Here is a 144,179-nt window from a genome sequence, read left to right as displayed (position 1 = left end):
CAACGCATTCGCATTACGGTAATTAGGCAAAGCACCTTTTATAGAGGCGAAATCAGGATAAGACTATAAAAAATATTATTTCACCGGATTCTTCCCGGCAATTTCAAGCACTCTTCTTTCCAGTTTGAAAGCGAATATGGGGTCGCAGTGACCATCCTTTTTTTGATGTTTCACCTCGCAGGAAAAATAGCTTCCGCCATGGGCTATGTACGTCAGTGTTGTGTTTTCACCCTCCTTTTAGTCCCCTCCCTTTCGTTTTACGCCATTTTTTCCTTCCCTTTCGTATCATTATACTCCTCCCTTCCCCCTCATTTCGCAATTCCGTTCAATCTGGCCCTGAAATCAGTTTATAGATAACGGAGCACACACTGTCTCATTTAAAATCGAGAAAAAAGATACCAAAATTAATACGCGAGAATAAAATCATAATAACAGAGAGTAGATCGTCAAAATCCGGCCAGAGTTAAACCTTCAATGTCAAAACCTTCAATGATTTGCCATGGACGACAACAGCGGCGAGACGGAGTCAGTATTCACGGGACCACTGTTATATGCATCTCCGCTACTATTGGGGAGTCTAATCAAATAAAATAATAATTCCAGCTTCATAAATGATTTTGTTTTTAATCCCGTGGCTCGCGTTATACACCCTATGTACTCAGGAAACGGAAAGCAAGGTCCTGCCAGTGGCAGCAAATCGGAGACCGACTCGCTCTCGTGTGGTGAAAAATTCCCCAGCAAGCAGGCTCTTATCACTTTCAAGTGGTGATAATTTCAAACTATAATAAATATGATTGTTTCGGAATATGCTAGGTCTGCTTCGGTCAACGAGTCTTCGAGTTGACTCGTAAAAAATATAGCCGAGGTTAAAAATCATAATATCCATACATGATGATTCACATCCAATATGAGAACTCATAATAAATACATGAAAAGGGGGAAGCACGATATCGTCTTCATTGATAACTTCATCCTATTCATAAAATTATTTCCCAAAAAATTTTGGCCAAAAATAAAGATTTCAATTTTTTCAAACCGATAATAAGGAAAGAAGACGATATGTCCAATAAGGATTTTAAGTACTTAAATTAACTTTTAATAAATATCTCTAAAACAGCTCTCAGATATAGTCAATAAGAACAGGTAAATGCAAACACGGGGATCCAGGAGGTTTTTCCCATATCGCAATCACAGCGAACACGCCACATATTAGTACTTAGGGGTTAGAAAGATTTTTTTACACTTCCTTTTAGTGTTTGAAGAACTCGGATTTCATCTGGAAGATGAAATACTTTAAAATCTCGATAATTAGGGAGTGAAATACATTTGGATCAAATTAAATTCTACGCTGAGAGATACTTTTCTGCGATGGCCATTGCTACCACGTTTGCAACATCGAAGATTTCATCAACTACTTCCTCACGATTATCCTCAAAATATTATAATAGTATTAACAGTAGTAATTAGAGGGATACGACTGACAACTGAAGTCATCTACGCCATCAAGGACAGGTCTTTTGGTAGAGTAAGTAAGGATGTTCAGGAAATAGTGGAAGGGTGGAGAGAAATCACTTGCTGACTCTGTTAGAAAGACTTCAAAGGGTCACGCAATTTTACGTAGCATCCGAAGGACACCACACACAAGTTTGGAGTTCTCTCAACATAGCGCCTAAAAAGTAGTGATCGGAATACCTCTGAAAATTCAGCCACCAACGATTTGATTGAAGTGTTCTCCACATGGATAGGGATGTCACTGAAATATGCTACCAACCCTGGGATTCGAACCCAATGCCTCTAGGTGTGGGGATGTCAGTACACAATCGATTGCACCGCACCAGTTTTAAAAATATGTTACCAATATATCGTTTATCATTTCGTCACCAAATTCAGCCGATTGAAAGAAGTATTGATATCCGGGTTCAAATAGTTAAGGAATTTCCTATTTTCCATTGCGTATCTCCTGAATTCATAGGCTCTCTACAAAGTGAATAATAATTTCAATGTTGATAGCAGGAGCAAAAACTACATACGCTGTAAAACGGCGTCATTACAACAACCATCGAGGCGGATAGGTAACATAACAACATGTGATTTGAGCTTTAAAAACCCACCACTTGGAGGGACGTGAAAATGGTTTGAGTTACGGTTGAATAAGGGTTTCACGAAAAACCTGTAACCCGGAGTGCGATCTGGTGGAGGAACAAAAAAATCCGACTCAATTACCAGGTATTTTTTAAGAAGTTAATAATCTAAGAGTTTCGTGCCTGGTCGAAAGACAGGAATAATTACGGCTAAAGAATCCTGGACACGTTCCGTTACATCAAAAGATATTTCCCCTTCCAGCGGTAGATTTGACACAATCACGAAACACGCAACGGAATTGGATGAGGGCAGCGAACCTCCAAGAAAAAAGATGCGCCCTTCAACTTCGAGCACGTTCCTATGCTTCGGAATTAGTAACCGCCAATTTTCATTTTTTTTCGCGAAGCTACCCTATTATTATGGCACATATACAAGCTCCAAAAAGGGAACATTTCTAATTTTTGAGACGACTTATTCAAATGAAGATTTCACTAATGTTTCCGGGAGTTTAAATAAATTGAATGAGGATGAAATCTTAGCAAATCACGAAAAAGAACAATCAAATTATGTCTCGAAAGCGAATTCTTTGACATTTGGCTCTCGTGCCTTCAGCGATGTATCAATTCTGCTTCTCTCATCTCTCCTAATGATCAAAATTGTATAGGTTGCACTTCGAAAAGCTATCCTTTTAAAATTCTTCAAAATAGCTGTTCCGAAATTCTAGAAATATTCAGTTATTACAGTTATTAAGCTATTTACGAATTTATATTGTTCCATGCTACAAATAATACTCGTCGTGATTAATTAAAATTAGCAATATTTCATCATCAATAGTTTATGCAAAAGGAACTCATGGTGTGATTCTCGGAGAGTAATTCTGCCATTCTTGTCATATTTTCTGATCTAGGTCTCTGGAGAGAGATTTCAAATCTAACCCCCCTTCATTAAATCGCATACGTAGCACAATTTACCAATGTTAAAAGAAATAGTGGAGAGGCTACCAACAATTGACAGTAGAACTAAAACTCCGCAGAGTTCATACAAAGCTATCGTATTATAATTGCCGGATCATGGTTTTTTTAATATACATGTATGTATTTCTTTGACCCTCAGCACAATCCTAGATTCCAATTGAAGCGTGATACCTAAAGTTATAACCATACGTAATGTATCCTCTCTACTGCAATACAGATTGAAAAACTATGTGAATAAAAATTACTTTTTACAAACTTGCGATCTTAATAAAAATAAAATTAATTCTACTTTAGTGGATAGAGACCTTTTATTTAATATTCCATATTCATATTCCTGTTTATGTTTTGTAATAATCTTCATTCATTGCCATTACAAGTTTCAAAAGTAGAAATTATAGAAGAATAGCCAAGTTAAGTTAATACTATATTAAAGTAAGCTTTAAGTAAGATCTGGTGCTTTCCCGGCGTATTTGCTAGATGAAGTTTTCTTGGGTCTTCCAGCGAGTCAGGGGTTCAATGTTGGCCAAAAAAAACGTAAACTTTCATAGGATAAAAGTAACATTTTCATCTTATGCTCCGCAGTAATTAGGTATTATCATCGTAAAGAGCAAAATGTCTCTCTTCCCGATGGCTAAATTCATGTGTAATACCCTATTTAAAGTTTTCTCTATCCATTGTAATGAACGGGAATATAAAGGCACATCCGAGAATACGAGTACATTATGATATCATGGAGTAATATGATGCGTTGAACTTGACACATTTTGATGGTTCATTCTCGCAAGTTTATATTGATATAATTGGCTCTTTTAATTTTTACTATTAATATAAATAAAATGATTTGATATTGAAATACTGATAGCTTATTTATGGGTTCTCAGGCCGACAAATCAAATCCCATAAACGTTCACAGGGACGGATATCTTCAGGAAAATGGTAACAACGTGTTCAAAGGACCAAATAATGTGTCTCTCAGGAGAACTCCAATTACCCAACCGAAATATTTATGTACCGAAGGAGCACATATCAACATAATATGCGGATCCGCTTTAAGGAAACTCGGCTTCATTAAACGGGTGGTGGGGAAATTTAATAATTTATTTATTTATTTATTTATCGACTTCATTGGGCGAGGTTGAGACTAATAGTCCCTTCTGCCACCTAACCCTACACTACAGACATTATATTGAAGACAATCACATACAACCAAGCCCTAGATGAACGGAAATCCACCTAGGCGGGAATCGAACCCGCGAACTTTGGGTTGGTAGGCGAAGATGTTACCCTGCCGCCACCGAGGAGAGGTGTTATTTTGCTCTAGTGAGACCTCATTTGGAATAGGCGGCAAGTATTTGGAATCCTTGGGAGAAAATTTGGCAAAAAGAATTAGATAAAGTCCAGCGAAAATGAGCCAGATTCGTTAAAAATTGTTATAATAAAATCACAAGTGGGGCAGGTCTCTTAGGGGATGTAGGCAGGTAGCCACTTGAGATACGAAGAGAACAAGAATTGAAAAAACTTGGACTTTCAGAAAGGTTCAGAACAAACGAGTTTAATAATGACACCAAAGGAAGTATTATGACCCCACAGTACTTATGTAAATCAGACCACAGAGATAGAATAAGGGAGATAGATTCCAGTACAGATGGATAAAAATGCTCATTCTTGCCCCGAACAATCAGAAATTATAAAAGCAAGAAACCAAAGTCACTTTAGAAACATTAAAAACATTTAGTTAACAAGTTGGAACAAAATTAAACATTGCAAAGATATTAGGTATATTTGTAGGTGCAAGTGTATGTTAGTTGGTAGTTTGAGTCTTTGCATGTGTCTGGGTTGTAAGGGTTTTGCATGAATGTATACCATGTTTTGTTTGTGTATTTGTGGCCTTTACATGCGGTTTTATTTTCCCTTCCTTATTACGGGTGGTGCCCTAAAACCCCCGCCCCATTCCCTTGCGGCGGCTTGCGGGGTATTAAGTAGATGTTGATGTAGAAATAGTGTCTAATGCAACTGGTACGCAACCTATCTTGGATATGTTACCACACGAAAGGGCTTGGAAAAAATCGCAGACGACGTCTTGGAAGGCCTTGTGTAAAGGAACTTATCTTTGATTCCGAAAATCCACCTCTATTCCAAATCTATGGGAATAAAATTTCTGTAGCTTCTTTATACCAGCTATTTCTTTATCATTCTATGCCATTGCCAGTCTTTACTGCCTTGTTTGCAGTTTACACAGGAGGAATCTTACATCGTTTAACGATAAGGCGTCAACGCTATCCCCCCTTCTGATTGGCAGTGGTATGGTATACGATTCAGAATGGGAAAAATGAGAGACTGCTCTAAACTCATCTTCGTACGATTTCAATAAAAAAGATTCTTTATTTCATTTGGATGCATACGGAAAATAAAGCTCGAGTGACGCGGCTATATAAACTAAGGGGGGCCGTAAAGGTGCAAAGAAAATATTTAACTTCTAGGATACGTATGTTGGATGGATTGAAGGGAGAAAAGAGGTACGCGGATTTAAAAGGGTATTATTGAAAAGTCCCAGATCAGATTGTTTTTATTAGGAGATGTAAGTAATGTATTTTTGTATAGGCAGTGTCTATCCAAAACCTAACTCAACCAATAGAACACCAACAGTAATTTTGTGAAAATGACCACCTTAATTCAGAAGTTATCTAGATCGCTAATCAGGTTATATTAGCGATTCTTTTATTCTGGATACTCTTTGATCCATGGGATTTCATTTACAACACAGTATTTCGACAAATAAATGCGATCCAAACTTGAAAACTTGACCCACTATGTTCTACTGAGCCAATAACTGAGATTTTGTACGTGATTATCACACCCGTGAAACGAGCATCAGCTTGGAGAGCCGATGGCACTTGACCCTGGTGCAACATCTTCTTAGAAAGGCGCTAATTTCCACAACCTTTTCCGCATGTCCTTCCAGGCCTCGGAATATCTAAGCTGTTTGTTAAGCTCCACTTTTTAATGATCAAATGGATTCGGAATTCGCTCATCTGGCTCTTAGTCACCGAAAGCCGATTTCGAGCCCTTCCCTAAATGAAAATCGTTCCATCACGGACGCCATTCCTTAAAGCTGACACCGATGAAGGAATAAATACCGCAGAGTATCCAACGATGAACAGATTAAGGTCATATTGGAAGAGTCATATGCTCGAAGTTTGGAGGTGGACTTTTACAGAATGTTTTAGACAGCGTTTAATGCATTACAAGTTAACTCGATCATCCCAACAGGAATAAAAAGTTTAATTTTGAGTCTGCGAGAAAAAGGTTTATATACCATATATATATGGTATACTATATTTGAATATATATAGTATACCATATATATGTGTGTGTATATATATATACACACATATATTATATATATATATCATATATTATATATATTATATACATATATTATATATAATATATTTTATAAAAAATATAATATATGTACACACACACACATACGAGGCATATTCATAAAGTAAGGGCCGTTTGCTTATATTTAAATATTGGTTCTTCAGAACACAGTTTTACTCCTGCAGCGCCATATACTGATTCATTGAGAAGCTATAGCAGCATTTGTTTTGTTTCAGAAGTCGTTTGCTCGTCCGTGTATACAAACAACAATGTTCGCGACAATCGTTCATCCCGCCAACTGTGAAGTGCGTTTTGCCATACGATTCATGTACGCATTGCTGAGAGAATTGGAAATTAAGTGCGACAGGTATGGGATGAGAATCAATATTAATAAAACAAAGGTCATGCTATTTCCTAGGAAGAAAAAGGCTAAGCTAAACATTAAAATAGGAGGGCAAAAACTAGAGCAGGTAGAACAGTTTACGTATCTCGGTAGTGTTTTGGACCAACACGGTCAAAGTAGTAGGGGCGTAAGGAGAAGAAATGCGTTTGGCAAAGAGGCTTTCACAAGGAGGAGGGAGCTGATGAGAGGGACGTTGAGTAAGGATGTTAAGAAAAGACTAGTAAAAACTTTGATATGGAGTGTAGCTATGTACGGCGCGGAAACGTGGTCATTGAAGCAGGAGGATAGACGTAGACTGGAGGCTTTTGAAATGTGGGTGTGGAGAAGAATGGAGAAGGTAAAATGGACAGAAAAGAAAACAAATGAGGAAGTACTTGGTATGGTGGGCGAAGAGAGGGGTTTGTTGGGAGCAATCCTATGGAGGCAGGAAAAGTGGATGAAGGGGGTGTTGACCGGCAGTGGGATGTTGAAAACTGTAATAGAGGGGAGAATGTTAGGCAAACGTGGAAAGGGAAGGAACAGGATAGGGATGTTGGACGGGATGAAGGGAGGAAGAAAGTACTCAGAGAGGAAGAGGGACCTGATATAGAGTAGAATGCTGGATTTTGTGTTTTGTTAGGAGTCACAAAATGTTTTATTTAGTAGCTGTGTCCATCCAAAAACCTAACTTAACCGGTAGATTACCTTAAAAAAAATATACATATATACCACGGTTTAGAGATTTTTTCAACGGGTCAACGACTGATGTAGTTACACCCAGTTTTTCGGCTAATCGGAACGACATTGACTCTGTGATCCGCCACGTGTTTTAACACATGCTCATCCTCTCGAAAGAGAGAGAGAGAGAGGAAAGCGCTCCAGGATACCTATGATCACAATTTTTTCATTAGTCCCTCCTAAACATTGTTCCGCCCATATTTTCCAGGCCAACTCCTGTTGCTCCGGAAGTGAAATGTGTCGGGGAGTGAGCGTTTAAGTACAGCTATCAGAAACACCACTCGCAGGAATCCCGGAGTCCATCCATCAAATTCGCCTTAACACACGCCCATTCTTCTCCCCTGCCATGTGCGTGCTCTCCTGAGGTGCTCGCTTGCCCATCGTGCGTGGCGCAGCAATCACGGGAGGGAATGAAATCGTTCGGGAACCAGAAATATTTTCTTTTAGACCCGGAACGAAACGAGACCAAGTCCGCATTTCAAATCAATCTGTCCTGATACCAAACGAAAACATGTGAGTGCTGATTATACACCACATACCAATCGGTGCGCTAATTTATTCAAAATAATTAATACCTTGTTTGCCATCATCATCGGATGCACAAACTAATTTGGGCGTTAATCTATGGATTCTTAGTAAAGTGCAAATGGAATATAATACACTTTCCGTAAATTTCTTAAAAGCTTTCCTCCCTGTTACAGGAAGATGACGTGAGGCGTCGAACCGTGTTGCTGAGTATGTTCATATACAGTAAAACTATACCAAGATTTTTCATTTACGCAAGAGTTAATTTCTCATAAATATGCCTGACGTGAACTTTGTGTTCAGGCGTACAAAGGAAGAAAAGTGTGTAATAAGTATTTCAAATTAATTAACGGGTAGCATAATATTTGTTGAAATAATTTTTTATACTGCTCCACCTCTTCTCGCCTGAGATGGTTAAATTGTATGACAGTACGAAAGCTTCTACAAGGGATTAATCTTGAACTTTGGAGGAGAAATCAAACATCTTCAAATAGAAAATATTAATTTAAACCTCATTCAAGGTTTATTTCCATATCGTTTGAGAAGTGATGGTTTCGTATAAATATTTGGGATCCAATGGCTCGTGTGAAACATAGAAGAGTGTTGAAACCAAATGAAATTTCAAGTTTTTGCAGAGGCTTTAAACATACATATTTTAAATTAAGTTAGGACTCCTTTTATGTGAAGGCAACTATCAATGCTCAAATCAATGCATGGTTCCACTAAGTCACTTCTCATTAAAATCAGAATACATCAAATCGTATATTTAAAAGTGGTAATCGCTTATGATAATTGAGTTGCACCCTATATCCTTTACTGAAAACAGAAATAAGTCCGATACATATTTTCTATCCGATTCTTGCATCCAACCATCAATCACATACTACCTTGATCAAAAAGTTCCCGGAATAACCACCGTGTGGCGCTCCCATCGTTCCGATTTGAGTTCTGTTTTTTTTGTTAAATTGGTACATCTGTTGTTGATATTCCCTTTAAATCTTAGTGTCATAACTTGACATTTGCAAAAGTTACGTAGCCAAGAGTACATCTATCTCTGTGTGTGTTGGCGATTTTTTACAATTTCAGAAATGGATTTAAATTTGCAACAACGAACTTGTATTAAATTTTGCGTAAAAAACGGATTTAGTGGCGCACGGACGTTGGAAATGTTGGAAAAGTGTTTCGGCAACGATTCTCTAAAAAAAACGGTCGTTTACCAGTGGCACGAGCGGTTCAGAAGTGGTCGTGAGTCAATCGAAGATGATGAACGCAGTGGCAGACCATCGACATCGAAAGTCGGTGAAAAAATTGATAAAGTAAAAGAAATGTTGGTCAATAACCGCAAATTAACCATCAGAGAAATAGCGGAGGACTTGAACATTGCCTATGGATCCGCCCAAGACATTGTGGTTAATGATTTGGGTTTCCGTCGTGTAGCAGCAAAGTTGGTGCCAAAAGACCTCAATTTCATGCAAAAAAGAGACCGTGTTGACGTCGCAAAAGACATGATTTGCGAGGCTGAATCCGATCCCACATTCATCAAAAGGATCATTACTGGAGACGAGACGTGGGTTTATGAGTACGACACGCAATCCAGACATCAGGCAAGTGAATGGCGTTCACCAAATGAGCCGAGACCAAAAAAACCACGTCGTTTTCAGTCAAAAAAGAAGGCAATGCTGACGGTTTTCATGGATTACAACGGTGTAGTGCATCATGAATTTTTGCCAGAAGGCCAGACAGTAAACAAAGAGTATTATTTGGGCGTTATGAGAGGTTTGCGTGAAGCAATTCGCCGAAAGAGACCAGAAATGTGGGCAGAAAACTCGTGGATTTTGCACCATGATAACGCACCGTCGCACAGTGCTATCATTATTCGTAATTTTTTGACGAAAAATGCAACAAATACCATCCAACAGCCACCGAATTCACCTGATTTGGCTCCCTGTGACTTCTTTCTGTTCAATCGAGTTAAAAAACCATTACGGGGAACGCGTTTTAGCAGCCGAGAGGAAGTAATGGAAAAATCGCAGGAAGCACTGATGGACATACCGAAAACCGAATATAAAAAATGTTTCGAGGATTGGATCAAGCGCTGGCATAAGTGTGTTGCAGTCGATGGGGATTACTTTGAAGGGGACAATATAGATTTAGATGAATAAACTTGTATTTTTAATTTTCTGAATAAATTCCGGGAAATTTTTGATCAAGGTAGTATGGGCAGGGCAATTTCAAGAGGCTACCCATTTTCACGCCGGAATCAACACTATTTTTGTAGGGATCTAATTTTTTTATTGCAACAGAAAAATTTAATTCTTCATTCAAATCTCTTTTTTTTGGTCTCGGAATTGCAATCGTTCGACAGCTGATATTGCCCCCGAATACGGCAGCTGTTTCCCCTCCGAACTTTGGATGGAATCAGACATGACGACTACCATTTGAATTCAAGTGTAAAAACTGCCGTAGACGAAATTAAAACACAGCCTATGAGCATGCGCAAAAGTTGAAAAAGGTTTCGTTTCTTGTTAAATAATTCATCCTCGATTTCGCAATGAATTTTCAATCAATATTGTACATTCTGATTTTAGTAACCGAAATAAGCATGGCGCAAAACGGTCTTGATGCCTATGTTATTCAAACCGCTAAATTTTTAACCTTCACTCGAGCACACCCATTATTGCATGATTATGTAGATTAGATTATATGTGTACAAATGCACGAATGTTATATGTATGTTCATTATACAACTGTTTGTATATATATTTATGTAAAAATGCATATATATATAAACATATAAAAACACAGATGTAGATTTGTAGAATATAGCTACTATATATATATATATATATATATATATATATATATATATATATATATATATATATATATATATAGCTATATAGCTACTATAAATACAAATCTACATCTGTGTTTTTATATGTTTGTGAGTCGCCGAAGAGCGTTCCATTTCGAAGATATATATATATATATATATACAAACATGCCTATATAAAAGGCTACTGTTCTCACACACCTCACACCCCTTGCCCTTGTGGCGCCCGGCGGAATATTGAATGGATATAGGCATATAGTGCAAAACTAAATCGTTCGAAAGGTTATCCCGTGGTCTCAATATAGTATAGAATATGTAGAGTTAACCAAAGATTTTATCATCATTTCGGACAATTAGGTTTATACAAAGTATTTTCAACTCAAATCTTCAAGGGTATTTACCTTCGGTTCTCAAATTTCGTTTTGTGTACTTTCATATATTTATTTCGTGCCCTAGAAGGAACTACTGAAATGTTACTATAGTCTGCTTATTCTACACCCAAGTTAATTGTCATCGTGGATTTCTATGGCCAAAATCTTCAAGCGTATTTTCCTTCGGTTCCCAAATTTCCTTTCGTGTACTTTCATTTCTTTATTTCGTGCCCAAGAAGGAACTACTGAAATGTTACGATAGTCTGTTAACTCTACACCCAAGTTAATAGTCATCGTGGATTTCTATGGCCATAACAGGTATTTCTTTCAAAGTGAGTGAACTCAAGGAGTTTTGATTCTAAGCTTCTCAGTTGTTCGTATTAATGAGAGTGAGTGATGAAGACAGAGTTTCAGGAGGGATGAAACCCATTATGAAACTCATGAAATCCAAACGTGTAGTCACGCTCCTCTTGTGCTAGATTGAAGAGAGTTAAGTTCCTACTTTCATTTCCAATGCTATTCTTTAATCATGTAAGGATTCCATACACAAGGTCAGTTCCAAAAGTAGTAGGACTGAGTCGATTAAAAAATATTGCCAGAATTGATACATCCACTCAAAAGTCTTGAAACTAACACTCTTGTGCGTCCACACACCGTTGCTAACGCATTTTCCACGCCTCGTACGCTTTCTGGAAGGCAGCTCCCGGAATGCTGCTTAGTCTCTAGTCACGGCCTGTTGTAACGCTTCCACCGAGCTGCAGTGACGCTCTTTCAGCACGGATTTTAGGCGGGGGAAGAAGAAAAGGTCTGGTGGGGCATTGTCTACAAAAATTGGATCCTCACTCATATGATCGAGAAGCTGTTGGCAGATCCGCGTGCGAGGCTCCTTTTGTTCGTCTGAGAGCACTCGCGGCACCAACTTCTCACACAACATTCTCATGTCCATGTTTTCGGTCACAAGTCGATGCACATCACCTTTAGGGATTCCAGTAACCATGCGAATATTTAATCTGCGATCCCTGCCCAACAAAGCCTTCACTCTTGCAAGATTTTCGTCACTTGAACGTTCAGCGTCTTCAATATCTCTACCATCCCGAAACAATTTGCGCCACTCAAAAACACCCGATCAACCTAAGCGTTATCACTGCCCTGAGCATGTCATGAGTTTATTTCCCGGTTTTCCCAGTTTCACGCAAAATTTGATGGCGTAGCGCTATTCTCATTACGAGGTCACGTCATAGATGTTTTGCAAACGAACGATCCGCACTTCGCAAAGGCTGGGAGCTAACCGCTACCTACCACCTTTCCTGCCTTTCTAACTACCGCCTCCAGCCTTTCCTGAGACTCCCCTCCCTCGAACCCAGGTAGAGAAACCGACACCCGTTCATCCGTCTATCCGGGAAAAAATTGTCATACTACTTTGGAGAAAAACCTTGTCTTTTGGTTATCCTCTCTCTTCTTCTTCACTACAACGTCTTAATAAATAAATACTATGACTACAGCATTTACTTCGTTTTTTTTATCACCTTCGAAATTTTAAATTGTCCTGAGGAATTCTATGGCAACCTTCTAATCGTTCTACACCCTGAGGCATCTGGCATTGCAGAAGAGAAGGGTGGACTGGTGAATAGGCGGCATGTGCTCGTTTAGAGGGCTCCAATACCTCATCCCGAAGTATCGAAGTTGTGTTTATTGCCTGTGATTCATCAAGATAATGTATTGACGGTGCGAAACAAACAGAGCTGACAGAGCTCCTAAGAAAACTAGTTCCCTTATTAGTAATAACCACCGCAACCACTTTTTTCTTGCACCCTAGAAAGCAAAAAAACCGTGAAATCATAATTTTTCTATCTGCATGGCCCTTCCTATTAACCACACCAGACAGAAACGTCATCCGTAAAACTTAGGTATAATCATGAATTATTCCCCCGAAAGCACGTTCGAAGAATGAACAGCCTATTGATGAAGGCTCAAAAGAGCCCTAAGCATTGTTATCAATTACTTCAGTTGCCCTCATGATATAGGAAACTTCCATTTTACTAAATGAAATTCTTACTAATTCCTCCTTCTAGTTGAGGCTGCCAGAATGGCCTCTTATGGGTTACTCTCTATTTAGACCCAAATATCGTTCACTTTACCAGGTAAATATATTGAAGATGTTAAAAAAGCATAATAATTAAATAAATTGTTCTTTCCTGGACATATTGATGCATGATCCGGTCCGAAGTTGAATTTACAGAACTTGCATTTCAAGGAATTGAACTTGTGAAATATTTCGCCGCCAAGTGAATATGGCGCCATATCTCGCATGAAAGTTTTTACAGGGAAGAGAAAGCAAACCATGGATTCAAAATAAAATAAGATACAATTTTCTCGTTTTCATGTTGTATTTAATCATTTTGAAATTTAAAAAAAATCTGCAGTTAATATCAGTAATTTTATGATGCCAATTGCTTTCAAAGAAACTACATTCATCATGAATGGAGCTTATATCAAGTTAAACACTCCCGTAATATCATACGTGCCATGACGATAATGAATTAATATCTATCATGATCTATCCTATCGTTATTGTAATACCATTTCAACATTCTACGTCGTAGCTGATGAATTGTTTCAATAATAATATTTAGAGAAGTTAATTTACATAGGTAGGACATTCTTGCAGTGAGGCTAGAGTCACCTTAAGCCTTTCTCCTTCATTATCACTTTCACTCCTTCCCTCTTCCTGAACTTCTCACCTCCTCCCCTCACAAATACGCATTCAACCCGTCCTCTCCCTCGCATCTCCCTCCAATAATTCCTCTGCTATCCTTTCATGGGGATATCCAGCACGACGGTGCGTGAGCACGCGCTTTGCCTAGCAGAAGATGCCTCGTGCGAACCTTTTCCTTGGCATGCATGCCCTCAACCTTTCACCTCTCTCCTGAGAGAGTGACGTCAACGTCCTCCACCTCTTCCTATATCGCCACAACCCTACAGTGTCATCCCCCACCACTTTCGTTCCGTCCCTTTAAAACCCTCCCTTCCCCTACTCCCCTTAACCGCACGGCGTCCGTAGTAGTGACAAGAGAACCGAGAATTTAAAAAGATTTGTGATCCGCCCCAACAGCCATCTCGCTAATATTTGCCCTCCACGTGTATTAGAAGAGACTCCATAGGCTCGATCTCGCCCTAAAATAAAGACGACCATCTCTACATATCACATTCTTTTTCCTTGAACGCCAATGATCGGGTACCATTAACATACTTCTCGAAAAGACGTCATTTGCGCGCTTGTTTCGCGGTCTTGTGGCTCGAAAACGGGAATTAAAAAATTCCGAAGCGTTCGCACCTGCACCTCCGCCCAGCGTGATTAGGGTTATTTCACCATATGGATGCTTATTTTCCACCTAATATACGTATGATTCAGCATCTGTGAATAAGAGTGGTGGGAAAGGTACCTCGGGACATAAGATCATATGGTAATCAAACTCTACCTAATAAATGACTCATTAGAAAAAAAACTATTGAAAAATAAACTTTAAAAGATTTGCTGTCACGTATTGATATTTAAAGTCTATAAACTTTACATGTGTAGTATTTAGCTTTGATGTTTTTCACCAAAGTATTTTTTACCCGCCGTGCGCCCTTGTGTCAGGTGGCGTGTTGGTGAATGTATATAAAGCCTATTGTATTGGTGAATTGTTCGTTCGGAATGCGTAGAGTACTAACCGGTAATAAGTGCCTGAATTGCATGTTTACCTGCCCTCTTGTAGCACATTCTCTTGCCCTCTTGGTGTAGACATAGGAATAGCTACTAACCATGTAACACTCGTAATATATGTAGGCAAGTTGCATGATTGGTGTTCCGTCGCCCCCTTTCCACGCGGTTATTTTGTGGATCGCGGGTTGTCAGATGCATGAAAAATATAAGAGTGAATGTATGTAGAATGGTCGGTGACCTACCACCCCCTGCCACACGTCCTTGCGACGGTTTGCGGGGTATTATGTAGATGTATATTTGTGTCGTCGCTGAACAGCGTTCTTTTTCGAAGATATTTATATGTATGCATATAAAGTTAAGTATTCCAATACTTGCGTTCGTCTGAATGTATACCTAAGACCTCATGGAAAAATAGTTCCCCTTCAAAACGCCTCTGTAAAATATTCCTACCAATTTCTTTCAATCAATCATACCATTGAAACGATTCTTATTGATGTCCACATTTATGGTTGGTACTCGTTTGTAAGCGGAACATTTCATGTCAAACGGAATAATATAATTACAGTAAAGGTAAATAAATCACCAACACGAATTGTGCATGAACAATAAGTTGTTACGAGGTTCAATTCTAAAAAGTAATTTCAATTGAAAAATTAATTAGGCCTAGATTTTAAGGAATTCCATTATGGTGATGAGAAAGTTAAACAATGTAGATTTAGCGTTTCGCAGAAAATACATGCATATCTACGAATATTATTCAATTTGTTTCATTGAGCTGTAGTGTCTTCAGTCGCACCATGAGTCCAGAATATGCAGCAGCGTAGTGAAACTAGTTGTACAGGTATAATACACATATCAGCTGTGGGACGCAAAGTCTATATTATGTTAATTTCCTATCATCGTAATTAAAATTGACAATATAAAGCTTTGTCATCAAAAGCTTCTCCTTCCCAAAAGACAGACATCAAGTCATGGGATAATATTTTAAGTTCCTTTTTAATTTTAAATTATTCAAACCAAAAACATTACTTTCCATATAAAATGCAGGAGAGGCAATATTCAGCCATAACTATGTTGCCGATACGAATAAATTAGTTCGCTACCTGAACGAAACCTCTCCTGAGACACCGACTTCTCTGAATCAGAGATAGACTGGAATAAAACACTATGAAGATACAAAACATGTTATTATGAAACATATACACACGGATAGTGGTGGCATCGTTTGATTGGCCTCGTGGGAAGGGAGGGTGGGTGAGTTGGGGGCAAACAAGAGGAGAGAGGCGGCCTCCCAAAAAGAATGACGTCTTCAGAAAAGGCTATTGTTGAGGAATTTTGTATCCACCACACTCACGTCACCTCTCTCTCTCGCTCTCTCTCTCTCTCTCTCGACTCCCTGGGGCTCTAAAAGGAAGGCCACACGGATGCTCCCCCCCCCCCGGCCACGCTCCCTCCACATCCCACGAGACGACCGCGGAACCGCATACACGCTCAGGAATTCTTCAGTAAGAACCTCCAAACCCTTCATCCTCTCCTCCCCTTTGGAAAAAGGAACGAATAGATGGAAGGATCATCTTCCAACGTCACGGCGACGAGAGAGAATTTATGCGTGTTAAGGGAATGTGCGCACGCGCGACGATGGGAATCTGAAGAAGGTTCAAATGTTTCACGGAGCTGAGCAACGTAATCCGTTCCACGACTCCTGCGCAAAAAGGACGCCCGCAGCGTTTTCATTTTGGATTCTTTATTCATGTCCGATGAACAAATTAACTCGAATAAAATAAGATGCCCATATTTATCTGAAGTCAATCTGTTTTCTCAATGGCTATCTTTAAAGGGATGAGAAACCTGTGGCCACTACTTTCAGGAAACTCCGCGAAAACCATTTCGATCCGCATGCTCGCTCGCCGCCTCGATGAACACATGTATACCTGATGCTACGAAAATTTTAATTTCTCTAAGTGCAAATATTTATTTGAAAATGATGTCGCACAGTACTGAAATGAAATCATTGAAAGGGGAATCATCTCGAAGTAGTAATTGCGATATTTCTCTATAATGCAACTGATCGTGGATCCTTGTACAAAAAATCGGTGACTCGTAATTCAAAGGGAGAATTTCACGTCAAGCTATATTCAACGATAATATCAGTGTAAGTGAGCAAATGTCAAGTAAATGCCTCAATGTCAGAGTATGGTAAACTACCATGCGATGCTAAATGCATTTTGTAAGAAATAGTCTATTTTGATATAGAATACTGATTGATTGGTTGATAGGTTGATATAGAATGTTTTTTAAACCTAAAACGGACGCTTTCTGAAAAGCACCACACGTATCTAGCCGGTTATCGTACGACATTGTCTTGTAATGGGACGATCAATTTTTACTATAACGGCCTTTGCACTCAGGGTAATTTATGCGTCACAAAATATGACCAGCCGAAAAAAATGTGTGTCAAACAATTGTCCCATTTTGACATCCATATCTGAACATTCCACTACTCAAGTCACCATTGCTGAGGCAGCAAAAATATTTTCATTTGGCATATCAATTAAACGTGGGGGCTGTTCTTTTATACCTTTATACCGCAAAGATTTACCACATAAAAACAGAATTAATATGTTCATAAAATTATTCCCTCAAACTGAATGTATAAGAAAGGTCGAAGGCCATGTTAGAAGTGAGAACACTAAATAAGTTAGATTAGGGAAGAAAGAGAATCTGATTTGTAGACGACATTATGGCAGGTAGGCTTTACGAAGAAATGAATAAGGAAGTACCGTACGGCAAGCAATTGGAGATACACGCGATACGTAGATCATAATAATCTTTATAACGTCTTACCCTGCAAGCCGGCACGACGGCGTATGGCAGTGCGTGTTAGGTCACCAGCCATCAGAGTAACGAAAGAACGTCCAAAATCCTGGAAGATTACCTTGAGTGATGAATGATGCTTGGCAGATGCGATTCCACTAATCATCGATGGACGATGGGTAAGCGGCGCCCATACACGCTCGTGCCCCAACGGTATGCTGTAAGTACAATTGTAAAGAGTTGTTTCAAGCAACGTAAAACCATAACTTTCTGTTTCTACAGGGTTGAGATGCCATTGCTAAATGTCCCAAAAAGGATGGCTAATCCAAGGGGGGGGTTATGGAGTTCTGCCTCACTCTTGCGGGATATTTTGAGTTTTAATAAAATGCATAATTAATATTACTTATATTCCAAAAACTTTTTTCGAATTTCTTTTATCCTCTAGAAAAAGGTGCAACTACTGTGTTTATTGCGCGCTTTTAATCTTTATTTTTTCTTATAGTTTCTTTTTTCGAATTTGACATGATTTTAAACTTACATCCATGCATTTCATCAAAAACGTCAGCTGATTTTCTATGCTGAAAAAACACGTTATAAAATTATTTGTATTTGTCAATGTAAATGTGGTTTTTCTAGATCTTCGAGGTTTTCTAAATCTGCTAAGGTGAATAGGTATAATTTTTCCTCAATTTGGAAGCTCCAAAATGTGCAGTTGTTATTTCCCACTCAAACCTAAGCGTTTGACTAAATGCGAATGCGTTCATCCGTGCGGCTAATTAATTCCCTTTCGAGTAGCTGAAGAGTGCAGTGCTTAATAACGCAATACGAAGTTTTTTGAGCATGGAGCTTTAACGATTATCATCACACTTTCGTAAACTGTAGACCGCACTCAGGTAAAAATTCTTCCCACTAAATTTGTGAAATGTCGAATTATCTAACATAGGTCATATCTGACAATGAAAGCTTTATCCAAACCATGAATGCTCCACAAAGCATCCGCAACCAATATTGGAGTCAAGGCTAAGTATTCGAGTATAGAGATGAGCACTTGGTTCAATTAGCTGATTGCCTCTTAGTTTATAAACCGAAAAGTCACTTAAATGCAGAAATCTGTCGGTGAAAATGAACTATTTCAGGGTCAAAACTGATACTTGGCCGATTAAATATAAAGATCGGCTCTCCCGGCGAAGCTAATGGATAACCTCATTCACTAAGCACTAATAGCTCATGCGATGAGGCAATAGAGAGGAATCAATGTCACATTTCACTAATTGATTATCTAAGGATTAAGATTAAGAAATATCACAACAGATAAGCTCATATCTCTCAAGCGATAATTAACTGCACGATAGATAAGGTGCCATTAAGCTACGGGCTAGTGTTCGATCAAAAGTCAGTAGAAGTAATTGGGCATTCATTTCCACAGCAATTAAAATGCCTAACAAGATTTAAATTAAAAACACCATGCCATACGTGATTGTTTTGGTCATTGCCTTCCGCCGACCAGCGGTTTTAACACCGTCGGGTCAAGTGTACATCAGCGCGAACAAACTGTGAGAAAATCGTCACCTTCAGCGCCTGCTGTGTTGAATCCTGCCATCTCAATTTTGGAATATGCACATTTGAAATGTAATTACGATAATTAGCTACCATATATTTACTATGGTGGATCGCAAAGAAAGAATATACAATGGGAAATGAATAACAGTCGAAAATATTAATTGCGGCGAAGAAAACCTCACTTGGAAAACGCGCCGGGCTACTCAAACATGCATTTATTTGTGCATATTGCACCAAAAAAATATTTCAATTACGTATTGAGAGCTTCTTACGTCATCGTTTTTAGTTGCTAATGTTTTCATTGGAGAAATGAGGAAGGGTTACTCGCACGACTTAATACTTTGTTAATGAAATCGTTGACCAGGTCGAGACAAGATAATCATGGGGATATGTTAATTTTTAATCACCAACACCAGAAATTTTGCCGCCAAAAGAAAAACAGAAAAAAAAAACATTTATTGAGCAGCTCGTTGAAAACATGCCTAAACCAGAGAAGAATTTTTAAATTAGGAAACTTAAAAAGAAATGCATTCAATATTTACTTTTTAACTTCCACCTTCGGGAGTCGGTGATCAAATTATCAACTTATCAAGAGTTCAAATCAATATTTTCAGTTATTTTTGTTCAAAAAACACCAAAGAATATCTTTATCATAAAAAATAGGAAGGTGGTTAAAAGATTCTAAGCCTCGAATGACACTTACTAAATCAGTTTGTCTCTCACCCTCAAAGCCAAAATCTTACCACCGTAGAGCCTGTACGATGATGAATCCATGTCTCAACTTCAGATTCCACTCCTCTGCTATGAGTTTTACTGTGATATAAATTATGAGAATGATAAAGTCTATCATCAATGATTTCCTAATGTTCATTTAAAAATGTCTTGCTGAGAAGCACCTATAATACCCTGAAAACACGTCATCGAAAAACAATATTTTTGTCCGTATTTCCAAATAAAAAATTGAATATGGTTACATAATGTAGTCCTACTAATTCCTTCTAAAAGAAAGAAGCAATTTTACCATTGACAACGTCAGAACTGAATCTGCATTCGCACAGGTAGCGGATTAGCCTCCTGTCCCTCCATTCTATTCCAATGTTCTGCAATATACTCATTAATTTTTCCCGATTCACTCTACGTATAAAACGCCTTTTCGAAATCTACGAAACAGGCAAATACGTCCTGATTGTATTCTATATTGCTCTCGATTAGTGATCTCATTACTGCAATGGCATCGCGCGTGCCTCTCACCTTCCTAAACCCAAACTGATCATCCCCTAAGAAATCATTTGCCTTGCTTTCCATCCTTTGGTTGACGATTCTGAGAACCACTTTAGCTGCGAGGGAAATCAAACATTGTTCTGTTGTCCTCACATGATGTAGTCTTTACCTTTTTCGGACTAAGAATCAACACTAATCTCACAAAGTCTTCCGGTCAGATTCCGTCCTTACAGATGCTACGAATCGGTTCATATAGACTCTTTCTTTTTGCCTTAACGTTCAACTTAGCATTTCCTTTTCAGAACAACGTTTGTTTAATTTACACTCATTCGCATCCCATACCCATCGCACTGACTTTCCGATTCACTCAGCAAAGTTGGCAACCCCTTGGCTGACTGCCAAACTGAAGCAAAATTATCCGCAAACCTAACTGATGCTGTAAAATCCCCTCTGACTTCCATTCCTATCTCCAATACTTCACTTCCGTAGTGTCGTGACAGACCGAATTAAGTTTGACATTAAAATCTTTCAAAACGCGAATAGTCCTGCATAATATGGAGGAGGAGAAGAATGATTGCTTAAGGAGTGTAAATTGGAAAATAAGTGAACAAGAGAATGATTTTTGTAAATCTTTGCAAACTATTTTTGAAACATAGAAGCAAAGATGAAGAGATAACATTTTGACGAATACCGGAAGAAAAACTGTTGGCTATAACTGTAGGGTATAAAATAAATAATTTTTGCCTGAAATGGTCGAGGGATATTACGGTGAATGTTGGTAAAAATAAGAGACAGGCCAAAATATGAGTGAATCATTGAAAAATGTGTCTTGGAATTCCTGATATTAGATCAGAATGAAATACATGTATACGATGTTTTGCTCATATTGGAAGAATGGAATGAGTGCTGATTTGAAGAGTGAATGATTTGAGAAGAATGGGTAAACCAGTATGAATGTGATGCAAGAGTGTCTCAAGATGAGGAATATTAGTTTCAGGAACAGACGAGTATGCACGAAACAGAGCAGAAATAAGTAGCAGTAGTAGTTTTTGAGGGAGGCGACCGACAGCTGAGGTAATTTGCGCCCTTAGGTATGGACAGGAAAGGATGACGGGTGGAGAAAAACCCTGCGTCGGCATTAGCCTACTCTTAACGAAAGGCGCCAAGGGGTCCGCCATTTAACGTCCCATCCGACGTAATGTCCCTCCGGGCTCTCACGGTTGGAAAGCCAGTTTAAACAGAAAAGTTGAGAATAGTAATATTCCCATTTTAATAAACATTTCTCACCTTTCCTACCTCAATACAGAACGACATGGTGACTATTCATACCAGTACATGGAAAGTAAAAAGTAAATAAAAACTCCAGGACCCACAAAGGTTTGGTTGATTGAATCTTGGTTATGATGTGATTGCATATTAGACAATAAAAGAGTAATACATAAAATTCGGTATTATGTTGCTCTTCTGTTATATCAAGTCAGATTTGTCAGTTAATGACTCCCCTTGGAGTGGTGGTCAAGTTTTCAACTGCTAAAGGGAATAACCACGAGTAACCTTGACATTGAACCTTGAAATTGCCATTTCAGCATCGACTACAACGAAAGAATAATTTGAAATATCTGCAGGCAAGGAATAGCTCAACCACACAAAACTCTTTTTGGAGTGAATTTAATCTTACAATGCTTCCGCAATAGAATGTTCGCCTACATTGTAAAAAGTCAATGAAAAATCACGCTTTGAAATTTCTATACTCAGAGGATAAACGAAGTGATTATCTAACGTATTTTGACCTTTCGCGTAATATCTAATCTCAGGGGGGAGGAGTCAGAACCGACTATCTTAGTCCCCGAGTACCTTATCACCCAAAGGGAAGCGATAGGTGCTCCTTGGAAATTGCAGGCGAAAAGCTGACCAAATGCCAAGATTTATACGCGAGAAACTTGTTCGATCTACATCGGTCTTCGTCTGCCGCACCCGAAGGTCTAGGTGGCGAAGAAGAAGGAGAGAAAGAAGGAGATTACGGTGACATGGAAAATGGACACCCAGAGGAGGTGTCGGAGGATCTGCCGCTACTGCCCATGAAGTCTCCCTACACGCCGATGGGCCTGCCGGTAGCGACCGGGGGCACATCGTTAATGCTTTCCTCCTCGGATCATATAGCTGCTAAGATGAAAATGCTCCAAGCCTTGGTCGAGAACGACCTGAATGCTGTAAACAATTTCGCGCATCTCGCCACTGAGACCTTCGGATCGAAGCGGGCTCCGGCCATTCTGATCGCCTCCGTGCACTGCTCCGGGAAAATCATCCAAGTTCTCCGGGACAATGGTGCGAATCCTGAATGCTATGACAACAACGGTCTCCAACCGATAATGGTGGCCGCGGCCTCCGGAAACGTTGATGCTTTGACGGTGCTCCTAAATGGCAACGCGCACTGTAAGTTTCCCATGAAGTACTCGGGGCTGGCTGAAAGTGATGAAGTGGTCGAAGTGGTGACCAGCGAAGAGGACCACCAAGAAACACCGGAGGAGAAAAACGAGGACGATTTTATGGCCGAAAGGGGGTTTAAGGTACGTGTAATCACTATTTCTACCACAAACTGGTTTACACCTGTCAAAATAACAAGGAGAACATGGAGGTTTTTTGGGAAATTCACATCTCGAAATTCATCACAAAGGGAATTGTTTCAAATCGGTGAGTGCTTACATCTTGGCAGGCGGAAAATTGTAATTTTGGTTAGTTGTGTAAATTGTAATTAAATATTAAATTTAATACAGTTTTCAGAGTCGCTGTCGATCGATTCGTGCACACACGATCTTTGAGAAACAGGCAGCAGGTGGGCCATATCTGACGCCTTTGAGAGAGAGTTTGATGTAAATGGCCGGCGGTAGCTTCCATCCTATGTCATAGATTACTCATCACGTCAACATTCAATGCATTAACTCATTTAATCGCTACGCTGTTATTCCTGTCGCCACATTCTATATAAATTCACGTGGATTTTATAAAAGTTCGATGCCAAAAGAGGAATGTGCAATTAGCGCATGGTAATGCTGTACGCTATGGCAGTTTACCAATATTTTTCCATATTGCGGTTAACTTGGGGTCTGAAACATTCCTTTGTGGACTGATAAACACAAGGAATGGTTTTGAGTTTTTGTCAAGTATGTTTTGCGGTTGAAATTTAACAATTGTAGATTATTTTGAACTGGACAAAAAGGCGAAAGAGATAAAACAGCATAATTTCTATTATATATAATTCGCGCAGTTTGAAATTACTCTACCTAAGTATTTACCATTCAGTACAAGACATGTGTGTAAACGAAGGAAAAGGCATGAAATTATCAACTGAATGAATATGTATAGGAGCTAGTACCTTTATTAGGTGTACAAACTAGGCAAATTGCAAGGAAAATAGAAAACCTAAGATTCATCAGGTTAGTACTTTCATTTAATATAAACCGGCCATTGGCCATAGGTCAAATTGGCCATTGCTCAGGTATGCATTACACCAAGCAATAATAAGGAGGAAGAAGTCGATAGGATATACGATCAGTTAGAGGACATAATCACGTTTGTTCCTGCAGGCAAATACTTAATAGTGGTGGGGGATTGGAATGCGACGGTAGGTGAAGAAATAAATTTTGATGAGGTAGCGATTACGGTTTAGGCACGAGGAATGACCGCGGGGGAAAGCAATTGAGTTCTCCAGGAGACAGGGGTTAATCACCAACAATACATGGTTTAGATACCAAAAAAAAGCTTGCGTATTCACGAAAAATGCCGGGTCACTCAGAAAGGTATCAGTTAGTAACAGAGACGAAAAATACTAAAATTTTCCAATAAATAAAGTTGTTGTAGTCTTCGTCTCAATTATTATGGAACAGTTCCACCGCATCACATCTGAATCTGGAATTTGTATCAGTTAGATTATATTATGTTTAGGCGCAGATTTAGGAACAGCGTGATCAATTCGCACAGTTTCTCGGGAACAATATTGGTGTGACATTTGGAAATTAGAACTGAACTTTCAAAAGTGCGTCATGATAAATTTTGGGAATTTGAGTGGTCCCCTGCCGAATGATTGCCGGAGAATCTGAGGGGTGTGGGATGCAGACACCCGGTGCACTGTGCGGCCGTTGGAGGGAGATTGGAATCATAGGAGGTAAATAAGGGGCGAACTGGAAGACAACAAACACAAGAGTTATTTTATTTCCGAAGTTTTACATTTTGAGAAGAAAGGACTTCGTCTTAATGTTCTCAATTGAGATAACTGAGATAGGGGAGAGTTGCAGAAATTGCAATAGAGAAATTCTTAGTGATGTGTTGTTCCTCATTCAAAACAAAAATGTCATAAAAGAAGGGTAAAATGAAAATCAGCCTACAGAAATGAAAAGCCAGAAATATGATCCAGCTTGAAAAAAGTGCAATAAAGCTTTATCCTAGGAAAAAGCCCGGCAACTTACGGAGTCCTTAGAAATCTTCAATAAGCGTAATCATCAATTCCAGGATATAGCAATTCTGAAATATTTATTTCAAATGAATAAAATTCGACGGTGACGGAAGACTAAGCGCAAGGAAATATCGAGTTTGGAAATTACAGGCAGGTGACGGGAAAACTTAAGAGGTGCTACAGAACGATCATCAGATTGGGAAACCATGATAGTGACTCAGGATGCTTTGTAAAAAATGAGAATTACTTTTCATTCATTTCAATTTCGAAGGTTATTACGTATACGTGCACACTACACCAATACCCTGAAGTATTCCTGGGTTCATGCATCATTGCAGTACCTGTAGAAGTCACAATTGCTAAATTGTCTGTACGCAAAAACGATAAGTTTGAATAAAAAAAATATAATAATAGTTTACCATAAAGTTAGGACCGTAAAAATTAAACGAGCAGATGTAGATTTAGAGGTAAAAATATTCAATGCAGCCATGGTACATTAGTAAACAAAACCTTCTTACCATTATAAATAATACACTTACTTTGTTTTCCCTTAAACACGTTTTATTTCCATTGCTGTTCACACCCACTGGTTACAATTTTCCCATAACCGTTTTATCTTCCATCCTCAATGATCAAGTTTTGGAATTATACTCTACCCCATATCAAAGCTTCATTTAATTTTGTTTTCAATTTAAATCATATGCTCAATCCCACCTTATTGTTTCATTGCAGCTGCCCATTCCTAAGATCGAAGGACGAACCCCACTCCACGAAGCTGCGTTAGCTAGAAATCAAGAATGCCTTGCACTCTTACTGAAACATAAGGCTGAAGTGAATTCTCAGGATTCCGAAGAGAACACTGCCCTCCACTGTGCAGTCTGTGACAACGACGAGGAAAGCGAAATACTGTGTTTCCCCAATGACACAAAAGACCAATGCGTGCAGTTACTGCTAGACTACGGAGCTGATCTCTCAACCCAAAACAAGGAAAAAGAGTCTCCACTTGATTCACTTCTCCATCATGACAAAGCTTCCAAGGGGGTAAAATTTCTCCAAAAATATTTCAACACGCAAATTGAAACGAGCGAAACATGCGGCAGAAAGTGCATAAAACCAAATTTCAAATCCCTCTGTCCGGAAAAGAATCGTCAGATAAGTGTAATTCTCGACCTGATGGAAAAGCTCGACAGGGACCTGCGCCGAAAGATTTTCAGCCACCCCCTTCTCAGGGCTTTCGTCCTGCTTAAATGGTCATCAACGCGAACGATATTTTACTTTTATTTCGCCATATATCTTTTGTATGTCGTGTCCCTATCGTGTTTCGTCACATTGGCGCACTGCGACGTCTTCTACATCTTTGGGCAAGGTTGGGAGTTCAAGACGGCCTTGAGAGGCATCCCGATCTCCAAGGCAATACTAATTACCACGTCACTTTTAGTTTTGATGAACGTCATCGTACAAGCCTTTGTCCTCAAAAACTGTTACAGGTGGAAGTGGGAGATGTGGAGAAATTTATTAGGCCTCCTAACCACTTTCGTCATTCTGGCATACACAGTGCAAGCCAGAACATCTGAGACAGAGAACGGGAGTTACCCAGCTAACTCAACTCCGTTCGACGATGGGTCTACCGGGAGGGATTCTGATAGCATCACAATAATTTCAACATCGCGAATTACTACATCGGCGGAACATCACTTCGATGACTCCCCAAAAACTGCTAAGATTACGGCCCCTGGCTACGCAGGAGATGCACCTGATTGGGTCCTCAATCTGACCGCAGTGACTATCTTCTTAGCATGGTTCGAACTCATGCTCATCATTGGAAGATTTCCGAGGTGGGCATCGCATGCTCTCCTGTTTCAACCGGTGATGATGAACTTCATGCGCATCCTTGTGACCTATGGCTGCCTGCTCATCGGGTTTGCCTTCGCGTTTTTCATATTATTCCGGAAGACTGATACGGATGGTTTTGGGGACCCGTGGCGCGCGTTAACTAAAACCATCGTCATGATGATCGGCGAGTACGAATATCAGGATATTTTTGACCATCACGAGGACTCCAGTCAATCATCAAAGGACCGAGGTCTATGGACACATAATAATCTGCCAGGCATCAGTCGCCTTGCGTTCCTTGTGTTCATCGTCACCACTTCCATAGCGCTGATGAACCTTATGCTCGCCCTTGCTGTCAGCGACACTCAAGAATTGGTGAGGATCAGCAAGGAAAGCCAGATCACGAAACTAGCTCGCGTTGTGGTGCAATGGGGATATTTCATTGAAATGTGTGCGAATTACCAATATTCGCCACCATTCTTGAAGAAGTATCTTCGTGAAAATTTTATCACAAAAATTGACAAGTTACACGACAGGATCCACGACTTTCCAACAGAACTGAAAAAGAGTCTCAGAGAGATCGCCATAAAACAGTCTGCCATGTCACCAGAAAGTATGCAAAAGGTTGAAGCTTTGGTCAGCGCCATTATAGGCCTTGTAGATAGTGACGGAGGAGACCTACGTAATATGAATGCGTTGTTGCGAGCACGATTTGAATCTATCCATCGAAATGAAGACGTCCGAAATTAATTCCTCTCATAAAACATGGTTAATGCTGTGCGACGGTCAATCGAAGTGTTCAACTTTAAAATTTGGTTTAAATAGTGTTATTTGGAATATTCATTCTTTAGAATACACACAGTGGTTCTGCTTCAAAGACATATTTTTCGTGCAATAATGGTTATTTTTATTTTGGTCAATTTTGTGTCAGTTTTTAGCCTTAACTTTATTTATAATATATATCTTTACCACCAAATGAGCACTTTGTATGTTTGATTGTTTTAAATCAATTTACCGTACAACCCACCGCGTAGCTAACGAAAATTGTACCAAAGAGACGAGGTCAGTTATTAAAATGTTATATAAAGTTAACATATGTACCTTGCGGAATGTTCACAATACATTGTCTTAATAAAGTGATTACAAAATAATGTTTTTCGTTATTGGCATTAAGCTCCAAATTTTCACTTCAGCGAAATTTAACCAGCCTGGGAGCAAGGCATGAGAACTTGAGAAAAAAATGTACTTAATTTTTCGCCAGATGCTAAGTAACTTTCCTTATTGCACATGGAGAGCATGTGATAATGAAATAAAAGGTTACAGGCATTCTAAGAAATGGAAATAGTAGAAAATACAAAATCTTTCTTTCCCTGCCTTTGGGAGACTACCAGAGATGAAATTTCATGTTAATTAATGAAGGGTTTTTTTAATGTGTAGATATTTTTATCCCAAATCCTGAAAAATATCAATATTGTCTCATGGCCTTTGAAAATATTAGGAAAAGATCAACACGATTACGTGGGTGTAACTGACTTACGGCATTCTACAATCCTTCCTCACGCGATCTAAATACGAGGTTCGTATTTTACAATTGACCGAAGGTTCGATTTAGTTCCTAGCTGATACGAAAACATACCCGTTCCAATGTCTAACAAAACCTGCTTCATCCTCCAAGTATTCACAAAAAATTGCCCAAAGATTTATCCTCGGCACTTGATTCCTGATACTGAATACTACAGGCCAAACTTTTTTCCATGCCGCCTTTTATAAAAATGATCATACATCTACTCAAAAAACTTTTTGATGACAATTAACTACAACACGTACCTGTAAGTATCATTATCACTGTTAAAGACAGAGAGAATCCTCTTTAACAATTCGAGATCCATAAGCTCGAACGTAATGACTATGGTTCAAAGTATACGATAATATTACATAAATTTATTGCATTCAACAGAATATTTACAATCACAATCATAGTTTATCGTTCGAAAAACAGAAGGTTTAGGTCATCTATTTGAAAACCTATGCTTCAACAACCGTCGCATAAAAGGCGTGCATTACATTATTCAGCAAACAGCAATACGTATATATAACACAAAATGTGAAGAAAGCAATACAATGTCAAAGCATAAATATTAATAGAAATTAAAGTATTTGGGTCAGTAAATAAGAACTTCTTTCTTGATTCTGCTCTAAATTTATGCTTCACGTTAATCATAAATTATATGCTTTTGAATCCATAATTAAAATAAAATTTAAAGAATGCTCTGTTAGGTTTTAACATTTGCACACAATACTGATCCCGCAAATTATAAGTAGTTCTTTGTACAAGAAGTTATTTGTTCTCACTTCTTACACAGAATAATTTCAGTATCTTGTGAAAGTACGAGGGTTACTATTTATATTTTGAGCCTTGACAACACTAAGTGCTTCCAGCGCCATCTTAAAGTTTGACCCTCTTAGCGCTAACTTTGTTCAGAATTTTTTTTCGTTTGATCATAACTTGTGTTGTTAGCAGTGACTCGAAAATTCTGTTTCAGCGAAAAAATTGAGTTAACTCATAAATACTTTCGTGCGATGATTTTTTAAAACTTTCGACGTGGATTATCAAGACAGGAGTGCATCGATCAACTTACTTCCACCTTTGGCAATGAAGCCCCATTCTTCGCCACTGTGAAACGCTGGTAGAACAAATTCCATCATGACCGCCGTTCGCTCAGCGACGAAAGTCGTGAAGGTCGTCCAACACCAGTTGTTGAGCCAGAAAACTTTGATGCTGTGCTAGAACTAGTAAAGGAAGATCGTCATGTGACTTGTCGTGAGATTGAAGCATCCTTGGGGATTAGTATGGCGAGCATCAATAAGATATTTCATGAACATTTAGCTGTGAAAAAATTTGTTCGCGTTGGATTCCGCATAATTTGACAAAAGCTCAAAAAGATGCTCGTGTCAATTGGTGCAAAGAAATGCTCAACAAATACAATCACGGTGCATCAAAAGCTGCGTATCGCATAACATCTCCACAGATAACGAATCTTGGATCTATGCGTTTGAGCCCGAAACCAAATAGTAATCCACAGTATGGGTCTTCCAAGACGAGCCAATTCCGACAAAAGTGATTCGTGCACGAAGCACATCAAAGCAAATGATCACCTGTATCTTCGGAATAACTGGACATATGGCAATCGTACCGTTAGAGGAACGTAGAACCATGAAATCTGAATGGTACACGAGCATTAGCTTGCCAGAAGTGCTCAGTGAAATACGGGAAAATAAGCGGAAACGAAGGATCATTCTTCATCATGAAAATGCAAGCTCTCACAGATGGGCTGAAACAACTACCTATTCGACTGACCAAAACGTCGAATTCATGGGCCATTCTCCGTACAGCCCTGATTTAGCACCAAATGACTTCTTTTAAATCGCGTGTATTAGGAAAAGATTGCATGGCCAACGTTTTTCGGCGCCTGAAGAAGCCGTTGATGCATTCAAAAATCATGTCTTGGAGGAACCTCAATCGGAGTGGAAAAAGTGTTACGAAAATTGATTCGAGCGCATACGAAAGTGTATTGATTATCATGGAGAATACTCCGAAAAACAATAAAGCCATTTGAACAATTAATTACTGTGTTTTCATTATTGGGTTGAAAATATAAATAGCAACCCTCATACATACGTCTCAGTGGTAACTATTCACACAATGAGAACGAGAGATGTGAGCGCTCAATTTTATTTATTTTCCTGCAATAACTTTTATTTTTCTTTTCTTAAGGTTATTACACTCTTCATGAAGTTAAAATATGCTTCACTCCAATATTGGCAGTTTAAAATTCAGGCCAGAAAAACCTTTAGTCGTTTGTGCGCATTTAATTGGATGTATCCCGTTTTGTCAATCAAACTAGAAAATACTCCTCCCTTTCAAACTTTCCTTCGGGATAACTTATTTCCCGATTAAATCTTTGGTTATTTCCAAATGGGTTTCTTGCGATCCCTTTCCTGCCGCTTTGCCCACTCCTCGAAAACAAACCCCCCACGAACTTTCACCCTGGACTACAAAACCGAATAGATGAGAAAAATTAAGTTGACATAAGTACTAAGACAATCTTGATATTAAAACCTGTCAGATATATATTTTTTGCGTTTAACATAGAAAATACTGAGAATATAGCATCTAGATAGTAAGTGACAACGTTCCTCCCTTCATGTTTCCGATCCACTACCATCCACCCACTTCCCCTCAGACTGAAACCACAATAAATGGCTGCTGAGATAAGTCAAACCCATCATTACTATTGCCCTTGATGATGCATTAAGACTTGGAAACGCGAATGAATACTATAAATCAATATCTATGCAACCTCACAAATATATTTCATCATTAGTGCATAAGTTACATAAAATAACGCGAGTCATCACCAATGTCATCAAGTCTCAAGAAATGCTTCATTTAAAATTGTTATTTGGATTTCAGTTAAAAGTAAAAATCTCAAACACATTTGGCCGAAAACATCGATCAAAGAACGCACGTCCCAAGCTTCATTTGGGCTCAAAGAGTGAAGACGTTTACGGAAAATAAACGAAGAAAAAACTGTCCTGGAATTTGATACACCCGTTATAAAATTATTCCACAGAATCTCACCCCTACCACTCATTTCCACTTCTAAAAATCCTCTGGGAGAAATGCTTCATTTGGGTCTGGATGCAGTCCCAAATATATGCCAATTTTTATATTTATAACAGATAACAGACGCGAAAATGTCGTAAAGCCTTATCGCCCATTTATAATCGTTGGATAAAATTTATCTACCCTTGCGGCAATTCAATAACTATATATACCTATACATAAGTTTTCCGTATCATCTGAAGGAACCGATTCCGTATCAGGGCGTCTCTGGCATTAGCAGTGCTTATCGTAGGCAATAAGTTATCAAGGCAGTGTTCTTGCCGGATGTTGCCGCTACTAACTCGCTTTCAGTGCTACCATGGACGAAGTCACATCAAGAGTATTGGGAGAACTAAGAGGAAGGGGACGAAACCCTTCGGATGGAGTGAATAGCGCTTTCGCAGAAGAAACCATACCATTTATGGACGAAGAAAATGGTGGCAGTCATATTCCATATCCAGACCCAGAGAACGTCGCGACACCTGTCAGATGCGAAGGCGAGCCAAAAGGGTTTGTGTGGACCGAGGACGAAGCGGGGAGAAATCCAAGAAGATCGGGAATTCTCTTTTCGTCCCTCCAGCGCCGGACAAACAGCCTCAATGACGATCGTGATGGTTTCGCCCTGCTCCAAGCTATAGTTCAAGGCAACACTGAAGAAGCCTATAAATGGATTTCTTGGCATCTTTCGAAGGGGTCGCTCATTAAACTCAGGTTTGGAATTAGCAGAGAAACTGCACTGATCATCGCTTCGTCAGGGAGCAACCTGGGAATCATTAATGCCCTTCTTAGCGCGGGCGTGGACCCTAATGAGGCGGACTGGTTCGGACGTACACCTTTACTCGTGGCGACGGCTTCCGGGAGACACGAACACGTGAAGGCACTGTTGCAGAAAAGTGCCAACCCAAACTTGAGCTACAAGAAGTCAGACAAAACGAAAACATCCGAATGCCAGGAGGATAATGAGTGGCGTAAGATTGAAGAGGAATATTTTTGTGAAAAAATTTCGGTGAGTCGATTTTTCTGGAAGATATTTAAGAACACATCGGAAAAGACTAATTTTTCTTACAGTAATTTCATGCAGATGTAAAATTAAGCTTAAATTAATTTGAGAATCCGAGCATTATAAGGCTTATCATCCATTAAAGAAATTGAGTATCCAGAAATACAGCTCTTATAATATATTTACTATTTTGTCGGGTATCATTTACTTTTGAGATATTTTACTATCCACAATGTTGCTATATAATGAAAAATGTGAATTATGAAAACTTGCACAATTGCCATTTCTAAATAATGAAATGGGTATGCTTACCATAATACTTATTCATGAGATAAATATTAATGGCACATATTTCGTCTCTACAAACCATGGTTAACCGTAATAAATATACTGCAGTCTACAAATTAAATAATATCAAAAAGTTTTTTATTTACTGTAAATACAGTTTTGAAGTTGAACTATGCAAATAGCTGCCATTGCTAGAGATATTAGAGTCTATATCTAGAGTCTTTAACTCTTTTAATTTTGTGGAACTCCAAGCAGCTTATTAGCCTCAAGTTGAACTTTATTTGTAAGATAACCATCATTCAAGTTACTGTAAGCTCATCTGTTTTCCTGTTTAGAGAAAATTCATGAGAAAAAAGTCTTCTTTACATGCTTGCTGTAGCTAGCAATTGAAAAAAATTATTCAGTGACCTTAATCAATTTTCGCCAATGTTCCTCCAGCACACATATTAACTACAGCTCAAGATATTTTTACTTTGACGGTAAATTAACACAACTTTCATTTTCTAATTTCTTCTGTATTAATAATTTAATTAAAAGAAAGACTTCATAAATGGTCTGGTGCTGAGGCACCATTTAAGTGAAAGGAAATATGTCCACAATGATGCACATATTACAATGAATCTTTACAAGCTGAAAATAAACAATTTGTTAAGTCTTCTAGGTATAAGACATTTACAAATTCACAATATTCTATAATAGAGGAATTACAGATCATGAAAGGAGGTGATGTAGGTCAAGAAATAGTTTTAAAATTTAACTAAAACACCCTGCACATCAATGGTGAGATGCTGTAGTTTTGTGTGGCAATGTGGAAAATGTGCAGGAGGACCAACTCCTATTTTAGTCAATTAAGTTTCTTTCCTATTTTTCTGATGATGCTTTTTTCACACTTTCAGCACAATAACTCCAAAATTAGTGTTAATATTATCACCTCCAAACATATTTATCTTCATTCTACTATGTGTAACTGAATTTTGATGGTCATGTGTTACAGTATCAGAATTTTTTTTAGGAATTCCTCAAAACATAGCTAATTAATTCAAATAACTCATAGTTTATCAAGGTACTGCACAGTTACTGAAAATACACATAAAATATTGGTAATTTGGTACTTACACCAATTAATTTACATCCAGAAATTACCTCTGCAAAATTTTTTTAAATATTTTATTATTTAATTCAATAGTGTCATTCTTTACTCTTCGCATAAAAAATTCTCATCTACTTTGAAGTTTTGAAATATTTCTCATATCAGTTTACTGATGTGTATGCTGGTGTTACATTAATGGTGGTGTTTAAGGAAGTGGAATGCAATGTAATTGTTACGTCTAGTATTGCAACTTGTCTTTCCTCCCAAAAATAATATTTATCATATAAAAGGCAAGCAATGGTTTAAGAGTGGACGTGCCACTCACACATTCTTCTTGTGTGCTCATATGAGCAAATGGTTCTTGATCTGAAATTTTGATATCACTCTTAATATTCAGGCAGGACAATAAATTCAATTCTTAAAAACCAGCACATTCCTAGTTTTTCAGTACATACAGAAACCATGGTGGCACACCATAAATTTGGCAACACTTGCCAAAGTATTTAAGACATGACCACATAAATATTTCATGTGAATGGGTACTGTACTAGAATAAATATCCAGTAGCTAAGCCACATTGATTATATTACTCTATCCCCAAATATTTGTTCTATACCACAGAATTATGGAGACAAATATGCCTTTTCAGCTTCCTGATATCAGCATTGAAGGGTACACCCCACTTCACTTAGCAGCTCAGACAAACAACTTAGAATGCTTGAATCTCCTTCTAGAATCCAAAGCAGACCCAAATGCTATGGACAATAACAATCTCACACCCATTATGTTGGCTGGGGAAGGGTTGGATGCTGAAGACCATGATGCCATTATTGCCTATGAAAAAATTATTGAAGCATTTCTGCGGGAAAGAGCTTATTTGAAAGTGACTGGAGTAGAGACAACAGGAAACACTGTGCTTCATAGAGCAGCAGAGCTAGATGCCAAAAATGCTTTGAGTTTACTATTAAAAAATGGGTGTGACCCCAACCAGTGTGAAAATGATCTAACACCACTTCATGTAGCGATACAAACAGCTGTCAAATCCTGTGCACCTGATCCTTCATGCCTATCCATTCTTCTCAACTATGGGGCTGATTTGTCCCAGGAAAATGAACAAGGTCATTCAGCTCTGAAAATAATTATGACTCAAATATCCCGTCCAAAAAAGTTTCTCTACTCAGTCCTTGATAGACAAATTAATCTAACCAATGAAGCTTGTGATTCGGGTAAAGAGGTCAATGTGAATTTCCAGGCTGTGAGTCCAGGAAATCATGACCAACAAGAGAGGGTTCTTTATGCACTCTTAGAAGAGGAGAGCATAAGCCGATGGATACGATATGACCTATTTCGTCATCCACTTCTAAAAGCCTTTGTGATACGCAAGTGGTCACGTTTGAAAAAGTTTTTCTATGTGTATGTAGGTGTGTATCTTATCCATGTGCTTTCTCTCTCAGCATTCGTAACTTTGGCCCACAGCGACGTATTTAATTTGTTTGGTGGTGGTTGGAGAAATGCAATAATACAAGAGGGTATTCCAATTTCAAAGTTTTTTGTAATTGCTACCTCTATCCTGGTTTTGGTGAATATTTTATGGATGTGTTATGTTTTCCCTAATCGATACCCTTGCAGTTTTGAGGCAATAAGAAATATTGTGGGAAGTGCTTTATCGATAGCAGTGTCTGTCCTCACTGTTTATGATGGGGATTCTTATTCCTTTATAGCTAGATTATCCACAGCTAATTTTCTAGATAATCGTGAGAGCATAGAACCATCTTCTGCTTCAGATGACAGTGCTGTGCTGGCAGATGGCTCAAACTTTGAGCTAAGCTATACTCAGGAAACACCTATCCTAATGGGAGAAGACTCACTAAACCAGAGGACTGACTCAAGCAGCATTCAATCAATAGTTAACCACTGCACAGCCATTGCAATTTTTCAGGCATGGCTAGACCTCATGCTACTAATGGGGCGTTTTCCTTGGGCATCTGATGCATTACTTTTCACAGCGGTACTCAAGAATGTACTACGTGTCTTAGCCACATATGGTTACATGATTGCTGGGTTTGCCTTTGTATTTTTCCTTGAATTTCGTGAAGTCAATATATTTGCATTTGGAGACCCATGGAGGGCATTATTAAAGACCATGGTGATGATGATGGGTGAATATGATTACATGGAAACATTTGCAGATGATAAAGACAACTTAGTTCAGGTAGCAAACAAGCTTCCAATATACATCCAAGTCATTTTTCTTGGCTTCATTGTAATTGCATCAATTGCCCTGATGAACTTGATGTTGGGTCTAGCAGTCAGTGACACACAAGAATTAGCAGAAGAAAGTTCACAGAGGCAATTGATGAAGCTGGCAGAGAGTGTAGTTCATTGGGGATCTGCAGTGTTTGCCCTTGAAAGACTATGTCATAAATATCCTAGGATTAAAGACTGGTTTAAAAAGTGTCGAATAATTCCAATAGAGTTAAAATTTCCAATAAACTTCACAGAAACAGTTTTACCTAGGCAAATTATGAAGGAATTATCAGAAATCGCAATGAAAAATCAGGACCTCAAACAAAAGCATGAGAAAGGTATGGAGTCTCCCAAGAAATCCAATATTCCAAGGAAAGTGCAGCCAAACACTTCCAGGGGCTCAGCTGCATTTGCCCCCAAAACTTCTGCTCACATATCAGAATATTCTGAGAAATCAGATGACAAGGAAATAATTGGGAATTTGAGAATAGATATAGCAGAGCTACGACAAGAACTGGCTGAAATTAAGGAGTTATTGGAAAATTATTTTCATGGGAATGATCACCACAGCCCAATAATAAGGAATAATCAGAGCAATGATTCTACTCATAACACCAGGAAATTTCGTTCATTATTGTACCATTCTATAAGAAAAAGAAGGGGCAATGTAGCAGTACCAGAAAAATAACATGCTTGATAGTATCCTTTGCTCTTAGTGTCAAATTTCACCAATGGTTAGATTGAATAAGCTCAAAAAGGTTATCTAATTTTCCAAAAACCAGATTATAGAAGATGCTAAGTGTAGAGAGGGTAAAAGAAGTCTTTCAATCTTCACCTGAACTACAGGATTACAATCAACTGCACTAAGGAATATGGCAAGTTAGAGTGCCACTGCTATCAAATGACCCTACTGAATGGATAACAAAAATTATACCTTCTCCTTACTTCTAATCTAAGCAGTAGCATGTAAAGGATATATTTATTCTTCAGGCAAATGCCACTACTGCTCAAGTAAATACCCATTATTACACTTTTGTACTTGCATTATGACACATGTAAACAACTAAGTATTACAACAGAGAAATGCCAATATTTATATTTTGTAACATATTTTACCATCCATTAAATTTTCTAACCAATAAAAGATCTATGTCCATAAGTGATTTGTGCTACCTGACATATAGTGATGAGTCTACTGTATCTTTAATCTTCAGTGATATCTTTTAAAATGTGCCAAAAATAAACTATGTATAAATTAAATACTAATAACCTGTGAACGTTTTGTCCATGTTCATTTATCATTCCATTCTTTTTCCTGATAAGAGGACTTTTAAGAAAGGATAATTGTCTAAAATCAAAACATTTCTAAATAAGTACAAAATATTGCCTATCCTAAGCTACTCAACAGTCAATCAATTTACTGGCTAGGAAAACTACTTCTAATCTCAAATGTGATATAATTACATTTGAGTCATACATAATGCTTGAATGTATGCATGAATTTGTCAGAAAACAGAAACCCCAAAAAACTACTCCTGTATTGAGTAAGAATACAAATTGGATATATTGGTCAAATTCAACTAAGTTACTTTGAATAAATTAAAAATTCTATAGGACTAAATTCCCAATCTAAATATTTCAATGTCAGATGCACGATTTGTGAACCATAAGTTTACCCCAAGTTCCCACAGCCCACTAAAAAATAGATATTACTTACCACATACTAACTAGCAGAAAGTATTATCCACAAAGGTTCCTAAATATCTAAAAATCACTGGGCTCAACTTATATTTCTTAAAGATAATTAACATGTAGTATACGAATATAATTACATGAAATGTAAATTCAATTGTCATAACCTCAAGCCAAAATTTCCATACCTCAAGATAAATTTTGTTAATGCTCACAAACTAGTAATGTGGAAGCTGGAGACTAGTGGAAGGTGATTTGAAGAATAACGGACCATGAATGTACTGCCCTGTTGTCTTTGATGAACAAAAGTATTTCAATAAAGTCCCTACTAGTTGAGAAATATGATCCTAGAGTGAACCATTAATCCATACTAGACAAAAACTGAAACATTGTAACAAAAATCACAAATGCAAAGGTTGCATATCAAAAATGAAAATAAAGAAAACTGATAGGGGAAAATGAAATATCCCAAAGAACAAAATGTTTATGCCCTTGTTTTTCTATAAAGCATGAACTACCAACTTAATTTCCAATCACAATTCAGTGCCTAAGATACTATATGAAGTCAAGTAGGCCAAGGGCTATAAACAAGAGCAGAGATGCCAATCTTCAATTATAAGTGTTTACTAATGCTTTCCAAAATGACATATTTCCTCCACAGCATTTTCCAAATACCGATTTCTCCAGAACATTCACCAAATTCACACTTTTACAAACAAATAAAATTCCTTGAGTTTCTCAAATTTTCAAAGTTCCAGACACCCGACACTGAGCAACACCAAGGTCAACAGAATACATATTTACATTGTAATAGAGCTATTGCCCTGGAGTACTCAAGCAATACTTTTCCAGAGAACGAGTAGGGATTAAAATTTGGCAACTGGTTAATGAATGCCTTAATTTCATATCAGGCCATTACTACCAGAACAGATCATTTAAATAAAAATTCACAAGAAGGAATATGCAGAGTAGTACTGTGTCCTGCAAATATTTCCCAGTTCATTAAGTCAAGCTCATAAAAATTCCTAGTATTTTGTTTAATGAAACTCATGTAGGCTTGTTGTGCTTCATCACGGAGTTTTAAGCTTAAACTCATCATTCATTAAACATTGTTTGCATTGGAGTAAGCAACTGCCCTTAAAGCCAAAAACTTGTAAAAATAAGGAAATAGAATATTACAGAGCTTCAACTGTGGTGTTTTGTGCATCCATGCACATACCATCAGTTCGTAGAATTAGTGCATCATTACAGAGATGCTATCTGCCATCATCAGCCATTCCTTCTTGAAGAAAAAGTGTCGAACACGTGAAAACTGAATGATATACAATATTCACAAACATCACTTTTTAGTAGCCAAACCTCTAAGCTATACGTATCACTCATTTGCAGACATATTCAGACTACACCAGAGGTTTGGGAATTATTACTACCCAAGAATAGGAAATTTATTTCATTGGATTCATGTAAGTATTATGATACTCGGAAAATAGAAAATAGTGAACACTCCAGTATTTGAATCAGTTGCAGTGATTGAAACACCCCTCCAGTATTCTCCTGCACTGCTGCGGATAATAAAACATTTTTAGATGGTGGATAATTCTTAGTGCTGGCTTTGTAGGACAGTGGATTGGCTCCGGCCTCTTTGCAGCATGTTTTAGGGCAATGAGGTTGGATTTCCAGTGGTATGAGTATGTATGCATATACTATATACATACATAATGTTGCTGCATATTTTCCAGGAGTTGACTCATGGTTGGCAACAGAACGGAGTTACAGATAAGTTTTATACCACTCCTCAATCTATACCTTGATATAACCCTTCCGCTTTAATGCATACAAAATCTCATTTTTTACTGACTGTAGTTCCATTAGCACACAACATCATCAGATGACAAGACATGGCATGTTAGCAACATGGGAATGTACATGTGCAGCTGGGAGAGGAAAGGATGTATTAAGGGAGTGTTGGGTACATTAGGGGGAAGATTAAGTGGAAGAGAGAGGCTTCGAGGGCTACAAATATTGCAAGTCCTTTCTGTAGGGTATCTCCTCTGCTCTTCCAACCATCAATGAGTATATATACTACCAACTTGTTGTACATTGTCCTCTGATGATGCTGCATAATGTTCCATGTTGATAGCATAAAAACCATGGTCGAGGTAAATAAAATGACATGTGAAAATTGCAATTCAATTTTATCATACTTTCTAGAATGAAATATTTCCACCAAGCTACACCAGAGATGTTCCCATACTAGAGATCCATCAAAGTGTTCGGTGTTAAGCCTAACTAATTATTTAGATTAATTTCTGAGTTCAACTCCAGCCCAAGGTGCGGTGATTTGGGTTTGATAGCAAAATGTGTTCATTTTCAGTTCTACAAACCAACAGGTTTGATTCTGTGAGGGCAGGTGGTGAAGATGGCTGAAGATCTGGGAGTATCTTCTACATCCAGAATGGGATTGGTTTTAGTTATAAAATGGTTTCAAAGAATATATAAATTGCAATCTCAATAATAAGAGATTCAGCTATCAAAACAATAAAAAACTCAATTTCCTAAACCTAAATATTGGAAGCCTTAGCTGTCTAAAAAATACGTACATATCTTAACAGACTTCAACAATGATCTAATGCAATCATGATCAATGAACAATAATTTCACCTTCTTTCATAACACTACAGTTTGTCAAAGATGGAATCCAATAAGTATTTTTTTATGCTTCAACTGATGAAGGTAGAAAAACATGAAAATGGCTGTGAACCCTATATCTATGTTATCTATGGATATTTTTAAGTTTAAATCATAATATGATAAATTACTAAATAGCACCAGAAATATTTTGACAGTAAAAATATACACAGATCACATTTCAATGAAATATATAGTTAAGAAATAAATGTGTAATTGTTACTATTTGCATTGTCCATTCAACTGTTGGAAAGATTTAGCTTTTGTTTCAGGATCATAGCCGTTAACCCATAACTCATCTCAAACTATGATATTTTTTAGAAAGCCTGATTCATCATTTTGCAGCTTGGAGCAAGTCCCTTGGAGCATCAATTGCAGCACAAAATTCTAGATGTCGACGAGATAAAAAGAGTTCCAAGAAACTGAGGGAGATTCAGCGACAGTAACTTTTAACTGAGTCATCTGTTAAATGTGCATTACCATGCAACAATTTAGAGTGTAAAAATCATTTGCCTTGAGCGAGATATGAACCCGGATACCTCAATGTCCAGCTGAGTGCTTTAATCAGTTAAGCTAGTCAGCCAAGACATCCTCTTGCACTCCAAATTTTTGAGAATGTGACAAGACAGCAGATGACCATTCTGATAAAGGACTCGGCCAATTGTTTTGAAAAGTGGAAAATATACTAGGATATATGTGTTACATCCCAAAGTCAGTACTTAGAAGGGGATTAAAGCCTCTTGTTCTGGGTAGGCTATCTTTTTCAAAATATTGCATGGCTGGATACTTTCTGAACAAACCTCTTATGATTCTGATGGTAAGCCATTAGAAGTTGGAGTAAATCAAAAGGAAATTATTTATTGCATTAACAGTGACAACCTAAATGCTTGGTAAGTGGCTGCTGAAGGTGACAATGAACAAAATAAAAGATGTAGATTCCAGTTTTAATTTGTCATACAATCAAAGGTGGTGGCATATTGAAAAACAGATGGAGTTGATGTGAGAAGGAAGAGATATGGTTGACAATGATTCTATGGACAAGGAACTAACAAGATGATGAATGCTCTTTACATCAGTCATTTGCACATGGATCAAGATTTTTCTAGAATGATATTTTATGACAATGGTCAAAATCTGTGAAGAAGATGAATAGCAACAGAAAACAATGACAATGTGACAATGGCAAAGGCTCAGTAACTTTCCTTTTGTCTCCATTTTAAAGCTTCATTTTTAAGGTTTACAGTTTTTCCTGCATCTAGAAGTAATTTAAATCGTGTGTTTCCTTACATTATAAAGTATGAATAGTTGAAAAATATTTAAAAGCCTTTCTCGCACAAGGAAAAATTTTGAGGGGGTTTATTTGGTCTATAGTTGGCACAACTTCACGACACTGAGTACTTCAGCAGTAACGTTCAGTGTGAATAAAACGGTGTGAGTTGAGAGAGGAAATCAGCTGATCTGATAGTTATGAGGGAGATGCGAAAAGTAAGTTCTCCTATTGTTTTTCATGAAAAATCAAATTTATTCTCAACTTTGTGTACATTGTATGAAAGGCTGAGCATTTAGCTTATTTCCTACATAGTCGCCTTGATGATCAATCACTTTTTGCATCCTTGTAAGCAGGTTTTTAATACCAGCATTGTACCTTTCTCCCGCCACATTGCAAAGCCAACTGACGACTGCTTCTTGCATTTCCTCATCTAACTTGAATTTCTGACCTCCAAGGTGTTTTTTGAGAGCAGGAAACAAGTGGTAGTCGCTGGGGGCAACGTCCGGGCTGTAAGGAGGGAGATGGATGATATCCCAGGCGAATTCATTGAGTAGGGTGTTCATTTGATGTGACACATGGGGACATGCATTGTCATGATGCAAACATACTCCTTTGGTGAGACACCTTGTTGTAACCAAGGACCTCTGACACAATGACAGCTGCTCATCGTGGTCATTTTCCTGGCCATCAAAAAACTCCCTGCACCACTCCGGCACGTTTTTGATGTCCATATCCTTCTCACCACAAACTTCAACTAAATGGCGATGAATTTATATTGGAGAAGCAGTCATCAGTTGGCTTCGCAACACGGCAGGAGATAGATACGATGCCGGTATTAAAAAGCTGCTTACAAGGATGCAAAAAGTGATTGATCGTCAAGGCAACTATGTAGAAAAATAGCTAAATGCTCAACCTTTTCAACGATGTATGCAAAGTTGAGAATAAATTTGATTTTTCATGAAAAAAAAGGGCACCTTACTTTTCCAATCGCCCTTGTATGTTTGGTGGTTTTACATCAAATATATACTTGGAGAGTCATTTTCCAAACCATTCATTTCCAATGATATTATCAAGGCTGTATTGCTACGTTATTTTTCATTTATTGTATGATATCATTCTTGTTCTAGTACAACTATATAATTTTTTGTATAATTTTATGATGGCAAAGTATATTAAGAAAATAAACAGCCAATATATTGTTTAAGTTTTCATGAAATGGTAATTGTTAGTTCAAAAAGAGGACCTTTTCTCATATACTTCGTATATATATGATGGAACTTTCCCTTTGCCAGCTAGATATCAATAAAAAAATTCCCGGTTCACTGATCTAAGTCACGGTTTTGCTGACATTGTGCATTTCCTTGAAGCAAAGTTTTTTCAAACAATGGTTAACATTCACAATAATTCTTTGAATAAAAAGAGAACTTAGGAAATATTTCGCTTTCACAAGTTAATTGAGTAGTAAACATACTTCTTCACAAAACTCCTCATAATAATATATCATCAAATGAAAAGGTGGCCTTGCTACAGAATAAACTTTACTTGAACCAACATACACACAAGTATCCAAAATTTGAATCAAAGCCAATTTCACCACAGCAGTCCCTTGAACTGCCTTCATTATGAATACAATTTAGGGAAATGCATAGACTAATATGATCATAACAACAGAATAGGAGCCAAAGAAATATTATTTCAACCTCAACAGACTATACCAGTATTATAAATCGAATTTGACTGGAGCATACTTTGTGGCCGAGTGTTCGGTTTCTCTATGAAAGACAGCAAAGGTGCATGTGCAGACCTCCAGCACAAACTCCCTATACACTATTTTCGAATTTGCCTTGTGTGATTTATGTATTGGAAGGACATATCATTGGAAGGACGTCTTTGGTTATGATGTTGAGAATGTATTATTTAACTCAACGTACTACGGCAGAAGAGATGGTCACATAAAATTAGAGAAATTAAGTGTACAATAGATATAGATATAATATATCATATTTCCCACGATCGACGAGGTATCAGAATGAGGTTGTTCGCACACGCTAGGGGGGAAAATAATTTTGTGTCAAGAAAAGTCTGACGTGTAATCACACCCGTAATATACCCTAGCGGGGACTTGCAGGGTGCTGTGAATAAATGAAAACCCAGGACGTTTTCCGAAATAGTAAATCCTAAGACACAAATTGCTCCTTAAGCATGATATTTTGATTTTGGGAGAAAATAATATTCCAGTGAATGCGATTTTTCTGGACTTCATTAAGGTATTTTACTAAGCATTCCCTAGTAAGCTACTCACAACAGTATGGCATAGCTGAAATACCCAGGGCTGGATTAAACATTGAATGGCCGCGTAGCCATTGTATATGGAGTCAAGTAGGACAAAAGCTGTAAACAAAAACAGACAGAGAGGCTAAGCTCAAATTAAAAGTGCCACCTGAATGCTTCCCAAAATGACATATATTTCCCATATAACATACGTCAACTACAATTTTCTCCATCCCATTCAGCAAATACTTAGTTTCGCACGAGAACAAAATTCCTTGAGTTTCCCAGCTTATCCCCATTGGCAGATACATTCCATTGGGTAACATCAAGGACAACAGAATACATATACATAGCAAGAAACCTATTATCCAGGGGTATTCTTTTCCAGAGAACAAGTAGGAATTACAAATTGGAATCTAGTCGAAGAATATCCTCATATAAGGCTCTAGTACAACCTGAGCAGATCATTTAAATAAAAATAAAGACTTCAGGGGATTTTTTTAAGTCTTATACCATTCCTCAACTCACACCTTGAAATAACAGTTCTGCTTCATTTTGCATAAAAATTTCATTTTCACTGACCATAGTTCCATTAGATCAGAACATTATTAGGTGACAATGCATTTCAAGTTGTCAATATGTGGATGCACTTCTACAGCTGGGCACGGAGAGTAGGTATTAAGGGAGTAGATGTGGTATTGGGTACATTGGGAGGGAAGATTAAGTGGAAGAAGAGGCTGCATGGGCTACAAATAGTGCAGATTGACTTCCCAGATGAGTATAATTGAAGCAACTGAGGCCAACCAGTCCCTCACTCATATTGCAGGATGAAAATTTTATTCAAGTTATGTAAATTAAAATGATGCCCCAGCTAAATGGGTTAAACGACTTAATTAGCTTTCCAAAAAGTCACCACTGCAACTGATTTCCATTAATTTACAACTTTCATGAAAAAGTGTGCACAGTTACCAAAGGATGCCGAGTGAGGATCTCTATTGCCCTGAGAAGAAACATAATACCTCAGTGCTACAAAACTTAATATTTTTAAACCAATAAATCTCTTGGCCAGGGCATTAGGAATGTCACACAGGGTGGGTTAAGACTGTTTTCATTGCAGTAATTCAGTAATAACCTGAGGGTAGGTTATGATATGTGATGCTAGAGACGAAGAACACTGTTAGAACCAAAATCTCACCCCTAGTCTCACTGCAAATCCCACAGAGGATATGCTTCCGATAGTGAGTCATGGGAAATTTAAGTACATATATAACAATGGAAGTAGTAATTGAATAATCGGTGACCACCAAAATCGTTGCTATTAAGCTGATGGCTCAGACAAGGCACAAAAAAATGAAGAGGTGGATTCCAGTTTTAACTTTTTACACAATCATAAGTGGTGGTATATTGAAAAACACATGTGGATGAGACTAGAGGGAAGAAACATTCAATGCAAAAATTCTATGGACCTGGATCTAACACACTTCAGTTCATTCATTTGCACATGGACCCAGAATTTGCTAAGGAACATGATATGGAATGATTCCATTTTGATGCTTTCAGCCAAGATAATAAATAAGTACAAACATTAATACAAAAGAAAGATATATATTGACATTTATTATGAAAAATGATGTTTAAGTGACACAGACTGAAATGTGACCATGTGATTAACAAGTGATTTGTTCTGGACTCTGATAGAATGGTTAACTACTGACCAGTCAGCACATGAAAAGGTCTGGCCCCACTACTTTAATGTGAATTTCATACACTGTAGGTCTTAGTAGGAGGTGATCAGCACTTGTCTATCTCGGCAAACTAACCCGGCTGGTTTCTCTAGTTGAACAATGTTGTTAGAGGAGAACAAAGATCAAGTGAGGATGTTTGCATCTACAGAAAAGGTGCAGCTTGATGAGATATAGGAGAAGGAAAAAAATAGTTTTTGGAATAGGATGCTGTCAACTGAAACAACAATGAATCAAAAGCCAAAAGCATTTTATTTCATGGGCATGAGATTCAAGAAGTGAATAAATGATCTCATCAGGTGCCAACTGACGAGTAATCATGATTTCCTTGTCCTCATTCAGGGTTCTATGGCTCTGATGGGAGATGATAAAATTTTGTCAATTCTTTCTCAAAAGTGTTGAAGTTGAAAAGTGTTCTGGCAAATACGTAGAACGCATTCAGAAATGAGATATCCAGTGAATTGAGAGTGTAAAACTGCCCTTGTGGTACATAACATTAATTTCGTGGATTTGGTGAATGAACAATTGACCATTCTCGCTCCTAAGAGTCTTAGGTACCCAGGCAGTAAATCCTGCAATAAGCGCATGATGGAATGGAAAGATGTAAAACTCGCTTGCAGTAATTCGAGTACACAAGAACTAGAAAAGTCCAAAGGTATTAAGAAAGTATAAATAATATTAGAGATATACCAAACTTGATGCTGCAACAAGAGATCAAATGACTCAATCATACTGCAAGACATGCCTAGAGGTATCATTTTCCGCCATTCTACAAAGTACGTACCATCTGAGTAAATTTCTAGCAGTACAGAAAAATAAACCCATATACCACTCTACCATGGCATTGGGGTTTGCGCAGTGGGCACAGTAGACTGTACCCACACGTTGGGGAATATGTAACGCTGGGAGAATATGATTTCATGTTACATATTCTATTTGTTAGGGCTACATAAAAAACATTCCATGAGTATGGTTTTTTAATATATTCGTTTCAAATAATTCAATAATTAGTTTTCGCCCAAAAGAAGGAATGACTGTTGCCTGTAACTTCAGGTCTAATTGATTTTTTGATGTATTTAAAATTAAAGTCCGACTACTAAAAATAGAATACCAGAAAATAGTACTTACTGCCTTCATATATACATATAACCTTCCCCGTTGTGCGATTCCCGCGGTCCAAATAAGATTGCTGCATTTTTCACGCCGGCCATATATGCAGACTATTTTAAATTTAATATAAGTAACACTTCCCAAAGAAATGATCACTTCGTCAAATGTTTCACCGTTGGCAATCGAACCCAGCACTTCGTAATGCTGGAGACACTTGATTAAATCAATGAATTCATGGATTCGACGTATAACCTTTCATGTCGAGACTTTCAAAATTGCGACAGGTATTCGCGCACCTTGAAAATCTCTTCAAGCATACAATGACTCACCTCCTCCTAAATGAATATGTAAAACAAGAATAACCATCTACGAAATTATCTTCTGTGAATTTAAAAGGGGAGTTCGGAATAGGAATTGATTTTTGTTTGAAGATCCTTGTTAACCATATTCGGAAACCAAATTAATACAAATCCCTCCCGCAGCGGATTGCATTTTGGTTTTGTTTTTCCCTTCCCTGGGTTTCCTAACTAGTATGCCACAGATTGAGCATACCTTCCACTCTTTTTTAAAAAGACTGAGGCCAGTTGGAGGAATACGGATAAATAAGTAAAGCAAGACAGATCTTGTCCAGCTACCCTAATCTCTTTCCTCAATATCAATTTGACATTTCTTTCATTAATAAGCTCGGTGATATTATTATAGAAAATCCCAGTCCTTGGCAAATTTCGTCTCACTAAATTCCCGGTAAAGTGGAAAAATTGCTCCAAAATCTTGGACGATTTCGACGGTATCAGGTGAATGCCTTGTCTTGAAAAGTTTTTCACTTTAGAGAATATTATTATGGGCATTATTATTGGGCCACATCGCGTTGAAGGTCTAGAGCCGTATTCACATTTAACTGGAGGTAAGTACTACGCTACTAAAACAATTTCACTATGTAAAATAACTTAAGCTTAAAAATCGAATTTTTAGTGCTATACTGACAATAAAGGTGGGGTTAATTTTGAAATGAAATGTATTGCCAAATTTTATACAAATAAGTCTTGTGTTATCTGCGTAATTTGATGAGGTATTGATAATTCATATCAAACTTCTTAAAATGAAGATTAAGTAAATATATTCTAACTTCGAAAATTTAACATTTTTTCTCTATCCTTGGGATTCCTCCAAAGCTTGTTTGTAATTTCTGAATAAATAAGAGTTGATGTGGTTTTTAAAAATGGAGTAAAATATTAAAATAATTTGGAAGAACTATCGCCATAAATAATTTGTTTCGGTCATCTGTCATGAAAGATGACAAAAGCGGAAATTTATGTCAAGGAATAAACGAACAAATACCCTAACACCTAAGAAGTGGGAAGGAATGGTCATGGCAATGGAAGACATTAATACTAGTAGTTGAATGGCTCGCAGTCATTTCTAGAGGAGAATTCTCACTCAATGCAAATCCATTTCATAGCAAAAATTTCCCCACTTACCCTCAGGAGCGAATGATGAAAGATGCACACGGGATCTTATAGTTGTCGATCTATTTTAATTTGCAATCATGGATTTTTGATGTAATGTTTCTATCATTGCTGCCTATTTTCACTGATACCATGCTCTACATATTATCACATTCATGACGTGGTCATTTTTTAAAATTTGAATGATAATTAAGATGTTACTGCACACTTATTTTTTTCTATTGCTTACTAAGCTTTGGTTAAATAAATTTTCTCGATCGTCTTTCGCTGCGGTTGTATCGACATCGGTGTGACCAAAGACCAATTATCAATTCATCTCCTGAACGTTTACGGTTCACTTTGATTATTTTTCAATTGAAGCAGTCCAGTCCCTTATGCATTTGGTAATCTTTATTTGTAAAGATCGATTCTACCTATCCTGATCTGTATTCAGGAGCTCTGTAAAAATGTGCATATTTTTGTGTATTCAGTTTCTTAATCTTTCTTCTTTGTTTCCGTGATCGACACTGTTCATTTAAAAATGCATCATTTCTTCGAAAAAATCACTGTTTTGTTGAGATGTTTTCGCTCCAGCTTCCACTTTTATATTTCCATTCCTTGCTCTTACAGCCGTCATCCGCGGAACCTTTCTCTAAATTTGTATGACATTTTGTGGCAACATGTTTTTCCAAGAGCAGAGGTTGCGGGCTTTCCTTTAAACTCCTGACATGGAGGATAGGTAAATTATCGTCAAACGAACCCCTGAGAAAGGTGGTACAACCACCGAAAATTCCGGATACGTATGAGTTTCTTTTTTTTGTGTGTTTCTGTGTTTTTATTTTTGTTCGCTAGTGCTATCTTGGTGAACATTATTACTCACATTGACTTCGACCTGACTTCACAATGAGACTTTCACATAAGTTTTATTATATATACGTATATCCTAGGATTAGTTAGTCATTAAAATTTATAAACAATAGGGTTACCACGGCCAGGGTGCATGAAGCAAAATTCCTAAATTAAAGTTTTGGGGAGAGGGGAGGGTCGAATAAAAATGGTCAACCTAAAGGTTTTTAGATAAAAGAATACTTGGTGAAAATTATCGCATTTGTAACTTTGAAGCGTTTCAACGACACCACATATCATTTATCTCATCCCTCAAACGGAAAAACAGTAAAATTTCTACTTTATCATTACATACAATCCAGGGGTAAAGCTTTGGACCACTGTGCGGACGGCCCAGGTTCGATTCCCGGGCAAGCCTCCCGGGCACCCTTAGCTCCACCCAAGCTGTGTGATTTTTCAGGTTCCAGATCCTCCTGGGAAACGATAACCGGCACAGGGAAAGGAGCTGGCCTCCCCACTCTTGATGTGTGAATTTCACACGCCGTCGGGGTTAGTATTGGATGAACTCTACCGTCACCACCCAAGCCGACCTTCGGGTTGATTACTGTTTATAGTTTTTTATTGTATGCTATACCATCAATCTTTCACCCAAAACAGCCACGGACATCTCTATACTATGTACTTTCTCAATCGGCACTTTCCTGCCGTTTAGTGCTTCCGAGTAGTAGTATTTAGGGGAGGCGACCGACAGCTGAGGTCATTTTTTTGCCATAGGGGATATACAGGAAAGGATGAAGGGTGGTGAGAAACCCGGCGTCGGCATTAGCCTACTCTTTACGAAAGGCGCCAAGGGGTCCCCAACTTAACGTCCCATCCGACGGACGGCGTACTCACTCGAAGTGCCCTCCACAAAGCACCTCAAGTAGGGATCGAGATACCTCTGAAAAATATTCAACACCGCCGGGATTTGAACCCAGGCCCCCTGGGTTCCGAGTAATTTTCGAAGATCTTGTCTTCATCATAAAGAATAAGAAAATCACAGCCAATCTACAACCAGTGGCCACTCAGTTACTCACACGTGCCACTAACCTTGTAAGCATCCTTAATTATCTCAATAGTTTCAGCCTCAACTTTGTGGAAGTTCATTTTAATAAATGAAAAAGAAACACTTTGTTCCAATCCACCACTTTACCTTATAAAGTGGTGGGTTGGAACAAAGTGTTTCTTTTTCATTTATTTTATTAGCCTCCTTAATATCACCAGGCCCCTCAATGTGACACAATAAACACAAAAGAGAAAGCAAAAGAAAGAGACTTACCTTTTATACATTGCGGAGGCCACTACCGTCTTTTTCAGCGTGAATGAAGTTACCTACGGATTGAATAGGGGAGGAGAAGAGTTGAGATTAAAGGCGGGGAGAGTGAGAGAACGATATAAAGATCTAGGGGAGAAAACGTTTGATGGACGGTTGGTGGGGTAACAGGAGGAGAATATTTTTAAATGGCAATAGTTCATCGGGGAGTGTTGGAAGCACATAAATAGCCGTACTAGTGGCAATTTTGGGGTGGAGGAATAAAGGTTAACAGGTATGGATGTTTGGACGATGCGCTGTTTGTCAATTATATGTTTTTATTGAGAGATGAGATGCATTGGTCGATGTAAAAAGCAGCTCTGAGTCGACATTAAATATATATATAGGATGTTGGTTGAGATGTAGGAAGGTCTTATGAATATAAGAAAGATTCGCAGGACGTAAACATTTTACATAGGGACATTTGAGTGGTTGGTTGGCGGTGGTTTTCTGTGGAATGTGGATAAGATCTCGATGTATAAAACTCCACGGATTGAAATTTTTTGTTGTTGTCTCAGGCGTAACTTTATGGAACCTGCATAACATATTCAATATTATTATCCCTGATGAAGTCTTCTCATTTCGTGATTTAGGTGTTTCGTTCTAATACAACCACTGCGCTGCCTTTATCTGAAGTACTTCGTTCAGACCCATCCCCCCAAGTTTCCACAAGAAATTAAGAGAGGGATTAAATCCATTAATACGTTATTTAAAAGTTGTGAAATGTTCAAACTAGTGCAAATGAATCCCTCAGCACCACGGTTTTTCGGGCTCACAAAAATGGGATCTCCATCAGACAAGTAGTATCAAATATGTCAGCTCCCAACCACATACTATTGAAAAGGCTTAATGCCCTCTTCAGGGAGGTTTCCAAATTTCCCACGGAATATGGTATAGTGAATTCCTTGGACCTTGTCAAAAAACTAAAGAAAAGGGTCATCCCGTAAAAGTGCATGCTTTTTTCCTTCGATGTACGCAACCATTTCACAAACGTGCCACCCATGGAAGCTGTGCACATTTAAATTCTGTAAATTTTAATGTAAAATTCACGTGTGAAAAAGAGGAAAAAGGTTCGAATTTCCTCGACCTATCTATTTGTAAAGACAAAGATGGGTTGCAGTCCTCCATTTTTAGGAAGGATATGTATATAGACCAATTAATTAATTCCTCTTCAAGGCATTGCATCGCCCAAAAGTTTTCGTTATTTCATGCAATGGTCCACCGTTTAACCGCTATCCCTTTGTCAAAATTCAATGTAATTAAGGAACGTAATGTAATTTAAACGTTGGCAGTAAACAATAACTATTCAGAAGATCTAATCAATAAACTTTACCGGAAGAAACTTACAAAAATAGCCTTCAGCCACATTAGCAACACCGAACATTTAAAAGATCCCACTGCCAAATGGCGAAGAATACTCTATCTAGGGACTATTTCTCAAAAAGTAATTAAAAGTTTTTCTAAAGAAAAAAATTAAATGTGCCTTTTACAGTGGTTCATGCCTTAAGAACCTGATCTCTCACACTAAAGACAAAGTCCCCAAAAACGAGAGGAGTGGAGTGTATGAGTTAAAGTCCTCGGAATGTAACACAAAGTATATTGGGCAAACAGGACGGACATTTAAAGAAAGAATTAAAGAACACCAAACATGTGTAAAAAATAAGAACATATCATCCCTCTTTTCAAAGCACCTCATCGAAAGTGACCACAAAAGTGACTTTGTGACTAAAATTATTCATTTTGAAAATAAAGGTCAAAGGCTCGATGCTTTGGAGCAGTTGGAAATTTTGAAATGCGTCCGTTGCAAAGATGAACTTGCCAACGAAATTTTATATCCCTCCCACTCCCCACTCCTAGACCTACCACTCTTCCAAGTCAATGATTGACACCGAAAAGATGTTATTCTCTTTTCATCCCAGCTACATTGTAACCTTTTTAACCCTCCACCCTCCCTCCCTCTCTGACCAACCCCCCCTCACTTGATCAGATCAGAAGGTATATATATATATATATATATAGATATATATATATATATATATATATATATATATTCCATGTTTGCTTCTATGAGGACCACCTGATGATGACGTTCAACGCCGAAACCTGGGTCGTGTTTTTTTAAAAAAAGTGTGTGGAATTACAAAGTAAATTATTTCATTTCAATATTCCACGGATTGCATTGAGTGAAGGCGGATGCATTCAGGGAATTATTTTGTGCAAATGGGCAGTACCGAGTTTGGATGCTCCTCCTGTCACACATCATGATGGTGGTCTGTAGAGTATCATGTTGATGTAGAGGTAATTATTTGTAAACATTCTCCCCTCTGGACATTGACTTACTGTTCAGTGTCTTAATACTATGGAATAATACCATTTGATCGTTACTCTCGTGTTGTTGATGGAAGGAGCTCATTGAATTGTAAATAAACAATCGTCCAAAAAAGTATAAATTGAAAAAATATATTGATGGCACACATTTATATGATTACATATGATAACATTTGAAGATATGGATGTAGGAAATAAGAAAAGTGATTTTCACATTTGCATCAAAGTTAAATCCTATTTTGTCTTTCACTTTTTAACTTATCGCTTCGGCTTATCCGATTAAGGATTCTCTGAGCTCCGGTCACTTCTGCCACCAAATCCGAAAACCTTGCTCTTGGAGCTCGTGCAGAAGACCATTTACGTGTCCTGAGAACGGACGGTCCAGCGTTACCGGCTCCACCAAAACGAGGTTCGAGCATATCCTTGATTTCCGTAAGGGACCTCGAAATACTCTCTAAGGCCAAAACCAGATCTACATCTGGTGGACTGTCGTTGGCTGAAGTAACTAGACGACGAGGAAACGAGCTTTCAAAATAGGAAGTCTTAGTCCTTTTTCTCTCTCCTTCTCTTCTCCTCAAAGCGATAGCTACGATGTCTTCGAGAAGGCGGCGAGAAAGATGGCGACCGGATCGGTGAGCGGGGGCATTAGCGGAGTCGCTAGGCCTCACAACTACCATTGTATCGATGGCGCGACGTTTAGAAAGGTGTATAATCAAACGCCTAGGAAGCCACCTTGTTCTGATGACTGCAGATACTCCACGCTCCAGGTGGGCCACAAATTCCGCTTGTTTGAGTAATCTTCGCGCTTCTCCCTCCGAGCGAAGGGCTTGTGTATCACTGACCGCAAGACCTACCATGAGATTTACTAGTACAATTGAGGCGAGCACCACGAAACACACAAATATAACGCGACTGGTCATCGGCAGTGTACTATTGGGAATTTGCTTCTCTTCAAACAGGTCCATGTATTCAAATTCTCCCATCATCATTACCATGGTCTTCACAAAAGCCCTCCACGGGTTACCGAAAGCATCGGGTTGGGATACGTGAAACTGAACAAAAAAGCTGAAGGAAAAACCCATCACCAAACAGCCAAATGCAAGGAGAACTTTTATCACATTTTTCAAGACCGCGTAAAAGAGGAGCCCATGGGAACCGCAGGTGGGAAAACGGCCGATGAGGAGCATCAATTCAGCCCAAGCCAAAAGTATTGCAACAGATGTCAAGTGAATAACCGTTCCGGACGTGTAGTGATAAGACACTCCAATGCGATCTCCTATTGACGTATTATTTGAACCTACAGAATGAAATTCACTGTCTAGTTCGTCGTCTTCACCCTTCCTTGCTAAAAAAATAGCCAGTATGGCAGATATGAGATTCATCCACATCTCAAATTGTTTCAAATAATATTTGGGCAGCGCGACACACTGTCCGAACACGTTGAGCAAAACGACGGAGGAAGAAAACATCAGAACAGGCCTCGAAATTTGAATTGCATTCAAGACTAGGTTAGTCCTCCACTTCGGTGTCGGAGTCTCAGTCGATACATTCATTTGGTCCTTAAAAGTCATGTAGGCAACCTCCGTATGGATGAGCGTAATGTACACTGAGAACGAGAGAGCAAATGCAACGTAAACAGAAACCAGAAGGTAGAAGAACAAACGCAGGCGACGCCACTTCAGTACAATAAAAGCCTCGACGATTGGGTGGCTGAGCAACATACGGCGTATTTCATCCGAAGGCGATTCAGCCTCCAGCAGAGCTCTCATCACCCCAGTCTGTCTTTCCTTGCCATGGGGGGCAAGAACCCTGAAGTCCAACTGAATAGCGAACGACCTTTCCTCGACGGTGGCAGCGTTGGGCCTGATCCTTGCGTCCAATACGCGACAGAGAAATGGACCCGGCCGGGGCAGGTAAAGGAACAAAGCATCGAGGGCGGATATGCCACTATCCGAGACAGCACCCAAGTCGGCTCCAGCATCTATCAAGAGCGATGCGCACGTGTGACACCCTGCGTAAGCCGCCAGATGAAGCGGCGTGGAACCCTTGTTGTTCCGCACATTTGCGAATGAATGGCGTTTGTAATCGTCCATTGCCGATTTCAAGATGGTATTCAAGACGTCGGACGCGGCAAGTTCAGCAGCCACATGGATAGCTGTGGAGTTATTACATACTTCTGAGACTTGGAGAGGATTGGCTCCACTTTTGAGCAGCAAATCGGCCGCTTTCGCTGAGTATTGGGATGCAGCTGCATGTAAAGCAGTGAGGCCTGTTGCAGTGCTAATATTGTCCACCCTGGCGCCGTACCGAATTAGGATTTCAATAATCTCCTCGTACCTCTCCAAATCTAACTCTTCCTTCAATTGCGTACCACTTCCTGCGAGGAGGATGGGAGTCGTGCCGCATTCATCCACGGCATCTACTTCAGCGCCGGCTTCCAGGAGCCTTTGCACGCATTCTGGGCTGTTTGCTTTAACTGCTTGGTGTAGAGGAGTACGCCCCCAGCAGTCTGGAAATGGCAACTGAAAAGATATTAAGAATTAATATGTTATTGCTATCTTGTTGCTAGTTGGAGCTATATTAAAACAGGTAAAAAGCATTTATTTCCCTGCTCTACTAGTATGAAACATGTAGTAGCAGGTCATGGTTCGTATCCCTGTAGTGATTCCTATTTTAAATCAACAGAACTTCCCAATACGAAATAAATACATTCATGCATCAATCTAATTATTTCCACATCAACAATACTCTACTTCTTTAACGGCACATTCAAACTTTATCTTCTGGGTGATTCATCAATTGCTGCGTATTATTACGAGGGATTTTTTTCAACCTTCGATGGGCCATAAAAAAGACAAGTAAATATTAAAAACTTATTTTAAAGCTAAAAGTGATGTGCATTTATGGTTACTTTTCAACAAAATCACCCAGACGATTAAGATATTTGTCGTACCTTTGGACAAGCTTTATAATGCCAGAACAATGCCAGAAGCCAGCATACCTCTTCTTTTGTTTTTAATGGCTCTCCGCAAACATCTTATCGTTTCACAATAAACAGTTGCATTAATCCTTGTCCCCAACTGCATGAACTCAAAAAGCAACCCATTTTTTGTTCCCAAACCACGGTAGCCATAACATTTCGATTTTTGAAGGTTAATTTGATTTTTTTTCTGCGGTGGAAAAAGCTGGAGCCATTCGGCGAGTTTTGTGGTGGTCAGTCAACATTTTTGGGACCCAGCGAGCAAAACCTTTTTCGTAGCCTAAATGTTCCGTAACTATAGAGTGGCGAGAACATCTTGAAACTTCTGGCAATTCCATTGACAAAGCAACTATGTTGAAAGTACGGTTTTCTCCAACCACTTCGTCAACTCGTTGAACGAGGCCGTCCGCGGCGACAGGCTTGCGTCCTTGACTCAATTCATCATGCCCACCAGTTCGGCCATATTTAAATTTTCTACACCATTCACGCACAACACCATCACTCATAAAGTTTTCTCCATACGCTCGGCTCATTCGTCGATTAATTTCTGCGGCACTATTCCCTCTTGCCTGCAGGAAATGAAAAACGTTTTTCAATTCGCATTTGGTAGGAGAATCATTAGAGGCAGCCATGTTTATGTGACAGCTACTCAGCTCAGACTGACGACTTGAACTCAGCAGTGACAGAGCGTGTGGTGCGGGAGATGTTGTTACCTACAAGGCACATTACCCCCTTTCGCTTGTCTGGCGTTTATGCTGAGCGATCGGAGATTGAAAAAAATAACTACCCTCGTTCTTTACTTCATTCAACAACTCATGACATTTTCGACCAAGCAGCCTGTAGAGTATTCGTAACAGAAACTAACATGTACGGACGCGTCAGCCCTTGAACGGAGGTTATTTCCAGTGAAGTAAGGTCAAGCAGTGACGGACGTGATCCCAAATAACCACGAAGGTAATCATTTTATCGGATTTTAATTTTCGCCCGATAATTTTAATATGATTTGAGAGATATCCGTCCATTGCTTTCGGTCGTTGTCATTGTAGATATTACTTGTACGGTGCTGGTGGCCTATAATATTCTGTTTAAAAAAACCATGAACCTACAAAGAGAACTTGAAGTGTGCGTGTATCAGCTACATCCTTGATTACTTTACATGATCAAATTACCAGTATTCATTATTTTACTCTTGTTTACTTTTGTTTACCCGAGTTTCGGGCATTTTTCTGGCTACAATTCCTGGGATACAGCAGTACCAGTTAGGGGATTATTGGTTCCATGCTAAAATGTAAAGAGAGCGTTATGCTGAGAACTATGAGTCTATCAGTTTTGTTACGCATTCATAAAAGGTGGGGTTGAGGACCATCAACAAAAAAGGATTGAGAGGAGAGAAATTGACTGCTATGGAAAAATCGATTTGGTTACAGAAAGGGGAGAGGTATGCCAGATACCATAGCAGAGATAGGATCATTCATGTGTAGAAAAGCTAACAGAATAAACCAAGACTGTTCTTTTTGTGTATTGTATTTCAAGTAGTTCGACAGATTAAATTGGAATGGTAAATTCATCCATTGCAGAATATAGGAGTGAACTGAAAGGATAGGTGACTTACGTGAATAATATACGAGACTTAAGACAACACAAATAAGGTTATTGGGTAGATAATTTGAATAGGAATTCACGAGTGGGAGTACTACGTACTATACGTGGGAGTAGGACATTCATTCATTACTACGCGCGCTTTGCACCGTTTAAGCTGAAGAAATTTCAGAAATAGTGACAAAGGTTTGGGATGAAATCAATCATAAATAAAACGAAGGATATCTTCTTATACTATCTTGGATTCTCAAGAATCGAAGGAAATGTAGGAGTAAACGTAAACAATAGAAATGTAAGGGTAATCGTTGAAGAAGAAGTACACATTTGAGAACAAGCTGAACATTTCACGCTCTTATTTGAGACGCATTACGAGTATTTACGAAACAGGCTGTTTCGAGGACATAAAGAGATGTTTCGATAAGAAAGCATAGAAAGGGCAGGACTTAGATGGTACTTTGGTAAAGATGTTAATAAAAAAAATAGTGATACATCTTAGGAGATTAGGCTTACATGGTTAAGAAGCTTTAGGGCCGTGAAAAGACAAAGTGTTTTAAAAGACAAGTGTTGATTAAAAGCTTTTGAAATGTGAATTTAGAGAAGTATGGAGAAAATTGAATATAAGGAACTGAAACAAGCGAAGATGAGTTTGAAAGGGAAGAAAAACTGTGAAGAGAGAAATTTGAAGAAGGGGAAAAGTGGGAAGTGTCAAGGGAATGACCAGTTTGGAAATATGACTTAGATGGTGTTGGTAATGGTCATTACTTGTATTGAACATGGCCAGCATCATATTAGTCATATCGACAGTTGGATATTGTTGACTATGCTAAGGGGAGAAAAGCGAGGTAGGGGAGAGTAAGGTTAAACATTTTGAGAGTAATGGAGGGCTGTCTTATTTGCCCGGTTATGAGAGTTTCAATGGAATCCTTTCCAATATTATACTCCTCACTTTTCTTAAATTTTATAATGTCAAACGGTTGAATTACAGCATTCACTTACTTCCGAACTTCAGGCTCGGAAACTTAGAAGGACGCAAATATATCACTGAGTGAATGAGTCAAATGCAGCTATATAATTATGAATTGTATAATAGTAATCTTTAAAATCTGATCTTCTAATTTACAAGTTCAGTTAACAGTTTACTTCTAGAAATTGTGTTGAGAAAAGCTGAAATTTTAACTGATTTTTCATGTCATTTTGATACCAAGTAAAAATCCGAATCATACAAGAAATATTCTCAGTTCAACTCGTGGTGGCTCTCTTATTCCGTAAGGGGGCATGGGAAGAATTTCAAGTAACCTATTTCTTTCAAGGCTACAAATATATAAGTATTGCGATGTATTTACGCGTGAAGCCTGAACCAAATGCAACGAAAAGGCAGAGTATTCTATTTCTAATTCTCGCAAATTGTGTTTTAATCGAAGTTTAGAAAATTATATAGCAGGAGATGGGAAGAGGAAATATAGACAATTTAGGGATGTGCACGTGGAAACGGAAGAGCCTCGCGTGGATTGTTGGTGCGACAGTTATACAGCCGAGGGGAGAGATACCGTGAGGGGTGGTATCAGTAGTGAAAAATAAGGTAGAAAGAAGTATGGTAAATATAGAGCCGGTGAGTAATAGGATAATGTCAGCAAAATAAAAGCTTAGCAAACGAACTTGGCCATTACTCAGATCTATATGCCACGAGCAGTCATAGGGAGGAATATATAAACAAGGTATAAGATAAATTAAAGGGCATCATTGCGGATGTTCCTGAAGGAAACATTTCATAGTGATTGGGTATTAGAATGAGGTGGTAGGAGAAGGAAGAGATGGGAGGGAGGTTGGGTACTAAGGTTTGGGACTGCCGGGTGTAAGCAACAGAGTCGTGCAAAGGGCAGGTTTTAATTATGTCGAAAACTTAGTTTAAACACCATAATAGACGTATGCCAGAGGAATCAGAGACAAATCGATAAGTCTATGTATTTATGTTAGGCACAGAGATGAAAACAATTTATGAAAATTGGGAGATCCAAAAAGGGATATTGAAGGCAGCAAACTAGAGGACAGGAACAGTACACAGGAAAAGAACACTGAAACTATGGATTACAATCGAGATAATTATTAAGGTATACCAGAGAGGAAATAGAAGAATTCAAATAAAGAATGAGGTATGAGAAAGTACAAAGAGTTGAATAGTAAACTGGGGTGGGAAACTAATGGAGCGAAAGATGCAGTGTGAGAAAATAGTTTATAAAGGAAGAGTAAAATTGTTGCAGTTTACTGGAATAAAAAAGCATTATGCCAAAATATTCGTGCGCACTATCCGATTCAAGCCAAAACTAGGCATAGAAAGCTTTAGACTCATGATATACTGTAGAAAGCCTAGACAATGGAAAGGCTTACACATATGGCGTAGATAGGGATAACTTAGGTCCAGGTACACAAAATAGGGAGATACGAAGGCATTAAGGGCATTGGAATCAATTATGGCTGTGGGGGTAGATAAAAATCCCTTGAGACTTCTTACGGGTTTAGAAAAACATGGAAGGAGGTATTTATGTGCTAATTTGTAAGTTTTTGAGGGAGTAATTTGGCGGGAAGATTTCGTCAGATCATCGTTAGTTCCCATTCCAAAACAAGGCAAAAGCAATCATATATGAATAATGTAAAGCAATAAGTTTATTTTGCACACACAGCTAAGGTTTGAGGACTGCGGTTTAGGCACGAGGAAAGACCGCGGGGAGAAAGCAATTGAGTTTTGCAGGAGACAGGGTTAGTCATCACCAACACTTGGTTTAGACACCACAAAAGATGCAGGTATACAGGGAACATAACAGGTGACTCAGAAAGGTATCAGTTAGATTATATTTGGTTGAGCACAGGTTTAGGAACAGTGTGATAAATTCGCACAGCTTTCCAGGAGCAGATGCGGACTCTGACCACAATTTGGTTGTAATGACGTGTAGCGTACGCTTCAAAAAGAAAAGGCTAGGGCTAGGTTAGGAAATGGAATTTAGAGATATTAAATGGATTGACCAGGAAGGAGTATCAGTAGGCTGTAGAGATAACCATGGAGGACGGTAACGAGCTGAGTACTATCGAAGAAAAATGGGAATACATCATAAAGAGGATATCGAAAGCCGCAAAAGTTACTATTGGAACTGTACACGGGAAAAGGACAAAGAAACTATGGATCACGGATGAGATGATTACAAAGATGGATGAGAGAAGAAAGTGGAAGAATGTAAATACAGGGTTAGGCAAATTGAAGTACAAAGAGTTAAATAATAAATTGATGCATGCAGCAAATAAAGCAAAAGAAGCATGGTGGAAGATGCAGTGCGAGGATATGGAAAGTCTGCAGAGGATGGGTGAAATCGGTGCGCTGTACAGCAAAGTTAAATCTTTATCGGGAAGTAAGAAAGGGAGATCTATACTAACAGTTAAGGATAAGACGGGTAAGGTAATAGTTGACATAGGAAAGATCCAAGAGAGATGGAAGGAGTATATAGAGGAACTGTATAGTAAAGACCTTCGACCAACAAAGTTAGACATAGAAAAGGAATATGACGTAGAGGAAGATAGCTTAGGTCCAGGCATACTCGGCGATGATAGAAAGGGCATTAAGGGAGATGAAACTAAATAAGGCCGTGGGGGTGGATAACATTCCCGCGGAACTTTTAAAAGGCTTAGGAAAATGTGGTAGGAAGAGGCTATATGGGCTGATCCATAGTATTTATGATGAAGGAATCTGGCCGGAAGACTTTGTGAGATCAGTGTTAGTTCCTATTCCGAAAAAGGTGAAGGTTACATCATGTGAGGACTACATAACAATAAGTTTGATATCCCACGCAGCTAAAGTTGTTCTCAGGATCATCAACATAAGGATAGAGAGTGGGGTAATGATTACTTAGGGGATGATCAGTTTGGGTTTAGGAAGGGGAGAGGTACGCGTGAGGCCATTGCAGTAATTAGATTACTAATCTAAAGGAATATTGAATAAAACCAGGAGGTATTTGCCTGTTTCATATATTTCGAAAAAGCGTTTGATAGGGTGAATTGGGAAAAACTAATCAGGATATTGAAGAAAATAAGAATAGATTGGAGGGAAAGGAGGCCAATTCGCCACCTGTACATGTCTCAGACTGCTCAGGTGCGGGTGGGGTACGGGAAGTCCGGATGGGTAGCGTTAGGAAGAGGTGTAAGGCAGGGTTGCCCATTATCACCGTTGCTGTTCAACCTTTATGCAGAGGAAATGATTAAAGAGGCATGGGAAGAACTGGAGGTAGGAATGAAAGTGGGCAGGAAATTCGTAAAATCAGTTAGGTTTGCTGATGACCAAGCTTTAGTTTGTCAGTCAGCCAAGGGGCTGCAAGCATTGCTGAGTGAATTGGAAATTCAGTGCGACAGGCATGGGATGAGAATCAATATTAAGAAAACAAAGGTTATGCGATTTTCTAGAAAGAAAAAGGCTAAGCTAAACATTAAAATAGGTGGGCAAAAACTAGAGTCAAGTCAAAAAGTTGTTTATTTTTCCAAGAAGTTGTACATAACAGATATAAACTATATGGTAATATGTAACATTTAACAAATATATAATATTGTACAACAAACAAGGAAGCCCTGTTTTAGGCTATTTGCCTCTTCAGGGTAAAAACTAGAGCAGGTAGAACAGTTTAAGTATCTCGGTAGTGTTTTGGACCAACACGGTCAAAGTAGTAAGGACGTAAGGAGAAGAATTGCGCTAGGCAAAGAGGCTTTCACAAGGAGGAGGGAGTTGATGAGAGGGACGTTGAGTAAGAATATTAAGAAAATACTCGTAAAAACTTTGATATGGAGCGTAGCTATGTACGGCGCGGAAACGTGGTCATTGAAGCGGGAGGATAGACGTAGAATGGAGGCTTTTGAAATGTGGGTCTGGAGAATTATTGGAGGAAAGAGTGATAGGAAAGCAATTTCGAACTACTGCCATGAAAAATTTCATCTACATAAAAATAAATGCACTCACCTGGAGTAGTATATTTTGCCGCTACTTCCGGTTACAGATGGTTTAAAACAAGGTAAAAATCTTGAATGAGCCATAAAAACCTTCCTTTCCAAAATTCTAGCATCGGATAAACGAGTCGTAAAATTATTTAGCACAAACGTATTATTTTTTTTGAGTTCATTGATGATTCCACCAATTGATGAGGCTTTGCATTGAATAGAAAAATTTAACTCATCATTGTGGTATTTTCTAGTGGCTATTTTAATTTTTAAAATATGAAATATCAATCTAATCCTATCAAATCCCGTTTTTATATTTAAAGAGCTAATAGGATCTTTCGTAAAAAATAATTGAATTGATTTTTATAACTAAATTATATTAAGTATAGTTTAATTGTATTAAATAAAATATTCAACTCATATATTACCAATAATTTTGGAAAATTGTAGTACTCATTATATACTAATCGCCTCGCCTACCAAGTTGAATTGCCATTTTTTTATATTTACACGATGGCTGGCCTTCTTAATGCCTTAAATCATATGACCTTATGGGGGCTTGCAGGGTATTGTGTATTATGATACATGTGTAACGTTGCTGATTACCTTATGGCGATGCATAATACCATGGCAATGCCGTGATTTGTGACGGAAGATCAGTCGCAAAACAGAGGAAAGAGTTATGAACACTTCCGAGGAAATAGAATATAGATGTACCTTCATGCATTCGTACACAGATACGAGTTCACTTAAAGTATTCATTCAGAGCAGCAATAGGTGGAAGCAGAATGAACAGGTAACTGTTGCGGGAAACCAGCAGAAGAAAAATGAGACTTCGCATATGTACGTTTCCCGGGTTTGACGTTAAAAAATCCCAACTTTCATAATCCGCGATATGATAGGCAAATTCGGAAAATTCAGTAGACCGAATCACCTCAGATAATTAGTCAAAGCCTCAAGTTATTCTATGAACGGAGGTGATTTATCCATAACAAAGGGGAAAAGCATATAGTATTTCTCCCGTTAAAGTTAATGCATAATTGTTTTCCGCCCTCTAGAGAATTGTACTCGGATTAGGAATTCAAAAATAATCTGAGTAACTTTCATCCGTCGCCTTCTCGGCAAGAAAAAAAAACATTGGAATCTCCGAAACGTTTGACGCAATGGCAAGGAAAAGATTTCAAACGTTTTACTTAAGATCCAGTGAAAAAAATTAAAATGGCGAACCCCCGTCTATTCGCCTAGTCCGCAAGAGATTCTTATGTACCCTGAGAGTGTCTGCGTTGCATTTATGACACGTTCAAAATGAACAATTATGTCTAGCTGTTCGCTTAAAATTAAAATAAATTGTACCCCGATTCTGAAATAACCATTGCAGTTTTGCTTGCTAAATTACTTACTCCTGATATTCATAAATAGAGTTCGCGCAAAAAGATATTTTAACTTTACCTTTTCTTAAACTTTATCTTTAAAAGGGAAAATATATTCAATACAAGAACTGGTGATTTAGTTTAATTTTCCGTCGAGAGAAATATAGGGGATCCTTGTTAAGGCGTATTTATCTCGAAATTTCACAGTATTTCATACTCTAATATTGCCATTCTTAGTTAGCGACAAAATTCTTGCGGAGTACAAGCTCTCATTCATTGAATACTCTCCACTGCGATATTATCGGTGTAATAATAAAAACTAGAATCTTAAGGTTACAGTTTAATGATCAAACAATTATTTCAAGAGAATTCTCCCCTCATTTCCTTCTAAATAGCCCTGCAAAATGTCGGAGGACTTGAATAAAATCGCAAATAATTTGAATTCGGAAAGGTTTTGCTTTTCCGATTGTAGCTTTTGTTTTAAAGCCTCCACTAGCATCATTCCTTTCCTCCAAAGAGAGTAATGACGCGAGTGTGTACGTGGGTGACACTGACCTACATCACACCTAGTGAGCCGCCGTAAGGGCTTACATCAATGAGGCTTTGGGGCACCAGCCATATTTGAGTTACCAAAGAAAAGTCAGTCACTACGTGATGAAATGTTTGCGAAGAGAAAACTGAAGGATACCACAAGATTGATGAATCAAACATGTTGAAAGAACAAAAGGACAAAAGTAGTTTTAACATACATACGAGTATATCAGTAGTCTATATCTTTCATTTAATATGCATGAGCCGTCTAAATAATATGCGTCTTTAATCATTTCCCGTGTCATCAAGATAACTCACCTATCCTACACTTTCATAAAAATAGAATTATCAGGATTATAAAAATAATTTCACGTCAATACAAATTTAGACTGTTTTTCTAGACAATTTGGATAAGATCTTTATAGCATTTCCAAATAAACTAGACGACAATTCACATTTACGCTAATGAAAATTGAGTCTTTCTTATAATGGAAAACTAATGTATAAAGCGCTGATGCTCAAGTTACGCTTCTCTCTCCGCTCTTCGCATAGATTTTTACTCTCTACTTCAACAGACTTGGCAAGAAAGCATTATCTGCATCAGCGATTTTGAACCAGTATGTCGCAAGATTTTTTATGCAAGTTAATTAATACTCCTCTTCATTGCGTATTCAACCATGGAAGAGACTATAGCACAAATAATAGTAAGCGTAGAAATCACAGAAAAGAAACAAAAATATAATATATTCCTGGTGAAAGTTGTAGCATAGAAATTTAGTAAACACTTTATATGTGCCGTAAGATACTACAAGTTTAAGATGTTTGCTTTGTACGTATCAACAAACTCTAACGCTGCATGGCGGACGGTATGGGTGACATTGGCAATTGATATTGGAGGTTAATGAATCATAGTAGGAGGGGACTTAAGGATAAGTGACTCAAGTCATTTAATATATTATTCGCGATTAATATATAATTTAGTCGACTGGTTTATTTTCCTTTAGAGGTCTACATTTTGTTGTTGTTATGCACTAATGGAAATCGAGGCATATTGGATTTGGCTTTTGTTTTTTATACTTTATATTCATGTTCTAATCACAGGATAATTTTTCTACGGATAGTACTGAAATTTCGATGAATTCACCCACTACCATTTTTAGAAATGCTTTTTTTATCTCCCGTTAAACGAATAATGGCAATTGACCTCAGGCTTACAGAATCTAAGTCCCTGGAAACCCAGCGAGTTTTTCGGGGACCTTGCGGAAGACATTGCACCCCAAAAAAAATCCTATCCAAATCCCAATTTGATCCAGGTACTTCGACTTGTATACCTGGAGTTTTTCCAAGAGTTTAGAAAATAAATTATTACTGAGCTTTCCGGATCTGGAAATTATTTATGACGAACCTCTGTGCATGCTTTTATAATGGGAACTGAAAAATATTAAGCGGAAGTGATATCAAAAACATATTTCTTGTTAAGTTAACCAACTTTACAAGAGAGAGATTAGAAATGTAACGTAATCCAGTAATTCTGTGGAGTCTTCCAACAGTCTCGCGATCTCGTCTTCTTTTTAGCGATTATGGAGGAAATCCGTACGCCACGCCATAACATTTTTAAAACGAACACCATTGATTCCATCCTACCAATGGAAATTTCGGAGTGATTCGACAGCTGAGCATCATAGATACACCGGAATCCAAAGGCAATTTGCGTCATACTACCTTGATCAAAAATTTCCCGGAATTTATTCAGAAAATTAAAAATACAAGTTTATTCATCTAAATCTATATTGTCCCCTTCAAAGTAATCCCCATCGACTGCAACACACTTATGCCAGCGCTTGATCCAATCCTCGAAACATTTTTTATATTCGGTTTTCGGTATGTCCATCAGTGCTTCCTGCGATTTTTCCATTACTTCCTCTCGGCTGCTAAAACGCGTTCCCCGTAATGGTTTTTTAACTCGATTGAACAGAAAGAAGTCACAGGGAGCCAAATCAGGTGAATTCGGTGGCTGTTGGATGGTATTTGTTGCATTTTTCGTCAAAAAATTACGAATAATGATAGCACTGTGCGACGGTGCGTTATCATGGTGCAAAATCCACGAGTTTTCTGCCCACATTTCTGGTCTCTTTCGGCGAATTGCTTCACGCAAACGTCTCATAACGCCCAAATAATACTCTTTGTTTACTGTCTGGCCTTCTGGCAAAAATTCATGATGCACTACACCGTTGTAATCCATGAAAACCGTCAGCATTGCCTTCTTTTTTGACTGAAAACGACGTGGTTTTTTTGGTCTCGGCTCATTTGGTGAACGCCATTCACTTGCCTGATGTCTGGATTGCGTGTCGTACTCATAAACCCACGTCTCGTCTCCAGTAATGATCATTTTGATGAATGTGGGATCGGATTCAGCCTCGCAAATCATGTCTTTTGCGACGTCAACACGGTCTCTTTTTTGCATGAAATTGAGGTCTTTTGGAAACAACTTTGCTGCTACACGACGGAAACCCAAATCATTAACCACAATGTCTTGGGCGGATCCATAGGCAATGTTCAAGTCCTCCGCTATTTCTCTGATGGTTAATTTGCGGTTATTGACCAACATTTCTTTTACTTTATGAATTTTTTCACCGACTTTCGATGTCGATGGTCTGCCACTGCGTTCATCATCTTCGATTGACTCACGACCACTTCTGAACCGCTCGTGCCACTGGTAAACGACCGTTTTTTTTAGAGAATCGTTGCCGAAACACTTTTCCAACATTTCCAACGTCCGTGCGCCACTAAATCCGTTTTTTACGCAAAATTTAATACAAGTTCGTTGTTGCAAATTTAAATCCATTTCTGCAATTGTAAAAAATCGCCAACACACACAGAGATAGATGTACTCTTGGCTACGTAACTTTTGCAAATGTCAAGTTATGACACTAAGATTTAAAGGGAATATCAACAACAGATGTACCAATTTAACAAAAAAAAACAGAACTCAAATCGGAACGATGGGAGCGCCACACGGTGGTTATTCCGGGAACTTTTTGATCGAGGTAGTATTTTAATTTGTTAAGATAGGTCGGCAATTAGGGTTATCGGATAAGATTTTTGGAAGATAAGAGACGAGAGAGTGGAGAAAGAGACCCTTCGTCGGAATACCTTATCCAAATTATACGAATGGGTATACTACAGTTTGTACTACTTCTATTCCGGTATGTGACGTAGTTTACAATTCGTAATTCAATCCATATCTAAATCACTTTGAATTTCCTTCCCATTTCTACATGTACATATGTATTAGCGCCTGCCCTTGCTCTAATACGAAGTCGGATGGCTTTCAGCGCTGGCCTTCAGACGTTAGCCTGCATATACTGTTAATGAAAGAGGTCCAGATCCCCCAGCAGACTGAGACCCAATCGTGCATCCAGACGGAAAATTACTGGTAAAACATTCAACTCAGGGATTTGAAAGAGAGCGCCCGGCGTGGGTTAGCCGGAGATACACCCATCGTATTTTACCCCATCACTTCGGGAGTTAAAAGAGAAAATGGGGCTAAGATATGCAGCCAAACCGAACGAAACATTGAAAATAACATCACCACCCCTAAAAAAGGCAGGCCAAAGTTAAAACTCATCAGGCACAAAGATTGACCTCTCAAGCAAGCAGTTCAGGTACCTACTTCTAGACCCAATGTTTCCAAGGGAATCATGCCTTTCTTGCTGTCTAATGAATGCTGTCCGGCGTCCCCGTCAATCCTCGGCAGGGTGTTCACGTGGTACGCAGCATTGGGTGTCGCCCCGGCTGCGAGCAGCATCTGCAAACAGTCTTCGCTTCCGGCCGATGCTGCCATATGCAGCGGTGTTCTGCCCAACTTGTCCGCCGCCGTTGGTTTGGCCCCGGCCTTCAGCAATAGGTTTACGATATTCTCGTCTCCATGTGCTGAGGCGATATGCAGAACTGTGATCCCCATCGGGACGCTAAGGGCGTTGACGTTGGATCCATCCCGGAGAGCCCGCCACACTTCTTCCGCCTCTCTCCTGGCCACCGCGGAGAACAAGCTGAAGTTTTCCCCCGACGCTGAGTCGACCGAATTCAGTTCCTCACTGGGACTGACCTCACCTCGAACCACACCACTGTTCCGCATCAGCTTAAACATACCCGGTTTTCCGAATGAGATCCTTTCATCGTTCATGTACACCGTCTCCATATCGTCGTTTGGATTCCTCCAGGTCATCGTGCACGGTTTTCATGCACACTAGGAAAATGTTTCACCCTAGCATTTGATCGACCTATATCTGGAAATTAAATGTTTATGCCGCAGCTCACTGTCCCCGGTGTGGCAAGAAAAGAGTATAGCTCATTGCGTGGCTCGGTGGAGTGTTATGAAAGCGTTGAAGTGTAAGGATGTGGTCGCGGTCAGGAAATTAGGTGACAGCTAACAAGATAAGATGTTTTTGGAAGCGCTACTCGATTTACATTTGGCATTACCACGAACTAAAATACAGAGCCTTGAAAACGATGATGTTTTTTGTCTATTTAGAGGTTACCAATGTGGAGGTTGCCATTTTTCTTAGGAAATGCGAGAAAATGTCAATTTTTCCATAAAAACCGATTACCTGACATGACGACGGAAATTCTTATCTTCTTAGCCTGGCCTGTGTAGGGTTCTGGAAATAATTATTCACGAATTACAATTAACATCACCAAGAAAATAGTCTGCATAATTATCCAATATTGGTCTTTGTCTTCTCTCCTGCGTATTACGTTTATAAAATATTTTATTTTGTTGATGTTCATCACAATGAAGTTATATCATTGTGTAATCAATGGCAAAAAGTGTAATTTTGTGGTCAGTTTCATCTGTAGTGTTTTTTAAATAGACCATAAACACAGTGATCAACCCGAAGGTCGGTTGATGAATTTTTAAATTTAAATTTTTTAAGAGCTCAAATTTAATATCCCATAAAATCAGAACATCAACAGCTAGCAGCCCTCCTGATACTCGTTGCATGTTTATAATTCAAAACTTGCTATGATACTCATTTTTGTTTATAACGATAATAAGTACCATTGTGATTTGAAGAGGAAACTTATATTTACCAGTGGGGCATTATTTTGAATTATAATGCCTTTTGGATTTTTGTGTAACAAAGGAAAGTAACAGAAAGCATATAAAAATCGGTATAATTAGATCCACAGGTTTTTTAAGCTCTACTAACTGCTTCCCAAAAGAAACCCATCAAGTTGGCATTCCAAGAATGGGCACGCTTTCAAAAAGACCACTTCAAGGTTTTTAGATTTGATTATATTGTCGCGTTACTTTTTCCGAAAATACGCCTTGCGTTAAATTACTTGTCACATGATACAAAAGAGCTTCTGGTTGAAGCGTTGAAACGAATAGGTTACACATCCCTTCTACATGAAACTAAGAAAAGAAAACTACTCAAAAGCGAGATTAAAGTACTTAAGATGTCACTCGTAATTTAACTATTGTACCAGAAAGTTGATCAAAAATACCGATCTTGGTCCAACAAAATTAAAGTAAATACGCTGGGATGTAAGCCAGGAAAGCAAAGGACACTTGACGAAGTAATGGTCCAGCTGTTTCTATCGTCCAAAACGACCACTAAGCACGTGCAGAAATTGAAAAAATATGTCAAATAAGTATTACAATACCCTATAAATCACATTTGCTCCTACGTTACAATTTGATGAGGGTTTCATTCGTTTCCCATTCTTCAATTTTCAAACTGCTTACCTAACACCTCTATTAATGAGTCCAAAACTACAGTCTACAGACTCTCGCTTTCCTATGGCAGAGATCGAAACGACCACCAGTCAATTAAAAAAGAAGCTTGGTAGTTGATACTGAACAGTTTTATGCAAACATTCAGAGAGATACCAGAAAAAAATAAGTTTATGCAGTACTTTGCCATATCTCAATTCAGTGAACAAGTATCTCATAGCGAAAAGCCAAAAATTCATTTAAAAGGAAAAAAAGGACGTAATAAGATGAGGAGACAACCTTCTATAAATTGGTACATACTATAAATACATGCGCGTGAGGCGCGTGACCGCCAAGGTCGTTTGCGCCATCTAGGACGCTTGGAAAATCCGAGAAAATGAGGAATGGTGTGTTGGCGCTCTTCTCCCCTTCCATATTCCTCGTTTCTGAGACGTATGGCATGAAAGGACGGGAGAAACCCGGTGTCGGCATCAGTAGTGTAGGCGCTGTGGAGCAAGTAAGGGCACTTGTCCCGCCCACAACATCCTATGTCCGACCCATGGACATCGCCGAGAACCGCTGACCTTCGAAATTGAATTCGGGAGGTGAATGGGGAGGGGTCTTTAGATACCTTGGCCTAGTCAGTGTTGGAGAAGGCTACAGTTTCTATTTAACGTCACCATTTCACGGGAAGCACTAAGGTTTTATGGTTACCAGTTGAGGAATCGTCTACAGTCATATTTTCCTCCCAATCGATAATACAGGCCCCTGTATCTAATGCCTTGGCTTTCATTCTTCCCTCCTCCGACCTCGCCTTTATTCTTTCCTTCAATCCCTGCCTCACACCCTGTCCTCCTCTTACATGCAATCTGGTTCCCTCCCTGTCGCTTCTTCTCCTTACTACAGAGATTAACATCCTGTCATTATAAAATGTAGATGCACATACTGCGTGTCATATATAACGGTGACACAAACTGACAATTTTTGCTAATTAATTTCATTCGCCTTGGGGTTTGGCATACAACTCATACAAGGACTAAAAAATATGATTTAATACTGTCCTAAGTACTTTGATATTTATGCTGTCAACATTTACTATTTAGAAATAAAAAATTTATGTATTCTAATTAAGATTTGAAGTAATAACTATCGGAAAATGTAATTCTTATTGAAGAAATTAAAATAAATTAATGCTAGTTTCTGTCCAGTTCAGCCCATGTAAATGTTCGTTATATGCGTGTTTCTTGGGCTTCATATCATCAGCTTTGTGTCCCTATTCCAAAATGCTCCATCCTGGATACTGGACTGGTCACTATCAACTTTGACCTTAACTGCCTTGTCAGTAAGGAGGCCTCCAATAAATGTTGTATCATAATTCTTTAAACATATGCACGGCTCTGTTCACTTTGAGCTTGAAATGACTCTCGAGTAACAGAGGCCATTGATCAATCGTACAACCAATTATGTACTGCATTCATTTTTGTGTAGCTTTTCCCCGAGTAATTCTAGTGTTTACTTTATTATTATTATTATTAAAAATACACATGTGCTGATAGACATTGTCAGGTGGCACACAAGTCCCAAATAATTGCAAAAGATAATACATAAAACTAGACTTCAAAACACAAATCTCTTTAACAAAACAAGTGAATCCCCATCCCATTTACAACCATTTATCAGCAAGAAAAAAAAAAGATAAATTAATTCCGGAAATGTGGAATTTTCTCGTAAAGCAGATAATGACAGCGACTGTTTTTTATATCCGAAGTCATTTCACACAAAAATTTAGTAAAATATATTATACGAGGTCTGCCTGATAAATACGCGCCCTGAGGTCATAATAACTTTATTGTACAAAATATAGTCCACATCGATTTTGTCCCCTTCAAAGTGCTCTCCATTCGTTGCTATGCACTTATTCCGTCGTCTTTTCCACAGTTTAAAGCACCCTTGGAAATCCTCGGCTAAGTTAGGCTTTTTAGTTTTCTCGTCGTTTCTTGCTTTATTGTGTCCACATCTTCCCAGTGATGTCCCCACATCACATTTTTGCGTTTTGGGAAAAGGAAAAAGTCACAGGGGGTGAGATCTGGCGAATAAGGATCAAGGATGGCGATTGAATTTCTTGCCAGAAACTGGCTAACATCAATGCTGAATGTGCAGGTGAATTGTCATGGTGAAGGATCCATCCATCGCCTTGAGTCAAATTTGGTCGTACGCGATCTCTGAAACGCTTGAGAACTGAAAGGTAGACCTCAGCATTTACTGTTTGTCCTTCAGGAAGAAATTCATGATGAATTACGCCTTTGACACAAAGAAAACCAAGATCATGACTTTTATTTTTGATCGGCTCTTTCTAGATTTTTTGGTTTGATTTAATCTACTTGAAAACGGATGTTTTCTTCAGAGCATAATATCCGTAAACCGTTGTCAACGTTTCAGTAATTTCTTGACAACTTTTAACGCACTTCACCTAAAACCTTGATACTGATTCGTAGCTCCGTGATTTCGTCAATTTCCATTTTCGACAAACAGTAAAAACAAGGACAGCAGAAAATAACATAACAGGCACCATGCGCACAGCTCGACGATCCGCCAAGCAGAGACGGCTCATTGGTTCTCACGCAACTAACGTCGCTTGTGGGCGGGGCTATAGTTTGCGTCATAGCCGGCAGGTTGCACCAGTTCGCGTATTTATTGGACAGACCTCGTATATGCACATGCTCGTATGTTAGCTTTTTATTTTCAATAGCAAATTTGCTACATTTTTGCCGAAAAAATTTAAAAAGTCATCAAATTAATAAAAATGGATGAACTGACACTTCATCCTTTCAAAATATAGTATTCCAATTTAAAAATATGTAGACATTATTATAATCGAATATCCTAATCCAACTTAGTTAAAATAGATATAAATGGTTGAATTGACTCTCGGAGACCAAAGAAAAAAATGTGTGACTAACCAATAATATTTATTTTCACACAGAGTAGTATATCAGAGTATTTGACCATGACGATAGTGAAGAAATTAGGATGGCATGAAATGATGGCACCCTTACCCGGTGAAGGCATTTCTCTTCTTAATATTAAATAAGCATGGGATAATTTCCAGATTATAGAAAAAATGCTTAATTGAATAAACAAGAAGAGGACCTGCTGAAACTTGGGAGGTCAAAGTGTTATTAGTGTAAGAATAAAATTGGATGTGAGCACAATAGTCAAGGAGAGAATCGTTCCAGAATAAGGTGTTTTGAAGAAGTATGAGTATTTCATTTTTCCTACGGAAACGAGGAAATTATGAAAACATTTGACAAAATTTGCAAATGGTATAGTTTTCTATTATTGTCGGACAGCACAATCTTCATCCCTTCACAATAAACTCACTCTGCAATAAAACTAGTCAATATAACTCAGAAAGACTCCCGAAGTGAGCAAGTATTAACATTATCTTCACAGAATTGGCGGTCACAATAAAACCAATGTCTCACTCAACAAAATATTTCGAGTATATAGTTTGTTTTTTTGCCATTCTCTTTCTAACTCTTGCATGAAAACACTCTCATTACTTGCGCACTCAGTATTATATTTATGTAATTTAAAGAGTGTGCCTTTCATTTATCTACAGTAATTTGTTTTAATAGTTCACAATTTGCTTGTTGGTGGCGAATTGATAGCTATCAGATTCTGCGCATTGCGTGACCTTCTTGTTGACCGTCTGCCTGAGGAGGACGACACTGAATTGTGAATAGAAGGAATTTAATAAATAGAATATGTTTTCCCGTGTCGCTAATCCTCAGACTGTGATTACAGCAGGCAAGCATGCCAAGACCATATGTACCTCAGCACAGGTAACGTAAACTTGTACTTTAATTTTTTATTTTATCAAATAGTTACCGCAGGTAATATATGGGTCGTGATTGGGAAATCGAAAGTCCACTAAATTGAATAATTTTTTGTTAAGTAAGCTTGAATTTTGTCTAAAGGTTGACCTCATACAAATTTGAACCAAATTTCATATGTTTGATGTACATATTAGTAGGGCAAGATTCGGTAACACTTGCTTCTTGTAAAGCCGGTACAGCTGACGAGAAGATTATTTGCTGATGTTAATGCGCCAATAATGGTTGATTGAAAAAATAGCTTAAACTTTTCAACCTAATTATGTCCATTTTCTGGACTAGCTAATCAATCACTGCCTTTGCTTTCTTAGAATTCAATTTGCTTTTGAGATGCTATTAGATCAGTGATTTATATTCGAGTATCGTTAATATTATCACCCTAGCGGTTTATCTGTATTATTTAATTGTTGGTGGATTCTAGGGAAGCATAAATTATTTTAAAAAAAATGTTGGGTACCCTTCTTATTGTTTCTGTTCTTTTGTGAATCTATTGATTTCCTTATTCGTGAATGTATACTTTTCATTTCAGAGAAATGCTAAAGTCGCTGTTTGTGGTGCTAGTGGAGGCATTGGACAACCGTTGTCCCTACTGCTTAAGAATTCTCCTCTAGTTTCAGAACTTTCCCTCTACGACATTGTGCACACACCAGGAGTAGCCGCTGATCTTAGTCATATTGAAACACGAGCTAAAGTAGCGGGATACAATGGCCCGGAAGCGGTTAAGGTGAGCCCTTCAAATTACTTAATAATACTGCATCAATAAAGAACGATCAGATTATTGTTTCAAATCATTTCTTCAGGAATGCTTAAAGGGTGCCGATGTTGTAATCATCCCAGCTGGTGTTCCCAGGAAACCTGGAATGACAAGAGATGACCTATTCAATACAAATGCAGGGATTGTTCGAGACCTTGCCCAAGCCATAGCCGAAGTAGCACCGAAGGCCTTAATAGGGATCATCAGTAACCCGGTAAATTTAAAAAGGATAAATGGATGCTGATGATACTTAAACCAACCTATTACGTCTGTAACATGAGGAAGCATTTAACTCTATTAACAACTATACTTTTACATTTATGTTTCAATTTTTTTAAATAATATCTTTTGTTTCCTTCAGGTCAACAGCACTGTCCCAATTGCATCAGAAGTTCTTCAGAAAGCTGGAGTTTATGACCCTAATCGGGTATTTGGAGTTTCCACGCTCGATATCGTCAGGGCAAATACATTTGTCGCAGAAGCTAAGGTTTGCGATTTTTTAGAAATTTAAATTTGCCCAAATGTGGGTTGAAATTGTGTCCTATGTTAAAAATTCTCTACCATAAGGCAAATAGCATCGCCTCTTCTACAGTAATATTTATAATTACGTATATCGTAGTCATCAGAGCATAATGTGCATTGCTTTCAACAGTTCCTTAATTTTTTAATTTCCTTAAGTTTTTCTTGATTATTATATTATACAATTTTAAATTGAGTAAAAAATTATCAGTTTTCTACCCTAAAGTTAATTTGATGGGCGAGGATACAGGTCACCCTGAATAATATCATAGAGTCATATTTGCACATTCAATTCAGTGGGCCCATTGCTGTTTGATGTGTGCGAAATATTTTTGGTATATTGGCCGGCAGTCTATGCTTCTTAATTTGTAGACCGGGTAAAATACAAGGTGTATCATCATCAGCCCATTAAATGCTTTTCTTCATGAATAATCAAGTCTGCCTGTCATGGTGTACTTGTCTTTAAATGAGTCAATCTTAAGTCATTGGGGTAGTTTTAAAAAATCTCTTTTCAGTTGCCATAATCTTGTAATATTTGGGTTAAAAATATTTGTAAATTCAATAATTGATTGCAGGAAACTTATACTTCGTATCATAAAAAGTGTATGGATAACATATAAAAGTACCTGTAATAGCATACACATACTCTTGTCGGTAATGGTAATATTAAGTAGATTCTTTCCTGTCATCTGACACCATACGAGTCTAAAAACATTTTTATCATAGGCCCTTCTCATTTTGCAGTTGTTGTCTCTTATGTTTCAGAACTAACACGCTGGAACATATTTTTATAAGTACATATTTTTTTCCAAAGTGTCCCCTTAAGGAGACCAAAATCCAATTTACTGCCAATAATTTCCTCCCCACTAGACTCCAGTAGAAACTGGTCTCACTTCCAGATAAAATTCATTCCAGTAAAGGACTAATAAAAGTAGTTATAATCTTGTGATTGTGGCATTATATACTCTATTTGCTCTTTCAACCAGTATTATTTTACTCTTGCATTTCGTGCATCAATTGGTGGATGTATTGTTTTTCCATCTTGACAAGAAGCTAGAATATGTAACATTAAAATAAAAGTACATGTATTAAAAATCTTTTTTTGTATTGAAATGCCATTACATTTTCCAGTTATCATTGTTTATTGTGAATTAATGATAAAAATAGGTTCTTGGCAAATGGTTGTTCCCACTAGCAGTAATAATTCCATAACTATTGAAAATGTGATTATGATAAATGAGAAGCATGCAATCAAAGAGAATACAGTTGCTTCATGGCTCTAGGTCCTATCAATTCAGTATGTAAATTGTGGACTGACAGACTTAGTTTAAACATTTGTTGAAGTAAAGAAATAGTTAATTTGTTTTAGTTTCAGTTTTACTAGTTTAAGTCAAATAAATTTTTCCTGTAAGGTTGTGAACTGTGAGATAATTTTTTTCTTCAAATTACCATTTTCCTAATATGTAAGTGGCCATGATAAATTGTTCAAATCATTAATAACATGGCTGACACTCTTTTTTTATAATGGGATGTGTTTAGTGCAAGTTCATCATACAATTCTATTTATGTTGTATCCTTTTCTCATGTGGTTATAGGAAGTTATCTCTGTAAGAATGTTGTACATATATAATGGCCTCTTTTCGCTTAAGTTTTTATATATGTCTTGTCAATTTAGATTTTTGAAAATTATTAGCATATGTCATTCACTTCCATTTAGAACTTGGACCCAGCTCAAGTCAATGTGCCTGTCATTGGAGGACACTCAGGAGTTACTATTATTCCTCTCATTTCTCAAGCCAAGCCTTCTGTGGAATTTCCTCCAGACAAACTCAAGGCCTTAACTGAGCGAATTCAGGTAATTTTAACAATTGTAAATTATTGTGTGGAAAGTATTTTATGTTATGCACTGAAAATTCTCTATTGGTCATAGTGTATATATGGATTTATAGCTATACTTTACATAGTAGTGTCTCATGCGTATAGATTATTTCATGGCTGCTATGATGATAAATGTAAGAAAACTGAGGTTCAGTCTTCAATTTCTCTATGAGTTGAGAGCAGTTTCTTTTTATTGTGTTTTCCATTCAAAAAGTTTTATTTCTCCCAGGATTGAGGCATTTTTTACAATCCTGATATAAATAGGAAACTTCTATCTATGGCCCTGTTAGGAGCAGAACCTCCCTTACCTAACTTGTCTTCCCCTCAGCCCCTTCCGTACATACCATATTCAAATCTTCTGTCAGCTTTCATTCGTAACTTAAATAATTTAAATCCAGTTAATTGAAATCCATTTTTATTTTGTAATTCTGGATAGCTAATATTTCTAACAAATGGTTTGCATCACCTAGTTGTTTTATTTTTTGTAAATAGAAATATTTGTAAAAAGAAATTATCAGGACAAAAAATGTTTGCCACATCTGATTTTCATACGTTTTGCTTTGAAGAACACTGGGAATTTGTCTTGGTTTGCCATTTTTCTTCAGTTTTCTTGATTTATTTCTGAGCGATATCATTAGGCATTTATTTCAAAGGTTTATTTTCCATTCCATTGACTGGATATATTAATATTAGTTTGTTATCCCTTCTCCTTTCGAGGCTATCAACTTGTACCTATTTGCATAGAAATTCAAAAATAAGTTAAGAGCCATTAAACTCATTACTTTGCTATTAGGCAGGCCAGCTATGCTTTCATTGATCCTAGGTACGTACACGTATGCCATGTTCATAGCATTACCTTAATATTTCTTTTTATCATCGTGATTTAAAATAGAAAATATTAGTATAGTATGACATTTTTAATCCTGTAAATTCCCTGCTGAATGTTTTTTTGGCACTGTTTCTCAGTGCCTAACAAATGAACTGCCCCTGCTAATGAGACCCTCATAGTGTTATGATTATTTTTAATCCTACTTGTGGTAATTTTAAAAATTAACATTAAAAATGTAATATTTGTGAAAATTCAGCAGTTGTAAAATAACTGAAGGATTGGGAAATTGTACATTTTATTTTCATTGCCAGATGGCTTGTCCACAATTCACTAATCCCATTTCATATTCCTTACATCAGGAAGCTGGTACAGAAGTAGTGAAAGCTAAGGCAGGTGCAGGCTCTGCTACACTGTCGATGGCATATGCAGGAGCACGTTTTGCATTTGCACTCTTGCGAGGCCTTAAGGGAGAACCCAATGTAATTGAATGTGCATATGTAAGATCAAATGTGACGGAAGCCAAATACTTTTCAACACCATTGCAGCTGGGGGTAAGTTTATTGGTATAATATAATTATTTCCGTGATATACAGTTTTTTGTTTGTGCCATTTTACTCATTCCTTGTGTCTTTTATTTACAGCCAAATGGCATACAGAAAAATCTTGGGTTAGGCAAGTTATCAGATTTCGAGAATGAGCTCTTGAAGGCAGCTATCCCAGAGCTGAAAAAGAATATTGAAAAGGGTGAAAAATTTGTAAATAAGTGAACTATTGTGTAAAAAAATGATCCATGGTTGTCAAGTGCAAGACCAATATGGTTTTGGTATCTTACTAACAACACCTTATCTACCTGGAAGCTCTTAGAATGTACCATAGCTTTGATAGGCTGTGATTGGTTGTAGAGAAATCAATAAAACAGCTCCACCAAAAATTCATTTTTTCCGATTCTCATTCTTCATCCAGACATGGAGGAGTCCTCATCATCAATTTAGTTTTTATTAAGTGGAAAACTAGGATTTTATGCATTTATCATCTACCATAGAATGTTACCAATCAATTTGTTATTTTTGTGGCAACAATAAACGTTTACATAAGTTTTTGTGTTTGACATTTCATCACTTAGGTTGGTTGGTATTAGTACAACTTAGTGTGTGTGCATACCAAATTCCGAAGTGTACTTCATATGCAGCCGTTAAGTGCATAAGTAATGAATACCTAACAGAGTTAATTAATAGAGAATTTGGTGGGTCAATAGCTGTACTGTACTGATGGTTACCTCAAGCCTTAGCGATCTGTGTGTCTCTAATGCTGCTTCATGACTTAGGCAAGGCAATGTTTGTGGCTTCAGATCATTGGTTTTTGTTGTACTTTATTCAAAAAGGTTACGCCAGCACCCGTGAGGGATTGCTCATGCAATACTTAGATTGTAATAACAGAGACGATTTTCTCTGCCTGTATACCCCAAGTCTTCACGTGGCGTAAATTTTAAAAACACTGCCTGGTGATTTTTAAGAAACGTTAACGCGAGAAAGTAATTTAAGGTCACCCATACGCTCCCAATGAATGGCAGTGGAATAATAATAATGTATTTATTCGCTAATTTTTTTTCTAATCATTGCCAAACTATTTAGAAATTCTTCTGTTCCATATTTCTACCTTGTCAAAGTGCAGTCATTCATTAGTAAATTCATCATGGTATTTTAAACTAAACATTTTGAATTTTATTAACGACATTCATTTCTACTGTGTTCTGCTGCGCTGGTGCCAAACTATGGATGAACCAAATGGTATATAATTTCATTCCGTACCTTGTCATGAACGGATACCCCAAGATAACTAACCATCGTATTAACAACGTTTATGATGAGCTTCTATATGTATCCAAGCTTATAATGATTATTACAGTCATTCTGTTTCTCCAATTTACTCTATTGTACATATCACAACGCCGCATTCGTTCGCTCTCAATTGTTTTGAATTTGAAAATGTAAACATGCGTGGGTTTTGGAAATGAAATAATCCGTTAATGTTCTAATTATTCTGGCAATGAAAAATTATAATGTGTCTATTTTTTATCCATATCAATCGATTGAGTTATTTTTCCACCTAAATTTTATCATATTAATTTATTATGGTAATGTTTTCAAATGCCAACGGTGTGAAAATGACGTAAGATTTTTAAATAATAAAATGACCTAGTGAAGTTCAGAATCTTGAGGGCCGGGTTTAATACACTCGTGCGGAATGTTCTTTTCGGACCTGTCGCCGTGACATACCTCTGGATTTGGTATCTAAATCACAGGTAATTTCAATACGTAATACATTTTTATTGCAGCACTCGCTTATAATCACTGTTTATAATGACTCCCAGTTCAATTACTTGCCGTTCGTCCACCTTTTACCATAAAAAGTTTAGAGTTTGGCAGCTCCTCTAGACTCCCTCGTTTGGAGTTTTCAATTAATTTAACTTTTTGTTCTCAATTTGTTTTGGCCGACAGCATTACGACCTCGTCAAACGACTAGCATTAGCAGTGAATTTCGTCGATATAGTTTAAAGATTTATTGTGTATTTTATTCAGAAAGGGTTTGCATAAATCTCAGTTCAAAATTTATGGCTAGTATACGGTCTCTCTGCCCTGATTTGATTTCCTTCTGAAATTGTTTATCATGACCCCGTGCATTTTTCAGAATGCAGGATCCTGTTGTATGGGGTACGCGAGCACTTCTTTAGCATTAATTTAAACCCATTAATGCATTTCTCTCCATACTTCATACCCAATTGGGCACTCACCCTGAATTGGGCAAATGGCTCTAAAACGCCTACTTTCTCCAGCAAGAGTTTAACTTTTGGTGGGAGTGGATATATAGTCCTTAGGAAGACTGTTTTTTACTTTCGTCGTTCACTGGTTTTGTTTGCACTGAAAGGACGGTACCTTCTCATCAATGAGCTTTCGTTAACTTCCAATGAGGGGCATAGAGGTTCGTAAATGAATACAGCAGTAGGTATTTAGCCAAAATACCCTGATAATCAGCATAGATCGATGAGTCGTTATCTGAAACTTTCCGCTTTTTCCTTGTGAAGTTTGCAATATGAAGGGTTGAACCAGCACAATTATTCCAAGTTTTAAATTAATGCATCGCAGCAAAGGTTTTATTTATGGACATCTTCGCAAATTTTAATTTGCAAAATCTGTGATTTTTAATTTACTGTTTTCATATATTATCAGAATTTTTATGATTAGGCCTGCACACTATTCTCCCCTTCTAATACAAATAAATGACGATTTCTAGTACCATGACTTTATAACATGAAATAAACCGTATATCATCAGGTTTATTTTATATAGGATAACATCCCTCAGATGTAATTCATGGGCACTTGGCTATCCATCTGAGTGCCATCGCCTAAATTATTTTGCACGGTTATCAAACCAATTTTCATGCCTCAAAGTGTGTGTGATAGACAGTTCCTACAATATTCTAGTGTTGTCATGCATAACTTATGAATATGGCACAAATGTATATCTCATAATAAATGGATTGATAGCTTGTGAGACACTGCTGTCACCTTAATTCTCTCTGATTATAATCCAAAAATTGTTGGGATCAGTTCAATGTACCTTGCTTACTGTGTGCACCTAAGGTAAGGGTTCATGTACTAGCAGATATAGATTTTTCAGTTTTATTCTGAATACAGTGTACATAGGATTGAAATTATTAAGACTATTTGCTATTAATTCCCTGTTGAGTTGGGTGGGTTACTTGCCTCCTTGATTGTTTATCCATGTGGGTCCATTGGTACCGCAATAATGCTAATGCCAATACTTTGCCCTGTGTATCAGCGTGTTTCAAGTTTGTTTGAGTGACCTGAAGCCAAATAGTAATCGAGGGATAAGGGTTTCAGTAATTCCCAGAATTTTATAGCTATAATGGGTGCATTAAATATTGATATAGTAAAATAGGGGACTGGGATATGTAAAGACTAAAAATGAAATGAGTTGTCTCATCTAAAATGGAACACCATTGTTATAGGTGACTTAATGTGAAAAGTAATCCCACAGTTACATGTATTTGTAATTCACATACATATATGCATACTAAGTTTTAGTTCCTAATTTTATTTATTTGGTTAAAATGTATACTTTCTCGCAAAATATGAAATGCATTCCAAAAATATTGGCTGATAGTATAAGTTTGATGACATTTACCAGTGCTGTGTTAAAACTAGTCAACTACTTTCTCTTCAGCTAAACAAAATTTCATTTTTACCCTTAACATATATTCTGTTGCATCCTGTGAGGCCACTAAAATAAATTGTCGAAACAATATTTCAGGGTTAACATCAACATGCCTTTTCGGAAACACAATAAAAAATCACGGAAAAAGAGGAGAGAAAAGAAATGGAAGCATGCCAGAATCAGATTGCAACAAAGTATTTATAACCCAGACAAAGTGGACATTGGGAATGGGAAATCGGCGTGTGAAATAACTGAAGATCACAGAAAAGACAGTTTAGTCCCTGTGACAGTAGTCAAATGCAAAATTAAAAATTCTAATGACTGTCTACCATTGGAAATCAAAGGATCAGGAAAAGAAGTGAAATATCAAGATTTTGTAAAAGATGAAAATTTTGCTGAACATAATGAAGTGGTAATTGGTGACATATGTGAAGCTAATGACAGTGAGGCAAAGCACAGTGTTCTCAGAGTCAATGTTGACCATACTCCGCCAACTGTTGACAGTTTATTATCTGAACTTGAAGTAAAGAAAAATACCACAGCAAAAGATACTTATTTTTCTGAGCAACATGGAGACACTACCTCGATTCATGATGATTCATTCCAAGTAATATCTCTTATTCATGAGATAATTCCTGAAAATTCACCAGAGCCTTATGAGGATGACCCCCAGATTTTTACAAAAGACAATATGTCGTCTCCTCCAAAGAAAAACTTGAATTTTCAGACCCTTGGTAACATAAATGTTGGGGACAAATGTTCGCATGATGTTGCAGAATTTGATTACCCATTAAAAGAAAGAAATCTGGTGCCTACACTTCAAACCTCTCTCAGTCATACTCAGATGTGTGAGGAGGTGAGTGAAGAGGAATTTAATTCAGTACAGAAATATTCTTGCAACAGTTTGAATGAGGATAATGAAAATATTTCTAGAGTAGTTCCAGATCTGAATAGTCCTGAAAAAGTTGCGGAAGGGAGCAATTTTTTCAATATTCATCAGATAATCCTCAAAGCAGAGATCATAAATTGGCCATTTTTACTGGCATTATCTTTCATCTTCGCACTTTTGAAATGGCTCGCTGATCAGGTAATTAATTTGTATGAAATGCTATGCAAATAAACTTACAAAAGTAAGTGCTATTAATTAATTACATTATTTCTCTCAAGAGTCTGATTTCTCTCAGAAGACTTCGTTCTCTGCTGGGATTGCAGACAATGGATATGGAGGCAAAGCACTGTGCCTGCTGTCTGCAAAATGGTGAATCACAAGTGTTACAGAGGTTAGAGATGGTGGAGAAAGAACTTGAGGAATTAAAAAATGGAATGTCTAGGATGAATATTGAAATCCTAACTTATAAAAGCAAAGACAGAACACTGTGCCCGCCACCTCCTCCACCCCCTCCCCCACCGCCACCTCCCCCACCACCCCCTCCTCCCATGCCGTTATTTAGCCAGAGTACTCCCGTTATTTTGTCAAGAGTAAAGAAGGAGAAGCAGAAGAATGATGTCACAGCAGTTAGACCATCCATTACTGTGGAGGATTTAAGAAAAGTTCATCTAAGGAAGACACCTGCTTCTTCAGTAAGTGCCTATTTTTCATATACGAGGGTCATCCGGAAAGTAGTACCCGTTCGTGAAATAAAGACACAAAAGTAAATATTAACAAACATAAAAAATTTTATTTGAAAGAGGATACTTTAAACTACTTCTCAACATAATCTCCAAGCAAATTAAGGCATTTGTCATAACGTGTGACAAGTTTCTGTATTCCTGCTGCATAGTCCTTCGCCGCCAGCTCATTGAGATACGCGAGGGACCCATCTTGCACAAATTTTTGCATAATGCAGATGGTGTTTAACAATTTCATGAACAATTGTTCGAGAAACATTGGGAAAATGCTCACAGATGTCATCAATTGTGACGCGCCGATCGTTCCTCACGAATTCGTCAACTGAGCTCACCAGTTGGTCTGTAATGACAGACGGTCTCTCCGAACGCTCATCGTCGTGTGTGTTCCCCCTCCCCATGTTGAAGTTGCGACACCACCGCCGAACAGACGACTCGTCCATTACATTGTCTCCATACACCTCCTTTAATTGGCGATGAATATCACATGGGCGAACGTTTCTTGCATTGAGGAATTTAATCACTGCCCTCACTTCACAACTGGCGGCGTTCTCAATTTTTTTAAACATTGTAAACAATCACAGAAACAACACAGGCAATGCTAGCGTCACGCAACTTGGCTCAGAGAAGGCAGACAAGCCACTGAAGCTATCTGACCTCGTCCAGCGGCTACTCGCGTCGTCAGCACTTCATGCGGCACGAACGGGTACTACTTTCCGGATGACCCTCGTATATATATATATATATATTTAAAAATATATATATGTATGTTAATAGCCAATTTATAATTTGTGTCAAAAGTAGCATTATTTGTGCATTGGGATATAATTTTTCAATTAAGAAAAATTTATATTTTTAATCTATTTTAATTGTATACATTTATTACATTGAGCTCAAGTGACTCCAATGGGATATTATTTTTCAAATTCATGAATTGTATGAGATCAAATTCAGAATACTTCGTAACAATTCATCTGATTTAAAAATAAAGAGTAGTTTTGATTTTCTAATGCTGTTTCACCTTAATCGTCGTCCTCCATTATCACTTTTGAGCTACCTATAATATTCATAAATATTGCATTATTCAGGATAGTAGGAGGCATTTTTTTTCTTCCAGTGGCATCCATATGTTCCATTCCATAGACTTTTGTTTAAACATTGTCATTTAATGTAATATTATTTCTATTCCATACTTAATTGTTAAACTGTACTGCACGTATGACTATGTTACATAAAATGGAAGATTCAAATTGAGTGCCCCCTGACCGGAAAATGAGTAGAATTTGGAAAATTTAATTTTTTGTGAAATATTATGAATTTCCAATTTACAGATATCTTATTAAAGGTGCTGGCCATACATTTATCATAGAGAAAATTACTTCACTATGGTACTGAAGTTATACAATGATTAATTTGTAATAATTGTTCATGATATGTTACCAAACATATTTTTTTATACATAATGCAAAACAATATCTTATTTTTTCATGATTTACATTGCAAATGTAATGGAAAATGTATGAGAGATGGTGTGACATATTGTTTCATACTTCAAAATTAGATTTTTTAGTATGGACTCAATCTTGCTGTTTCAAAAGTTGACTCCTGAATTTAAATTAATCAGCGACTTAGCATCTACTTTTGCCAATATATTCTATTTTTTTAAGGTCTGAAACCGATCATGACAATTTTTTTATTTCTGTTTTATTTTTTCTGTGTTGCAGTCTCCTATTTTCAAAGTAAATCTTCAGTTTACATAATTCTTTTTTCGAGTAGAGGTGATTTCCATTCTCATATTCAGAAGTTGTAGGATTTTTAGTATTATATAATAAAATATTTTTTGCTATTTGAGACCTTTGTTCCTACCATTTTATCCATGGCTGTGTTGAAAACCAGAGTTGGCAATGGTTAACCAAATATCCCCCCCCCCCCTGCTCTTACACTATTCATCATGTGCTGTATGTCATGTACAGGTTTCTGATAAGCTGCCTATCTTATGTTATGTTCATTAATGTGACCAGTGTACTCTGTCAAGCAAAATCTCAAAATTCAAAAAGCTAACAAATACATCCTGGTTTTACTGTGTATTTTTTCCTCCTAGTGGTCTCATTACAGTAATGACATCTCACAATCACTCCCTTTTCTGAACACAAAACATTTCCTTTAGAAGTCATCTCCCCTCTTCTCCATCCTTTTGTCAGTTATTCCAGAGCTACATGTAAATTTGCTCCACAAGAACTCAAGGTTATGGTCCTATATACCTCTCACAGTTCATCTTTTCCCTTTTCTGTGATGGGATCAATACTAGCCTAGCAAAGTCTTTGGGCCAAACTATTTCCTTGTAAGTGTTCTTTTTGCCCCAGTATCTTTTTTAATACTATGACTATCCCATGTAATTTCCTCTCCTCCACTTTATATTTCTCTATTATCATTTCTCTAATTATTCCCATCCTTTCAACTCAAATTTCACAGTCCTGTCATCTCTATATGATCCCATCAGGCCCCGGTGACAGTGGGGTAACGTCCTTGCCTGCCAACCTTGAGGTCACGAGTTTGATTCCCACCTAGGTGGATTTTTCTCCATGTTGGGCATGGGTGTTTGTAATTGTTTCGTGTTATATCATTGTTAAAAGTCCAATGTCACGGCCAAAGTGCTGTTTTGGGATTAAGGTGAAATAAATATATTCTCTCTGTGTCATTCTTAATGCTTTCTAATTTCCCTTACTTTCTCAGTCCAAAGTTCAAAGTCCCAAGTTTAATGGTGGCAGTCCTTTTGTGCATCTTCTTTTTTGCTGCTGTCACTCAGCAAGAATATTGTGGGATGACAACTACTATGATCTTGCTTCCCCCATTGCTGGGCACAATACCTAGCTCAATAGACTTGAGTCCTGGAGCTGATTGGATGGTGTTATGATGAAGTTGTGAAGATGTTTGCATTCCTCATTGTCACAAGGGAAACGCCTGAGGTTATTCCCTGTTGCCTTCATCAATAGTTTTTGTTAACATGATACTAACACATGAATGGCCTGCTAAATGCGGTTCAATACCCTTGCAGTTTGTCACCTTCCTTCTACCAATACTTCTTGTGTCAATGGAGAGAGGACTCGTATAATGATGTACATCATGAAAATGGACTATATACTTAATTTTATGAAGGAAAAAATTTAATTTTTCATCATCTTGCATATAGTTTACAAATTTAGCTTTAGAATTTACCTTTTATACATATTTCATCAGGTGATAGAATCACAATAAATAATTCCAAGTGCATACTGACCAAACCAATCTCCTCTAAAGAAATTTTGCATCTTAAGGAGCTTCTGTTTAGTGTTAAATGTTTTCGATTCTTATGCATCACAATGTTGAATAAAATTTCAAATTATTTTTTGCTGAACTTATGAGCTTTTATGTGTCATATCTGCCCAATATGCTTATGCAATTCAATATAACCAAGCATAAGACTAAATGGTTTACTCCTAATGTGCTAAAACTTAGGCAGGAGCTAATTTCTTCATGCAAGTCTTTCAAAGTTAATGGCAAAATTAAGGAAATAATATAATTTACAAATATTAGAAGCATATAAAGACGCCAACTGTCAGTTCATAGCCAATTTTGCAAATAAACTTGGGGCAAACTAGGCAGTTATTGAAGAAGAGACAGGCATGACCAAAGGTGGTCCTGCAATATATTTGCCTGCAAACTAATTAAACAAATTCTCTGTTAACTCTGTCAAGACCGTAATCTCCAACAATCCTTCAGATAAAAATAAGGCTCAAATCTTGTTGAGAAGTCATACTATTAATAAAAACTATATTAAATGGGAAATCCCAAATGATATCTTCAAAGGAATAAAAACTTAAGGATTCCGATAGCAAGAACATTATTGATGCCTCAAACCACCTTATTAGGAGATTAAATGAATGTAATACTGGGCCAAATTATGTTAATTTCAATAGTTTTCGTCAAACTGATACTTTCCTTTTAGCTCCTAAATAATAGAGTTGCTCCCATATATAAGAAAGGAGCTTAAGATGACCCCCTGTACTACCACCCCATATCTGTGAGTCCAGTTTTTTCCAAAAAAATTTAATCATTAATCAAATTTCAGCTTTACAACTTGAAGATGATGAAATATTCAGTTTCTCACTTATGGCATCCTCAAAGGTAAATCTACCACTCATGCTCTCCAGTCTGCCACCAACACCATTTTGAACTCATTTAAAGATCAATCTTGTGTTTTACTAACTCTCTGTGACCTTACCAAGGCTTTTGACTGTGTCTGTCATCCCATACTCTTAAATAAACTTCAGTACTATAGCATTATGGAAACTGAATGAAGCCTTTTCCAGTCATGTATTTCCAAGCATTACCAGAGTGTGCTCTGTTTTGTGACTGCTTCTATTTTTGATAATGATCAATGACCTAACTCTTAATATTCCAATCAATTTCATATTGTTTACTGGTGTTGCAATATTCCTACTTGTGGGCAAAAACCAAACTATTGTCGCTGTTTTTGTAGATAATTGTTTGACTCAGGCAAATAAATAGTTTAAGTTAATGTCTTTTCACTAATCTTAGCCAAAACTCAGGAGGTTCCTTGTAACCTTAAATTCTCATTAAATGATGTTAAACCATCAAACTATTAGGGTTCAATCTTGACTCAAAACTGGCTTGGAGCTTCCATGCTCATTAACATTTATCCAAGACTCTCTATATCCTTAGAAATCTAAGTATGTTTATTCCATCTGAACATGTAAAATCTCTATACATAGTTTGTTTTTTCCCATAGCCACATTAGTATAGCCTGGAAATCCAGGGGCAATTCTCAGTTATAAAACTGGTTTTATCCTGCAGAAAAAGGTTATCTAGATAAATTCCCACTCTCTGGTATGCTGCTGACTACTTTTCATCGGATATAAAATCTAACGTTTCATATTATGGGTATTTTCAAAATCCCTTGCGTGTAAAATATAACCTCAATTCATTCTGTACCAGATGTGAAACTCATAATCACATAGAAATAAATCTCTATCAGTAAATTAATGTAAGTTAACTAAATCACAACAATCTTGTTCAAATATGGGAATTGAATTATTTTATTGTCTACCAGTAACTGCAAGAATAGATAGCTCTGCCAAATTAAGATCAGTGATGTACTTATGGCTTGAATCTAAAGCTGTATATTCATTAGATGAATATTTCGCACACACTGTTACTTATCTTGTATTTTGTGGGGCCTATAATATACTTGTCTTGTTTGTATTGTCTTTACTCTCTTGCCAAGGTCCATTGTATTTTATGTACTATTTTATTTTATGTACTATTTTATTTTATGTACCTATTTTATTTTCTTACATGATCAACCCTTCAGCGAGTGGAGAGAAATGTGGGTACCCCTAATGGCCCAGTTGTTTCCCTTGAAATGCTACAGTCTGTAAAATTGAAGTCATGTGTGCAAAGGCGAAAAAGTTGGGATAGAAAGAGAGCTGGGAGGGAGGACAATCTAAGGGTCAAATCTCCATCAAACTCACCCAGGTTGGTGTATAAATGGTTGTATTTTTGTGATTTCAACTCCTTCTTTCAAGTAAAGTCATGTTTATTCATTTGTATTTCAAAGGGAGAATCCCTTCACATGGGCATTGCGGAAAAAGGAGTCTGCTGTCCGGCTGCGAGGGAAAAGTGTCATATCAACTAGTCTGGGAAACCAGTTCAAAGAAGCTCTCTTTAGTGAAGTGTAGTTGTCCTTATTTGACCATGACATAGTACTACCAAGTCCAAATTCATTTAATTATTTTCTATGCCATTTTCCCTGACTTAATTTGCTTAGTTATTGCTCTCATCTTTTCAATGGTATGCCATTCTAATTCTGATGTAATCTTTATCTTAAGTGCCTATTTCATACTATCTTAACTATTTATAGGTAATGGCAGTGGTGACAGCTGAACCTTGAAACTCAGTAAAATGTGATAAAAAGAGCTAAATGTTTATGGTAAATCTTAATACAATAATGATATTCATGTAATATAGTGAAAGACATATATATTTTTCTAATATATATTTATGGTGAGAACTCGAACAGTGTTTCTTTTTTTATTTTATATAGACCCTATGCCTTATATTTTGGTGCTCTAAGGAGAAGTATTCTCTTAGAATATAATAAACTTGGACAATGATCATCATCACGAGTTATCAATCCAAGGATTGGTTTGTACCAGTTCTGCAAACTATGAGAATTATACTGCTCCAATCTGCTAATCTGTTCACTTCCTCATAGCTCCTTGCTCTGAGATTTTCTTTTACTTGGTTCTCCAAGTGTATCTTTGACCCTCTGTTATTCTTCCCCTCTATGTTTTCTGCCTCCCATACATTTTTACTAGGAACACACTTCCATCGCCTACTTTCTTACATTTTCTACTGCTCCTATTGTCCTAATCTCACATCCATAGAAAGGAATTCTCTATTAATTAGTTTTATTTAGGTTGTACCATACACAGAATCTAGTCCTTAGTTTCTAATAGAGGTGTTTCAGGCGTTTTGATTAATCCTTAGTTTCTTTAAGTAATTGTTTCTTCTGATACAATGTCTTCATTACCATATCTATTCCAATTACCATAACCCAAACAAAATTATGATTTATTAAAAGAGTATTTGTAAATGTGATGAAAAGGTAAAAGAGAAATGTTAGCTTTTGATGGTTAGATCTCATTTAGAATATTCTGCTAGTATATGGGATTCTCATGAAGTTGGATTGATTGCCAAATTAGGTCATGTGTGGCATAGAGGAACTGAATTTGTAACACATTGTTACGATAAACTTGAGTAGCTTATAAAAATTATTAGGGGAGCTAGGTTAGGAATCACTCATGGAACAAAGGTTAAATTAAAGATTGAATCTCTTGCATGATTTGGAAGGATGCCTCTTTAATGATGGTGCTTAAAATAGGTATTATTAGCTACATTGTACTGTGGTGAGAGATATCATTTAAATAACATGCAAGATATTACCTTTAGAACAGATATATTTAAGATGCCATTTTTCCACAAACGATTTCCACTGTTCCGGTGTGTCTTTACCTTGTCTTACTTAAAATAAACCCCTACTTTGACTGCAGACATTTCCTTAGCCATATATAATAATATTTATCTTGGGGTCCTTGTCATTCATCCCCTTCACTATCATACAGTGGTTAGTATACTTTTCATGTCTTCTTTCTTATCTGCAAATATAGCCACTATTCATGTATCAGGTTTTTTCTTTATTTTGTCCTCTGGAATTACTTTCTCAAATTACACATTAAACAAGACAGGTAATGGTCAACCCTGCCTTTATCCTTTATTTTAGCTTCAACCACGTCTAACCACATATTGAGTGTCTTAATATCCTGTGTCTGTAGTTTATTCCCATTTTTTTGTAATACAGCATCATTTAAGTCACCCTCAAAAGCTTTTACCAAATCAACAACTGTTTCTATCTCAGCAGACCTTTCTGTATTTTCTTCTCTATAATGCCCCTCCGAGTTATAATACCTTCTCTTTTGATTGACTTGAGATTTGGAATTGTAACTACCAACCTATAAACGAAGGAGGCTCTGTTTAACTACATGAGCGGGCCAGAGTTTTCTCCATAGAAAAGAATTGAGATGGCGCACAAAAAAACCAAACCCATAAAATACTTGAGGATTCCAATGTGATTCGGGACTTATCCGGACAAATGAAAATCTACTGAGGTTGAAACCTACACGCGTGGTTAGAACTAAATAATTTCCTGGCATCCATAATTTCAACAGATAAAGAAATTTGCCCTCTGGGTCCACGATACGGTCATTGTGGCAAATGGAAACGTTTCTATGATGGGGCAGTTTATAAACGCCATCCGGTCCTATTTAGGATTATAGATGGATACGTTGTGATCCCACCTTCAGCGGAGTAATGAACAACAGGTTGGATACATTGTCCATTCTTATGGATCGGGCGCAGTGAATGACCAAAGGATATCGGCACTTGTATTTATGATCGATCACTGATTATGTTTCTGGAAAATAATTTTATGTAGGTCTTTTGAAACCTTCCACGTCTACATCATACAAGTAAAAGGCTCATGTTCACAGCATTGCCGTAGTTTGACCCCCATGATTCAATAGTGAAGATAAAGGGAATGATAATCATGTAAAATAATCGTCTAGATAACGCTACTGCAACATTTATTTAATACAGCATAGCTTAAATGCTCATCCGTTGGACAGATTTCTTTTCCAATCTGATTTAAAAACCACAAAGTCGGAGGGCTTCAGAAATCCACTAATCTAATTAGGTTTTCAGTGAAATTATGAGCTCTGTAACGGGTCTCACGAAATGAAAATTCTTCTTTAGCATTCAATGAAAACTAATAAATTATAATGAAGCTTCAAAAAATTCAAACTGCAAAAACAGAATTAGCTTTATCGTTTTTTTTAAGTAAACCTCATCATAACGTCGTAAGACTTCAGGCGAATTGCATTCGTCATCTTTTGATAATGATCAGCAGCCATCGTACTACGTCATAGATTCATACGCCCGATGACATTACGATATTTTCGCGTAAATTTCTTTCTAACGGGGCGATGAATTAAAAAATAGGCATGTTACCATTCTTTAGCATATGATAACGGTTATGGACCTTACTTCTTGCCTCACAACTGAGGCGACAGTGTAATATAGACCTAACACCTGATTCATTAACGTCACCTGCCATCTTGTAAAAATGGTGGCCTCTGATTGTTCTTAGTACGAAGAATGTTGAATATTTCGCTGACTAAACCACAATGACCGAAGGAAAGGGGAGTGATACTAATATGAAAGGATGGCTTTTAAAATGGACCAACTACCTGAAAGGCTATCAACGGCGATACTTTGTTTTATCCAATGGAATGCTGTCTTATTACAGGTAAGAAAAAACTGTCCTTCAATACTTGGTAATAGAAATAATTATTTACTACTGTGAGAGAGATAATCAGTATGTGTATTTGATTTCATACTATTAGTTATTCTTATTGCTTTGAAAAAAGCTTCTCATTGTTTTATTCGGTGTCACCGAAGTATTCAGTTTTCATTTCTCATATTGAGTTACTTCTTTTGAGGTTATTCGTTTCCATTGAAAAAATAGCTGTTCTTGTTAAAGATCATGTGAGTTAGCCATTAATCAACCCTGGAACAAATGTAATGAGTTTTTAATTCCCAAGGTTTTTCTTATTGACAAAGATTTGCACATATAGTGTTATAAAGAATTGTTGATCATCGTTATGTCTTTGCATATGGCTATGTACAAAATCTCGATCCATTTACTTGGAATAAGTATGCTGTGTATTCATACAATTTACTGATGATTGTACATGATTGTAGGAACTAACGGAGCATGTGTAATTAGAAGCTTGTATCTGTTTAAGTCGGTCATGACACTTAAAAAGCAGTGAGTCATATTCTTGGCGCCCTGTATCTCTGTTGTCATGCACTGTACAAATCAGGGTTTATTCTAGGGCCGAATATTCAGGCGGAACCAAATTGTCAATTCGGCGACGACGAAGAAGTAGAGTGGAGGTGTAAGTATTTGAACATTTATTGAAAGCCTACCCCTATAGTTTGGGCGAAAAAACCTTTCTGTATATACCATGCAAACAGTATGGTAGATTTCTCCTTTGTGTTGCTGCTGAGGGAACCTTGTTGCAAAATTGATGTTTTAAAATAATTTTATTGCCTTGTACATGTTTACTTAATAGAATTTAAAATTCAAGATGAATTTGATGCTTGTATCATTCGGCATGGTCATCCCTCGTATGCCATGGCTTTAATATCTATCATGCTTCAAACAATTTACTCAAAACTTATTTTATAAAAAGCAATTTATTATATTATGCTAAGCCTTTGATTTAGACAAAATAGCTGTCAGATGTACACATTTAGTTTTTCAAATGGCCGAAGTGTTTACTTTCCTTGAATAAACCCTGATATAATTCTTGTGGCTGCGAGCATATATGCTTTTCCAATTCATTATTAGAACCATTGTGGTTAGGCAAAGTAAATATTAAAATTTCGACATTTCACAAATGCTAACGTGCTGCTGCATGTTTGATATAGTAGATGTCACATTTTGCTTAACACTTATGCTAATTGAGAAAATACTACCTTAGTGCTCTATTATTCATGATAGTGATCTGATGTCACATCTCAAACACAAGAAACATCAATTGATTAAAAAAACACGTATGCAGCTTTGACACAGCTTTTCTGTAGTTTTGCAGTAGTAGTACACATTGTCATTCTGTGCACAGTGCTATGGTTAGTCCCTAATTTATATTCTATCTGGCTCACTTTATTTCAAAGATTGGTTGCTACATTCATCAGTTGTAGGTATTTCATTAATTAAAAGCCATATTTATCCAATAACCACCCATTCCTAAATCAGAAATCCCAAAAAATTGAAAGCAAATGTGGTCTTTAAATTGAATCCATGATATTTAATTTAAAAATAAAAATGTGGAAGTGGTTCTTTGATAAATTTGATGGTTTTAGAATAAGTAATATTATATTTGACTCAACTCAAAATGACAATTTGATTAAAGGCATTTTGTTGTCATTATTTATCTCCCCATTATTTTGTCAAAATTAGTAATTAATTTACATTCAGTGTATTGGTTAAAATTTAAAGTTTTCTGTTGATAAAAAGTCACCATAGGTTGATTGCATATATCAGTGGTATTCCATTGGTTTTAGTGTGTCCTTTTAATATGGCCGAAATATGGTTATATATCAGTAGCTTTATGTACTACTGGCAGGTTAAAAAAGCTTAAACTAAATTCTGCAGTGCCATTGAAATATTATGTACTTGATAGCCCGAAAGTTTTGGGTTGCTATCCTTTCATAGTTTTGAAATAGGGTTTGTGCGTATGAGTGTATTAATAGTGGAACAATACAATTCATATTCATGTGGAATAAATTTGCATATTTAAATGATATGAGCTAAAACCTTATTTTTCAAATAGTTTGGGGTGGAGTTTTAAATTGAGTTTTATGATCACTTGCACTGCCAGTTTTGATTCTATGTGAATTATTTGTTCATGTTGTGACTTGCTTGTTGTATAAGTGTTGCAGTCACTTAATGCTAATGATACTCATGCAATCACTCATAATTATGGTGTATCCCATGAAATGAAACTGGTTTCACCCAGAATTTAAATATTTGTGTTGCAGTCATCAAACTAGGTGTCAAAAAGTTGAGAATGAAACCATTACAGTTAAGTGTCTGGCTATGCTAGATGTAACATTGAGATTAAGTGACTTCATGAAAAAATAACCACCATACCTTTTCCCCTTTAAATTTCCAAGAAATAAATTATTAATATAGTTGTTTATAACCATGATGAAGTAGACTATATTTATGGAGAGGATAACTCTCCAAATGTAAGAGGAAATGTTGATGGATACGTGGGAAGAGCCTTCATTTTCAAATAAACAATGACCAATATTTTAAAGATTGCACATAGAAAAAGTAATCATTAGTGCTCATGGATGGACTGGGAGGGCATGAAATAGGACACTAGAACATTAGATCTAAGTATTCAATTTTCAAGTAATGAATTTATTATTTGGCAGTAAGAAACCTTATTGTATTGATGTTGTATTTTTCATCTTGTAGTATAGTTTGAAATATGTAACAGATGGCAATGATTTCATTTTCAGGAATCAAGCGGAAGTTATGCACACATGCCGTGGCTCTATTAGTCTTCATGGTGCCATAATTCACACAGAAGAGTCGTGCTCATTTGTTATATCTAATGGTGGGACACAAACGTTCCACATTAAAGCCTTCACTGAAGTTGAACGTCAACGCTGGGTAACTGCTTTGGAGCTTGCTAAAGCACAAGCCATACATCTAATAGAATCTGGTGAGATTTACCAAGTAAAAAGTTTAATATTTAGTGTTTATGAAAATGTGTGACAATTAATTAATATCTTCCTATTCTTTATTAAACAGTATTTAAAAGATTAGGACGAATCTTATTTTAATCTCCTGATTTCCCCGAGTGCCTGGCTTTAGGTAAATGAGGACTTATTAAAAATTACTGTGTTGAACAAATTTGATTATTTCTTATGTTTTTTCTCAGGAAAGATTTTTTTGCGATTTCAACTAAGCAAATGTATTTTTAATGTTTTTTATCAATGAGTAATCTTTGCCATGTTCTGGTATTGACTTTTAACACTGTAGAACATAACAGATGATAGATAAAATATGTGGGTCAGAATTGTGGTAAATTGGTAAATTTTCATTTCATAGAAAATCCCAAATTTGGATTACCATTTATTGTAACTTTTAAATCTAGCTGTGACCTATTATTATTGGATGCATGTGGCAGGGGGCCAAAAACTGGGTGTGTATTTTTTTAATTTTTATAGTTGATGCTTTTTTTTCACTTTTACAAACGTATAGTTGTGCTAGTTTTTTTTAATAATTAGTTTATATTAAACTATAGCATGTCTGAACAGAATAGCAGATGTCTTAACGATATAAAATTGACAACTTTGAGCTTGAAGAAAAAATTCAAATGAGGAAAAATTTTAGGCCTAGTGTTAGTTTTTCTTGTAATGAACAAAAATCCAAGTTTGGATTAAGCTCATTGAATGCTTTGGTCAATCCATGACTTAATTGAAATAGACAAATGGCTAAATGTCATTAATACTTATCATTGGAGTTGAAGAGGAGAATTTTTTTTTATGTGGCCTGGTTAATTTCAGCTACTTTTCTGATTATCTTTACATTATTTATAATTAGAAATGCATGCACTCATAAAGAGTGGAGAAGTTTATATCAATGCTATTGTTTGAGTGAAGGTTACTTAAATATTTAATGCAAATTTAATTAATAAACTAAATGCAACATTGCCCTTTTTAATGAATATATTTGTATCTAAAAAACATTGAAATATTATGATGAATCTTTTTTAGGTTAGGTACTAGCCATCTTATCTTGCTGTGCACAGCCCAGTTGAAGTAGCTATTTCTATGTTATTTTGGAATTACCATTAAAGAATATCCTCATTGAGTTTTTCATTATTGTGGCTTGTAGGTGTGTTGACATGTGAAGTAGGCTGCTGTGTTATAGGAAATTTTTAGGTGGAGTGTAACAACAGTGTGTCAGCTACCAAAAGCAAATTATATAAAATTTAATTTTTAGCTATGACATTGTTGAAGAACCTTCATTGAAACAATATACAGGTAGACCTCATCATTTGATAGCTACCTTTCCAATATCTCTATGATATCATGAAAAAATCAAATTTGCACCTTTCCACAAATTTAAATCTGTCTTGCAGGAACTTGAAATTTTTTTTGCATTGGCCGGATTTTTAAAAATAATAATGGTAAAATGGATTTCTATCCTAGAACAGCATCAAAATGGCATGAAAAATTAATGAAAATGAAAAGTAATTTATAGTTCTAGAGTTAAAATAGGAAGAAGTTATCACAGTTAGCTGAGGAATAACTAAACCAGGGGCAAGCATTTCAAGCAGAAATAACAAATCATTATGTATTTAAGATAAAATAAGTAACAGAGAGAAATAGAAGATTGATCAATATAAGTAAATTGTTTTAAGTTTTGAAAATTGGATGTAAAATTTGCTTGGATATGGATGGAGTTGATGATGATGGTTTAAGGAAGTTCAATGCATAAGGGTCAAACATTTGGCTCATATTCTTCTCTTTTTGAGCAAGCATTTAATTTGTCTAGCAATTCAATAATTGATTGGTTTTTCTTTCGGAGTCACAAGGTACAATTTGCCCAAAAAATCTCAAGGTGCTGATAAATCGGCTCTTGTTTTAAACTAGTTTATAATTTATGTAATGCAAATTAAGTATTAAACTTTGTTAAACTGATTACAATATATTTGTTTGTTCATTCTTTCAAATTAGGAGTGCTTTTTATAAATTATGTATTTTACAATAAAAAAAGTAATTGTATCTTTTTTCTCCTTCGGGCGCAGCATCTAAATTGTCATCCAAAATATTTTTTTCTCTCATGACTGTTGATTTGGCTGTATAGATTACGCTATATCTTTCATTCTTCTTCTGTCAGTTCGAATGAACTTCCTGCCACTTTATGTGGCACCAATTGCTAGCCACAGTTTTCCATTTTTTTAATAGTAGAGCAACCAAAACAAAAAATATAAAAACCTTATTGCAATATTTACCTGACAAGAAACATCGATGGGGGTCAAATTCTGGATGCTGTGCAATTCTTTGTCAAGTTATTGTCTAGCGTTCCTCACATACAGAGGAGCCTAGTGTAAAACGGGCGAATCTGAAATACAAGAGTACTTACATGGATTGGGATATACTGTGGTAATGGAACTCAAGCAAAGCAGAAATTATTTTCAGAATGGTTATAATGCATTTGTTGATAATTTCTTTGTGTACTCCACTTGTTTGAAATATCAACTCTCTTGGAACCTACATGTATATTACTGGTACTTTGGAAAGAAAGGAAATTTCTTCCAGAAAATTTCTTAAAGTAATTTTTGGTAGGGCAGAAGTTATGCTGTCAGTTGGTTGCTGTTCTTGCCTCTGGATTCCAGAAAAACGATCTCAAAAAGGGCCTGTTCTTCTATTTAAGTCGAGCAACTGCAATAGATGAGGAAATAAAGTTTAATATGTGTGGGAACGATAAAATTATGGAGGAACCAGAAACAATTTGCCATTATAATAAATTTGTTGGAAGATCGACACTTCTAATATGATGCTGTATACTTACGTGGATGAAAGAAAGATCGTAAAATATTGAAAGAAAGTTGCTTTCAATGTAATATATAGGATGGTTTTGAATAGTTATATTCCATGTGAGTTAAATTACAAAAACATGAGAGTGGGTTTCAGTTAAAAATAGTTCATCAGAGGTGCTCGGGAGTGTTTGGCTAAACAGATATGCTGACAGTGTGAAAAGTACTTTTTCATATTATGCATTATACTTGCTGAACAAATAGGTATATTAGCATCAAATTTGTATGTGAAAGAGGAAAATATGTAGCCCATTGTAGTGTATGCTCCATCATTCAATAAATATGCAGGCTGTAATAGTGATATTTGTTGCAGTAGTAGTTATGAATCGTTCAAAGCATGTTAATTCCAAGAAGTGACTGGGCCAACAACTACTGTCAATTATGAGTTCTATTTTTTATTGTCAGAATGTTAAAAAAGTATATATATCATTGTTAAATGAAACAAACTGCTGAAATAATTATTTTTACTTCATTTAGTGTGATATAGTTTCAAATAAAGTTTCAAAACTTATTACATTTTCCAGCACGAAGTTAAGATGGCTACTTCACGCTTAAAAGAAGTGTTTTTTTCCAGTCATATTAAAAATATTAGTTTTTTATCTCTACTACTTTTTTAGTGTGGCTGATTTTGTTGCTTGCTAAGTTTTCAAATATTTTCATTACCAAAAGTTATGCACACTCACAACAAACTAATAGAAAATTATTTTTATTTATAAAGAGCAAAAGGTAAATTCTCATTATCAATACACATTATCATTTGGGATCCAATCAGTATAGTGTATTGTCCATTTTTAACAAATAGATTAGCCAATCATTTATTAATTGAGTGCAAATAAAACTGTAATATAATGATTCCTTCCAATCAGGGTGCATACAATTTTGTTGGGTGGTGATATTTTTAAATCAATGATAAAACAGTTATTATAAAGTAGATTTCAGGATGACTCAGGTTTAAGGGCAACTCTTTAAATGTTGTTAGTAGTGTCCATCCAAAATCTACCTTAACCGGTAGATTACCTAATAATAATAGTAATAAAAAATGTCGTTTAGTTGACTAGTTTCCTCCTAAGTCTGGAAAACATTTAATTTAGTGTGTACCCAAACATATGTAAGTTGGGCATTTAATGTAGGAATTTGTCAAATTAATGCCAATTAGTGCAAGAAAGTTTTATCTCATATGGATGTTTCAATCTTTTGTAAAATAAAGAAGCAGGTGGTTTCCAAGAAGTTGCTAAATCCTTAGGCCATAAAACTTCTGTAATCGTTTTGATTTTTGGACATATTCTCATCAAATTGGGCATATGTGACCCATAGATTAGCAATCATAAATACTGTTGCCACTCCATTATGAATGTGTAATTAAAGCAAATTAAAATAGCAGACTACATTTTATGAATTATTTACGGAGTAAGTTGAGCACAGCATTCTACCTTTTTCTGAGAGAAGATCATCCTGCCGAGGGTTTGTGCATGGACAAATTATCCAGTAAAATACGCACTTTTAAATTTGAAACACTCACCTTAAGATCATAAGAAACTTGTTTACACATATTTCAGTTTAAAAAATCTGACAAAGGGAACCCAATATAAAAATGTTATTCATGGTGAAATTCACTACAATTATATTTAAAAGTTATAAATATCTTTAAGAATATTTTTTTTCATCCAAAAGCCATGAATATTGGCCATCCTGTTCTATAAAAAAATAGGGAAATCTTCCAGATAGGACTAAGAAAAGTCCTTCATTAAAAATACAGTATATTTTTTTAAATTTCCAATTATCATATTCAACATGTTAAAACTTGCTATGATCTCTCATTGGCTGATTTGACTAGATAACTTCATCCTGTGTTCAAATCCAGTTATTTTCGGAACTCACTAGGGTGGCCAGTTTGTGACGTACATATTTGGAGTTGCTGTTTCCCGAAGTAATTATTCCTTCTCTTCTAACTACTTACTCACTTTCCTTCTTTCTCTTCCTCTTATAATTCCACTCATTTTAAATTCATTTTGTCTGTTAATGTATTGCATTAGGCAATGTTTACATTGTATATCTCTGCTGGCCACAATAAATTTAGTATTTTCATGATTGTTTTTGTGACACAGCCTCAATTATCTTTGACTTTCATATTATTTCCAAAGGAATTACTTTCTCTGTTTACTCCTTTATAAGGTATTCGTGTTTCAATGAGAATGCTGATGACCGTAGAAAATTAAGATATGTATCACTGAAGTATATATATGTATTTACTTTTTAAATTGCTCATAATCACCTTTTGACTTGGATCTATATAGCATACTTGCCCTTGATATGCTTATCAGATAAAATGTTTTTACTAGGTTCATTGATGGAAATAGTCTTGTGGCCAAGGCAATCTCTCAGAATGAACAAAAACAAAAATAAATGAGTGTGAGTAACCTTGTGAACCACATGTAGGAGGTGAATATGCTTAGTTGTGAACTAGATATGTTTAGATTTTGACTTTTTCCACTCTTGGAAAATGTGAATCTTCAAAATATGTGCATTAAGGTGTTTTTGAGCTGAAATTTCTTGAATTTAGGGATATAAATGAGATTGAAATGTTATCTTAATAATTTTGAAATTCATTAGCAACATCAATGAAGTTTTTACCTAAATCTCCTCTTGGAATGCTATGATCACCATGGAGGGTCACAAAATTGTCAGCCAAAGTTGATAAGTTGAAATCATCCCATTACCGCAGATCAGAGGCTAAGTTTTTAATTACTGTGGTACAATTGATCGCAAGACTAATAATTATGTATTAGAGTCCCCAAAAAAACTGAGATACCTAATTTAAGTATTTTCTGATCTTGTGTAATGCATACTAGAATTATCAGTTAGATGTAATCAGTTACCTTAGCCTTTAATTAAGCTGATATTATTTATCTAATCCAAGATTATCTGTGTTCTGCAAGTGATATTGGTATTAAGAACATGAATAATATACTGTTTTTGAAACACTAATTCTATTGTATAAGAGTAAATATGCAATGATAAAGAGTATTTTTGTGTTGGAAAATTTTCAGAATTGATGTAAGACTTAATTGGTTTTGTAAATAAATTTATCTACTCAGTATTTAGCCATTTAATAAAATTTTAAATGCAGGTTTTGACAAAATTTCAGGAATTCATCAATTGCCTTGTATTCACTTAACAAATAGCAGTATTAATATATGCTTTCATCGTATATGTGTAACGTCATTATCCATTTCAAATTGATCTGACCATTTTTGGACATTTCAGAACCTGCTAGCTCACATTTTGAGCTGTATTTTTTCTCTTGAAAGTACAAAGATATTTGAAATGGATAATATGTATAGAAACAAAGATGTAAATATATATGTAGTAATCATTACCAATGTTCTGCATGCGTGTTTAGAAACATGGAGAAGTACTTGGGCAATTATTAGGAGAGCTGAGTTAGGCTTAGGTAAAACTTGAGAATGTTCAATCTCATATGCACTTTATTATTTTGAGTACAGCACAGGTGACCGTAAAATATATATTAAACAAAAGATACTTGGAAAAAGTGGTATTGATATGTGTTCTGTGGGTGACTTCTGTATCAAGGGTTTTATGCAGGCAAATTGAGAAACTTTAGTTGGCTGTCACTAAATTTTGTGCCAATTTCACAATGTTCACATGTAAATCCAAGTTGTCCATGTATACTATATACAAAATATATTTTTCATTGAGGAAATAGATACTTGTATGTTACTGTTTGCAATATTTACGGTTTAAGTTGAGCCAATTTTTCTGTATAAAACAAATCATTTGAGATATTGTAAGACAAAAGTCATTGTTAAGTAAAACAATTTTGAACATTTAATTTGATTATTTTCTAGTTTCACATTGAGCAAGCAATTGCTGTCTATTGGAATTAACTTATTTGAACTATATCATTAAATCCATTATATTTTTTTAAATATGTGCATAAGTGTACTCTTTTAAATGTACAGCTTTTGGTTAAGTGTATGTGAAATCCATTGCATGCCTATGGTAGTAAATGCGTTGGGGTATTCATAAGAAGCAGCAAAAAAATAGTGCAGAAGTCACACGTGTGTGATTACTAATAAAGAGGTATACTTGATGTCATCACTAAGTGAACACACTATCAATTACTATCCATTAGATAAGAATATAAGTATTATTGCATATACTGTTAAGTCTATCATGAACAATTAATTTATCATGTTTGTGTGTAGTTTTAACCTATTATAAAGTTCACTCAAATAACTTGTTAAATGTAATGATTAAAATTGAAATAATTTTTAATTACTATTAGTACTTTTAAATTAGTAAAAATAATACCATGTGTAAAGTATCACTTATACTTCAAATAGTTCGTGCAAGGTTGGCAAAATGAGCTATATCTGTAACTTGTTATTTAACTGTTTCATCTGTAACTTACGCATTTGAGATATTTAGTGAAATCACAGTATAATATGGATTCCATTCATTAATAAGATATTCTAGCTGAATTTTAATTACTCCATATAGTGGATTTAATTTGTTTTTAATATGGTATTTGACACTGTGTCATGTGTGACTAGCTGTATGCAATTGTAGAGAACTTGCTTCGGGTAAAAAAAAATTATGGCATGCTATATAGTTTGTAACCCATCTCTGATTATCAAAGAAAGCTAATATAATGTTGTTTGAATCTCTTGGCAACTTTGGTCAACAATGAAATTCACTTATTTCAAGCAGGCAGAGAAACCATGATTCTCTCTATTCTATTTTGCTTTTGATATAAATTTATATAGTTCCTGTGTATGACTCTTCATGAACTTCAATGCCAAATATTGTATCTTTAAAACCAGATACATGGATTAGTGTGAGCCTTTCATTCTCATTATGCTAATTTTAAATGCATAGTGAATTTATATCAGGAGGAAGATGGATAGTATAGAAGGTATAGTTATGAAACTAATAAAGTAATTCTGTTATTATTCTGTTTGGTGACTTCTGTAGGATTTATTTAATTTGCAATCGATCATTATTTTGAATTTCTTAACCAATTTTTTGTTGTCAGGTAAAAATGTACAATATATTAAAACTAAAATGAGATCAATCATGGTATTACTAGTGAATTATAATGCAATATTTCATTCAAATTCATTCTTAATGTTGATAAACCTCTAAATATGACATGGACAGTGTGACTTATTATAGATTCACTGTTATAAGTGTATTCATGATTTATTTCACCCAAACTCTTAAAGGATGTATTTGTTAACATATGCCATAAGTTTCTCGCTGGAATGTCTGTCTTTTGTTGTATCATTCTCCAAAGACGTTCAAAGGCCATTTCCATTGACCTCTGACCAGTGTCTACTCATGAGTTACATATATTACATGCACATATTCTATATTCTGCTGTCATTGTGGTTTAAGTCTATGCAGAATAACAACAGGTGTTATTATAGCACAGAGTGATTCTAGTGTCACCACTTAACTGCTTTCAATATTAAATTAAGATGAATTAGCCTGGAGAAATTATTTGGAAACAAAGAAATGCATTTTCATGTCTATATTATTTTCTGTATCAATTTTTTCAGAGGTAAATTATTTATGTGCATATTTTTTGCACCCAGATTTGACTTTATGATCACAAAGTTCAGCATGGGTTTTGTTAAAATACCAGAGGCACTACCAGAAGGATATTACAACTTAAAAAATCAGATGGGTTCTCAGGCATCATTAAATATCATCAAATACTCCTTATACAAAGGTTCTCCTGCCACTATGATTGGCCATATATTCCTTCATTATTTGCTGACCTTCTTTCCAATATCCTGCCATACACCTGCTTCTTCAATTTGTTTTCTCTTTGCACTGTGATGTATTTAGAGCTACCATTTTAGTGATGCTCTCAATGTTCTATAGATCTGAAATTCCCCTATTGCAGCTCCTCACTGAATGTAACACAGAAAGTTTTAAGATAACAGGCAGCAATTTTTTCTCCTAAAAAGTTAACAAGATTCATCTTGTAAGTAGCAACTGTTGTGAAAATATCTTATTTTCTCTTGATAGTAGGAGAAAAAAGTGCTAATGATAGTGCCCTTCCTGCAAATTTTTTTATCAACTGTCTAGGTCGTATCTTGAGGTTTATACCTGTATTTTGTATCACCTATGAAGAAATACTAAATGCCGTTCCTGTCTTGGAGATTCAAACCGTAAGGAATTGCATCATCCTGCAATTAATCTTTAATTTTACGCTTTAATAGAATTGGCTAATTCCTACACCTTATGCATAGCTCCTGAAATATCAACTATGAGAGTGAGAAAGAATGTCAAGTTTTCAGTGGCAACAGTAGGATTGTTCCTACCTCTTTTGACTTAATATCCTTTCAGTTGCTCTACAGAATTGTCTTATGAGCCTTACAATAAAATTCTGAAATGAATCGCTTCCACAAAGTGATGCCTGAAACCATTCTATGGTTAGCATGTATCTGAGTTTCGATTGAAACATTAAAACTTATAAATGGAATTAATAATGTGACTTGCATTGTAAATAGAATCAGGAGTATGTGTAGTCGAAGTATTCTAAATCACAAAAAAAGTGGATCGTTAGAATGGACAGTTAGGACAGTAGTTTCCTTTGTGCTTGTTTTCTGCAATATCCAAATGAATGATACCATGTATTAGCTGGGACTGTTGACTGTCTTCTGACAAATTGGCAAAGGTTTTCATATTCCCTTACACTACCTCATAGTATATTGTAGAAGGAATTTTTTGTAGTTTCAATGGAATATATTTCCCTTTATCACTCTTATCTATTGTTTTCAAATGAAGGAGTTATCTAATGTGTTGCTATACAAACTTTATGAATTTATTTTTTAATGAACGTTACTTAGCCTTTGGGCATGGTGCTTTCTAATGCTCTCTCATTGACATGGTGGCTGATTGCTTGGCTTCTTTACTTTATTACATCTTCTCTGCTTGCCTCCATGAAAAAGGGGTCATCTTTCCAATATTTTTCCAGGAAAAAAACAGTAACATAATTGGAAATTATGCCTGAGATCATCTAATTTCTTATGGCCATTCTCACTTGGGTGACTTGAATAATCTAGTATTCTCTACTATGTACTTATTACTGGCTGTGCCTTCTTTACAACATAGGCAAACATTAGCCAAATATGTTAGTGATATTTTTTAACATTTGAGACCATAGTTTTAATATGTGTTTGAATGCGTGATTTCTCATGTTATTTCCATCCATTGCATATATTTTATATTTTCAATTAATATTTTTGGTGAAGGATAAAGTGGTTGTCACTGTTTATACTGCACTACTATAATTTGTTTCTCCCTTTCTAAATATTCGCGGCGATTAAAATAGTTATTTCTTTTCTTCCCAGTCTGGATATTTAAATTACTTGCAGAGTATTTTTCTCATTTCTTGTAATTTTATAATGGTAATGCTACAGGTTTTCAACAAGAAGTGTAACGTTTGATTAAATATCTTATATATTCCGAGGTAATACCAGTATATAAACTATGTCAAGGTTTAATCTTAAGGCTTCCACATTGTCTATCTAATGGATGTTCCTTTTGCTTCCAGGAATGAATTTCAATTGCGTAGGTTGGCTTGTTGGACAGTTTCGCCCCCTGCACTGGAGGTGAAACTGTTTTCCAACAAGCCAACCTCTTTAATGGAAATTCCTGGAAGAAGCGTGGACCATCCTATGATAAGGTTTACCTTTAGCTCATAAGTATTAATATTTTCAGGTGTAGATTTGATCCATAATAAATAATAAGCAGGTGCAATAAAGCATAAATTGTACACAGAAGGTAGGAAAAAAAGTTTATTATAGCTTGTGTCAGGATTCACTGTACTTCCATTATCAGTCAAATGTCCTAATCATTCTTGAAAATTTATGAGCAATCACATTTACAAGCATCAGCAGCAACTACCCAACTTGTACTTCATTCAATTAGAGAATGTTTCCTTGGCATGGGATAATTTAAACTTTGGTGGACTTATTTTTAGCATTTGTGCAAAATCTATGAATCTGAGAGAACAAATATTTCTTAATCAGGAAAAGTACCTGATACTTCATTAAATAAAGGTGTTAAAAAATTAAACTGTGAAATTCATGAATGTTCATTTTGTTCTAATCCTCAAATCGGGTGATACTGCTAATGGGTGTATTTTTCAAGTGACTTTAATAACTGTGTGATTGAAAATAAAAAAATCTGAAATTCAGGCTAACTGGCTTTCTATTTCATACAGTTCTTTACCTTTGAATTAATTCTAGTGTTAGGGTTTCATTTCTGTAATGTGTGAACATATCCAATCCTCTCTTGTATATTTATTTGTGGTGTGGAGTTGTGGATGTTAAATACATTTAAGTACATGCATTTACATGTATAGTAGTATATCAAAAGTAAATGCTAATTAGATTTAAAGTAAAAAAATTATTTATTTTTCACATAAGGGAATATTTCTACTGAAGTGAATTCAAAGGAAAAAACAATTATTAATTGTTTTTTGTTTTAATATCTTGTATGTGTTACTTTAGGAATGTATTGTCATAGATTTTAGAACAAGCCAAGTTTTTTTATGCTACGATGTAGTTATCACTAAATAATTAGGGAAATATGTGTCATACCTAAGCAATGCAAACAGAATTTCTTGTATATGAGTGAAATGTCTAGTAAGTAAGAAGAAACCTGTCTTGGTACTTCTCCATAGTTTCTCTTTATGCTGCCTTCCCTGCTTTTCATGCATGTCTGAGACATCTTAAGCAATTAGCTTGCTAATTATGAATTCTGTTTTCCCCTCTGTCTCAATTTGTCTTCCTTTTTAATTATATCCCCTCTATTTCACTGTCTGATTTCATAATTCCCTGCCAACACACTGCACCTCCTTTGAAAACTTCAAATCCTTAATGCAAACTGAAATATCATGGCTGAACAGAAGAGGAAGAAGAATTTGGACCCGGTGGTGTTGGTGGGTTAAACATTGCCTTAGAAGGAAGTGGGTTTGGTGGCCTTGGAGGAGGTGGGGGTCATAAAGGTGAATTGACCGGTGAGGCACAATTGGAGGCATTGTTGCAACCTTTAGTCTCCCGACTCGAGGAGCTGAATACTTGTTGTGACCTCATTGGCAAGCATCGTTCTACTTTGCAACGATCAATTGCTGACTTAGAATCAGTAGCAGGGAATTCTTCTGCTACATCAGATGAAAGTTCAGAAGCTGGAACAACTGATTCTGCTGTTTCTGTACCCAATTTACTTCCCAAAGTACGAGCAATCATCGAGCGTGCCACTTTGTTTCGCATCACTTCAGATGCCTTGCGAACAGTGAGTTGAATTGATTTTCCTTTCATATTATATCATACTCTAAGATCTTATGGTAATTAGAGAGATGATTCAATGTCCCTTTGCTGGAGTCAGTGTTATTGAAGATGTGAGTGTACTTAATGCTAAATTGGATCTGATAATTTGCTGTCAGTGAACTTCGAATTACTGAGACCATTTAATGCCAATGCCTTGTCGAAGGCTTTTTGAAGAGAAGGTAACTTGATATTTTATTTGCTATTTTTTTGTGATTAATAATCCAGGAATGTTTTCTCGCCACCATTTGATTATGGTTATGCAAAATCGTGTGTGCACTTAATGAATTTCTATATCCATTAGAAATGTAACAACCCTCTTAATTAAGTCTCTATAGATGGAAAAAATAACTTCTACCACTCATGTATATTTCATCTCATTCCAATTTTTACTGGATTTGGTTTGCTTCGAAGAAATAATTTATGCAAAAATCTTATTAAATTATTTTTGGGTTAATATATTTCCATACCAGCTCATAAATTTTTTAACGCGTGTAGCTTAAAGATGCTCCTGACAGGTTGGATAATAATTACTTAGGGGAATTTCAAATAATGTTTATATATAATTGGGGAAATACATATGTATTTGGTTTTGTGCCTAAGAAGAAATGTTATCTGGATGGTAAAGAAGGGTATTTTATGTCCACTTTTTGTTATTTCAGGGTATTAAAGTAACCATTGTTTTATATACCCACATCTCTTACCACATTTATTGTGTTAGGGAAGTTACATGCTAGTAATGTGTAATAAGTTAGTAGCATCATTGCAGTCACACTTTCAGAATACGTGAGCTCATTGGCGTCACAAAATTCCAACTGTCCAATTTACCGATGTGCTGCAAGATTTATGTATTGATAAATAATTAATGGGTCATTGCATGTGCTGGCAGCATTCTACTATGTCCAAATCGTAATTCTTTCCCAGTGTTCCTTTATAATACCATGTTTGTTGCTTGAAATCTAGGAGAAGCTATTGGTATTGATGACTTTAAGATGCTGCTGCATCATCAAGAATGTTTTTTCCCAGCCAACAATCCATGTAGGCCACATCATTAAGAACAATAAGTTCTTGCCTCTCTGTTTGTCTTATATTTATTTGATTGACGACATCCCTCTCCCTCTACCTGATTGATGATAAACAAGCCAAGTATCATTTTGTATTTGTATTTTTCTCTGTGCTGTTAAGTGTTTAGAAAAACAGCTCTTTTCCATAGTGTCCCAACTGGGCTCAAGCTCAGTGATGCACAGCATTTTCCTGTTAACAGACCAAATAGCAGATATTTTCCCAGCTTGTAGGCTAAATCAGGAAAATAGTACTAGTTCACTCGAGGTGTTCTATCTATTAAAGTTAGATTTGAGATGGTTTATAATGACTTTGACTTTGTGTCTCCTTAGAGCTTTGCCTGGTGTTATTTTCTTAATTTCTTTGTAACTTTGCCTGCTTTCATACTGTTGAGAAGCCTGTTCTCTTCTTTCATCTACTTTACTTCTCTAATATTGTCCCATCTATCATGCCCTTCAACATTACACTACCTATCAATATATCATCTGCCCACTTTCTATAGCTTTTTTTTTGGATTTCCTTCAGCAAACTCCTCTATTTGCTCATCCTTTTTAAAACTTCAATGTTTTATTATTCACTCTCAACTTAGTTTCTTCATTATTCGCCATACCCATATCTCCAAAGCCTCCAATCTATGCTCATCTTGCCTCTAAGACTGGTTTTTAAATCTAGGACATGTAAAAATAGCTTCATGCATTAGAATTGTTTCTTATATCAGTAAATGCGTAAGGTAAATAAGGAACAGATATTTTAGTTTGACAGCAAACTTAACTGGAAATAATTAAATTTTAATATGAAGTTCCAAATTAGTTTAATTTAAAGAATTTAAATCAGTTATTGTGGGCTGCATTTAAGTGGTAGCAGGCCACATGCTCCTTCCAGGTTGTGCATCACTGCTGTATCTGATACTTCGTCAATTACATATGGAGTTGATGTTAACATTCTTGTGTGGTACAGGTTTTGCTTAATGAGTTCCACTTTATAAGGAAATGCTGCCTCGAAATAGGCGAATATTGCCGTTCATCTTAATGAATCAATTTTGAAATTACAATAATACCAATGAGATCCTGACAAACCTATAAGCTCACTTAATGGTAAGTATATGTGACTGCACTCATGCTAATTCCTTGTTCTGTTCTTATTATCATTACTAATTTACCTCTGATAATCATTTCTATTTGAAAAGTGATGTCACTATTTCGAAAAACTTCGCCTGTAGTGTATACTTTAATAGGAGAGAACTTGAGAGCTTTAAATGAAAATATACTTTATGTAATTTGACTAAAGAACAGAAAATGCTGGTGGTGTTAGTTATTAGTTTTTAAAAATGCATCAATAGCGTCAGTTTGCATTAGCTGGTTTATAAAAAAATTAATACCTTGCTGGTAAGAGGTTACACTAGGCCTTTAAACTTTCAGCCTTTGGCAACATGAAAATATTGCATCACTAGTTACTAATTAGTTGTGTCAAACCTCCCAAAATATGTTTAAAATGCAGGATTGAGAGTTTTGATGGTTTCTTCAAATATTGAACTTTGGTGTTTGAGATCCCCGACAGGAATGCTAACAGCAGTTTTGATAGGTAAGCTTAAGAATGCATTTGATTTCAAGTGTCAAATTATCAAATAAATTTATTTACTTTGTTTTGATTTAGGATGTCATAGTGCTTCTCTTAAATGTAGTATTTTAATGTGGATGTAACATGTGCATGTTTGAAATTCTCTAGCAAATTTAAAGTTTAAAGGCACATGTTCTTTGAATTAGCTTTTTATTATTTTTCATGCTGTCGTTCTATGATGATAAACTAAATAAGTTTTTCAGAAAATCTACGTTTGTATCTATCCTTTTCGTTAGTTATTGCTCATAGGAAAGGGCAATTTTTCTTTTGCTGCACCTCACGTGTCCTTTGATTAAAGGCATTTTTGATTGACTAGATTCTCTTACCAATACCTTTTCCATTGCAAATGTATTTTCAAGATTAGGAAATTAACCAGTGTAATATTTATATTTTCAATTTCCATCTTGTTTAACATCAGTCTGGCTTTCATGACGAATCAAGATAAAATTCATTGTGATTTGTAGCATTTTAATGTTATCATAATTAAATTGACTTTATCGTGTGTGATAAGTGTTAGTCCTTTTTGGTTTATTGATTTATTAACTGGAAGACATCATGATAATTTCTAACCACTGTGTATTTGCCATGTATTAATTGACTGAAAATACACACAATTGATATTTTTCAAAGCTAAAGTTTAAAAAATATGATTACATCCGAATTGGAGAAAAATGTCATGGTGATTGGTAGCTGAACTACCAGAACTTCCTGATGTTGCTGTCATGTTAACTAATTCCAACCCCATATTATCTTATTAATTAAGATTCCAGCCTTCTGTTTAGATTTTCCAAAAAAAAATTTTTTCTCTTAGAGATTTCATAGATCAAAAAGTTGTCAACTCATTCTAAATAAGTTGAAGGTATGAAAAAATGAGATTTATGCCATTTCAAAGAGTAATGCAAACAATTTTTCTTTGTACCAGTGTTCAAAAAACTTGAGCATTGACTGGTGGAATCTATAGCAGAAATTAATTTGCATCCAGAAAGGTTTTTCTATGTGCTGTAGTTTCATTCTGGTCCTTATATTTAGTGTGCGGGTTAGGTTTATGCTCTTTCATTGCTTGAAATTTTGCTCTACTTCTAGGATTGAAAGTAAAAAGCTTTACAAAAGATTACAAAAATGCATCATCATCCATTGCACAGTGTGAGTGGCGAGAAGTTATAGCATTTGTTTTGTGATTATTGTGTAATTATGACAGCAAATAGATTAACTTAGGGACTAATCATTGGAGAAACATTTTAAGTTTATTATAAGGCTGTTTAAGTTACTCCTCAAATTTTGGTGAATTTAATTTTCTAATTTTGTTTTAGTATTCACTCTCATTTACGTTGATATGCGTTAAAAAGGCTACTCAAGAGACAAGTGACAAATTCCCTTTATATTTTCAGGTTCAGTAGCAATATAAATATGGATGCTTATGTATATTTTATTTATTTCCCTCTTTTCATGTCTTGATTTGCTTCATTCAAATTTTTCAGTTTGTAAGGATTAATATATTTAGTACATATTAGTTTTTAAGATCCTTTTTTTTGCCTTAAATTAAATCCGTTTTTAACTAATTCTGTGACCTTCTACAATATTGAAAATCATTTACTTTGAAATTGAAACAAGGTGCACTATCATACTTGTTTAATTTTAATTATATTCCTAATTGTACCAACTCCACAATGTGAAGGGAATAGGTGATCTAACTATTCCTTTTCTTGTCTGAACACAGTACTGTTTTAAATTGCCTTAAATGGCCAAATCTGTGAGAAATGTTCGCTTAGTAACTGCATAAAATTTGAAATATCAGTTAGAGTTGTATGTTGTATTCATTTTGGTGGTGTCGGAAATGCCTTAAAAGCATAGGTAGTTAAGCTGTTGCCATTCATGTCACACCTCATAGCGATGCGTGGAGTATGTTGACTTGGCTCGTATGGAATTGCGGAAGTGGCAGCGTATCCTGCAACATGAGCGGGATCAGCGTTTGAGGTTGGAAGAAATGGTGGAACAGTTGGCACGTCAGCACTCTCATCTGGAGCAAGCGGCCAAGGAGCACCAGACAGTGAAGCCCTCCCTCAGGGAGAGGAGTGAGTTAATATATTAATCAAATTTCTCACCGCTCACTCTTGCTCAGTTTATTTTGCCTTGAATAGATTTCATTTTGTTTTCAATATCTTAACAATCAGAAGTTGAATTCATGAATTTCTCGTAGGAGTCTCAGGTGTTAGTGTGCTTGAATGTGGTGGAGAGATGCATTCATAGATGCTTCAAACAATATTAAAGTGTACTTCATATGGTGTAGGGGAGAAGTTACGGAAATTTTTGGTATGATGCCATATAGATTCTCAAGTATATATTTTTCAATTACAATCTAAGCAAGAAGTTCACTTAGAATGTTGAGTCAAGGATTTTAAGAGATCATTGTAAAAAGTAGCCATTTTTGTCCTTGAACGCTCCATTTTGAACTTATTTTAAGACTTTAATGCAACGATGTTATTTTTTTTAATTTCAAAAATATTAGCAATCTGCCTTTATGAAGTGCATTGCCATGTTATTAATAGATAGCAGGCCTTGTTTACACCCCTTATTTAATGTAGCAGTATGACCAAGTATATCAAACTGGAAATATCAGCATACTTAGCTGAAAATGTAGGTTATTTATCTAGTTGTAATCACCCTTCTAATATTATTATTGCAATTAATTAAATATTTAGTGGAAATATTGTTTTCATTAAGTACTGCACTTGATTAAACTTCTATTTTTAGTGCATTTTACATGAACACCTATCAATAGCAAAATATTAGTTACAGTATTCACATTAAGTTGAGAGCTATACCCAGTGTGTTGCTAGTATTGATTGCGAGGGTATGGTCAGATAAGCATGCAAGTAAATGATGTTTAAATTAAGGCACTCAAAAAAAGCCTGTTTTGAAGATAGGAGTGACCAAAGCACCAATAGTTGATAATGGACCCACTGAAAATAATTCATTGTATTCCAAAGTTATGTTTCAATGCACTGAAATACTCTCCTTAAATTCAGTAGGCATATCAATCACTTATTTGTGGCCATAGTAATGATTCCTCAAATTAGCTCCAGTTTCCTATGTGTATAATTTCTCAGATTTATCAGGTAACTAGAAAAGCCCATCAATATAGGAATCCTTGAAAACTCGATAGCTTCATATCCCAATTTGTTTTTACTGTAGTGATCTTTAAAGCTGAAAAATCTTCAGTATCTCCTAACAATAATTTTTGAAAATTTTGGTATTTACTTAATTTATGCATTATGCATTTTATTTGCAGGCCCATAAGACACATTTTTTTAACTCCACGACATGCTTTAAAATCAGCCTGTATGTTATGGGCTGGAGATATAATGTCAACCCATAAATGCCAGCTGTTCCGTTGGAAAAATATTTATTATTAAGTATTTTTTCCCACATCAGACATAGATAATGGTTGCCTTCGTTACAATCAATAATACCACTGCTATGAGTCGGTAGTAAGCAACAGTGTTTTCATGTTTCATTAAATGAATATCCTAAAAATATTTCCAAATGAATTTTAAATTTATTCAGTGTAGTATATTTAGTTTCATTTTACATGTGGTGCAACCACAAAACTTAATATACATAGGGCTAATGCAAATGTTGCCCCTCTGTTAATATATACATTTTATCACTCCTGATACTCTTATCACTCCACTACTGGTATTCAATCTTAAGTAGTATGAATGTGTGGTAAAGGCATAGAAAATGGTTACTTAAAATACAAATTTCAATAATATCAAAATACGAGGGTCATCCGGAAAGTAGTACCCGTTCGTGCCGCATGAAGTGCTGACGACGCGAGTAGCCGCTGGACGAGGTCAGATAGCTTCAGTGGCTTGTCTGCCTTCTCTGAGCCAAGTTGCGTGACGCTAGCATTGCCTGTGTTGTTTCTGTGATTGTTTACAATGTTTAAAAAAATTGAGAACGCCGCCAGTTGTGAAGTGAGGGCAGTGATTAAATTCCTCAATGCAAGAAACGTTCGCCCATGTGATATTCATCGCCAATTAAAGGAGGTGTATGGAGACAATGTAATGGACGAGTCGTCTGTTCGGCGGTGGTGTCGCAACTTCAACATGGGGAGGGGGAACACACACGACGATGAGCGTTCGGAGAGACCGTCTGTCATTACAGACCAACTGGTGAGCTCAGTTGACGAATTCGTGAGGAACGATCGGCGCGTCACAATTGATGACATCTGTGAGCATTTTCCCAATGTTTCTCGAACAATTGTTCATGAAATTGTTAAACACCATCTGCATTATGCAAAAATTTGTGCAAGATGGGTCCCTCGCGTATCTCAATGAGCTGGCGGCGAAGGACTATGCAGCAGGAATACAGAAACTTGTCACACGTTATGACAAATGCCTTAATTTGCTTGGAGATTATGTTGAGAAGTAGTTTAAAGTATCCTCTTTCAAATAAAATTTTTTATGTTTGTTAATATTTACTTTTGTGTCTTTATTTCACGAACGGGTACTACTTTCCGGATGACCCTCGTAATAAGAGAAGCTAAGCATTTAATAAAAAGTTAAAATGATAACTCATAGGATCTTAAAAGAGAAGATTATCATGTAGTATTGCAATTAAACCTGAATTCGTGAATTATGCTTTGGAACATGAAAACAAGGCAGCTGGGGAATGGGATATTGCAGTGGCTAACACACTGGCTTCCCACCCTGAGGGCCCGGGTTCGAATCCTGGCAATGGCATATTTTTCAGTGGTTTCCTGATCCCTACTTGAGTGAGTACACTGTCCATCGGATGGGTGTTAAGCTGTGGACCCCTTGGAGCCTTTCGTTAAGAACAGGCTAATGCCGACACTAGGTTTCTCTCCACTCTTCATCCTTTCCTATCATTCCTTAATGGTGCAAGAGACCTTGGCTGTCAGTTGCCTCCCGTGAGAAACTGCTACTACAAGGCAGCTTAAATGTGTTTTGGCCCAGTGATAACAAATTTCTGGGATTCTACAATGAATAAACGTTGTATACATGTAACTGCTAATTTTTTTAATGTAAAAATTCAATTTTCGAAATGTTAAGTGTCAATATCAAAATACTTGACCTTTTCTGTCTGATCAGAGTATTTTTTGTTAATTCAAAAGTTAAAATCAGTGTATGTCTTATGGGCCAGGAAATATGTTATGCACCAAAAGAAATCAGGGTAATCACTGGCCATTTGGCTTATGTTATGATTGCATTCATGAAGCGAATGGAAAAGTACACGATAAAGCCTGCAGGATTAAAAGTGTGGATTATTTTAATAAATGAAGGAGTTATTCTAAGAAAGTTAATGTTGTTGTTTCTTAAAATATTTTAATAAATTGTACATTAATACAATTTTTCAAAATATTTTGAAGTTCAGTGTGTCAGGTATCACACAATTGCGAAGATAGAACAATGAGAATATTCCACCTTTTTATGCATCTGTTAAAATATATCATGAGCCCTGTGCATCATTCTTATAGGCCTTAGTTATAGCTTAATGTCAAAAGAGACATTAAAATCATTTCTGAAGCAATCATTCATCAGATTTAGTTGAAATTATAAGATCATAGTTTAATTTGTGTGCCATTTACATCTAGATTTGACAATGTAGTTATATCATCATAATTTAAAATGCAATAAAATTATAATAAATTCAGTTTTCTGCATTATTTCATAATTATTTTTGACCCTAAGAAATGGCATCAGCAAAATTTTGATGCTCTTGAGTTTAACTAGAGAGCCCTAGATGAGATAGGGCTACCATAAAATCATTTGGAAAAATGTTTTGGAATAGGCCAACATTTTAATGGTTTCATGCTTCTTAGATCAAAGTGCAGCTCATTCATATCATTTATACATAGTTATGAATACTATATTTTTGAGCACACATTATTTGGTTGCTGAAGTGTAATCATGAAAATTATTGTAGCTTTTTCCACTTTCTGCTGATTTTTCTTGGTAATATTTAATTCTATGTACTTGTTTTATAATCATTAATGCCTACCTAATAATGAAGCAATTTTAAACCATTGCTACTTTTTGCATAGGGATTTGCTAATACTGCTAACTTTTTCTTCTACTGCTTGGTACTGCTATTACAAAGGGGGGCTTATTTACAGCCTTTGGTATGCATATAGTGGCTGTATTTTATATTTTAAAATGTGCATGCTATCAATGCTTGCATTTTGCTTGAAATGGCTATTATTATTATTTAACAAATATATGTATTTATTGTGGTAACTACAAATTTCACACCCTCTTTGACAAGAAATTCATTCATTCGAAACCGTTATTTTAAAAATTTAAAGTATTTCTGCAATATTACTCTGAAAGGGAATGATCTCACCGCCAAATTGTTTTATCAATATGCACCTGAATTGCTTGAAAAGTTACCTCTCTAGTACTATACTTTGTAAATTTTTTATTAACTGCAGCGATTTTTTTACAGTTTTGTTTAATACAATAATAGAAACTTTAAATAAAATAATTAATACTAATATATATTCTATTTAACAAAGATTAGTTTTCTTTGAGTGTATACTACATAAATAGTATTTAGCTTTTGCACAGAATATATTATAATTAATTTAGTGCCGTATTATATTTGTAATTGTCTCCTTTCAGCTTTTGAGTTATTTCTTCTTAAAAAAAATGAAATAAGGCTAGTAATAATGCATTACCTCTTCTTTGTTTGAAACCCTGTAGAAAATGTTCCTGTGCTAAGTGTTGTCGACATTATGCAACATTCTACTTTAAATTAACTTGCCCTTACTTTGAAATAATAGCAGCATACTTGTATAAGTTTTTGCCCATCAAAAGTAAGGTTATTATATTTTTTCTGAGACCAGGCTTTGAGGATCACCAACTACTGTCATCATAGAAAAATATAAACACAATAGGCCTTTGTTAAAATGAATATTGCAAAGCAATGAAGAAGAGAGGGTTGCACTAGAGTACAATTTTTCCTATTTCATATTAAGTTGGCCAACAGTGTGTGTTTAAATTATGGCATATTCTAAATGAAGATATGTACATAGTAAATAAAATTTTGTAACCAACAATTCATCTTTGTCGCTGGTCAGGTTTTAAGTCTCAATTCTCAAATTTAAAACAAAAGCAATCCATGGAATTTTTCTCTTTGTTTATTGTAAAATTAATTACACTAAATTCCAGATACATCATATTTCCAATTTAAATTTAGAATGTCTGATTTCATGGCGAGTGTGAAACATAAAAGGTGAAATAATCAAAATTAGGTTTTTAGTTTACTATTTGTTGAGTCCTATGCATTGATTTTAATATTTATTTGTAGAACTTCATATTTTTCATAGTACATGGCATGTGTAATCTGAAGCATAATAATTTCTTTGTAATTGAAAATATGTTGTTCATAACTTAGTAATATATTGTTGTTGTTGTTTTTTCAATTTAATGCTTAGGTATGCTAGAGAACATAGCTGTGTTGCTTATCAAATGTTTGTGTGTACTGTATGCACCAAAATATCCATTACAACTGAGTATGAAGTTTCTGTTTTAAGGTAGTTATAACAGCAGAACACAGATAACTTGATACACTTTCATTTAACTTTATTTTTACGTATGAAGCTTGCAAAGCAGAATGGTATTTATTAGTATTTATTTAACAGGTGACATTTATGTGCTAAATAATAAAAATCCAAATCATAAACATTTTGTTCCTCCTATGTATTCCTTCAGCATTAAAACTATGGTTCAATTTTTATTAGTGAATTTCATCCAATGTATTTCAGATGCTCACCACTCTTCACCTTCTGATGAAGATGAAGAAAATGAATTTTATGATGCAATGGAAGAAACACAGTCTAATTTCATATTAACAATTCCGACTGGTCATAGGCGAACCTCTTCAGGCATGAGTAATGCATCACAGGTTAGTTTATGGCTGTTAAATTGTGCTGTATATTTTCATATTTAGTGGGAGATAATATGTTCAAAAGTAACTCTCATCCCAAAATATCTAATGCTTTAAAAAACCAGTCGCTCGATATTAGACTGTTTGTAGTCCATATGTAGATGTTACTTTGCCTGCAAAATTAACCAATAAGGATGAAAGACCTAAGCATTAATCTTTAGGATTATGGCCTGGAACATTTTTCCCAATCGTCTATAAATTGCAGGCATCAGATGGGTGTAACCCTCCTGATGGCCATGATGAGGCCTCAGGGTCCAGCAGTGAAGTGGACGAAGTAGGTGGTGAAACAACCACAGTTTGTGTCATCACAGCCAAATCTGCAGAGGATCCCGGGCCTACTGGCTATCAAACCCCTGGAGGCAAAAAGCAGTCAGACTCTGCTTCCCCATCCTCATCTGTGCCACCATCTCCCACATCAACTGCTGCATCATCCATTGGTGTAAGTTTTATCTTGTGAACAGCTTATTAATTCCAAGAAGCCACGGGAGACGTCGCAACAATAACTTTTGATGGAGTCAGCCTTGAAGTGTGCATTGGAATGCAACAATTTCAGAGTGTAAAATTCACGGTCAAGGTGAATGATTTTTACACTCTGTAATTGTTGCATTGTAACAGCTGATTAGTTAGTTTTAAGAAATATCAAATATGTTTCGTTGCTTGATCCAGTCAACAATCAATTTTTATTACAAGGGGATAATACCATGCTATTACTACTACTTTGCAATGGACCTTAAAAGCTCAGTTTTATAAACCAAGTCATCAATAATAATACCATGCTATTACTACTACTTTGCAATGGACCTTAAAAGCTCAGTTTTATAAACCAAGTCATCAATAATTTTTGTGTAGTAATGTATAGGATAATGAAAGAAAATGTCAGGTTGTTGTATTGTCCCCTGGGAATTAGTATGTAAATTGCTCAATTCTTATGAAATTGCCTTCTTAAAACATCCATGGCTGCTTCAGACCTTCGTAATGTTTTTTAATCCTCAAGTTAGTGTCTTTTGGGAGCTGGTGTGTGTTATCATGAGGGATGTTTTTGGGCCAAATAAGATCAAACATTTTGTTTAGGGAAGCTTTTGAATGTTTCAGTCCGCATCATCTGGAACTCTGGTGACACCTTATTGGATGCAAAAGCTTAGGCAGAAATTTCCTTAATGACTGATGCTGTAACCCCCAAAAGTCACCATTATCAATGCTGCACTAAAAATTCATTAAATCAACCCCATAAAATTTAGCATTTGGTTCAGGTCCTTATCAATCTACCTTGTAAGCAGATTTAAAGAATTTTGAGAATCAACTGCCAGACTTCAATTTTATCCAAATGTTTTTTGTTATGCAATTTTTCGGGTACCTGATCTTCCCCGGAAACCATAACCGACACAGGGAAAAGAACTGGCCCCCTTACCCTGACATGTTAATTTCACATGCCGTCAGGCTTAGTAATGGGTGAACTCCACCATCACCTACCAAACAGTCCTTTGGGTTGATTACTGTGTTTATGGTTTTTTGTAATACTCAACAAAACTGTAGATGAGTCAGCAAGTATTCCTTTCATTAGGGGAGCTATTCACTGATTTTGTGTGGAAAGAATTTTTTAAAACTATTATAGTCCTTTGAATGTTGTTTCAAACTTATGTAAAATGGTGTAGGACATTGATGAAAAAGTTAACTGTTTTTGGAAGGTAACAGGGAGGACAACTAGTTTCTTTAGGATCATTCAGAATACTCCGGCCCACTAGGGATAGTCAAGTCAATGAATGAAAGGGTGTGATTTTTTTGTTACCATCCTAATATACACAATCAACTGCTATAAAAAGTCAAGATATAAAACAGAACAAGTTATACAAAATTGCCTTAGTTTGCAACTGCCTAATTTCTTGCAAAAAGATATTTTGTTCCATTATGTGTATATTTTCAATCAGAAGTGATAATAATTGCATAGGGATTTAATTATTATTTCTCCTGAACATATAGCATTGTCTTATTTAATTCTATAAGTGAGTCACAAAGTAATATTACTAAAATATTGAGGTGAATGGCAGCATAATGTGAAGTGTGAAAAATATGGAAACACTGAAAGATTAATCGCAAAGTAAGGTCATCATCAGTTCAAATTTTGTCATCATTATGGTAGTGCCTTATTTTTGATATTGCATAAATGAATGTACTGACGGCAATTTGATTTTTTTAACTACACTGCATGTATAATTCCTTTGCAACATTTACAAGTGAAGCATCAAAGCAAGTACATTTTTTAATTTAAATCAATCTGTTGGCAGTGCAATTCTTTTCTATTTAAAAAATTAAAATGTTGCATGGTATAATGCCTAGAATTAAAGATTCAAAGAGCATGAAGAAATTCATATAATTGAAGGAAAATGTACATTAATTTTATTGCATCTCATTTGAATCATATCAATTAGTAATTCTACCATTTATATGATCTTTGTGCATAATTTATTTACAATCCTCATTGAGACGGCAATGGTAAGTACTAAATGATTTTGTTTAATACTTTTTTAGGGTGCTGCAGGATCATCTACCCAAGTTAATGGTAGTGTGGTTACCTCTAGACGGAAACGTCGTACAAGAGTTCCTGATAAGCCAAATTATCCATTAAATTTATGGAGTATAATGAAAAATTGTATTGGGCAAGAGTTGTCCAAAATCCCAATGCCTGTGAGTATGTTCTGTTAATGCTATTTGTACTAATGTCTTTGTACTAATTTTTTACTTTAATTCTCCTGAAAAATGGGAATCATAGATAACCTTGACGATTATCTATCTTAAGATGACTAGTTTTTTTGTTTTCCTTGATATTTTTATCCCTTTCTGAAATGAGTATAGAATTCAGTTTTTTTAGTTGGGTGTTATTCATCAGGTATCTTCCAACAATGCCCGTGTAATTTATCCACTAAATACTGGTGGAAATAAATTGATTATTTTGCAATCCATGTTAATTATACACTAACCAAACAATCTTTTACGATTAGGTGAATTTCTCCGAACCTCTCTCAATGCTGCAGAGGTTAACTGAGGATTATGAGTATGCAGACATTTTGGATAAAGCAGCAGCTTGTTGCCCTGATGCCACAGGAGGTGACTCATGTGAGCAGTTGGCATATGTGGCAGCATTCACAGTTTCATCTTATTCCACAACTTCCAATCGAACTGGAAAGCCATTCAACCCCCTATTAGGAGAAACCTATGAATGTGATCGGACTGATGACTTTGGCTGGAGATCAATTTCTGAACAGGTTGGTGTTATTATTAATTTAACACTTAAATGAATGCTTTTAATATGGATGGAATTTTTGTTGAAGCTAATCTTGAAATTAAAGATAAATCTCAAAACCTAAAGATAGGGGGTTATAAAGACAATCCCCCCTGGAGGCCACCCTTGCTTGGAAAGCCTGACCAATCCTTCAGAATGTGTAGAAACCGGGGAAGGGAGAATATAGCAAGATTTCTAGAGGAGCTGTGCTATGTCTGTAATTTGTTATGACTTTTCCAACCAACAAGAAAATTCCCTTTCAGTTCCCCAAAGCTATGTTCATGACATTAAAATTGTGTGTTCTAAGCAACCAGGCCACTCACAGTGACAGACGACAGGAAGCCACCCCAAGTACTATGGGGATTTATGTGGACATTGTGTGAAGATACCCTCAAACTTTCTGTGTACACACAGTCCTTACAAATGTGCACGAATCAGTTTGAGTTATCTCCAGTTTTTATGGATATAATGCAGAAATTAATAGGGTACCTCTAAGAACCCTTAGATTTTCATAACCCATGTAATATTTTGGTTACCGATATTCCCTGGAGACCACCGGTGGCCCAGGGAATGGAATGACCTCCCTTATCTTGAATGTGTTAATTTCAGATGCTGTATAGGGCTTAGTATTACTTGAACTTTTTCATCATGTATCAAACCAATCTTCTGGTTGATAATTGCAGTTGATGGCGAGAAATAGTTATAAATCGCTTGTCAATTGTCCTCACACATTTTTGAGGCATAGGCTGGTTTTAATTTTTTTAATGCTGAAATGGTTATGTTTTTTAATGTAATTTTTTTGTGCCTGAAAGTAATGCGTATGCATTGAAACATGCAGTAAGTTAGAAATTACGTGGAAAATTAACTTTTATTATCATAATGACATATTTCCACAAACTTAAGTTTCCACTTGAAATGAATTTGGAAATTTTGTTATAATGCTATCATAATTGTACATTAAGGGATTGTCATTACTTAAGGTATTCGTGTATATCTTCAATATATTTAGGATTTCTTTTTGACTGCCATGAACAAGGTAGCTTCAGAGTGTCTTTTGAAATAATATATTTTTGAATGAGTGAAACTGGTAGTTATTTCCATTGTCAAAATGAAATATGTTTATATTTTTTTAGGTCTCACATCATCCACCTATGGTGGCTCAATACTGTGAAGGAAAAGATTGGAGATGCTGGCAAGAATTTACAATGGCCTCTAAATTTAGAGGAAAATATCTTCAGGTGATCCCATTAGGGACTTCTCATCTAGAATTCAATGCCTCTGGTATGTATCTAACTACCTATGTAGTTAAATGTATTGATTCAAATGATAATCTATAGTTTTGAATTCTAGAATTCATCTTAAATATTTTTTCCCAATGTTTCTTAAAGTTCGTTCAAATGATTCTGTTTAACCATAACTAAAAACTACTGTGTGGCTAGAGTTAAATAAACTCTATAGTTTTTGGCAGGAGGAATAATGGTTCAACAATGTTTGAGGTAAAATCAGCTTGAGGATAATTAAGTTATGAATTATTTTATGCAAACAAAATACATAGCAATTTGTTACTATGCACATCATCCCTAAAAATAATTGTAATTCTAGCATCTAATCAGAGTTAAAATTAGGGTCTCCACAATTTCTCCACCTACAAAGTAGGTGGTAAGCACCATTCTCACGTATCAAATGAACATTCTGGTTGATTACTTTGGTTTTTAAGATTCTTAGGGTAGTTACACAGCGAGAGGCTTTTATGAAAGTATGGCAATAGTTAAAAGGCATAATTAGAAGAAGTAAACAAGGGCTGGAGCTAAAATTGAGCCGCAGCAAGTATGGTTTGGTTAGCAGAGGTAATCTGACTCCCCAAGTTATGAAAGATTCTATAACTGCTAGCAACATGCGCTGTGGTTCTTCCTTTGCTGCATGTAAAATAAAGACATATTGATTTCTGTATAATTAGACTTGTAATTATAAACATGTACAATTACTAAAGAGCATAAAAACAAAGAAATATTTCGTTGAATAATGCAGTATTAAATTGGGACAATGAAAGATATATTGCTTTAACTAACTCATATGTAATCTCCTAACCAAAATAAATACCTTGATAAGATTTATGTAAGAATGATAAAAGAACCTCAGTAATTGATCCTTAGGCTTCCGCAACGTGTATCTGATGAAGTGTCCATGCTGCTTCTGGGAGTTACCATCGCGTAGGTGTGTTGATGGACAACTGTTGAGCAGAAAACCTAATGGCAGCCTTGGCCAAGCAGTGCACTACAAGAAAACCCATACTGACTGGTATTTGGATGCGCAATCAAACCATCATCCCGCCCAGAAGATAGTCACTTGCAAGTCAATACACTAGTTCATCGTGCCTACACCACCTCAGATGCCGAATTGCTCACATCAGAGAAAGGGTACCTGGTCTCAGTGCTGAGGAAAAGCAGATACTCGGAATATATGGCCCAAAAAAGGATCACAAAAAAGAAAAGGGAATTGACAGAAGATGGGATTCTGGCCAAGAAACAGAGCGAGGAGAAGCCTGGAAAAGAAAAACAGACGACATACACTACAATCACGTGCATCACCAGAACAGCTGAAAAGATAAATCAGCTTCTACAGAAACTTAATGTAACAACTAGGTTCTTCACCACAAGAAAAATCAGCGGCATCATCTCTAAGCCTAAGGACTGTATCCCCAATCTCATGCACGAAGGCATATATGAGATCAAGTGCACATGAGGGAAGTCCTATATCGGCCAAACGGGAAGGTCCATCAGATGCAGAACCAAGGAGCACCAAAGGGTCATAGACAGAAAACAGTTCAGACTCTCGGCAATTGCCGAGCATGCATGGTGGAAAGCCGGACACATGATTAAGTTCAACCAAACTAAAGTGCTGGCAAGAGAGAGGCATTATTTTCCAAGAGGAGAAGCAGTAGAAATAATGAAGAATCCCAACCGTTTCAACTATGAGGATGGCTACACCCTGGCTTCCTTGTGGAAAAGGGTGATTCCTATTTGCTGCCAAGAAAGAGCCAATCAGAGAGCTCCGGACCAGTCAGCATCTCCTATATATAGTGGCCAAATCGCGACGCAGATCACTTCGACCTGAAGATGCTTCCAGGACTGGGGGCCAAACAGTTGTCCATCAACAGACCTACACAATGGTAATTCCCAGAAGCAGCGTGGAACCTCACAGCACTTCATAAAACATCCCATAAATATTCACAATAGGCCAAGCCACGATATTACTATAATACTACACTACTAAGTTAATGGGAAGTGGGAATGGCAGCAGAGAAAGATATCATTAATCAACTGAACTGAGGAAACTGTTTGGGGCTTTATTTATAGGAAGTTATCCATGAAAGAGAACTTGAAAAAACTTTAGTTAAGCCACAATTTTTTTAATACACCCGAGGTTCATAGCATCTTGATGAAACCCAGCTCATATTAATGAAAACTATTGGTAAATTAACCCAAAAATTTTATTAGCTCTGGTAAATTAACTGACTAGCTTCACAGGCATTGCTTACGTATTTCATTTTCAAACTTATGTATTTCTTGTGTCTAGATTTGATTATGTTATGCATTACCTTTTCTTCTAAAAAATCAATTGGAAAGGATATCTCATTCCTTGAAAACTGAGAATAATCTTTGGGAAAAAATTCTACACAAAAGTCGAGTGCATTTAATTGAAGGTTACTTTTAGGTACTTTTTCTTTGGCCTAGACATATTACCTTCAGTTAAATTTCGTCATTACTAAAAGCTGTTAAGTATTAAGGTTTCATAATATGTGTCAATCTGTGCCATTTTGAAATAATTCAAATAATACTAGTTTTATATTCAAATATTTCCAGCACAACCTCTCTGCATACTTTCATTTCTCCCTAAAATGATATATTTATTTAGGTAACCATTACACATGGAGGAAAGTTACTACTACAGTGCACAATATAATTGTCGGAAAGCTGTGGGTGGATCAGAGTGGTGATATGGATATAGTGAACCACAAAACTGGAGATAAGTGTCACTTGAAGTACATTCCTTATAGCTACTTTACAAGGGATGTGCAGAGGAAGGTAAGTGGAAAAAATAATTAGATGCATAACTTAGTTCGATAGATAGATAGATTTATTCACTGTAGAACAATACATAATTGTATGGGCTTCATTAAGATTCAATTACATTTATAGGTGCATAAATATATATACAAATTCATAGGAATAATAGTGTACATAAAATATGAGTATTAAAGATTTAAAAAACAGATTTCCTGCATTGGCTCTTACTATGTACTCTTGGACACTATAAAAAACATTACTTACAAAGAAATCTTTTAAAATTTTTTGAATTTATTTTTTGGGGAGTATTCGTTTGAACTCTTCAGGAAGTCGATTAAACAGCAGTTTTCCTGAAACTTCTGGGGTTTTTTGTAGTACTGCTACTCGACAAAGGCCATTAAGAAGATTATTCTTACCCCTGGTGTTGTACTTTTGAGCAACCCTATTTCTGACAAGATAAGAGAAGCATCATATTCATGTTGTAGGTGGTAGATGAAGTTCATTTTTTATGCACTAATAGTCCTAACAATTAATTATTCACATTCTGTGAAAGGAATTCATTTTCTTTAAATTTCTTCATTTATTTCTGCAAATGATTTTAAGAAGAGATTACCTTTAGAGCCACATGCTCCACCATCAGAATATGCAGCCAGAAAATGTTGCAATGCCATGTAAATGAAATAAAAAAATGGCACTACTTATTCTAAGTCAAAAGTCATTTTTAAGCATGTCATTACAGAAAAATGCTCAAAATTTGATTCTGTTTGCCACAATTAATACGTTCCCCACCCATTTCTGGATGCGTTGAATGACCTCTGGCCAGTAATTTTACATGTATTTGGTGTCAAACTAGTGTAATCACTAAATTTTAGCCCTAAAGATAAATAATTATGAATAGTTTACCAATTAATATCCTTTAACCTGTCACATATAATGCCAACAGTAATAATACATGTATTCCCCATGAACCCCATTCCTTATGTTTAAAATAATAAGTACAATTGTAATCCCAAAGTTAAGGGCTACAAAATGCTGGAGCCACTGGGATATTGTTTTCTTGGCTGTTAGTCACACTCTTGCATTCATTACTTCCCTAACTTTGAAACAAGCCATTGCTCAGTCTGCTGGGTTGATCAATTTTGGCTTGGCAGCTGTTAAAACAGAGCTCCTGCTTGTGTCTATAACCAGGTGCAAAGTTTGTGCAGTTAGTTGGTTTTTGAACACAAAGAAGTTAAACCTATCAAATTTCTTTGTCATCTTGTTCGGTTGTATTGTTATGGCTAACTAAACCTGGGTGTTCAACGTCACACCTGAGACCAAACAGCATCCACTTGACTGGCGGCATTCCTCTTTGCCCCAGCCATGAAAAATCAAAAGAACAGTCTGCCAGCAAAATCATATGTGTTTTCAGATGGAAATGGAGTATTGTCAGTCAACTTCATGGGTCCAAGAACCACAATAAATGCTGACAGGTATTGTCAGAGAATTGAACAACTCAGACAGGCAACTCAGAACTGGAGAAGAGGTATTTTGAGCAATGGTGTAAGCCGTTTCAATGACATTGGTGCTAACAGTTTGAATGGGACCATCACCAACTCACCCTGTACAGGATATAGGCCAAAAATCCAGACAAATTAAACAATTTTTCCAAACATTGTTTATTAAAAAAATGAAAATTTTACAATATTTTTTCTGCTTAATAGCTAGTATGATCTTAAACTACAATTTTATTTAATGTATCTCCTATTTGCTTGAATGATGGCCTCCATTCTTGGTTTGAAATGTTTGTAGGCCTGTTTTAACATGATCGGTCCATATCAGCAAATTGTGTTTCATTGATGGCTCTCAATGATGTGACTTTTGGATGTCTGGACTTGGTGGTGACCCTTTTGACCATGCTCCACACATAGTAGTCCAATGGAAATAAATATAGGCTTTTGGGAGGCCAGAATTCTTTGGACCATAAGATTTCGAAGTTATTTGACAACCAAATTTGCATCAAATTTCTCATATGGGCTGGTGCTTGGTCCTACTGCAAAACATACAGCCTTCCAGATTACACCATTTCCCTCCACAGCTTCACTAGATTTGTCAGAACATGCAAATAAACTTCTTTGTTGATATTTTCCCCTTCGTGAGAGAAATGCGGTGGCATGGCATCACCCTAATTGGACTTAACTCATAGCAAGGGAACATTTGCCAGAAATTTCATTGTGGAGCGGTCATTCCTACTATTGGTTTTAGCATCCACAGTAAAAAAGTTTTGTCAGGAAAAAGTCTGATTACCTCAACAGCAGCATTGTTTTTTAAGGAACAAAAAACCAAGTTGCAATGGTCAACTTGCTTTGCCCTAGTGGCTTTTGAAAGTATATGTCATATTTAAATGGTGTAAGACTTGTAGTGGAGGTCCTCCTCGACAATTTGACGCATAGTATTCACTCACACCGATAACCAACAATAATTTTTGGGTCAATTGCCTTGGATCCTCGAAAATGAGCTCCTGAATCAGTTGGATGTCTTCGGGCATCCTGACAATGCAATCCCTCCAGTGAATTTTTCTTGCCTATATTGCAAAGCCATTATTGGACAATTCCAACCCCATATATTTTGTGATGACATCATGTACTGTCGATCTCAAGTGCCTAAAAAACTGAGTACTGTTGATCTCGGGTACATTGAGAAACGAATAATTTCTGTCGCTGAGCAACCACTCAGTACACTTAAATAATTGTGGCTCTTTGGTAATACGCTGCACTTGTTCTCAGCATTGTGACTGTTTTGAGGTTATGATGGTTCAGTGCATGCGTCAAGCTTATTTTGGGGCCAATGGCGGCGACCTGGGTATGAAAAAACTGCCCAACACTTGAACAAATCCATCAGTTGAAATGATGATTATATAGAAAAATAGAGGAATGTTCAAGCTTTAATATGATGTATCTATTTTTGAAAATATGTATTTCTTTCCATTTCTAAAAAAATTAGAAACTTTACTTGTGGGATTACTTAGAATATGGGAAATTGGTAGTTAAGTGGTCCCCACTAGGATAGAGCAAACTTGACTAACATTAATGTTATTAGAGCAAGTGACATTGGAATTGAGGCAGAAATACCTTTCTTAAATTTAAGTTGTAATTTAAAAAATATTAAGAAAAGATGTACATCATTTATATTGATAGTTTTAATGAATTGTTTTTAGCTTGTACATTATTACAACTGTAGGAATGAATTTGAATGAACCATGGTAATCGGTCGTGGTGATTTCCAGTACATTAGGTATCTCATTATGTTGCTGCACAATTTAAAAAAGTATGATCATTTAAAAATTATTAACAATTATTTGAAACAGCCTTAGGTGACTTTTCCTCTGCTTCACAGTCTTGGAAAGCCTACATTGTTATCCTCATCTAACTGTCCCATCTAGACATTATCTCCCATTTACTATTGGATTTTCTCTCTTGGGTGATCCTTCTTCTTAATTATTTTCTTAAAATTATCAGGAAACTACCATGGTTTGACGAAGCCCCTTTACCAAAATTCTTCGAACTATGAAGTTTGTTCTGAAATTCTCAGACAAACATTCTCCATTCCAGTAAGAGCTCATTTAATGGCTTGAAATATTTTTTTATTCAATTGATTTATTCTTGGCCTGGCTGAGTGCTTAATAGAGCTCTCTTTTATGTTAAAAATATTAAAGCATTTTTTGTTTTTAGGGTATACGTGCTATTGCGCTTGTTATTTCAGAGGTTTCTGCAGCGCGTGCTTCTCAGGTTTTCACTGAGTTTATTGACTCTGACGGATGACAACTTTGCCAGTATTCCAGCTGGTGTTATCATGTAGAAGGTAGATTTCTGCAATTTTCACTGTCTTTTTGTTGGTCATCTCGTCCAAATGCTGCCTACTGAATGGTTGGTTATCGAATGACTCTTTTCCATACACTATATCTGTCTTTTTTGTTTAATATTCCTGGTGTTATTATTATCTCAATTGTCTCTCCTATCAATCGAGGATAGTTTCACGTAATAATAGCTAAAGACAGGCAATACTATCCTCGATTAATAATAGAGGCAATGGAAATGATGAAAACACCAGAAAACTTCTACTGAGTAAGTGGATATCTAATGCATAGTGCATGGAAAAGAGTCATCTGGTAACCAACCATTCAGAAGGCAGCAATGAGAAAAATTGGCTTATAGAAAGATAGTAAAAATTTCAGCAATCTACCTTCCACCAGAAGACGCCAGCTGGAATGCTGGTGAAACCATTGTCAGTCCAAGACAGCAAACGTGGGGAAAACCCAGGAGGCATGCAAAGCATACTTTTACACATGGTCTACTTCCAGTGCTTAATTTGATCACCACTTCAAGTCATTTCCCAACAAATAGTTCAATAAAATCCTGGATTTTTCTAGCGTATATTGCTATATAACAGTTATAGTTTTGGCTTATCATCATTTTGATTTCTCCGTGTAAATATTGGCCATAGTTTGAGATACTAGAGAACCTATTGCTGGCCCTGATATCTGTGCACACAATTTGTTCCTCTACCTGAAGAAGGTGCCAGTCAATTAGATTTCTTTAAAAGCATATGCTGATCCATTAAGCTTGAATTTGTAATTCTAATTTTTTTGTATGGAATAAAAAGAGACTTAAGGTGATATGGTGGAATGTCATGATTAATTAAAAATTGGCAATGATCCACAAAATAAGTTGTGGAGAATTGTCAATTTTGAATTAATTTTTGTACAGACATAATTAAAATAATCACTGTAGATAACAGTGAAATTTTAATGCTGATGTAATGAATGTGAATGAAGTTAAATGAACTTAAAACAATTCGGAAACTTTTTTGATATAATTAGAAGAAATGGATTATTTTAAGAGTTATCATTGGAGTTCCTGATTTTTTTCATGGTCATAATATTAAGTACTCATTTACCGAGAGGTGATTAATTTAAGTTGAATGTTACTTGTTTCATTTTTAAGAATTGTTTTGAGTGAAATTTTAAATTTCAAATCAATGTTCTTATACCATTAACATATTTTTTTAAGGTTAAAGGCTGTGTGGTGGATAAAGATGGAAATGTCAAGTGGGTAGTAACAGGAATGTGGGACAATAAAATAGAAATTGCCAAAGTTACAAGTTCCCAAGGAGGACCAGAAAATCCTGTGTTCAAAACAGGGCCTTCGAGGCTGGTGTGGAAAAGACGTATGCCTGCGTAAGTTAGAAACAATATAAAATATTCTTTTCGTTTCTCTAAAGTTAAAATAAGTGCTTAATATGTATTGAAACTTTTCTTAGTTTCGTAGAGGTCCAAATATTTTTTACTTAATTCAATGAATTAATTAAAAATAAATTAAGTATGTATGTACCATTAATTTATTTAATACTGGAATTTGCAAATTTTTTATAGTCTAGGGTGATATTAATGTAGCAATACTTAAAATCTCATATTTTCTTATCTGAACTTAAAACTCATAAAATGTCACTCCCTCTCAGTAATGACAATCTAATTTTTATGATTTATGATAATTTTCATATTTGTGTTTACCTTAGTATATTATGTATTTTTCTATATTTATGTAGTTTATGCGATTAAGTTATTCTTTTTAATAAATAAGTGATTACATTGAATTGTTAAAATATTTTTATTATTGATCAGCAGAAGAAAAAGCTGCCACCAGGTTAATCTGAACTCGGTGTTAAATTCAAGCAATTGTATAGAACTAGTACTATAAGCAAATTTATTGGAGTTGTTTACATTGGATTACTGTGGATACTTGATATTTTAAATGAAAATCCAAAATAAGGAAGCAATCTATTCAATTATGCAGGTCAGACTCAGAGCGTTACTACAACTTCACGGAGTTGGCATGCCAGCTAAATGAAGAAGAGGAGGGAGTATGTCCTACTGATTCTCGCAACCGTCCAGATCAGCGCTTAATGGAACAGGGTCTGTGGGATGAGGCAAATGCCGAGAAGTTGCGTCTGGAGGAGAAGCAACGTGCTGCTCGGAGATCAAGAGAAGCAGAGGCAGAGAAAGCTGCTTCTGATGGTCAGTGTTCATACCACTCTATCTATTTATCTTTTATAAAAGACTTGCTTCATCAGGCATACTTCCAAATGCATGGGCAAAGATGCCTAAAGTATAATGTTATGTTTTGTAGGAGAATAATTTTCATGGATGTTTGAATAATCATTTGTGGTACATGTTTCTCATAAAATATGAACCACGACAGAAGTTACAAGGTTTGGAATTATGGTTATTGCAGTAGGTAATCGACTGCTGACGTTTTACTTTCCATTTGACAGACTGGGTAATAATGGTAAGATAGGATATGGGAGTGGGTAACTTATTCTTGACTAAAGACATCAGAGGAGTATGGTGAAAAATTGGGTACTTCATTTGAAGTGACTACCCTAGTTCAAAATTCTCTATCATTTAGTAAAGAAAATACTTCTGAAATAGCTGCTACTTTTGGTTACATGAGTCATTTGTTCTTAAACAAATTCATTAGATGTTATTAAATAATGATTTTGATGAAAAAATTGCGCATTTTAGCCATTCACTTATATGTAAAAATAATTAGCCGTTGTCAAGTAACAAATTCATAATGTGTACTGTCCTTGTACATTTCCTAATCCTTGACACGAAAGCAGATCATTTATTAAGCTTTGAACATGTGAAGTTCTTAACAGTTTTGTTTTAAACAATTTTTTTGTCCCTAAATTGTTCAATTATTAAACTTAATTCAGCCTCATTTAATAAAAAATGTTCTCTTTCATAATATCAAACTGGTGCCTTGTGTTTGTTTTGCTGGTATTAGTAGTTTCGAAATATGTAAATTCTTTTTCTTAGTACATATATTTTTGCATTAACTTGAAATCATTCAAGCGTCCTCCATAAAGATGGAGGAGGATATTTTAAATAAAAAGTGATACAATTTACTTTTCTCCAAACACTATTAGTCTTGTGTAAGGCTTGTGAGATAAAAAAATGTATGTACCCTACTTGCCTGTCTATAGCCAATATTTAAAAATGGAATTAATGTCTGAAACTACAATCATGATAAAGGAAATATAAAGTACAAAACAGCCAAGAAAAGTTGAAAATCAAAAAGGTTGTAAACAAGCTCTACACAAGACTCATATGATGAATCCCATGGATAAGAATTTTATGTAATTGAGTGTAATGATTGTATTTTGTTCCTTTGGTCATTCACTGGCTCTTTCAATGTGCTATTGTAAGTTCTTTTAGCTGGAGTTAATTTGGGAAATATTTTCGTTAGGTCTGTGTCAAGTACCTTTTTCATGTTGGTTTAAAAAAATCCCCATTTTAGTGGTGCCTGTAAAGTAAGTTGCCCCGCTTAAATACTAAGAAAGATTGACATAATACTGATTTCACTTGATGAGCATAAGTAGTCCAGAGTTAGGGTAAAATACCTCTAATAAAATGGAATGAATTATGAGTCAATTGATGAAAGGGCCTAAGCACATGGAACTATTAAGGTACTAATAAATTTGACTAGAGAAGAGAGTTGCTAAAATAGCTTGGAGAGTTGCTAAGAACCTATTTTTTATTTTAATATTATAATGATGATGATGATCTAATGACATGTTATTATTCTTTAGTTGGTGTTGTTGCATTAATAATTGAAAATGTGCAGTTCATTATAATGCTTCATTTTTTCTGCTTAAGATGCTGCATATTTATTTTAATTTCTTCTTATTAAACTCACCTCTTGTATTTCTTTTGCTATTTTGTAACTTAATATAATGACTCTGAAATCTCATAAATATATTGGTATAGGACTCTTTATATTACTATAGTCATTTTATGATGATTTTAAATGAATTAATTGATGATATTCACTCTGGCCTTCAAAACCTCATGAAAATATTATCACTAAACAATTTGCAAAAAAAGTAATATTGATTTCAAGTGTTTACACCTATATATTTTTCTTTCCCTTTTTAAACTCCATGCATGATTGTTCAACATTTTAGAGGAAATAAGGCAGGAATGGAAAGGTAAATGATATTCATTTGCTTAATTTGAACTGAATTTTTTTATCAGCTCATAAAATACATCCAATAAATTAAATGCAAGATACATGTTATTTTGCACTTAGCTCTTCTATGTCGTAGATTTAGTATTGTACATTATTATGTAATTTGTGCCAAACAAGTAATCCTGGTACATCTTGCAAGAATGCCCGATGCTAAGGTAGCCCTGTTTCAACTTTCCATTTACATGGGATTTCTATGGCATACGATCCAGCATAGAGCCTGATGCAAATAAAAATTCCGTGTATGCAAAGAGTGGATAAAAGGTCTTCAGTTTGAAGGACTAATTCACTATACAACATCAGATTACAATCTAATATCTCTGCATTAGGAGCTTGCAGTTTTGATAGGGTTCATATTTCTCCAATAGGTTTCTTTGACTGTTGATATGTGGCACCTAGTTGGTTATAGTTTTGCTTAATGGATTTTGCATTTAGAGTTTTGCATCACCTTTGCATTTTGAGTGAATGAGATGTCTTTTTTTCTGGAGTATATACATGGAATGCAAGGGATGAATTTTTAAGTTTTTTTTGTAAAAGTGAATTATTGAATGAGTCCTAACCCCTTTTATGAGTTAATTGAAAGAAAGCAAATCTCATCAGGTGTGTTATAATGAATATCAGTAGCATCAAATTATGTTTGGTTTTGTAATCATTTCAGTATTTGACTACTTCTTAACCCCTTTAATGGAGACAGATTTTTTAATAGTCACCCACCTGGTGGAGGTTTTTAATCTGTGGATAAATACATTTTATTTTTGGTGGACTATAACGTTATTGATTTGTTGTTGAGTGAAATTGCAAACAATTTTTTTTTTGCTTTCAGCGTAATTAATAATTGAAACAGTTATAGTTAGAAACAATTTGTTAATTTCATGCTTTATTCAATATTGAACATCAATTTTTCTAGTTTGTTTTTAGGTTTATTTACGCTATATACACACTTCCGTATCTCACCTAGTTCTGTGCTTGAGTATGGTACAAGCAGAAGTATGGAGCTGCTCAGCTTTTCATTTATTTTTTGCTGTGCATACAAATTTGTTTACTGTGCTATGTAGTTAAATATATTGCCGTAGATAAAATGTTCAAATGTTTCATCTGACTCATTTTTATCAACTAGATCACCATTTTTTGCACTTGCCTCAAATTTAGTCTGGGATCTAGATCTTGGAGTTCCTCTATCAAATGCTGGAATGTGGCTGCATGGTATCGTAACCCTCTTCATTGGCATCCTCCCTTTCACTCTCATGTTTTGCTCTCAGAAATCTCCTGCAATTCTTGTAATCTACAAGGAAATGCTGCTGCTCTCCCGCTGGTACCGGCCATCGTTCCCAAAGACAATTAGAGGGTTCCTCCTCTAATTGTAAGCTACTCTCACGAACACTTCCTCTTCTTTACTAAGCTCCAACATTTTATTTTTAAAGTCATCAGGCAGTGCAGGTGCTCTCTTAGCCACATTGTAGATAACTTAGACTATGGGCTAAAAATTAAACTATACACTCAACAAAATTCTGTGAAAGAAGCAAAAAAAGTAATGGTGTTCTAAAATTTTTAATTTTTACACTGACAGGGAGTTATGCGAAAAAGTCACGCAATCACTAACAGAAAGTTTCCAAAACTCAAAAACTACACGATGATGGAAGGTGCGATGACAGCTGCAGAGAATGAAGAGCACATCCAAGGGTAGATAATTTAAGACCAGGGTATCACAAGATAGGAATACCTAGTAATGGTTAATACACATCTATCTTCTATGTGACTAAACAAAACTCAGAATGATGTAGGAAAATGAAAGAAAATTCATGTGTTCAAAGTATGTCCGCAACTCTTTTCTTGGAAGAACTGCCAAGGGAAACCAAAAAAATGCAGTCATCCACCAAGAATACAATCCAATACTAAACCTACCACCCTTATAAAAGTGACCAAGGGTAATTGAAAGAAAAAGTACAGTAAGGGATTACTTCGTTTCGTAATGACCATAAAACTTTCACGAAAGTAAAGAACTCCTTTGTGTCTGCTGCTAGCACCATCGAGTTAAAAAAACTATGCCAGATGGCAGAAGCATACACTTGATCGATCCGAAAGAACTGCATCTACAGATACATTGCCTGAGGAGGAAAATTATTTTATCTGGCATGTGTATAGATACTCTCTGTGTTTGTGTCGTCTCCGGAGTGCATCTGAAAGTCCTTCCCATTAAAGGGGTTAATATTAATTTTCATGAAAAATTCTCGTCTTAATTAGTTCACTTCGTCCCATGAGAATCTTTGTCTGAGGTAGTGATGTAATTTGAGGCTAAGTAAGAGATGATGCATTTTCTTCTGAAAAAATAATTACTTTTAGATACGTAAGTGCGTAATCAAGCAATGGTGCTGTATCAGGTTATTTAGAGTACATATTTTCACTGTGTTTATTATATTTTATTGCTATTGTAATTGCCTAAAATCATTAGGAGTGGTAGTATTTTAAACTATTACAATATTTATATGACACCAATAAAAAAAGCATACTTCAGTTCTTATATCTTTAAATATGTAATGTATACTTGTACTTAACCTCTGATTACCTGACATTCCTTTATCTAATGCTCTAGTCTGAGGAACATCCTCACTGACAACCACTCCTTTTTCTACCTTAATGCTTAATATATACTCCTCCTGAGAGGATTTTCCTGCTGTATTCAAGTAATTTAACTTATAAGCATAAAAGTACATTGTGTTATGCCTTCTAAATCATTGGCCCATATTATTGTGACTCAAGTGTGTCATCATTCCCTACTGTAGCCAACACATGGGCAATATCATTTGCATTTATGCAAGAACTAAAAAAACAAGAAGTTGTAGCTTATTATAAGCTATAGGGAATATTTTATTATAGGCGAAATTTCTAGTTTTAGATTTCCATCATCTGGACTATTAGGCTGACACTAGTTCTACCAAATGCTAGCCTATTCTGAAATGCTTTTTGTTGAATATTTTTATAGTTCCTTTTTAATAGTAAAAAAACACATATTTAGGCCTATTTTATTATCTAATTAATTAGTGAGATTATATTACATATATTTATAAGTGTACCACTGTGAAATTGTGTGAGTGAACCATCACAAAGTTCTAGCATACATCCACTCTAAAAATGGAATTTCAAGAAGTCAGGGCTTACACAGTCAACTTTATAAAATAAGGAATCATATAGTGTAAATTGATGTTTAGAAAAAATAAAACAGGAAAATTAGTTTTACATACTGCTCTTTAAATAAGCATTTTTTATTTTTTGAGCTATATGGTAGTGACAAATTTAATGGAGAATAGCTTAAACAAATTAGTATGAAGTAGTTTTATTTTTTTCGATATAAAACTTGAATGAATTGAAACTGAATTCTTGTAGAAACATGCAGATATGTACACTGCCCTGGATGTACACGGTTTGTATAAAAATTATCGGGAATAGTTTTGGAAAAATAGATTTATTTCTGATATTTCTATAGTTCCTCCAAATTCTTCAAAGTACATCTCTTGAGCGTCGACACACTCTTTCTTGTGGCTTTTCCACGACTCGAAGGCTCCCTGGTAGGTGGATTCTGAAAGATATTTAAGGGTACAAGTGCAAGCTTCCTTCACAGTAGTTAGGGTGGTGTCCTTTGAGGGAAGATTTCACTTTTGGGAATAGGAAACAGTCTGCTGGTGCCAATTCAGGCCTGTAATGGGGTCGCTGAATCAATGCCATTTTTCATCAGATAGTTGGTTACTTTTGAGCCTAAAGCACTGAAGACCTTCAGGACGAGTTCAGCACAGATCTTTCGCAATACCAAATTTTCAGTTATTAGGGTGTGCGCTGTCATGTTATCAATGTCAATACAATCTGCAATCTTGCATACACTTAACCGATAGTCTGAATTCAGCGCTTCCCACACATCTCAGGAAAAAACTGTTACTGATACTTTTTATACAAACCTTTTCTGTATGTATCTCTCTATGCAATTTTTTTAAAATATTCAATGAAAAGATTAAGATTTGGGGTTTGATGCTTGTGGTATTTTGCTAGAAATTATCATTTAATAAGTCATTAAATATGAGTTTAATTTTAAAAATGGCTGAAAAAGCATGGTTTGCTATCTTGCAAAGTAAAGCACTTGTTAAGCGAAATGACTTCCCATATGAATTAATTTAAAGTACGATAATTTGTTCATTTCTGAAAAATAGAACTTATATACATGGTGCGTATTCGAGTGTGTAGTTGATTTGTAGAAAGCAAAAAATAGGGAAAATAAGTAGTTTATTATTTATGATACACAACTAATTTCTTTTTACTGTAAATCTGTCTTGAGACATTTGTTTTTGCTTTCTCCTGCTCACAAATGATGTTTTCCTTAAAAAGCATCATCTTGCAATTGCTTTTTGTTAATCCATATGAGGAACAACTTTTCAAAATTGTGGAGAATATTTAGCTATTGCATAGATATTCTTGTTATTTCCTTTGAAGTGTCTATCTCCTTAATCTTGTCCTTGTTCTTGAGGATGATGGTAATTGTTGTTGTCAACCCATTGTATTTGCATGCTAGATAATCCACTATCACTTCTCGTTCTTGCTTTTCAAATATTTTACCTTTCGTTTCATGGTTATTTATAGTTTCTTATGGCTATCTTCTCCTAGTTTGTTGAGGATATTATTAAAAATATGCACACAACTACTATTAAACTTAGCACAAAAATCATCTTTAATTTCTGAACAGAAATTTGAAAAAATTTATGGTTGCTATTGACTGACACTAAGATGCTTGTGGAATGAGTGCTAAACATACTCTGAAGCAGCAGGCATGCAATCATTCCAGGAAACTCTCTCTCCTTGTCACTAGTTATTTGAAAGATTGCTCATTAAGCGAGTTATTAGAAATATAGTTTTGACCCATTATGCGAATTACTTATTCTGCGAGGTACTTGGTATGTGAGGTTCCACTGAATGTGGACCTTAAAGAATCAAAGGGCAGGAACTAATTTGCTATTAGTTTTATGAAATTAAAATAGCATGGTGATGTAACTGGCTACAACACATGGTCTTCAATTGGTATATTTGATATCAATTCTCCCTTTTTAATGTTTAATTTCCACATATTTTTGCAATAGTGAACATCAGTGAACACAATAGCATACAATATTCTTGTGATATTTTTGTCGAAATCATAATTATCTTAATTAATGAAAAGGTTTTGACTTCTCAGTACCCTTAAGATAATGAAATTATAAAAACAATACTTATATCATAATCGGCTATGTAGCTGAATTTGCTAGACTATGTAATGAATAAAAGTTTTAAAACTCAATACATTCACTAATTGCAGGGATCAGAAGAAATTTCCATATTTTAATGATGCATTCCAGTAGTGGAGTTAATTCATTAACTCATAAAATCCCATATTCTTTTATAATCTTGCAACATATATGCAGTATTGATTGGCATGCATGGATTCACTAAATTCATTATTTTATAGTTTGATGTCCTCTCTCACTTTAAAAAATAAAATGCATTAATTTGGTGTTTACTGTGAATATGTAAAGGTTCTTAGCACAATTTACCAGCATTGCACTAACTAGATAACCTTTATTTCAATTATAGGACGTCCATATCCTCCGTATGAGCCTGTGTGGTTTAAGAAACAAACAGAGCCGTACACTGGTAAGGTTTTTCATGTTTACCAAGGAAAATACTGGGAAAATAAAGACAAAGGTGATTGGAGCATGTGCCCGGACATCTTTTAGGGGACACACAAAAGGTGTAGTGAATTTTTGTTTTGTACAGTAAGACCTGGTCTCCACTGATCAAGCATCAAATCAAGTCACTGACAGTCATGTACAGAAGTTGTGTTGTATCCTTATTGGAAAACTCCTTATGTCCAAAATGGAGTTACCTGTGTGTTGGAAGGAATAGGTCAATTGGCTGTGTATTAAATTCCTCTGAAAATTACCTAATAATTCCTATCTAAAAACCTTTCCTGACTAAATGCAGTACATCCAATGCATTATGTAATGGAGTCGCTTCATGTTTGTTTTTTTTTATTTTGTTACTCCGTTTGAAGTTTATTGGTTTTAATATCTATACATTACTTGCTTGCTGATCACAAATGTAATGCATATGTTACTCTGAAAAGGAATGTAAGAATTCTGATTAGTTTTCCAATTACCATCATCACCGCTGCTGTAAACTTTGTTTTTAAGAACAAAAGTTGGTCAATATTTTGTTTTAATTTATTAATATGAAATATAAATATTATTTTTGATATCTGTTCGTTATTGTAGTAATTTTCATGAAATTTTATCGATCACAAATTGAAAGGTGGAAGATAAGTATGTGAGATGGTGTTCAGAGCCAATTTTGTGAATGACAGTAGATAACTTGATGTAGCCAAACTTAAAAAGCTTTGGAAAATATATGCATTAATATATATGACACAGAATTTCAATCTAAAAATGTGTATGTTCATTCTCATGTGAAGGATGCTGAATTTTTATTCTCATATTTTAAGCACATTTGTGTGCTTACTATTAAATGCAACAATAGTCAGTTTTAAGTACTGAGAAATCATTGAAAATGTGCTTATATTTTCAATTTCCTTGTAGCATGCTAATACTCATAAATGCTCACCATGTAGGCTCCCTTATACATTGGTTTGTTTTGTTTTAATTATATATATTTTAGTGTTGCATCTCTTAATGATTTATTCTCTAAGCCAAGCTGATTTTCCCTTTCCTGATGGTTTTTCGTCTTATATTTTCTTATAGTCCAAGTTGTGTATAAGTTTTGAGAAGACATTGTTTAACTTTTTCAGTTATGTATTTATTTGCTTGAATACCTAGGACTGTATGCTTTTGTATCTATAAAATATAGTACTTAAAGAAAAGTTAACTGAAAGTTACAGCTGTTGTATCTTGATGGGTGAATTATGGTTTTTACATGTCTGTTAAAATAGAAATTGTGGTCTACATTATTCTGGACTTATGAGTCATGGTATGAATGGGTAATTGAAGATACAAAGCTTGATTAAGGCTTAAGCCTTTTTAAAAAGGTGCTAATTAAGTATTCACCCTTCATTCCTCAGCGCCCAAGAGTGTTTGTTTTTCAGGCTGGTGTTGTGACATCCAGGATGTGTTTTATGGCCATGTAAATAATTATAAATATTGTAATAATGGTTTGTTTTATGGTCTCCAGTATAATGTAAACTTAAATGAAGTCATCATCCTTGTTAAAGTTGCTGTTATACAAATTTAATGAGGTTAAAGTGTTGAAAGTCTGTCATAACCTATGTCTCAAAGCAAGTATTTTTACTTTATAATGTTTGTTGATTTAAAATATCAAAGTATAGGTTGTGCCTTGGATGCACTTATTCATTGCCTCTTAACTGAAATGTAATATAAATGAAATTTTATTCTGAGTTTGTTCTTTTATTTTGGAAAAAAAGTCATAAAATTTCATAAGTTGAAATCTGGAATGTTTAATGACAGACATTTAAATGTCGGAAACTTTTTTCCAATATTCATGATTTTGACTGGAAACATATTTCTACATATAAACCCAGTGATTTCATATTAATGGAACACGATCTCTTACCATTCTACCTGGTACTTGGATGGTATAATTGATTACCTCTTCAAACAGAGTTGAGTCCAAAGCATTTATGTCAGGAAGAGAAACAATTTTCTAGAACACCATTCAACATTGAATAGGGATATCTATGTCCTTTAAGGCTTTTAAATTGCTGAAGTCCCATCTTGGGCATCCTTAGCTGTATATTAACCTGCAAGCATAGTCATCAGTATTGTGCATAAGATACTGCTGTCAGCACATTTTGACAGAGTAGTCATTTGTGCTCTTCCTTGTATTTGCCTGCACTCCATGAGGTTATATAATTAAGTGAAAGTGGACTCATGTACCATCAATGTTTAATTTTTCTCTATCATAATTTCTGACTTTGCCTTCACACTTGTTCAATTGAGCTTGAGTGGAAAATAATTGTTTGCATGATCCAATTATTTAGGGAGTCTGTTTTTGTAAATTATTTTAATTTTCAAAATAGGTGCTGGTTTTTTTCAAGCTCACCTGTGTTTTCTCCTCAAAGGCTGAGTGTGTTAAAGTACTATTGCTATTTAAGTAAGCCCTCATGCATTTTTTTAACTATCTTAACTGCCGGCCTTTGTGATGCACATATAATGGGACAAGTTACTCAAAAATAAATGAATCTTTGATTTAAACATTAATTCTCTATGGAAGCATGTGCATCATGCTATACATGTGATATTATTCCAAAATTTAATCAGGAATAAATGCTTGCCATAATATTCCAGAGATTAGTGTTGTTATTTCATGACATTACTTCAATCATTTTATATTATAATTAAATTTTTTAATGGCTATATCCTCACCGATAGGGTTTCATAACTGGAATTCATTCCTTCATTTGTCTAAATATATCTTTTTTGGCATCACATGATTTATTCATTCTTCAATGAATTTTCCTGGCGGCTTCATATCTATTATAATTTTTTCTCTTCCAAGAGAGAGAGAGAGAGAGAGCTACATTTTCCTGTAAATTTTTTAATCCATGCTTATGGCATCATCCTATGAATGAAGAATTCCCAATGCTAGCATATTTAACAAGGCATTAAAAATATGCTGCATAGTTCTTTCGCAGCATGTGATATTGTTTTTGATAAGCTGAGGTCTGGATCACTCCATATCAGTTCAACAAATTTTTGACCAATGATCCTTATTTCACTCAAAGTCACTTACTAGTTCACCTCAAACAAGATGTTTTAAAGCCAACAATTTTGTGGAAAAAAATGTTGCGCTGATTTATCTGGTTTATCCCAAATTGCTGAAAATTAGTGATCAAACCATTTTTTTCACTAGCCAATTAAAGTACCTAGTTTGAAATATTTTGAAGTTTGCTTAAAATCAATATTTTATAATGTACTGCATCTATTATTGGGAATATTACTTAAATTTATTTGAAATGGGAACTAAATAATCATTGAAAAATTGTTGATAAAATTCCACCAACCAAGCATATAATTATTTTAAATTCATATAAACCATAAAAGGGGAGGCTATAAACAAAAAAGTTATCTTAGTTGCTCGCAGGTTTGTTTTTAAATTGAATTTTGACTTCAATTTTTTCTTGCATGTGATGATGAGTACTGGTGGTAAGGAATTTTTCTATACTTTCCTTAGATGTTAATTTTAAAGATGAAGGCTGATTGCTTCATTGGAGATCAAAAACATTTTCATTACTACCACTTTGTTGCCCAAAGGTGATGAACTGCTGACCTTAATCTCTTCTCAATTATTTTGGATATAGTGATAATTGCCCTTGGACATTTTTCATGTATTTTGAATGCTATGTAATCATCATACTGAGGCCCGTGAAGCTTTCAATGGGTGCATGTCTGGAAGTTTCTATATATTGTTTCAATGACAAGAACGCAAAAGTATACTTGATCCCATGCTCTACGCCAGACCATTGCTAAAATTTTCATTTCAAGTGTTCCTCAAAAGATTGTTAAATGTTATCTGCTCCTAGGCATAACATGCTCCAAATGAGATACCTTTTTTTACATTGGTGAACTTTATCCAGAATTTCACATGGTATTTCAAGTTCTTATTACTGTTTTTTCATTTATACAGAACTGCACCCCCCTGTAGTAAAACTCTTGAGGTACTTTACACATATCATAGAAAATTTTCCAAATGGAATAGGTTCAGAAATTAATTGCCTTAATGACTTCTTATTTCAGGAAAAACTCCTTCATTATCTTATTTTATTATGGATAAATTCGGAAAATAATATTAAAGTAATGATTGAATATAGCAGGTTTTACCTAGATACAAACCATCTCATAACCACCTGGATACTTTTTGTGGTTAAAAATATCTAATCCATATCTCTGTAGGATCAAAAACTATTGTAATAAATGAAATGGTAATGCAATCAATAAGTTGCATAACAAGTAAACATTTGTACACAAAGTTAGAAAATGAATTTTTAAGTTACTGAATCGTGCATAATATATCTGATGTAGATTGGTTATTAACGAGTGAAGGAAAAAAATTCAAAATGCCAAAAGTTCTACTAGATTACCCTAATCATGGCA

At 36.0% G+C, this 144,179-nt stretch overlaps 6 protein-coding genes across 10 annotated transcripts; 5 read left to right on the top strand and 1 right to left on the bottom strand.

The window, feature by feature from the left end:
• Positions 1 to 22,959: 22,959 nt before the first annotated feature.
• LOC139693673 (ankyrin repeat and SOCS box protein 2-like) lies at positions 22,960 to 26,614 on the top strand. The gene is made up of 3 exons (XM_071591911.1): positions 22,960 to 23,157; positions 25,773 to 26,081; positions 26,528 to 26,614. Exons 1-3 carry the CDS (start codon positions 22,960 to 22,962, stop codon positions 26,612 to 26,614), a joined length of 594 nt encoding a protein of 197 aa, XP_071448012.1.
• A 5,244-nt stretch (positions 26,615 to 31,858) lies between these two features.
• On the top strand, positions 31,859 to 36,852 carry LOC139693671 (transient receptor potential channel pyrexia-like). The gene is made up of 2 exons (XM_071591910.1): positions 31,859 to 32,545; positions 34,567 to 36,852. The coding sequence occupies exons 1-2, from the start codon at positions 31,859 to 31,861 to the stop codon at positions 36,850 to 36,852; spliced, it is 2,973 nt and encodes a 990-aa protein (XP_071448011.1).
• Positions 36,853 to 53,134: 16,282 nt separating this feature from the next.
• LOC139693669 (transient receptor potential channel pyrexia-like) lies at positions 53,135 to 68,583 on the bottom strand. The gene is made up of 3 exons (XM_071591908.1): positions 68,029 to 68,583; positions 56,265 to 56,456; positions 53,135 to 55,429 (listed from the first exon to the last, which is right to left on the bottom strand). The coding sequence occupies exons 1-3, from the start codon at positions 68,581 to 68,583 to the stop codon at positions 53,135 to 53,137; spliced, it is 3,042 nt and encodes a 1,013-aa protein (XP_071448009.1).
• A 5,179-nt stretch (positions 68,584 to 73,762) lies between these two features.
• Positions 73,763 to 78,881, top strand: Mdh2 (malate dehydrogenase 2). Its single transcript, XM_071591741.1, has 7 exons — positions 73,763 to 73,919; positions 74,500 to 74,694; positions 74,771 to 74,938; positions 75,086 to 75,211; positions 76,961 to 77,098; positions 78,310 to 78,501; positions 78,592 to 78,881. The coding sequence occupies exons 1-7, from the start codon at positions 73,842 to 73,844 to the stop codon at positions 78,715 to 78,717; spliced, it is 1,023 nt and encodes a 340-aa protein (XP_071447842.1). The 5' UTR covers positions 73,763 to 73,841; the 3' UTR covers positions 78,718 to 78,881.
• Positions 78,882 to 79,969: 1,088 nt separating this feature from the next.
• Positions 79,970 to 89,879, top strand: LOC139693778 (uncharacterized). Its single transcript, XM_071592052.1, has 5 exons — positions 79,970 to 80,252; positions 82,285 to 83,275; positions 83,356 to 83,769; positions 89,186 to 89,349; positions 89,432 to 89,879. The coding sequence occupies exons 2-5, from the start codon at positions 82,298 to 82,300 to the stop codon at positions 89,550 to 89,552; spliced, it is 1,677 nt and encodes a 558-aa protein (XP_071448153.1). The 5' UTR covers positions 79,970 to 80,252; positions 82,285 to 82,297; the 3' UTR covers positions 89,553 to 89,879.
• A 2,463-nt stretch (positions 89,880 to 92,342) lies between these two features.
• Osbp (oxysterol binding protein) lies at positions 92,343 to 142,374 on the top strand. 5 transcript variants are annotated; one of them, XM_071592933.1, is made up of 15 exons: positions 92,343 to 92,737; positions 93,327 to 93,389; positions 95,527 to 95,732; positions 107,566 to 107,951; positions 112,551 to 112,734; positions 118,452 to 118,591; positions 118,839 to 119,072; positions 121,160 to 121,315; positions 121,630 to 121,893; positions 123,044 to 123,191; positions 125,826 to 125,995; positions 131,026 to 131,192; positions 131,809 to 132,029; positions 133,982 to 134,005; positions 139,651 to 142,374. In XM_071592933.1, the coding sequence occupies exons 1-15, from the start codon at positions 92,616 to 92,618 to the stop codon at positions 139,791 to 139,793; spliced, it is 2,628 nt and encodes an 875-aa protein (XP_071449034.1). In that variant the 5' UTR covers positions 92,343 to 92,615; the 3' UTR covers positions 139,794 to 142,374. The 5 variants fall into 5 exon arrangements, with proteins under 5 accessions (XP_071449034.1, XP_071449036.1, XP_071449035.1 ...); XM_071592935.1 differs by lacking the exon at positions 93,327 to 93,389 and having other exon boundaries at positions 92,344 to 92,737; XM_071592934.1 differs by lacking the exon at positions 133,982 to 134,005 and having other exon boundaries at positions 92,344 to 92,737.
• The last annotated feature ends 1,805 nt before the right edge of the window (positions 142,375 to 144,179 follow it).

The sequence above is a fragment of the Hetaerina americana genome, unplaced genomic scaffold (genome assembly GCF_022747635.1).
Source record: "Hetaerina americana unplaced genomic scaffold, ioHetAmer1.1.p SCAF_5, whole genome shotgun sequence".
NCBI lineage: Eukaryota > Metazoa > Arthropoda > Insecta > Odonata > Calopterygidae > Hetaerina > Hetaerina americana.
The sequence above is the reverse complement of the archived record's forward strand: the minus strand, read 5'-3'. Positions and strand labels throughout refer to the sequence as shown.

Excerpts from the sequence above, each read along its gene's own strand:
- LOC139693671 (XM_071591910.1), top strand. The coding sequence starts at position 31,859 with ATGGACGAAGTCACATCAAGAGTATTGGGAGAACTAAGAGGAAGGGGA. Across the intron at positions 32,546-34,566 it reads ATTTTTGTGAAAAAATTTCG|CTTCCTGATATCAGCATTGA; the intron begins GTGAGTCGATTT and ends ATGCCTTTTCAG.
- Osbp (XM_071592933.1), top strand. The coding sequence starts at position 92,616 with ATGACCGAAGGAAAGGGGAGTGATACTAATATGAAAGGATGGCTTTTA. Across the intron at positions 121,894-123,043 it reads GGAGATCAATTTCTGAACAG|GTCTCACATCATCCACCTAT; the intron begins GTTGGTGTTATT and ends ATATTTTTTTAG. Across the intron at positions 131,193-131,808 it reads TGGAAAAGACGTATGCCTGC|GTCAGACTCAGAGCGTTACT; the intron begins GTAAGTTAGAAA and ends TCAATTATGCAG.
- Mdh2 (XM_071591741.1), top strand. The coding sequence starts at position 73,842 with ATGTTTTCCCGTGTCGCTAATCCTCAGACTGTGATTACAGCAGGCAAG. Across the intron at positions 73,920-74,499 it reads CCATATGTACCTCAGCACAG|AGAAATGCTAAAGTCGCTGT; the intron begins GTAACGTAAACT and ends TTTTCATTTCAG. Across the intron at positions 74,939-75,085 it reads TAGGGATCATCAGTAACCCG|GTCAACAGCACTGTCCCAAT; the intron begins GTAAATTTAAAA and ends TGTTTCCTTCAG.
- LOC139693673 (XM_071591911.1), top strand. The coding sequence starts at position 22,960 with ATGGTGGCCGCGGCCTCCGGAAACGTTGATGCTTTGACGGTGCTCCTA. Across the intron at positions 23,158-25,772 it reads TGGCCGAAAGGGGGTTTAAG|CTGCCCATTCCTAAGATCGA; the intron begins GTACGTGTAATC and ends GTTTCATTGCAG. Across the intron at positions 26,082-26,527 it reads ATGACAAAGCTTCCAAGGGG|GTGGAAGTGGGAGATGTGGA; the intron begins GTAAAATTTCTC and ends AAACTGTTACAG.
- LOC139693669 (XM_071591908.1), bottom strand. The coding sequence starts at position 68,583 with ATGACCTGGAGGAATCCAAACGACGATATGGAGACGGTGTACATGAAC. Across the intron at positions 56,457-68,028 it reads TGGAAACATTGGGTCTAGAA|GCAAGAGGGAATAGTGCCGC; the intron begins GTAGGTACCTGA and ends CATTTCCTGCAG. Across the intron at positions 55,430-56,264 it reads TTCAACGAGTTGACGAAGTG|TTGCCATTTCCAGACTGCTG; the intron begins GTTGGAGAAAAC and ends ATATCTTTTCAG.
- LOC139693778 (XM_071592052.1), top strand. The coding sequence starts at position 82,298 with ATGCCTTTTCGGAAACACAATAAAAAATCACGGAAAAAGAGGAGAGAA. Across the intron at positions 83,276-83,355 it reads TGAAATGGCTCGCTGATCAG|AGTCTGATTTCTCTCAGAAG; the intron begins GTAATTAATTTG and ends ATTTCTCTCAAG. Across the intron at positions 89,350-89,431 it reads TCTCCATCAAACTCACCCAG|GGAGAATCCCTTCACATGGG; the intron begins GTTGGTGTATAA and ends TGTATTTCAAAG.